This window comes from Pongo abelii, chromosome 21, assembly GCF_028885655.2.
Source record: "Pongo abelii isolate AG06213 chromosome 21, NHGRI_mPonAbe1-v2.0_pri, whole genome shotgun sequence".
NCBI lineage: Eukaryota > Metazoa > Chordata > Mammalia > Primates > Hominidae > Pongo > Pongo abelii.
Window position 1 is genome coordinate 61707969 of NC_072006.2, and position 141129 is coordinate 61849097.

The 141129-nt window shown below is 49.5% G+C and overlaps 4 protein-coding genes across 8 annotated transcripts; all 4 read left to right on the plus strand.

Moving 5' to 3' along the window:
• The first annotated feature begins 17520 nt into the window (after positions 1-17520).
• Positions 17521-17670, plus strand: LOC112130356 (putative ribosomal protein eL39-like 5). Its single transcript, XM_024239123.1, has one exon. The coding sequence runs from the start codon at positions 17521-17523 to the stop codon at positions 17668-17670; it is 150 nt and encodes a 49-aa protein (XP_024094891.1).
• A 1097-nt stretch (positions 17671-18767) lies between these two features.
• Positions 18768-32998, plus strand: SPO11 (SPO11 initiator of meiotic double strand breaks). Of its 2 annotated transcripts, XM_024239021.2 has the most exons (13): positions 18768-18985; positions 20819-20932; positions 22182-22270; positions 22682-22748; positions 22982-23090; positions 23744-23830; positions 24416-24452; positions 24795-24904; positions 27287-27386; positions 27996-28033; positions 29112-29188; positions 31728-31839; positions 32340-32998. In XM_024239021.2, the coding sequence occupies exons 1-13, from the start codon at positions 18855-18857 to the stop codon at positions 32457-32459; spliced, it is 1191 nt and encodes a 396-aa protein (XP_024094789.1). In that variant the 5' UTR covers positions 18768-18854; the 3' UTR covers positions 32460-32998. The 2 variants fall into 2 exon arrangements, with proteins under 2 accessions (XP_024094789.1, XP_024094790.1); XM_024239022.2 differs by lacking the exon at positions 20819-20932 and having other exon boundaries at positions 18790-18985.
• A 5709-nt stretch (positions 32999-38707) lies between these two features.
• Positions 38708-66745, plus strand: RAE1 (ribonucleic acid export 1). Of its 2 annotated transcripts, none has more exons than XM_024238453.3 (12): positions 38708-38837; positions 41545-41641; positions 42224-42328; positions 43957-44049; positions 52823-52909; positions 54271-54357; positions 54472-54543; positions 56156-56263; positions 61037-61143; positions 61225-61300; positions 62157-62351; positions 65554-65996. In XM_024238453.3, the coding sequence occupies exons 2-12, from the start codon at positions 41552-41554 to the stop codon at positions 65638-65640; spliced, it is 1107 nt and encodes a 368-aa protein (XP_024094221.1). In that variant the 5' UTR covers positions 38708-38837; positions 41545-41551; the 3' UTR covers positions 65641-65996.
• Positions 66746-78917: 12172 nt separating this feature from the next.
• Positions 78918-96776, plus strand: RBM38 (RNA binding motif protein 38). 3 transcript variants are annotated; one of them, XM_054541891.2, is made up of 5 exons: positions 78933-79340; positions 79911-80006; positions 80167-80290; positions 80793-80847; positions 94988-96776. In XM_054541891.2, exons 1-5 carry the CDS (start codon positions 79104-79106, stop codon positions 95289-95291), a joined length of 816 nt encoding a protein of 271 aa, XP_054397866.1. In that variant the 5' UTR covers positions 78933-79103; the 3' UTR covers positions 95292-96776. The 3 variants fall into 3 exon arrangements, with proteins under 3 accessions (XP_024094743.1, XP_054397865.1, XP_054397866.1); XM_024238975.3 differs by lacking the exon at positions 79911-80006 and having other exon boundaries at positions 78918-79340; XM_054541890.2 differs by lacking the exons at positions 79911-80006; positions 80793-80847 and having other exon boundaries at positions 78918-79340.
• The last annotated feature ends 44353 nt before the right edge of the window (positions 96777-141129 follow it).

Genomic DNA, 141129 nt, shown 5'->3' on the forward strand with positions numbered 1-141129 from the left:
CATCTTCCATAGTGGGAGCTGGGCTGACTTTGCTGGAGAAAAAAGAATGGGGAAAGGCAGCAGTAGATTTAGTTTTCCAAAATGCACACTCACATTTTACCAGTTGAAGCACAGAGAGATGAAGAGCATGTCCAGTGTGACATTGCTGGCAGGTGGCAGCTGGAGTGACTCACAGCCACAACACGCAGCCTGACCGCTATCTTCCTCACCTTTCCTACCTGGAGTATTCAAGAAATCCTTCCCTCCCCGAAAGTCATATTCCAACATTTTCTTTTTGAAGTTTTGGTTTTCATAGATAGAAGAAATCCTTCCTTCCCCAAGAGTCATATTTTCCAACATGTTCTTTTTGAAGTTTTGGTTTTCATACACAGGTGTTTAATCCATCCTGAATTGAGTGTTGAGTATGATATATGGCTGGAATCAATTTTTTTAAGGTATGGAAAAATAGTTGTCCCAGCATTTTTTTTTGAATGACCCATTCTTTTCCCTTGTCCTCAAGGCCACCTGAGTCACAGAGCAAGTTTCCATTCTGTTTCATTCATCTATTTCTCGATCACTATTTCAATATCAGCCTCTCTCAATAACTAGAGCTTTGTAAACAACTCGACGTCTGGTATGCCCTCCCTTCATGTTCTTCTCCAAATTGCCTAAATTATTCTTCGCCTTTGTTTTTCCATATGAGTTTTGGAATCAGTTTGTTAAGTTCCACTAGGAATGCAACATCCTGGCTGGCCCAGGCTGTGCCGTAGTGTTTACAACTAATTGATCACAGCCCGTTACAGATTTATTTGTTCCTTCCCCACTCCCACTGCTTCACTTGACTGGACTTAAAAAGAGAAATGCAACATCCAAAAGTAATTGCTGCAATTTCAGTGAACTTCAGTAAATGTGGATACATTCTTATCTTCATAATATTGAGTCTTACATCCATGAATATGGCCACGTAGCTCCATTTATTCTGATCTTCTTTCATGTCCTTAAATAATGTTTCATGATTCCCTCCATACAGGTATCATCAATATTTTCTTAGCTATGTTCCAAAGACCCATATTGGCTTGAACAGAACCTTAACAACTGTGTGATCCAGTGGCCCTTACAGGTGGGAGACCTAGACAGCCGTTGGCTCTCAGTAGAAGATTCCATCCAAGTGCCCACAGGAATGGTGGTGAGTCACTGGGAGCTGTGAGCATGAGAGGCAGGGGTAGTGAGGGTGCAGAGGACCTCATGGACGAGGTCATCCCCAGGAATGAGCAACACCCATCAAGGCAAAGGATGGTAGGCGGCATTTGAGGTGAGGGTGCAAGGGTCTGGCGTGGGAGATCACGAGCAATGGATGAAATGAAATAAGTGTGTAGCATTCTCAAATTCTAGGGAGGCAAAACTGAGCTGACAGTTAAAATCCAGGATCATGAAAGGGGGTGAATGTAACCTCTGGCCAATACAGACAGACCTTTTTATCAGATTGATGGAAATGGACAGAGAAAAGATGTGAACAGAGTTTGAGCACATGCTCATAGTGATGAGCATTGTCATCACAAATGAAAGACAAAAAGCAATAATAATAATAATATTAATAGCAATCATGATGGCTAATGTTTACGAGCACTTAATATGTGCTAGGACCTGTTCTAAGCTTCTTGCATGTATGAACTCACTTAGTCCTCATAATAATCTTGAGGTGGGTACCTTACCATCAGCATCTTACAGATAGAGAAACTGAGACCCAAGGAGATGGAGAACTTGCCCAAAGCTACCAGCTAGTAAGAGGCAGAACTCAGGTGTGAATCAGGCACACTGGCTGCAGATTCTATGCCATTAACCACCAGGAACCAAAGTGAGTTTTCTGTAACTGGGAATGGGAGTTAATCTCAGGGACTCTCGAGACTGCTGGTCTCGTCTGCTGGGATTGGGGCATATGGGATTGAGGCCTGAACCGATCTTTTGAAAGACATACCATACTGACTCCCCATCAAACATGGTAGAAATAAAAGTGACTGATCACTGGAAGCCCAGTGATTGTAGGACAATCATCCCAGAGGTCTCCAATCAGAGGTTTGGTGACTATTCCCCTCTTCCTGCTATTTTCTTTCCTGAAGTTATCCTGTCTCAACAAGATGCTAATGAGTTAACTGAGAAGGTCTGAATTGCTGATTTTTGGCTCTCCTTCCAGACTTGCTTTGGCCAAGAAAATGTGCATGGAAGTGACAGGTGTCACTGTGTGACATACCACTCTCCCTTTCCCCTGATGCTGTGACTGCAAAAGTACAAGTAGAAGTGGAGGCTGCCTCAGCCTGGGTCTCAGAGCTGATAGTGCTTCTTAACCCACTTGCTCAATAGAAGAGCTGGCACTAGCAGACAAACTCGAATGACAGGAAACGTGCAGGGATGCAGAGTGTCACTGGGATAATCGAGTTCAAGGGGTTGCCCAGCTGCCAGCACCACCTCCATATGTAGGGCTAATAAAATAATTACAAAGCACATGGATATGGTTTTCAAGGTAGTCAGAAGAAAGCAGTATGGGTGATGGAAAGGACACTGCTACCTCCAAACAGAAGCTCCGGGCATGATTCCCCGCTGTGCCACTAAATCAGGCAGCACTGAACTTTATTTAAAGACTGGTGGGCTGAGCACTTGCATGGGGCACACGGAGGGAAATTCGCAGAGCCCTTGCAACAAGACCATAACCAAACCTACCAGACCCATTGAACTCTGTTTTTATTCAGCAGCAAATCAGGAGTTCCAAAGACACCAGTAACAAGGGTTTCTACTTTAAGAACCCCCAAACTCTTTGAAGCTGAGTCAAGGGAAGTGGGAAACAAAGTCACAGACATACAAAGTTTCTTGTGGACCCCATTACATGAAGCTCACACCTCTTTTGCTTCTCTTGATTACAAAACAACCTCTACCTTATAAAATAATTTAAGTATCTCAGAAGTATGGAATGCAGAAGGTGAAGTCCCCACAATCTAACCTACTAATGTGGTATGTGACACAACCAGTTTTTTCAGCCAACATACCTCCAGGCAATATGGTGGTTCTGTTACCAGCTGTAGAGTTTTCCACTGCAGTCGCAGGGAGAATTGATTGAGTCAATTTTGTATTGTATCAGCGAATATTTGAGTGTTTGCAATTTTTTTGCTTTTCCAAATAGTGAAGCATGAATAATATTGTGCCAACTTCGATGGACCCTAAACACTTTAGAAGAGATGTTTGGTGCCACCAGAGTCCTCAGAAATGATGGTTTCTACCACTGATGGAGCACTCACTACATGTCTTTACATAGTTGACACATTTAGCCCTCATCCCTATGAGGTAGGAATGGTCATTATTTCCACTTCACAGATGAGAAAACTGAGGCTCAGAGAGGCTGAGAAACATGCTCAGGGGGCACAGAGCCAGTAAGTGGTGGGGCTGAAACTCGAACCCAGGCATCTGTAGAGGAAGCCCCTGCACTCTTCTATGTGATTGTTGCAGCAATTCGGAGAAAAGGCAAGGAGTGGGTGGAGAGTGACAGACAGAAACCAGGGAGAGATTAGGGACAAGCCTGGACAGAAGTAAAAGCATCCACAGGAGGAAAACATTAAAGTTTGCCTTCTTTTCTGGGCTGGAAAAACAGAATGCAATAAACTATTAGGCAATAAGGCAATGGCTTGCATTATGTCCCCATTAAGGAACTTCACAAAGTCACAGCGGAGGAAAGCAGAGCCTGCTGACTTGCTGAGGGGCCCTGGGCACAGTGACAATGGAAATTCATGCCTCTTTTGCAATGCTCTCGACGTACAGGTCAGCAAAGAGGTAGAACAGCCTTGTGGTTAGAGTTTCAGCCTCCAGATCTGGATGACCAGGACCTCAGCTTTTCCTGAAGACTAGCAGCACCTTGGAAAGTATGATCACCTCCAGATTCCTCCTCTGTTCAATGGGGATTCCAACAATGCTTGTGACCGTAAGAAGGTGCATGTGCCTCCCTTGGCACCGCGCCTGGTGCCCAAGAACTAGAGATACATTTATCATTTTCTGCCACTGTTGCTCTTCCCTCTGAAATGCTCACCAGGCCCTGTCTCCACTTCTGTGCTTGGACATAGTGACTCTGCCCTCTTGGTGATAAGCGGCTGGGTGGGAGGGCCCCTCAGAGGTAGGTCAAGAGGTTGGCTCTGCCCACTCACTTGCTGTGTGACCTTGGGCAACTGTCTCAACCTCTCTGAGCCTCAGTTTCCTTATATGGAAAATGGGGGTCATATAGACCTACATCCTCCATAAGGTTGAGACAAGGATCAAATGAGTAAATGCACGAACAGCTCTTAGCATGGCAGCTGGCACGTGGTCAGCACCCTTCGATATTAACTGTTCATACTGCTCTTGATTCATTTGACTAACACTTATTTGAATGCATATTGAATGCCAGGCACTGTTCTAAATATTGCGGGCAAACCAGTGAACAAAACCAGACAAAGTCCTGCCCTCAGGAAGACCTTATTCTAGGGGGAAGCGAGGGGACAACAGCTAAATATCCACACCGTCAGGTAGGGAGCAGCATAGGAAAGGCATTAAAGCAGGGTGGGACTGCTTATTTAGGGTGACTAAGAAAGGAGGTGACACTGAGCTAGTCACTCATGTTTTTGGCTCTCCTCCCAGACACCTGTGACTTGCTTTGGCCAACAAAGCGTGCATGGAAGTGACAGGTGTCACTGTGTGACTTGCCACACTCCCTTTCCCCTGAAGCTGTGACCGTGAAAGTGGAGATGGAGTCTGTGGCAGCTTGGGTCTCAGAACCCCCTAGAATGAGATTGGAGGTGTTGTGTGTGTGGGAGATAAACATTTGGTGTGTCGGGGCATGGAGGACTTGGGGTTGTTTGCTGCTGCAGCAAAACAGAGCCTGATACAAGTCCTGTGTTTTAAGGTAGCACTTGAGCAGAAACCTAACGGAAGTGAGGGCCAAAAAGCCATGGGGCTGGGGTGGAGAAGGTGTCACGGGGCTGGGGTGGGGAGGGCGTCACAGGGCTGGGGTGGGGAAGGTGTCACGGGGCTGGGGTGGGGAGGGCGTCACAGGGCTGGTGTGGGGAGGGCGTCACAGGCAGCGGGAACAGCAGGTGTGCAGGCCCTGAGACACAAGTATACCTGGTGTCCTTGAGGACCAGTGAGGAGGCCCGTATGGCTGGAGCTCAAGCACAGGAGATGTCATGAGAGAATCATATGTGTACCGGGGAGAAAGGGACCCGATAAACTCCTTAGGCCATCGTGAGGTTGATTGTAATGATTATTGGTATTAGGGAGGGGAATCTGCAAGCCAACCAGTCCCTCTCTTCCCAGACCTGTTTCCAGTACTGCATTTTATTTTATTATATATATATACACATATATAATATATATGTATATATAAAAATATATGTAAAATATATAAAAATATATATAAAATATATATGTAAAATATATATATATATATAATTTTTTTTTTTTTTTGAGACGGAATCTCACTTTGTCACCCAGGCTGGAGTGCAATGGCGCAATCTTGGCTCACTGCAACCTCTGCCTCCCGGGTTCATGCCATTCTCCTGCCTCAGCCTTCCGAGTAGCTGGGTCTATAGGTGCCCACAACCACGCCCGGCTAATTTTTTGTATTTTTAGTAGAGACAGGGTTTCACCATGTTAGCCAGGATGGTCTTGATCTCCTGACCTTGTGATCTGCCTGCCTCGGCCTCCCAAAGCCAATACTGCATTTTAAAAATAGCAAGGGGAAAATGTAAGAGTCAGTGTGCACCCCCACTACCCCTACAGGCTGGGGCATCCTGGGCAATCCCCCAACCCCAGTGGACCCATGGCTCCAGGGGGCCTTGTCCTCGCTGGCTAGGGAACCCAGCTGGCTTCATGCTTGGCTGCAGGCCTCGTTTGTTTGGGGGCTCAGACAGACTTTCTGAGCCACGTCTGTTTACGAAGGCGACTCTTGCATGTGCCTCCCAGGGCTGCTCCGTTTGTCCAAGCATCTGCTCAGCTGATTTTCTCTATTTATTTCTCCAGTAAACAACCAGGTCAAAGGCAGGGCTCTGTCATAGTTCCACAAGTCCCGCTGCCTGTGCCAAGACATAATAGGATGCAGAGATGGGGGGGTGACCTGAACGCAGCAGAGCGCGACGCTCTGGAATCTCCAAGCCGTGTCTGAGTGCAGGCACCCACGGCACCCAGAGGTGTGGACCAAGCTGGCCATTCTCAGGGGCATCTGCTGCTTTGGCCACCAGCATCTGCTTCCTCTCTTGCTGCTGGTGGCACCCCAGTGACCCCATAAAGGACCACTCTCCACTTTCACAGTCCAGGGGGTTTCAGGGTGGGCCTGGAGCCCTCTGCCCCGCTTGCCTCCTGGAGGAAGTGCATGGCCTAGGCCCAGCCATTAAATGTATTCTCCCCACAGCTGCCCACCTTTTGTGATTGGCTTCATAGTGACCTTGTGACCCAGCTGGGCCAAGCCATGTCATCTCCAAGACTTTTAGGAGAGCCATTGAGAGAAAGGTGGGGGTCTGTCTGCCTGGATCACTGGGATGGCAGGGTGAAGGCCAGAGCTGCTGGCGACCATCCTGGCCACCATGTTGGAAGCCCTCTGGAAAACGCAGACACACAGAAGACGGCGAAGGGCAGGGATGGAAGGACACAGGTTTCTGAAAGTAATAGTTGAGTTCCTGGATCCAGCTCACCCTGAAGTCCCTGAATTTGGAGGATAAGTACTTTGTGCTGGTTTCCTGTCCCCTGCAATCAACGGGGCCTGACTGACTCACATACACACATCAGTTGATAGACGGATAAATGTAAGGAAGTGGGCTGCGGTGGTGGAACAACAGGATGGAACAACAGGATGGAACCTGCGAGAAGGCGAGTGTGTGGCGGAGGGCCAAGCGGTCTGAGAGTCACACATTTCTGGTGGCTTCCTGCCACCCTCGGCAAAGTCCTCACCACGGCAACCGGTCCCTCCCAAGCCTCATCTCCACCTTCTGCCCCTTGTGCCCCCTGTCCTAGCCACACAACTTCTATATTTGTTTTCTGTGCTGTGTAACAAACTGCCCCAGATTTAGCAGCTTAAAACAACACCTGTTTATAAGTTCACGGTTCTGTAGGTCAGAAGTCTAGTGCAGTGCGTCTGGGTTCTCTGCTCAGGCTGAAATCACGTATTGCCAGCTGTGCTCTTACCAGGAGCTCGAGTTCTCCTCTGAGCTCATTTCTCTAACTGCAGGATCCAGGTCCTCATGGTTACAGGACGATAGTCCCCATTTCCTCGGTGGCTTTCAGCCAGGGGCAGCTCTCAGCACCTGGAAAGGCCACCTGCTTTCCTTGTCTCGTGGCTTCCTCTATCTTCAGCCAGCAAGGGCCCCTGGAATCCTTTTCGTGCTTCCAAACCCTCTGACCTCTCCTGCGCCAGCCAGAGAGGATCCTCTGCTCTTAAAGGGCCCCTCTGATTAGATTAGGCCCATGAGGATCATCTTCATATCCTAAGATCAACTGACTTGGGACTTACATTTCAACAGCAAACCCTTCGCAGCAGCACCTGGATTACTGTTTGGTTGAATAACCAGAGAATGAGAATCCGGAGCCAGCTCTAGAGTTCTGCCTACCACGGCTGCCTTGGTATTCCTCAAACGCCCCAGTCATGCCACCATGCAGGCCTTGTGCATGCTGTTCTCTCTGCCAAAAAGGTTCTTCCTGCAGCTGGCCACATGGTTCGCACCCTCACTACATCCCTTCTTGTACAAATGTCCAGGTCTCTGTCCAAATGTCCCTTCCTCGAGAAGCCTCCCTTGACCTCCTCACATAAACATCACCCTGCAGCCTCTTTACCTGCTTGATTTTTCTCCCAGAGCTTATGTGATGTTACAAATCTATTTGCTGTCTCCCCACACTGGACCAGAAGCCCTGGGAATAGGGACTTTATTTTGTTCACAGAGTCTGGCACAAATAGGTATTTGCTGACTGAAAGAATGAATGTAGTTCTTCAATTTCTTGGCAGTCTCAGTAGTCACCCTGGGGTCTTTCTCATGTTTATTTGTCAGCCCCAGGCCCCAAGGAGGCAGAGTGAAGCTCAGATGGAGAGCCTAGGCATTGGAACCAGACTGCCTGGCTTCACGTCTTATGGGGCAGCCCTTGACTTCTCAAAGTCTGTTTCTTCCTTTGCAAAATGGGGATCATATGGCCGGGCACGGTGGCTCATGCCTGTAATCCCAGCACTTTGGGAGGCCAAGGCGGATGGATCACGAGGTCAGGAGTTCGAGACCATCCTGGTGAAACCTTGTCTCTACTAAAATACAAAAATTAGCCAGGCGTGGTGGTGGGCTCCTGTAGTCCCAGCTACTCAGGAGGCTGAGGCAGGAGAATTGCTTGAACCCAGGAGGCGGAGGTTGCAGTGAGCTGAGATTGCGCCATTGCACTCCAGCCTGGGCAATAGAGTGAGACTCTGTCTCAGAAAAAAAAAAAAAGGATCATATTAGTATGAACCTCATGAGGTGTCTGCAAGTGCTAAATAACATAATCCAGATAAAGTATCTGGCATCCAAATCAAAGCCATAAGGTGACATTGTGTCATACCCACCAAATGGGCAAAAAGTAAGAAATTATCAGGGCTTGGCAAGAATGGTGTGGTGAAAACTCTTCTACTGGGAATGTGCGTTGGTTCAACTGCCTTAGAGATTCAGTTGGCAAACTCCAATGGAGGTGAAGATGTGTGTATCCTACGTCCTGCCCAGGAGACAAGCACAGGAATCTTCATCACAGCATTGCTGGCAACTGCATCTACCAATCCATATACTGCTTACATCAAGAAGATCTCACAATGCACACTCACAGATGCCACTAGCAACAATACGGCTTCAACCAGTTGACTAGTAGGCACTAGAGCAAGCACTTTACATAAATAATCCCATTTCATCTTTATTCCCATTTTACAGATGAGAAAATGGAGGCTCAGAGAAGGATAAATCACTTCCTCAAGATCAAACAGTTGGGAAGAGGCAAAGTTCTCATTGGCATCTAGGACTATGGGGGAACAGAGGGCGAGAGAAAGGAGAAGAAGGGGAAATGGCAGAGCAAACAAAATGCCAGCATCCACAAACCTCAAAGTGCTCTCCTCTGTAAAAAGCTCAACACCGAGCTCACCATGTGACCCAGCAATTCCACGCCTAGGTGTCTACCCAGGAGAAATAAAAACATGTATCCACACTGCAACTTGTACCTGAATGTCCATAGTAGCATTATTTATAATAACCAAAAACTGGAAACAACCCGTGTCCAGCAACTGATGAACAGATGAACTACATGTGGTCTCTCCATGCAGTGGAATAGCATTTGACCATAACAAGGAATGAAACACAGATCTATGCTACGTGGCAGCATCTTGAAAACACTACACTCAGTGAGAGAAGTCAATCACAAAAGGCCACATACTGTATGACTCCATTTATGTGAAATGTCCGGAACAGACACATTCACAGACAGAAAGTAGATGAGTGGCTTCCAAGGGCTGGGGGAAGGGAGAATGAGGCGAGACTAATAATAAGTACAGAGTTTCTTTTGGGGGAGACAAAATGTTCCAAAATTAGATTGTGAGGATGATTGCACAACTTTTTCAATATACCAAAAACCATTGAATTGTATACTTTAAAAGAATGAATTTTATGATGTGTGAATTAGATCTCAATAAAGATGATTTTTAAATGCTTTCTGAGGGGCCGGGAGCAGTGGCTCATGCCTGTAATCCCAGCACTTTGGGAGGGTGAGGTGGGTGGGTCACCTGAGGCCAGAAGTTCAAGACCAGCCTGGCCAACATGGTGAAACCCTGTCTCTACCAAAAATACAAAAAATAGCCAGGTGTGGTGGCGCACGTTTGTATTCCCAGCTACTCGGGAGGCTCAGGTATGAGAATTGCTTGAACCCCGGAGATGGAGGTTACAGTGAGACGAGATCACGCCACTGCACTCCAGCCTGGGGGACAGAGCAACACTCCATCTCAATAAATAAGTAAACAAATGTTTTCTGAGGATCCCTGGTTTTCAGAGTGTTCAGGGAGTTGGTGGGGGTGGGGGACATGTCATGAAAATATAAGTTTAGTGAATGTAGGCTAAGCAAGTCCAGCAACAGTTTTGATACAGGTCTTCTCAGAGACTTTAATTTGTGGATATAACTAGTGATACTCCCAAAAGGAGTATGTACTAATACCAGACAATGCTTATTGAGTATTCGCAGTGTTCTAGTCATCTATTAGCTTATTTATATGTATATTAACTAATTTACTCCTCACATTAGCCCTCTGAGATGGACACTATTATTCCACTTTAGAAATGGAAAAACTGGGGCACAGATAGGTTGAGAATCCGGCCCAAGATCACACAGGTAACAAGAGGCAAAGCCAAGATCTGAACTTAAATAGCCTTTCTCTGGGATTCACGCTAGACTGCTTATGTTGGTATAGTATACAACATTTCCAAAACATGTTTGACCATAGCTTACTCGAATAGGGACAATCTCAAAGCATCTGCCTTCTCTTCATCCTTGAGGTCTGCCTCCTGGATCTAGAAGCATCTCTCACTGAGACAAGTGCAACATCTTCCCCATCTCCTTACCTCCACTCTCCCTCCCCACACTCCACTCTCCTTTTTTAACACACACGACATCCTTCCCTTGCTTCAGACCCTCCGATGGCCTCCCACCACTCTTAGACCAGGATTTCTCAACCTCAGCACTATTAATATCTGGGACTGATGAGTTCTCTGTGGTAGGGGCTGTCTTGTGCTTTGCAGGACGTAGGCAGCTTCCCTGGCCCCTTCCCACTAGATGCCAGGAGCAACTGCCCCCAAATGGGTGGCAACCAAAAATGTCTCCCAATATTGCCAAATGTCCTTTGAGGGGCAAAATCGCCCCCACTGGAATCACTGCCTTCGAACAGAGTCCTGTTTCCTCGCTGTGGCTGATAGACGCCCCCGCCCATCTCTCCAACAACGCTGGCCTGCTCTCTGCCCTTTACGTTCTCCCAGTGAATCTCTCTGCAGGGCCTTTGCATAGCTCCTCGCTCCCTCTGCCTGGAGCTCATCCCCTCAGATCTTCTTCACAGCTAAGGCTTTAGCTCCAAGGTCTTCATCTGAGACAGGTTTCTTCTGCCCTCCTCTCTCCCACCTTCACTGCACTTTCCTGCCCAGTCACCCACTTTCCTGCCACGCAGATTGTTTTTCCCTCTAACACATTGTGATTGAATTTAAATTGTGTATTTTTTTTCCTTTTTTATTTTTCTTTAGAGATGGGGTCTCCTTCTGTCACCCAAGCTGGAATGCAGTGACTTGATCATAGCTCACTGCAGCCTCAACCTCCCAGGCTCCAGTGATCCTCCTGCCTCAGCCTCCCAAGTAGCTAGGACTACTGGCATGAGCCACGATCTCCAGCTAATTTAAAAAAAAAAAATGTTTTGCAGAGATGGGGTCTCAATGTGTTGCCCAGCCTGGTCTCAAACTCCTGGGCTCAAGTGATCTTCCTGCCTCAGCCTCCCAAAACGATGGGATTACAGGCATGAGCCACCGTTCCTGGACTTTTTTTTTTTTTAATCTGCCTTCCCCAGCAATGTGTGTGCAGGAACTTGGTGATGCCAAGCTTGGTTGAATCTCCAGTACTAAGAAGGGCCCTGGGAACCATGAAGGTGCTTAAACCATTTGTTGGATGAATCATAAGCCTGCCAATGTGTAAATCGGGCAGCCCTTCTGGTGTGTGCCTGGGAGTGGAAGAGACAGAGATGTGGAAAGGAAAACACCTTTGGGGTTTCATCACCTTGGGTTTGAACACTGGACATGCCTTCTGGTCCTTTGCAAAAGGGTCTCTTTCTCCCAAAACCAGTTGCCAAGAAGTCTTAAAAAATGGAAAACAAACAATAAAAAAGAAAAAGAAGAAGCGAAGGGAGAGAAGGAAAATTACTTCAGAGTTTTAAAAGTCTCCTTAAATCAGAGCAAGTCTCTGTTTAATGTTGACTGATTTTCAAATAAAGCAGAGATGAGGTTTTGGAGCTGGCTGGAAAACACTTGTGATGGGGTGTCTCTAGGTCAGGGCCTCAGGGTTCCAACCAAGGGGGAGGGTGGAGGAGAGCAATTAGCAGCTCAGCGAGGGTGTGAGGAGGAAAGAAATAAAAAGCAGAGGGGATGAGTCAGGCTGGGCTGTGGCACAAAGCCACCCTGCGTGCTAGCAAGCAGAAAGCGAACCAGGTCGGGGAACCTCCCCTGCAAATCCCCAGGGCGACTCAGTGCAGTAGAGGAAAGCTGCTTTTTCTAAAGCCCTCCTCAGCTTTCTCCATCTGGGTCAGTAGTCTGTGAAGGGATTTTGCAGGCTGCAAGGATTTTGCTCAGCGTGACTTATCCTCCCGGGCTTGGCTGCTACTTCAGTGAATGAGAGGCTGAGATTGAGGCTAGCTCTGAAGTTCTCAACCTGGAAGCCCCAGCCACAGGAGTTCTGGAAGGTTATAATGGAGGTTCTAAATATTTTAAACCTAGGCCGGGCACGGTGGCTCACGCCTGTAATCCCAGCACTTTGGGAGGCCAAGGTGGGCGGATCACCTGAGGTCAGGAGTTCAAGCCCAGACTGGCCAACATGGCGAAACCCCATCTCTACTAAAAATACAAAAATTAGCTGGGCGTGGTGGTGGATACCTGTAATCTCAGCTACTCAGGAAGCTGAGGCAGGAGAATCACTTGAGCCTGGGAGGTGGAGGTTGCAGTGAGCCGGAGATCACACCACTGCACTCCAGCCTGGGTGACAGAGCAGGACTCTGCCTAAAAATAAAAAATAAATATTTCAAACCACCTATGAAATATTTTTATGAAAAAAAATCAAACCAGAAACAGTTAAGCCTCCAAATTCAACTCTCAATTTATAAGAAATACCTGAAACAGAAAAACATAGTAAATGATATCACAGGGATGCAATCCCCAAACTCCTAATTGCGCAAAACTCTCTGGGACTAATGACTCAGTTTCTTCAACAAGTAAATTTCAAGGAAAGAAAAGTGGAGAAGAACCTATAGAATTTAGGAGACTTAAGAGTCATATCAACCAACAGCCATGTGTGGATGGACCTTATTCGCATCTTGATGAAAACAAACTAAACAAACATAACAAATGCTGCATGGTCTCGCTTATATGTGAAATCTAAAAAAGCCAAACTCATAGAAGTGGAGGCAGCATGGTGAGCAACAGAGGGGGGCTAGGGGACTGGGGAGATAGGGGTCAAAAGATATAAAATTCCAGTTAGACAGGCTGAATAAGTCAAGAGATCTACTGTACAACATGGTGCCTACAGTTCATGACAAGGTATTGTATTCTTGAAAATCGCTGAGAGTAGATTTTAGGACTACCTGTGTGTGTTCTCACCACAAAAAATGATAAGTATGTGAGCTAATGTGTATGTTCACTAGCATGATTTAGCTAATCCAGCTAAATATGGATACAGATTTCAAAACAACATGTCGTATAGGATAGATATATACAATTTTTATTTGTCAATTAAAATAGATAACTTTTTTAAATGAGAAGAAAACAATTGCTGAAACAATTGGGGCAATTTCAACAGATAGAATACTTGGTGATATTAAAGAATGATTGTTAACATACATTTTAGTATGATAATGGAATTATAATGTGTTTAAGAGTCCTTTTTTTTAGAAACATGCTGAAACACTTATTAATAAAATAATATGATTCTTGGGATTGGTTTCAAAATAATCTGGTGTGAGGGTAGGGAAGGGGGGGGATGTGGGTGAAAAAATGTCGGCCATGGGTTGACAGTCATGGAAGCTGGTGTTGGGTCCACGGTAGTGCATGACAGCACTCTCTAAAAATAAGCGAACATCCTGCTTTTGTTAATAAGATGACCCATAGGCTTGCAAATATTTTGGTGATCTTCTTAACTTTAGATTTCATTTTATTCACACCAGGATATGATCTGCTTTATATCACACATCCTGGTACATGATCACTGGCTACAAAAACAAGCAAACTAATTCATCAATACTAAGTTACCTTGACTTTGAGGCAATATCGTATAGCGGCTTAGATCAAAGAAACCCTTCCTGTCAGCACCTTGTCACTTGCATCTCTATGAAACCCAGCAATTTTTATACTTCTCAGTACTCAACTTTCTCTGCTGTAAAATGGGAGGGGGTAAATGAGATTTTATGCGTGAAGCACTGGGCCCAGTGTCTGACCGTCAGCGAACCTCAGTTCCTATCATTACCAGAAGCAGCAATACCAGTCTGCAGAGTGAGGTCTTACTCTAGACAAGTCGTTAATTTGGGCATGAATAGAAAAATGCCTGGGATAAAATACAAGGAATAGGTAACAGAGGTAACCCCATGAGGAGTCATTCATTCAATCATTCCATGTGCCACGTGGAGCTGTGGGCACATGGTAATCAGGAGTCAAGACACAGGGGTGTAGCCCAGGGAGATGTTCAGAAGGCGATCTGAAGGCTGCAGGAGAGTTAGCCAGGTTGGATTTGGGAGGGGAAGGGAGGGGAGTAGGGAAAGAAAAAGGACAAGGGGTCCCAAGCTGCTAAGGGAAAGGCAAATGCAAAGGCCTTAGAGCAGGAAGGAACAATTCCAGGATCCAAAGGTTGCAGCGAGAAGAGCAGACCAGACCAGAAGCAGTGGCTCACATCTGTAATTCGAACACATTGGGAGACTGAGGCAGAAGGATCGCTTGAGCCCACGAGGTCAAGGCTGCAGTGAGCTTTGATGGCGCCACTGCACACTCCAGCTTGGGTGACAGAGGGAGATCCTATCTCAAAAAAAAAAAAAAAGCAGGCCCAAGAAGGTGGAGCCAGTGCAGCTGCAGTGATGGGGAGCGGGGAGGTCTCTTTCTCTTTCACTCACACCTCACACACTTCTGAATTATCTTATGAGAAGCATGTAGCAGTCTTACAATTTTTGCAAGCTAAAAAATGCAAAGGAAAAATGGCTATAAACCCTCAAGAAGTAAAGAAAATATGGCATTTTCTCTACTTCTTGTCTAACAAGAATCTACCATATATTTTTCTTTTTTTCTTTTTTTTTTTTTTTTGAGACAGGGTCTGCTCTGTGGCCCAGGCTGGAGTGCAGTGGCATGAATCTCAGCTCACTCTAACCTCTGCCTCCAGGACTCAAGTGACCCTTCCACCTCAGGCCACCACATCTGCCTAATTTTTGTATTTTTTGTAGAGATGTGGTTTCACCATGTTGCCCAGGCTGGTCTCAAACTCCTAAGTTCAAGTGATCTGCTCGCCTCAGCCTCCCAAAGTGCTGGGATTACAGGCGTGAGCCACCGCGCCCTGCCATTAATCTACAAAATGTTAAAATTCACTTACATTTGCTAGAGAAGCCACGTTGTTTAAACGTAAGAAGTATGCTATCCTCTCCTGTCTGGTTTGTTGAAAGGGCCTCCCCATCCTTGCCTCCCTTCTTTCCCTTTTTTGGATGTGTTAGAGGTGGAATAGATCTTTGCACCTAATTTAAACAATACTCCTTTCCAGCCTGCACAAAGGTTTTGGCCCTCTACTGTGTTTCTGGGACTGAGTCTGAGTTTGGAGGAAACACCAGCTAGTAGGGTTTGCAGGGAAGCTTCCTGGCCCATAGGGAGAACTCAGTATTGAGACTGCCCTGCAGGTTGGCATTTGTCAGTTTCATTTGCAATGTGTTGCTAGGAGCAGAATATGTTTTTCTGGTTCCTGCTCACAGCCTGGGGCTGGGACTGTTGACTTTGATGTGAAGGTGGTGCACACAGCTGCTGGGGGAGGGCCTGCGAGTCCTGCCGTGGAGCAGGATACCTGCAGGGCACAGGCAGAGCCTAGCTGCTGGAGGGTGAGCTGCCCCTCCTGCTTTTGTCAGCACAGTGGGAACCCCAGCCAAGCCCTTTCAAGTCGCACCTTGCGGTTTCTCCTCTCAGGAATGCCAGGTTTATTACGGGTTTGTTCACTTCACTTCACTGTTTTGATCCTCACCTTGTGCCCCCACCCAGCTCAGGACCTTTCATTCTGTGTCAGATCTAGCAAGGCTACTGGCTTCTGGTTGAGTCTAATGCTAAGTGATACCAAAGGCTCTGTCCTCAGGGGACAGGGAAAAGTGGACAGAAATGTTTCTAGTCCCAGGGGAGAGGCACCTTCCAGCAGACAAGCCTTGACGGTGTCATTGACCTCCTGGCCTGCAAGAGCCTTTCATTTGTTTGTTCCTCTTTGAGGATGATGCATGAGAACCCACCTGCCGCACACCCTCATTTGAAAGATGAGAAAACTAAGACCACCACCAAAGAAGCCCCCAGAGAACGATGACACACTCCAGGCCAGACCCCCACAGATGCCTCATATCCAAGTGGTTAAGAGCATGAATTTGGAGTCAAGGTTTGACTCTCAGCTCCGTCACTTACTGGAGGTCCAATCTTGCACAAAAGGGTTAATTTCTCCAAACCTCAGTTTCTTCATGTGTGAATTGGGTATACTATTTTTCACCTCTTAAAGTCATTGATTTATTTTAAGTGCATTTCTTACCCTGCCGACTTAATTATGTAAGAGTTCATCTGGCCAGGTGCAGTGGCTCACGCCCATAATCCCTTTGGGAGGGCGAGGCTTTGGGATGGCGAGGAGGATGGATCACCTGAGGTCAGGAGTTCGAGACCAGCCTGGCCAACATGGTGAAACCCCATCTCTACTAAAAAATACAAAAACCTAGCAGGGTGTGATGGCACTTGCCTGTAATCCCAGCTACTCAGGAGGCTGAGGCAGGAGAATTACTTGAACCCAGGAGGTGGAGATTGCAGTGAACCGAGATTGTGCCACTGCACTCTAGCCTGGGAAACAAGAGCGAAACTCCGTCTCAAAAAAAAAAAAAAAAAAAAGAGTTCACCTGATTGCCCTTAGTTCTCCCCTCCTTTTAGGCTCTGAGCTCCCTAAAAGGAAGGGGTTTACCTGCCTTGTTCACAGCTGTGTCCTCGGAAATAAACCTTGCCTGGTGCAAGGTAGGCAGTGAGGAAGTATTTGTGATAACAGCAATGTAAAGCCGTCAACACAGTGCTTGGTACATGCAGAACAGCCATCAACACAGGCAACCATCCCTGTGAACAGAGAGAGTGCATTATTTATGATGGGAAACTAGTTTTAGTTGGAAAACTATCAAATTACCAGGAATGGAAAGAACAAAACAGTTCTCCCAAGTAGCTCTTCTGGGGCCAAGCCCCAGCACCCCACCCGTGCAGGACCAGGCCCCCAAAGGCCTTGGAGCCACCTTGTTCCAGGGTCTCGCTCCACTGTCCTCTCCTCCTTCCCAAAGTCAGGACTCCTTTCCTTGGGCTTCAGAATTCCTATCTTCTGCTCTAGAAGGCTTGGAGCAAGTGGGAGAAAGGCACCACTCACCAAGTCTGTGAGGGGATGACATGGTATAGAGGGAGAGGAGCTAGATAAAATACAAGATGCCAGTTAAGTTTGAATTTCACATAAACAATGAAATAACGTTTCTTTCTCTGCCATCGTGGTGCGTGCTTGACTCCACTTCTCGCCATGTCTTCCCACAAGACTTTCGGGATTAAGCAATTCCTGGCCAAGAAACAAAAGCAAAATCGTCCCCAGTGGATTTGGATGAAAACTGGTAATAAAATCAGGTACAACTCCAATAGGAGACATTGGAGAAGAACCAAGCTGGGCCTATAAGGAACTGCACATGAGAGGGCACACATATTTATGCTCTCTGATGGTCACAATCATGTTACCACATCAAGGTGAAAATGTCACCACTCTCTGGAGAGTTGTACATGTTTTATTGAGAATATATTTTTTCTCTCTGGAACTGTTATGAATGCGTTGGTTGGCTGGGTTCAGTAATAAATATGTGAGACCTTCCATTAAAAAAAAAAAAGAACCATTATTATTATTTTTTTTTTTTTGAGAAGGGATCTCCCTGTGTTGCCCAGCCTGGACTAGAGTGGCTATTCATAGGCACAATCTTAGCGCACAGCAGCCTCCAACTCCTGGAGCCTCTAAATCCATCCTCCTGCCTCAGCCTCCCTAGTAGCTGGGACTACAGGTGAGTACCACTGTGCATGGCTACAAAATAACTTTTTAGTAAAAGTATATCCCAAACATTATATGAGACGTAGTTACTCTAAAAAAAAAAAAAAGTATTTGCTGTTTATCTGAAATTCTAATTTAACTGGTTGTCCTGGATTTTCTTTGCTAAATTGGTCTGCCCTACAGAGTGGGAGGGCTGGGATTTTAACCCAGGCCTGCCTGATCTGAGCGGACCTTTCCTGGCTCCTGCAAAATTAGGATGACATATTAGGAACTTCCTGGGGTTCTTAAGGGAATTAGAAGAGGGACCTGAGTGCAAAGGGCTTTGGAGGCATTCAACTGCTATGAAACGTTAGTAAGGACAGGGATTGCGTTCGCCTCAATCACAGCTGAACCCAGTGCCGAGAACTGTTATCCCACACAGTTGGATCTTCATCATTATGTGTTTTAATGAAAAATCGCTGATATTGCTGTCCCTAAATAGCCAACCCCCAAAATAATTAAATCATCTCAAGGGACTCTGGGTCCAAAATCCGCAGCACGCCACACAAGCATCTCTCAGCTCAGCCACGCAGGGCCGATGCCTGAGCGACCCACACTCAGGGAGGCGTCCGCCTCAGGGCCTCACAGGTGGGACCGCGCCTGAGAGCCCTGCGCTTGCGCACTCCACGCCGTGCTCTCCGCATACTCCTGTCTAGCCCCGCCTCTGGGTGTGTGGCGTGCGCACGCGCCGGCCGCTCAGAAAGCGCGGGAAAGACACGCAGCCACGCCCCAAGGGAGCAGCCTAGGACAGCGGCTTCTGGAGCTTCTGGCAGCCGTCTGCCCTCATGGCCTTTGCACCTATGGGGCCCGAGGCCTCGTTCTTCGAGGTTTTGGACCGACACAGGGAGTCCCTGCTGGCTGCCCTGAGGAGAGGTGGCAGGGAGCCCCCAAGTGGGGGAAGCCGCCTGGCCTCCAGGTACATGAGCTGGTGCCGAGGCGCGAGGCAGCCACTCTGTAGAAAAGTCGGGCGCTCTTCCCGGCCCCGGGCTGCCTCCTAGTGTTGAGGCTGAGGAGGCACCCCTTGGCGGGCCAGCCAGGAACCCCCAAAAAGATCCTTCCTGGGTACCCGCCACCTGCTTTGAACCCTTATTTTTAACTCAAAAAGAAAGACAGGTGGCAGCCCCCCTTCTGTGGCTTCTAGGATGTTCCCCTTCTAGAACGTTCCAGAGGCTCCCTGCAGCTGGGTTGGAAGGTTTCCTAAGATCCTTATAGGTTGGGGAGTTTGGGGTACAGTTAGCTTTGTATTTTTTAAACTTTTTTTGGATAAAATTTTGGGTTAAACTTTAAGGTTTTTTTTGTTTTTTGTTTTTTTAAGAAAGAAAATGAGTGTTGTATGTCTTCTCTCAGTAAGCAAATGGTTTTCTCAGAATTAACAAGGACATCAACACATTTTAAGTGGTTTATAAGACAACATGTTTTATTGTTTTGCAAGTGAATAGAATGTACATATTTTAAATCATTTATTTAAAATCAATTACGGGAACCCTCCAGCTACCCATGTTGGAATTAACCACAGAAAACATGACTACGTTATTGACCACTTTCACTTAAAAATACTTCATTTTGTTTCCTTGACCTGCTTTCTTGGTTGATTGCTCAGCAAAGTTTTTCAGCCTTTTATTTTTAAGCCCAAACCAACCACCAAAAAATCTGAAAAACCTACAAGCAAACCAATTTTTACAAAAGAATTTAGTTTGAGGGAGAACTTAGGAGAGTAAGGGAAGAGGAGAGTGGCAAGTCCCTTGTTAATAGCGCAGATGTAGACGAATCTGATTGTATCTTAAAGTTGGTTACAGTATTATCCTGCAACACTTTTTTTCTCCAAACTAGGAAAAATGAGTATTTGGGTCAGTTTTTACCTCCCAATATTAGAATAGATTAAATGTTTTAAAATTCATTTTCTGAAACACAAGTTTTCAGTAAAAACTCTGAAGTTCCTGTGGAAATTAAAACTCTCAACATTTTGCCCGTTTTCTAGAGTGCATTTGATTTCTTTTCCTAGACAATAAGCTAATGGTGTTTATAACAGAACAACATTTTTTGAAGCTGATGGCTTGTGAAATTAACAGTCAGCTGACAGAAAACTGGGCTTAGTCTTCGCATTTTGCTGTAGAGTGGCGTAATAGCTGCCAAGTCAACCGTTTGTTGCAGAACTCACAATTTATTCTTTCCAGGGTAGTGATTAAACGTTTTCCTTTTTGTATCGCTAAATTTCAAAAGAGCCGATTTTAAGGCATGAGATCAACTAGGGTAATGTGCGACCACAAAAGGTGCTTCTTTTGAAATTTTTGCATTGCATTTTTGAGAAAGAAATTCAAAGCCAATATTGTATCACTTTTTAAATTAAAACATTTATCAGTAGTATGTCGTCAAGTTTGTATTCAAGTTCAGCTAGATTACAGTAGGTTAATATGAAGTATAGATAAAAAGATAGTTGTAGATTTAGTCATTAATGTAAAAGGGAGACCTTCAATTGGTAATTGCTTGAGAAGTAAAATTACAAGCAAATGAAATTTATTTGTAAATACAGTTGTTTTAATGCAGTAGTAAAGGTTTAATGGGAGAGATAATTATTGACATGGATTACCTAGTCTTTTTTTTTGTCTTTTTTTAAAACCCCACCCCAATTGCCTAGTCTTAAAAAAGAATAAAATAAAAAGTTACTTTAGTATTGATCTGGGAAAATCTTACATATTATAAAGTCAAAATTTATGATTAAGTTGGAATTATGCTGTGTTTATTGTTTCAGTTCTGAGGTTCTTGCATCTATAGAAAATATTATCCAAGACATAATCACAAGCTTGGCAAGAAATGAAGCACCTGCATTCACGATAGACAACAGATCAAGCTGGGAAAACATAAAGTGGGCATTTTGCATTTTTATTTTTTAAATGCAATATCTACGTCATTATTCAAATTATTTGAGTTAGAGTTCTGGTCATATTTTTTTCGTTTTATTGCCTTTACCTTGCCAAAAAAAAAAAGGATTTAGGACGTTTACAAAATGCGTACCATACAGAGAGGTTGTGTAAACTAGAAGTAGGTGTGAAAGATGAGGCAAAGGAAAACAATGCTAGCACCAACAGAATGGAGCACCAGAAGAGGTTAGAATTCCAAATGCATGTGATAAAGTCTCATAATTTTGCTAAGAATAGGCACTATACTTGGAGCTAAGCTTTCTAGCAGTCAGAGGGGGAGATGTCATGGGTGCAATTCTCACATATGCCACAAAAGCAAACCACTTGCTCAGGGGAAGTATAACCAATCCTGATACCAGACCGAAATAAAAGTATCCTGAACATAGAGCACATTTAAGGCTTTCTCCTGACAGATCTTCTGCCCCTGCTAAGTCATGTGTCCAAAAAGTGTAAAATCAGCAAACAGCTTTATCAGAATTCTTGAACCTAGTTATACAGGTTTTTTCCAGCCTCTCATATTATGTAAGAGATACAGAAACAAAATGAAAGGAATTTTGAGTCTCCTTCATCACTGTTGTTTTATGATCTATATAAGTAATATAAGCTGTATACTTTTCAGTCATGTTTTGAAAGATGGATTTTATCTAGCTTTGAAGCAGCTTACACCTGACATATCCACCTGGTGCCTTCTGCCACCTTTAGGGGAAGCTTGGCAGTTCAACTTAACAACCTAATAAAATTGTTATTTTATGTAATGTAATTTTGCAGGTAAATCAGAAATGAAACATTTCAAAGCTTATTAAATTGAGTAAAATTATTAAATGAGTAGATTATTAAAATGAGTAAAGTACTAATTGTGAAATATTTGAAAACATTTTACATACACTAAAAATGTCTTCCCAGGAAAAAAGTATGCACACACACACAAACACACTGCCACACCCCCTAATCAAAGGTGTTAGCTCGTTTATGTTAAATGGTTTATCTTAGTGCCTCTGTATGTCACAAACCTAATTTCCTAGTTATCACCTGGAATGATCTATGCTTTCAAACCAGTTGATCCTAAAGCTTCAGTGCTTAAATTAAGAAGAAATGTGGGTTTTAAATGATGTGCAGAAGACCATAAGTATGTATTGTTTGGTGTTTAGAAGTTGTCTTTCTCACTTTATTCCTTTGCTTTAAACAAAATGACAGGTTTGAAGATTCTGTGGGTCTTCAGATGGTATCCCATTGCACCACGAGAAAGATCAAAAGTGATTCACCAAAATCAGCTCAAAAATTTGGTAAGTTAATTGTTCTTAGCTTTTGGCAATAAAGGATAAATAAATTTTGTTGTCTTCTCAATTTTATTTGTTCCTAGTTAAATAATTTTACCTGTTTTTAATAGATCACTTTCATACATAAAATAAATTTCTAGAATTTTTCATTGTCAATAACTATGGAAATAGGTTATCAACATAAACATATTTTTCAAGGTATATGGTTCAGTGCAAAATTATCCTCTCAGTTTTGCTGTCCATAGAGCAATTAATTTTAACTGATTCTTCAGGTAATTGTTCTGTACTTAACCCTCCCATTTGGAAAGATAATTTTTTAAATGTTAACTAAAATTAAGTTAAAATCCTTATTAGCAGTATCTTTTGAATCAGTAAGAGAAATGATGAGTAACTTGTTTGTTGAATTTTATTTTCCAGCTCTAATCCTTAAAATATTGTCCATGATTTATAAATTAGTACAGAGCAACACTTATGCAACCAAAAGGTAACTATATTGTTCTAGTAAGTTACTCTTCAAAATGTAATGTGAGAAATAGTTGGATTAACTTTTATTATATGCTTTGAAAAGTTACATAAGACTAAACTATAGCTCATAATTTACTTTCTTTATATGTTGTGTTTTCATCCAGTTAAAGCTTTCTTCAGTTAACACTCTAATACTTGTCATATTCAAAGAGAATATGGTTGATTAAAAATATGTATTTTAAATTTTCATAGGGACATATATTACACTGACAGCCAACTCTTTGGTAACCAGACTGTCGTCGACAATATTATCAATGACATTTCTTGTATGTTAAAGGTGTCAAGAAGGAGCCTACATATAGTAAGTAGTACCTAATACAAAACATTTTATTTTAAAACAAAATGTTTGTATAAAACATAATTTTTTTTTTTTTTTGAGACGGAATCTCACTCTGTCGCCCAGGCTGGAGTGCAGTGGCGCGATCTCAACTCACTGCAAACTCCGCCTCCTGGGTTCATGCCATTCTCCTGCCTCAGCCTCCCGAGTAGCTGGGACTACAGGCACCCGCCACCACGCCCGGCTAATTTTTTGTATTGTTAGTAGAGACTGGGTTTCACCGTGTTAGCCAGGATGGTCTCGATCTCCTGACCTAGTGATCCGCCTGCCTCGGCCTCCCAAAGTTCTAGGATTACAGGCGTGAGCCACCACGCCCGGCCAAAACATAATTTTAAAACATAATATAGTCTTCTTTTCCTATTATTTGATGCTTGCATTTTTCTCACTATAAATTTAAGTAATAGATTCTCAATATGTTCCTTTGGGTGAATGGACCAAACTGATGAATTACCAAATATTTTTAATTCCTAAATACCTTTACATATTTTCTCTTTCATCTCTTAAATTTCAATCCAAGTGAAAATGCCAGTAATTTAGCAGATGAACACAAGGAGTGACTTAATAGCATAAAACATATTTGTGAAGCAGATTTCAAATATGTCTATTATTTTTTGCAGTTATCTACATCAAAAGGTTTAATTGCTGGCAACTTAAGATACATCGAGGAAGATGGCACCAAGGTGAATTGTACCTGTGGTGCGACGGTAAGAAGCATCATTGATGTTTTCACAGCTTTAACTCTTCTAGCTCCTTCAGTTTTGAAGCATCATTTTATTTCTTGCTTTGTTATGTAACCTAGAGCTTAAGATTTCAAAATAAAACTGAAAGATGAATAGGAATATGCTTTACAGAACTGTACATTACATAGTTTCAAATTATGCTAATTGTCAAATGTCAGATTGAAATAAACATACGTATATAACTCTTTAAAAATGCACTATTATTTTCAGATAAAGTGTGGCTTGATCATTTTAGCATGTTATTTAGTAATCTTCATAAAATTTTCTGGTTCTGAAAGTAATATTTTTAATACTAAACTATTTGCTGGGCTTTGATACAAAGAGAGCCCACAATACTAAACTTAGTACCCCTGTTGGGAGAATTGCTGTGAGTCATGTGCCGGTTTTCTTACTGAGGGGTAAAGCTGTTTTCTACTATTTTTTAACAGAGGAATAAGTCTCTGATGACTGGTATGGTCAAAGAAAAATAAAAACAGAGGGCTTTGTGATAAACTAAAAATGTGGTTATTTTGCTTTTTATGTAAGGTAAATACTGGTTTTTTTTTAAAGGCTGTTGCTGTGCCATCGAATATTCAAGGAATTCGGAGTATCCTTTAAGTGGGAAAACTATTTAAACTTTTGGAATGTTCATTCATTCATTAATTCCTTTGGTAAGCCAAGCCTTCATAATGTGTAAGAAACAAGTTAGGCCCTATAGCAGTCAAGATGAACACGCCATGGTCCCTTCTTTAGGACTCTTTTAGGAGCTCACCATCTAGTGGAAGAGACAGATATCTGAATATATGAATAGATATGTTTATATGTTTGAAGGTACAAATTAAAATGTTGTATCTATAGCTGCTTTTGAATTATCTATATGGCACCTTAATTTAGTTGGTGATTAAATTGAAATACTCTTGCTTTCAATTTATCAGCCTTAACTTCACAGATTTAGTTACAGACGCAAAGTTTGTATTAATTGTAGAAAAAGATGCAACATTTCAGCGGCTCCTAGATGACAACTTTTGCAACAAATTGTCTCCATGCATCATGATTACGGTATATTATCTAACTTTACTACAATTCCAAGACTAATGTATACTGTTACGGTGATTGGTAAGAGGATTTACAATATTATCTACACAATGTCCTGTTTTCAATATAATGCATCCTTTGGGATCATAGAACAGGAATTTCCAATGTGTTTATTTAAACATCCTCAAAGCTGGCTATCACCTCAAGTTCATTTTTTTTTTTTAATAGAGACAGGGTCTCGCTCTGTTGCGCAGGCCGAAGTACCATGGCATGATCATAGAGCACTGTAACCTTGATAAGTTCATGTTTCTAAAACCACACTCAAAAGCTTTCTTCCTTGAAAAGCTGAGTGTTCCTGCCACTTGTCCTGTGGCTATCAATGCAGACACTGCAATGAGGTCCACACGTCAGAGTCAGTTTGACTTACTCCTCACATCCCGTGGTCACCAAGTCCTTTTGAATTGGCCTTGGGAATCTCTTTCATTTCAGCCCTTTCTCTTTAATCCTTCCCCTTTCATTCTCACACAAGACAACCACCTGGTAGCCTCCAGACAGGCCCCTGACTTCTATGATCTCTCATTCTACCTAACCGATTCCCTGCCACACCAGACTTGTCATTTCCCTCCGTGCCAGTTCAAAAACTTTTGGTTTTGTCTGATACTTCTACTCCAAATCTGGATGCCTCTGTGGAACTGTTCAGCCCTTCTAAGACTCCATTCCGCCTCCTCTCCAGGGCAGCGCTCCTCACTGCCTCCATAAACATCTCTCATAAACGCCTCTCAAGAAGAGGCTGGGACTTGAGGGCCGTATTAGGAAATGCCATTTTTCACCAGGTCCTTTAATACTGTTTGACTCCTCTACTGTGTTCATGTGCTATTATTTTTCCCAAAGAACATTATGAAAATACACTAAATACTCAACGATGAGCTAGGACCCCTGCTAAGCACTTGACATAGTAAGAGTTCACATTTACCGGTGTTTATCACATGTCAACTTGTAAAGGCTCTCAATGGCCTTAGGAGGTAGGTACTAACATCATCGTCACTTTAATAATGGGGTACTGGAATGCAGGAAGGTATTTTACCACGTCTCTATGGCTATTCAAAACCAGGACTGGATTTGAATAGTTGAACTCCATGTTGCTATAATGCCATCACTTGGTGTGACAGGCGTATTTATGCTGATTTTATAGATAAAGCCATGGCCTAAAGAGACTAAGAAACTTGCCCAACATCACACCACTGATGATGGGCAGAGAGGGAATTCAAACTCGGAGCTGTGACCCGAAGCCCATTCTGAATCTCTAGGGCTACTCTGCGCTCTTCCTCTGCTCCCTGTTTCATTTGGTTTTCTGCTTTTCTCTAACGTTGTAACACTCTTCAATTTACTTTTCTACATAATTATTATTTTAATGACTTCATAATATTATCCCACCATTTAAGTTTTATTAAACCCTAAATTTAAGCCAGGTACTCTTCTAAGTGCTTTATGATTATTAAATAATTTAATTCCTATAATAATTTCATATGTTGTTACAGAGCACCAAACCACAGAGTGGTTTTGTTACTCATTCAAGTTCATGCTGCTAAGAAGTAGCAGAGCAGAGATGCGAGCTCAGGCTGCCTAGCCCCGCAACTGCTGCAGATTACCACTGTACTATGCTGCCTCTCCACATCCCTGTTGTTAGATATTTTGGCTATTTATATTAGTTTGTGCCATTTTAAATAGCACTTCAGTGAGCATCTTTAAATATGTAGGATGTTTATTATTTCTGTTTTTGCTGAAATATTTCCTTAGGATCATTTCCTAGGACTGGCATAATTCCCATTCCTTCACTCTGTTTGTATAATGTACATTTTTTTTTCACAGTCAACACCAGTCTTTCAGCACCTGAAATCCAAGGTAGGAAGATGTAACCTCTTTTTTTTTTTTTTGGTGCTGTGACTCAGATATGAACCAGGGTTGCTGTGGCCACATGCAGAGTACTAAACATTGTATGAGCATAACCTGTAATTTATTATTATTATTATTATTATTTTGAGGTGGAGTTTCACTCTTTTTGCCCAGGCTGGAGTGCAATGGCGTGATTTCGGCTCATTGCAACTTCCGCCTCCTAGGTTCAAGTGATTCTCCTGCCTCAGCCTCCCGAGTACCTGGGATTACAGGTGTGTACCACCACACCTGGCTAATTTTGTAGTTTTAGTAGAGACGGGGTTTCACCACATTGGCCAGACTGGTCTCAAATTCCTGACCTCAGGTGATCCCCCCACCGTGGCAATCCAACGTGCTGGGATTACAGGCGTGAACCACTGCGTCCAGTCTAACTTTTAAATTATTAATAAGAGTATAGTTGTAACCATTTTATTCTACTGAAGTTAAAATTCTTAATTTTCATCTTGCTTTTAGGGAAAGGGAGTTCCTGATCTAAACACAAGACTTTTAGTCAAGAAACTGTGGGATACGTTTCATGTTCCTGTTTTCACTCTTGTAGATGCTGATCCACATGGTAATTTATCATTGGACTATTTACAACAATAGTCATAACTAAATCATATTTGTAGTTGTGTTTTCTTCTTCTTCTTTTTTTTTTTTTGAGATTGAGTCCTGCTCTGTCACCCAGGAGTGCAATGGCGCGATCTTGGCTCACTGCAACCTCCACTTCCCAGGTTCGAGTGATTCTCCTGCCTCAGCCTCCTGAGTAGCTGGAACTACAGGCACATGCCACCACGCCTGGCTAATTTTTTATACTTTTAGTAGAGACGGGGTTTTACTATGTTGGCCAGGCCCTCAAACTCGTGACCTCAGGTAATCTGCCCACCTCGGCCTCCCAAAGTACTGGGATTACAGGCACGAGCCACCGTGCCCAGCCTGTAGTTGTGTTTTCTACTCTCAGGACACTTTTATAAAACATTTTAAAAGAAAATGATTACATTAAAATTAGGTCTATAATTATTTGAGACAATTTATTGTTATTTTGTCATATTAAACTGAGAATGATAAATTTTTCACAGGTGATGTCCACAAAATTAAAATTATAGATAGATAAAATTTGAGAGTGCAAATTAACCTGTAATATGTAAGGAGACTAATTTTATAGTTAACTTTCTTTTAACAGGCATAGAAATAATGTGCATCTATAAGTATGGATCTATGGTAAGTATAGAAAAGCAGTTTTCCTTTTTTATTATTTAGATATTTTATATTCATTGAGGTGATTTCTGCATTTGCTAATCACCCCCAAGTAGGCTGAGAGTGCCCAAAGTGTACCTGAGGGCCTAGTATCATATTCTAGGAGCAATCTGTGTGTCGGCGGCTGTGACTCCAGCTCCCAGTATGACCAGTGCAACCACAGATGACAGAGTGGGATTAGCTGTGGGCAAGCGGCATTATTATCCTGCACTCTCTTGGCATACTGAAGGAACTGTAGGGCTCTGGGGTAACAACAACGCTGTCTGATCACCAAATATACTCGAAATATTATATAGAGCCTTGAATTCTGACTTTTCTAATCCCTTTTCTCCCACCATAAGGAGAAATGGAAACAATAAATATCACCACCAGTGTCTACAATTACCATATACCAGTGGTCTCACAGTGTGGTCCTAAGCCAGGAGCATCAGCATCATCTGGAAGATTCTTAGAAATGCAAATCTCAGTCCCCATCCAGAACTACTGAGCCAAAATCTCTAGGGGTGGGATCCTCCAAGGATTCTGATGCATGGTGAAATTTATAGCAGATGAAAAGGATGGTGGAGCAGGGTGTAAGATGGGGAACCATGAACAGTAAGAAATGTAGGTCAGAGAGCTTCATTTATAGTTTGCTTTAGAAAATTAATACAGAAACACTACATAGAAGTTGTGGTTGTTGTTGTTTTGTTGCTGTTTTGAGACAGGGTCTCACTCTGTCACCCAGGCTGGAGTGCAGTGGTGCAGTGACAGCTCACTGCAAGCTTGGACTTTTGAGCTCAAGCTATCCTCCCGCCTTGGTCTCCCAAAGTGCTGGGATTACAGGCATTAGCCACCGCACTTAACCCAGAGAAGTTTTAACACCTTCACTAAAAGCCCAGCTTAGCATAGCTCCTGATGGTTTTCTTACTTTTGTGGGCTCTGGGCATGTGAAGCCAGCTTTAGTACTTGTCCTTCTTAATAAGTGAAAAATTTGACTGAAAAACAAGAATGCTAGTTTTCTACAATTTAGCCTCACCTAATATACTTTTGTTCTTTATTTTAGTCTATGTCTTTTGAAGCTCATCATCTCACAGTTCCAGCTATTAGATGGCTTGGTCTTCTCCCTTCTGATCTTAAAAGGTTAGATAGTATAGCAGAACTAGGATATTTAAAATGATAATTCATTGTCATATGTAACAATAAGCCTAAAAAGTCACTACAAGGGAAAACTCTTAATGTTTTTTATTTATATTGTCCACGATGATTTATGATTATATAATTATGAATTAAATTCATTAATGTTTCTGTTTCAACTACTAAAATATTTAACACATGAATTTGGTTAATGTGTTACACTTTCAGCTAGCTAAAAACTTTTTGTTTCACTTTTATGGTTAGGACATTATATACACTTTTTATACTTAAAAGTACAATACATTGTAGGCCGGGCACATGGTGGCTGACGCCTGTAATCCCAGCACTTTGGGAGGCCAAGGTGGGTGGATCACTTGAGGCTAGGAGTTTGAGACCAGCCAGGGCAATATGACAAAACCCTGTCTCTACTAAAAATGCAAACATTAGCTGGGTGTGGTGGTGGTGTATGCCTGTAATCCCAGCTACCGGGAAGGCTGAGGCCCAAGAATTGCTTGAACCTGGGAGACGGCAGTTGCAGTGAGCCATGATCGCACCACTGCACTCCAGCCTGGGTGATAGAGCTTGACTCTGTCTCCAAAAAAAAAGTACAATACAGTAAATCCAATTAAATTGTAACCATTGACAACATCATTTGCCATATGAATCAATTTTGTCATAGATTTAAATTTTTAACTTCAAAAGAAAAATATCATTTTAAGAGTATTAAAATTTGGGAACTTCAAGTTTGGCAAGTTTATTATATATGTTCATTATAGAAAAAAATATTAAGTAACAAGTTAAATATCACCTACAGATCAGTAGCCTTACCTTTGTAGATTTTTTTTCTGTGCATAGCCATAACTTTTTCACAAAACTGAGATCATACTCTGTTATTTTGTAATCTGCTTTTTTTAAACACAACAACACAATGTGATCATTTTTCCATGTCAATAAAGTACATTTCTTATTTTAGCATCTTTTGTTGCTGAGTTTTAATTCTAGATGTGCTAGTGTTTATTCAGCCATTCCCTCATAGCCATTTAAGTGGTTTCCAAATCTCTATTCTGATAGGTCGTGCTTTGATGGAGTCTCCTGTAACTAAATCTCTACGCGCATCCTTAATTAGTCCCTTAGGCTGAATTCCCAGAAGAACTGGTGGGTCAAAGAGGATCCCCATAATCAGGGTTTGACTGTTGTCTGGATAGATTAAGTTTCTTGCTTTCTCTGAAGAGTAAGAGTCCACCTGTCCCTCAGCTTATGGCATTAACATTTTTTTTTCACCTCTGCTAATGTGATATTTTAAAATGTTTTATTGTTGTAATTGGTCAGTAAGAATGAATTTAAACATGTTTATTGGATTTCTGTAAGTGGTGAGCAATCCTTGATAACAGGTGCTTGTTTCCTAAATATGGAATGTGAACAGGTTTTGGGTGATCAGCCACTTCCTATAAAATGAGGGTCCAAGAGGAAACATTTCATTTTTTATTTTTGAATATTCACACTCCACTGGATTAACGTGTTCAATTTAGTGTATGTGTGTCATGGTCAAAATCTCTTGGGGGTGATCTGTTTGTATAAAAACAATTTTAACACAAATTCAAGACATATGATCTGATAATTATTAAGGTGAATGGCTTCAAGAAACTCTAGCTGCATCTCATAAATTCTATCAGTGCACTAAAAAGCCACTCCAAATGAATATACGATCAAAGGAAAAACACTATGGTAGCTACAGAAGCCGGGCTGCAAGGGAAATCTTCTAGGCCTCCCTTTCAATCAAATTGTCACCCCTATCCGAGAACTGCCCCTGGCAAATGGTCATAATTATGGACACATTGAAAAAGACTCTCCTGGGAAATCTAGGATTTGTGACTTCGAAAGGTAGACCACACCATAAATCCAGGACCTCTCATGTTCTATTTTTAAAACACATACCATGATAAAGTTATATTCCACGTTTTTCAAATTTAAAACTAGATAGGTAAGAATGTGTGTGTGTAAAGTGATAAAAGTGAGTGTGCGTGTGTGTAAAGTGATAAAAGTGAGAGACTAACTTCCATGGTCCAGAATCTTCAATGAATTATGAAGAATTAAATACTCAGTGGAACCTAAAGTCCCTCAGTGAACCTCAGCCATTGGCCATGCATATTGGAGCTCACTGCCAGAAAAGTGTGACGCTCTGAGAGGCTTAATGTACATTATTAAGCTGCCCTGGTATCTATTTACATGATGGTAGTGCTATTGGCATTTGTTTAATAACCAATATCGGTCTTCCTGTCATCCTGTCATCATCCCACAAGTGTGACATGAAGGAAAACAAAAACTTTAGAATCTTACTGTGGAAACCAAACTTCCACTATGAACTTGAAAACTTGCTGGTCTAAGACATGACAGATCCTCTCAATCCTGGATGTAAGAGGTAGATCTGTACTAATTTTCTAATTTCTGAGTTTCTTGAAGTAGTACCATAAATACAGGCAAAATACATGACGTTCAAGTTACAGAAACACTTTTTTACTGATTTTTTTCACCTACTCTTTTCCAGGTTAAATGTACCTAAAGATAGTTTGATTCCACTGACAAAAAGGGACCAAATGAAACTTGACAGTATCCTGAGGAGACCTTATGTTACCTGCCAACCATTTTGGAGAAAAGAAGTATGTTTCCTTTTACAACTCAAGTGTTGCATGTTTAATTGTCTTTTACTTTAGTAGTGGCTATTCACATCCTATTTTGAAAATATCTCTCTTGAAATTTTATATGACACGACTAACATAAGTGTTGTTTGGCAGTAAATACTTGTTGAAATTGAATCATATGAATGCTAATAGATGAGATCAGTGAATGGAGCTGGCCTGTTTGTATCCTTATCATGGTTATATACACATTCTTGATGGCTGTATCATAGTTTGTGGGATTAAAAAAAGGAAGAAGAAATCATAAAGATTTCAGACTACCCCTAATTGTTGAAGACAGCATACAGAGTACTCTCACTCCAGATATTTTTAGCTGTAGCAGCTCTGGAATATTCTGGCTGACCCTTAAGGCTATTGTCCCTGGTTTTGGAGAATAAAGCAGTTCTAGATTACTAGTTTGTTGAATTGACAGAAATGCAGCTAAGAACTCTGGTATGAGTATATTTTACTTTTATTGACAGATGGAAATAATGGCAGACTCTAAAATGAAGGCAGAAATTCAAGCTTTGACTTTCCTATCATCAGATTATCTTTCCAGAGTGTACTTACCTAACAAATTAAAATTTGGAGGATGGATATAAAAATAAATCAGAAGAACTTCTGATTGCCAGAGGCTTTTCATTAGTTTTGTTTTTGATTGCCAAATACTATTGTGGAAAGAACATATATTATATTCTTAATTCTGTAAAGGTGAAATAAAATAACTTTCCGTTAATTATATTTTTTTGTCAAAACAAATGCTCTACTCCAATTTTCTTTAGAAAGCCTTATTCTTTCCTCTATAGAGACAGATTTCTGTCCTATCTTCTAAAGTAGATTATAAAAGAATATGTTATTTTGACCTTTAAATTGTGTTTGAAAAAATAATACTTTATACGTGTCATCAAAGTCTACAAAATACTTTATTTGCCTTCTATGATACAACTAATGTTAAGGCATAAAGTATCTTACTGGTAACAAAAATCATAATGATCTGAATTTGAGATGTTGCAAATGAATTTTGGTGTCCAGTAGTTTCTTCTTACATTTTCCTTTGCCTTTATACTTTAGGGGTCTTACTCCATTAATTCATTTGTTACATTAGTAAAATTCAGTATGAATAAATATTTGGATTGATGTAGTCTTCAGTGTTTTGCTTTATTTTGTGTTGAGCCTATTTTTTTATTGACAATACTATTTATTCGAAAAGTTTCTCGAAGGTCTTGAATGCTTCTCTAGTCTAGGTCTATAGAACAAAAAACTTCTTCAGTTTTAAGATCTACAGAAGCCTCAGATTTTAATAAGGTACTTCTCCAGCAGTAAATATGTGACCTTTTCCCTCCATAAACCTATCTTAATTTTGCCAGAGATGAGTTTTATGATTTTATTCTGTACTTTCAGTAAACCTTTAACTGCACTGAAAGTTTCTCGTGCTTGCAAGCAAGAATAAGAATTTATAGAAGCACGGAAATATTAGGTTAGCTATTTTATAAAGAGAAATGGTAACAATAATAATAATATATACCATTTCTGAGAAATTATATGTGCCAATCACTGCTGATTCAGTATGTCATTTAATTCTCCCAAGGACCTTGTAATTACTGGGTAACTACACCATAGTTTTCAGGTGAGAACACTGAGGATGCTATTTGTCCAAAGCCACAATAATATCAGGGGACAATAATACTACCGACCTCAAGAAAATGTGGGTCTCAATGCAAAATGTAAATGTGGGATCCCTTTTTATTAAGAATTTCAAGATGATAGCAGCAGAGAATTAAACCAAGCACAGGCCCTTCTTAGCCCTGGGGTCCTGGGTGACTGCACAGGTGGTACACCTGTGAGGCTCGGCCTGCCCAAGAGGTTGTATGTAGTAAGGATTGAATAAGGTAATATAATAATAAAGGAAAATACATACATAGCACTTACTATGCGCTAGGTATTTTTGTAGGTGCTTTGTAAACAGTAATTCATTGCATCTTCACAGAAACCTTATGAGCTAGGTACTTTTAAAAAATCATCCCCATTTTACAGGTGAGAAAACAAAGGTACAGAAAGATTAAATAACTTTCCCAAGGTCACATAACTAATAAGCAGTGGAGCTGGGACTTCAAACCAGAAAGTGTGGGTACCATGGCACTAGTACAGGTAAAGTACTTCATGTGTGGTCTGTGTCCTCACTGTGCGGAAAGGTCTGCAAGTCTTATTATTGGCTAGTGTCAAATCAAGATCCCCCTGATACCATATATACAATTAACAATTATGTTATATTCCCTGGTCACATAGGAACCAAACATTTCATTTTGAGAACATTCTGGTATGCTGTTAATTTTACTTACTCGTGAGACTATCAAAAATTCTAAAAACATTTTTATAAATAAGAAAAATTTTCCTCTGAATTTATACCATACTTACTCCTTTAACATGTAACAGTGTCACTGAACTTTGGTATGCTTTGTAAAGGAAGATATTACTAACTTAAAAATATGTTTAAGCCACGACACATCTGGCTTAGGATATACTATCAAAATGGGAAGGAGTGACAAATCTACGATAGTCATCCAAATTTAAAAATAAATTTGAAAAAGACAGATACCTCCAGTTTGGATAATTAAGTCATCTCAAGTTTATTATTGCAAATTTACTTAAAATAATTTTCAATTATTTCGGAAGTGAAAATGGAAGGAGAGCAAATACAGTATAGTTTGACGTTACTACCTGTCTTTATTAGATGAAAATGAAAAATTAATGCTAGTAGCTATTTGGGAACCATCTAGAATTCTAATTCTAAAGATTTCTTTCTAAAAAGGATTGCCATAGTACTTAGCATTTAAAATGGTAATTGATAACAATCATCCCATCTACCATCATCTACTGTATCTAATTTGGATATTTCCATAATTTTAATCAAGAAAGAACATTAGATTGGAATCTTTATAATTAAAATTTATAAAAACTAATACAACAAGTTCCGGCACGGTGGCCACACCTGTAATCCCAGAGCTTTGGGAGGCTGAGGCAGGAGGAGGATTGCTTGAACCCAGGAGTTCAAGACCAGCCTGGGCAAAATAATGGGACTCCCATCTCAATTTTTAAAAATTAGTTGGGCATGGTGGCACACGTCCATAGTCTCATCTACTTGGGAGGTTGAGGTGGAAGGATCACTTGAGACCAGGAGTTCAATGCTGCAGTGAGCTATGATTGCACCACTGCACTCAGGCCTGGGTGACAGAGTGAGACCTTGTTTCAAACAACAATAACAACAAAAACTAGTACAACAAAAAGGTGCTCAGAGACTCTTAGTTTTCCCTTAAGGGTTCATAATGACCCTAACAAACTAAAAGTTGCTTGTAATATCCCCCGTTTTCTGAGAAATTTGATTATAATCATTGGTGATACTAAGTGATTAGAAGTTATGAGTTCATAGGGAAGAAAAACCATAGTGCACTTTATAAAAATAAGGAAAACCCTCCAGGGTTTCCATCTATGACTTCCTTACTGAGTGTCTCAGTTAAGCTGCTAGTTTGATGTAGATAATCTGTTCAGTGGTGCTGAAAAGAACAGATTCTCTAAGCTATATATACATGTACATTAAAAGATTTTCAATGAAATGTTTTTGTAGTGAAATAATGAGAAACGTGCACTTCTGTTTGCTAAATGAACTTCTGTTCACTGTTACACAGATAGGTATCCCAAGGAAACAATCCTGTAGAAACAAGCCAAGATCGCCCTCTGCTGGCAAACGCTCATTGTTCTCTCAATTCCTTCCACTATTTTGGGTGGAAATTTCTTTGAAATATTTTCAAGTCATTGTCTTAAGGAATGGGGTGAAAGAGTCTTGAGTCACAACAAAAGAGTTTGGGGAAAACCAAGAGGGTTTCTGTGTGATACGCTCAACAGGAATCCGCTTTGTTAATCAGCTTTGGATGCCCCAATTCCCTGTAAAGCTACACTTAATGTGTGCTTCTTTGCAACCAAGCTATTCACAAAACTTTAAGCCAACATATTACATTTCTTTTATTAAAAATTCAAAATGAAAAGTAACTCATGCTAAGAATATAGGCATGTTCAGTTTCTATTCACCTAGCAATTAAATAGAAACTGTACTTATTCATAAATATTCCCTGTGTAAAAATGGCAGAAAAGTTTACCAGTTTGAATGATAGTCACTACCAAAATTTAATTTTCTATTGTTCAATTATTTTTCACCTATATTGTATGGCTCAAAAATCATACAATCATACCCAGGGATAAAATTTTACTGATCTCGCAGAGCACGGTAGCTCACGCCTGTAATCCCAGCACTTTGGGAGGCCAAGGTGGGTGGATCACAAGGTCAGGAGTTCAAGACCAGCCTGACCAACATAGTGAAACCTCGTCTCTACGAAAGATACAAAAATTAGCCAGGCGTGGTGGTGTGCACCTGTAATCCCAGTTACTGGAGAGGCTGAGGCAGGATAATTGCTTGAACCCTGGAGGCAGAGGTTACACTGAGCCGAGATCGTGCCACTGCACTCACTCCAGCCTGGGCGACAGGGCAAGACTCCGTCTCAAAAATAAAATAGAATAAAATACCGCTGTCCCTTTTTGTTTCTAGGAGGGAAAACATAAATCAGCATAATCTGCCACCTGTGGAAGTGTAGAGTTAGGTTTTGGGGCAGGCTGCTTGCATTCCAATTCTGCCTCTACTCATTGCCGCTATGGCTGGGACAAGTTACAACCTGATCTCAGTTTCATCAACCATAAAATGGGAATAACAACAATAATAATGACTTGGTAGGGTCATGGTGAGGATTAAATGAGATTATTCATGTAACAAGAGTCTTGGAATATTAGCTATAATATTTGGGCGAGCATACTGCTCCTCAGTGGTTCCATTGATGGTATATGCAAAAGCAGTTTGTCAACTACATAATCCTAAACAGCGGGAAGAGTTTATAGAGCATGCTGAATAACCAGGATTATAGAGGAATCTGTATCATAATAGAGGCTTCTGGAAGATACATTGGGCATTGAACCATAAAATGCAACAAGTATTAATAACGAACACATGTAAGATACTCTGCTTGGTGCTGCAAAGCATATACACGGAAGTAGATACAAGTTTTAAATCTGGGAATCTAGACAAGACAAATACACTATTTAATGAGGCAGAATATGTCTCGAAACCCTGAGAGAGCTTTGGGAGGGCTTTTGAGAGTTTGAAGGAAAGATAGTAAGAGGAGTTCCATTGAAAAAGGGTAAGAAAATGTAGTTGAAGCACTTCTCAGAGATGAGTCCGAAGCTTTGCTGGTAGGAGGGTCAGGCACAGGACAGACCTCATGGACCTACTGTGTATCAGTTGTGTGAGCTCTGGTAAGTCACATCACCTCTGTCAGCGTCACTTTCCATATCTATAAAATGGAGATAATTGCAATACCTATCTTTTAGGGCTGTTCTGGAAACTACAGAAGATGGAGCATCTAAAGCGCTTAGCATAGGGTGATGCTCAAAAGAGCTATTATTACCATCATCGTCTAGACTAGAGGTTCTCAATCTTGGCTGCATCTTAGAATCACCTGGGGAGCTTTTAAAAAATATTAATTTCCTCTGTTCTAGCCCAGACCTACTAAATCAGAATCTCTAAGGGTGCAGTCTAAGCATCACAGTTTTTAAAAAGCTGCCCAGGATTCTAAATGATCTACAGCCTTGGTACTTAACTGTGGTTCGTGGCCCAGCGACCTCTGCTGGGAACTTGGTAGAAATGTGGATTCTTAGGCCCGTCCTAGACCTACTGAATCTGCATTTTATAAAAAGATACCCCAGATCCTAAACCTCCCTAAGAAGGTCAAGGCACGCAGACCACACTGAGCAGTGAAGGAGAGGATCCAGGGTACCTACATAACCTCACGAAATCCCTTCCTTGTGGTTTGTCTTTTCCTTCACTTCCTTCTTCAAACGCTCCTAAAAGTAGGGGTTGGGAGGAACCAACCAACTGAAATATTTGGAGTGGGCATGTGTGTGAGTAATAAGAATCCCTTAACATTTCTACGGAATGTTCTATTAGTAAGAGTAGTTCACGTGTGATTTCACTTGACCCTAATTAGGAACAGCCCTGGCATCATTTTCCCCACCATGCAGCAGGAAACTGAGGCCCAAAGAGCCCCGAGGTGGGCTCAGGGTATCCCAGAGGGCAAACAGGGAGGCCAGGGTGGGAAACCCGCGGCCGACCTCGCCTCGTTCGGAGGCAGCGTTAGAGCAGCTTCTCGGAGGATGGCCTTGGACTTGAATTGGAAGCAATCAGAATCTTTTAGATGTTTATACATGATAAATGCAATAATTAATTCAGAAGAGAAAACAGCTAGCTACCTTGCATTAGCCCTAGTTGCGGATTGATTGACTGATTTGAGATGAAGTTTCACTCTTGTTGTCCAGACTGGAGTGTAATGGCATGGTCTTGGCTCACTGCAACCTCCACCTCCTGGGTTCAAGCGATTCTCCTGCCTCAGCCTCCCAGGTAGCTGGGATTACAGGCACCTGCCACCATGCCCGGCTAATTTGTGTATTTTTAGTACTGACGCGGGGCGGGGCGGGGGGGGGGGGGGGGTTCACGATGTTGGCCAGGCTGGTCTCGAACTCCTGACCCCAGGTGATCAGCCCGCCTCGGCCTCCCAAAGTGTTGGGATTACAGGCGTGAGCCACCGCGCCTGGCCAGTTGCAGATTTCTCAAAGCAGTCGCTTAGCAACTTGCAGCGGCTACATCAACTTTCGACCAATTCGCAAACTGCTGGTGTAAAGCGTTTTTGCGCATGTGCTGTCGCCTTGCGGGAAAAGGAGCCTTTTTCTTCGACGATTTCCGGGCGACGCAGGAAGTGGCTCCAGAGCGCACGCGCGTTGTTTCCGCGGTAGTCAGGGGCAGTTTCTACCGCAGGCTTGAGGAGGCTTTGGGCTCCTGGAATTTCTGTCGGCGCTCCTCGCCTTCGTCCTCCGCGCCAGAGCAGGTTCGCAAACTCCTTAGACCCTCCTGCTCCCGGCCGCCGCTTTCCGCCGGGGCGAGACCCCCCAGGTAGGCCCCGTGCCGCGCGCGTCCCGTCGTTACCCGCCGCCATGGCGTCCGCAGAGGCCGAGTTGCCTCCGGGGAGCGCGCTTCTGCGGGATGCTGGGGCGCGAGCGGGACTGTTGACTAAGCTTCGTTATTGGGCCCTGGAAGCGAGGTCAGAGCTGGAAATGGCCTTAGGGGTCACCTAGGGTCTAATCCATCGTTTTTCTTGTGGGGGAACTGAGCCCCTGGGAAGGGTCACATTGCGTTAATGCAGTGTCTGTCGCCTCTGTCCCTCCCCCTTACACGTCTGGCGTCTCGTCAGATACATGTCAGCTCCTGGGAGAAGCTTTCCCTGGCCGCTTTGCAGAAGGGCATCCCCTTTTAGCCTCTTCCACGTCAACCTGCTCCATTTCTTTCGTAGCAGTTACTACTCTCTGAAACTAAGTCTGTTTCTGTCTTAGCCCGCCAAGTATTTATTGTATACGTATATAGGTGCAACTGTACAGGCAGTACTTCTCCAGGTAAGTATTATTCAACACCAGCCGCCCTGGGCCAGGCATTGTACTGTGGGACTGAGTATGCATTAAGGGAAGAATCCAGGCAAGTGGCTGCCCTCTTGGAGCCAGCATTCTAGTGGGGAAGAGATTGAGTGTAAACAAGAAATTCCAGGTCATGACTGGTGCTGTGAAGAAGGCAAGGGGTTGTTGGAAGGTTAGATATGTTAAAGTTGGCAGAGAAGCCTCTGAGGAGGTAACTTTAAAAAAAGAATACGTGTGACAGCTTTATTGAAGTATAACTTACATAACATAAATTTCAACCATTGAAAGTGTACATTGTGAGTTTGGAAATTTTACGCTGTTGCGTAAACATGACAAGTTCAAATTTGGGACAGTTTCATCACCCCAAGAAGTTCGGAGGAGGCAACTTTTGAACTGGGATATGAAGATTCAAACGGAGGTATCTGTGGGGAGGGAGAAGCAAATCATCCCAGGCTGAAGGAACAGCACTAGGTTTGCTCCAAGGCAGGGATGAGCTTGTTGTGTTCAGGAGAGAGAGGAAGCCAGCAGAGCTAGGAGGGCTGGGGTGCAGCAAGGCAGGAGAGAGCGGGAAGAGATTAAGTGGGTCCCACAGATGCCCGTGCCTTCTGAACTTTGGAAGCTTCCCAGTAGTGCTCAGCATAAGGTGTGGTCCACACTGACTAACACGAACGACTCTCACCTACCATGTTCTTTTCCCTAAGTTCATCCCTAACGGCAGAAATGTTCTCTCCCAACTTGAGGGTTGAGGTAGAGGAATAGAGTGAAAGTAATATTTATTAAGAACCTGTAGTGCTTTAGGCAGTGTGTGTGTGGCTTCGTTTAGTTCTCGTAACTCTGTGAAGTAGGTATTAGTGTCTCTGTTTTACAGATGAGAAAATCAAGGTTAAGTGACCTGTCCAAAGCCAGGTAGCCAGCACCTGGACTGATTGCAGAAGCCTTGTCATGCCTTTGTTCGTTCATACAGTTAACTGGTGTTCCAAGTACCTCTGCATTTGAGGGCAGAAATGTGGCCGGCAAGCACCACATCCCCTCACGTTCACTAAAATATACATGTGCTTGTAGCTGTTGCTCTGACCTTTTGTTCTGCACTTATTTTTCATGAAGCTGAGGAAACTCAAATGCCTTCCCCAAATTCTTTGCAGTTTCTCTGTTCTGTGTTGTCTTGTTAGCAAGGATGTCACTCAGCCATTTGGCTCCCTTTGGAGAGGTGACTGGTATGGAGGACTTCTCAGTGTAATGGGGTAGTAGGATTGAAATGTGGTTTCAGTGTATGTAACTCTTCGGGGAGTTGGAAGGAAGAAAGAAGGGAAAGTCGTTTATTGTACCCACTATGAACTAGACACTGCATTTTCTACATAATCTGATTTGATCCCCAGAGTAGCCCTGGAGAATGTGTTAATGTTCTCTATGTTTGCAGAGCGGGAAAATGAAGCCTGGTGAGATTAGAGTCCCAACTCCTGAGTGGCAAGAGGCCCTGACCAAACCCTGGTGGGCCTGTTAGATTATGATATCCAGGAAAAAACCCAGGGTGGGAGAGGTTCTTGCTGGGTAAATGTCCAAAACACGATGCCCAGCCTTCTTAAAACTTACGAAGAAATTGCTGATTGGCTGCCCAGACTGGTTGTTCTAGGTAGTTTCACGCAGATACTGGCCTAAACTAGAATGCAGAAATTAGTAAGAAAGTGAATGCCCACTAGGTGGAAACCTGAAAGCACGGGGACCTGCGATCTTGTTTACTGTTATATTCCTGGAGCGCAGCTCAGTGTCTCTATGTAAAAAATGAGTGAATTTATTTTCTAGCTGGTGACTACAAAATAATCTGCAGTGTATCCATACTGGTTTATTAATGGTAACAAATGAACCGTACTAATATGAGATAATAGGGGAAACTGGATATGGAGTGTATGGGAATTCTATCTTTACTATTTCTGGAAACCTAAAACTACTCTAAAATAGAAGGTTTATTTTTTGAAAGCACTCTGCTCATTGCACTCTTGTCTGAAAAGTGAAGCCTGGCCTCAAACCACTTTGAGTATTTCTCTTCTGCCCGTTAATTATCTTACCATTGCCTCTCAGTGATATTACTTGCGAGAAAACCCATCCTTAACATTTTTCATTACTTTTTAGGGTCAAAATGAGCCTGTTTGGAACAACCTCAGGTTTTGGAACCAGTGGGACCAGCATGTTTGGCAGCGCAACCACAGACAATCACAATCCTATGAAGGTACCATGAAAAGCTTCCTGGGGCTTGTAGGAAGAGTTTGGGCAGAGTTTCTCCCATCAAGGACAGAACCCGAGATGACTTGGGAGCCTCCTTTGGGCTGAAAGCTTTGAAACTTTGTCTAACTCATGTTTCTCAAACACTGGAGCACAGAAAATGTGTCCCCTGTACTTGTGTCCTGTTCTTCCTGGCCTTCCAGGTCTCCAGAATCACCCAAGGTGCAGATTCCGGTGCAGATTCCCAGGGCCTGGCCCAGCCAGGACTGTTGACTCAGAATTCCCATGGTTGGCGAGAGGAGATGGCAGGTGAAAACTGATCTAGCACTGTGGGGCCAGAGTGAACTGGTCATATAGAAAACAAGACCATGGGCATTTCATTAGCAGCTGCTGCTGCTAGTCCTGGTGGTGCTGGTACTTTCTTTAGCTTATTTTTTACTCCTCTCTTTGATCAAAGTAAGGAAGGGTCTAATTCAGTTAGTTCTTGAACACAAGGAAAGGCCACCGTGAGGTAATTAGTGAGAAAGAAAACAATTTGGAATGAAGTTGTGAGCATGCATACATTTTCACATTGACTTTTTTCCCGCAGGATATTGAAGTAACATCATCTCCTGATGATAGCATTGGTTGTCTATCTTTTAGCCCACCAACCTTGCCGGGGAACTTTCTTATTGCAGGATCATGGGCTAATGATGTAAGTGCTCCTTAAATATGTGTTCTATAAATCATCTCTCTTTGTATGGCCAAGGTTAGCTTTAGCTCCATTGTTTCCCAAGTAAATGAATCAGTTAGACTTACTTATGGCCTTTTTTAAGAAATCAATTTAGAGGGTGTGAACCCTTCTGAATGGCAGACATTATTCTTACATCCGTTTTTGTTAGGAAAGCACAATCATATGTGTTGCTCGAAATTTTCTACTTTAGTTCAGTCTCTTGAAGTTTATTCCCAAATCAAATGTCATATTCATCCAGAGTGAACATTATACCCAGTGGCACACACCAACAAATTCCCCTTCTTGGCATCCTGACAGTGTTCCTCAGGTGTGTGTGAAACTTTTTCCACATTAAATAATAGCACAGATCTGCCTAGATACTTACTCATCATGTACAAAAAGAAAGACAAAAAAATTACAGTTTACTAAAAGAAAGAAAACTGTGGTAGAAAAATAAACAAAGAGCGTAAAGAGGGACTTCACAAAAGAAAGAATAAACCTGAACCATTCATCCATGCTTGTAATCAGATAAATGCAAATTTAAGACTCTTTTTTTTAATTAACAAAATTAAAAGTTTAAAAGAATAATAGTGCCAGCAAGGATAAGCTGAAACCCTACATGTATGGCTGGTAAGTATGTAAGTTGGCTTTTCCACAGGATAATTGGCAATAGTTATCAAAAATCCTTCAGCTTATACCCTTTATCTCATTGATACCCTTCTGGGACTTGAGTAGGAAATCTGATAATGTACTTCATCTGCATTATCTAAATTAACCTTTATAACAGCCAAAGCACTGTGAACTTGTGAAAATTTTGAAAATTTTAATATCCAGTAGTAATGGCAATGTATAGTATGTTTGTATGATGGAATACCATTGTAAGTTTTTGGAAAAGCTTTCGAACTGTAGCCTACAGCACAGGGACAGCAGGGGTTAGGAGAACAGGAGGGAGGATGGTAGTCAAGGTTGAGCAAGCTTGCTTTCTACATGTAATTTCTAGAAAGATTTCAGATGATTTGCTGCTTAAAAAAAGGATGTTTAAAGTTGAACAGGCTAGTGATGCAGCTGAGGAAAGCTGTAGCTGCAAAAGTGAAGATACTGTATAATCTAGTGTCTTCCAGAAGATATGTGTACATGGAGAGAAGACTAAGAGCACACAGAACCATTAGCTGTGGTTGTCTGTGGTGTGATTAGGGTGATTTTTATTTTTTTGCCATATTTACAAAATCTCTAAAATGTATTACTTTTTTAACGGAGGGGAGATTATATAAAATATTCAGAAAAGAGGTAAGTTTCTACTTTGGTCTTGATTCTCTGAATGGTAATGGGTAAGTGATATTCTACTTTGGAAGGCATATCTCGTAGATGCCGTGAGAAAATTATCTGCAATTTTATGTGTAAGCAATAGAATTTGTTTATTTTAATAGCTTAGGCATAAGAAAACAGTTGCTTTCATAGATATTTTAATTTCTTTGTTCTTGAAGTTAGATAATTAGGTTGCTATGAGAAGTCTATGTATGGTTAAGGTTATCCCATTAGTTTTTAGGTGTTAAATGCAAGCAATACATCGTAAATTGCTTTGTTTGCATTGAATTTTTTTGTTACTACAGGTTCGCTGCTGGGAAGTTCAAGACAGTGGACAGACCATTCCAAAAGCCCAGCAGATGCACACTGGGCCTGTGCTCGATGTCTGCTGGAGTGACGTACGTTCCCTTCCATTTCTCGTGTTCCATTTTACTTAAAGTACAAAATGATTTAGAATATTTAATAATCCAAACACAAATAGCATATATGTGTTCATATTGTAGGAATTCTAAGTTTCTGAACATAAATAGTCATTTATTGATGTTCTTAATGTTGGCTTTAGTTAGCCACTTTCTTTGAAAGCTTTTCTTGTATTAAATTTTGTGTGTGTGATTAGGGAGAGTTTAATGATTAAGGGACATTTTATGAAGAGGCCAGCAGGGAAGGTGAAACACCTGTGCCAAGCTGCAGTGGGCGGGCCTCCTGGAGCACAGCATGAGCTGCAGCTGTAGAGGGGCTTCTGCCTGGCGCAGGGGAGCCAGGGGATGAACAGCTGTAGATGGGCCTCGGCCTGGCGAGGGGAGCCAGGGGTTGAACACCCCAGCCTCTCTCCTCCCTTCTCCTGCCATTGCTGCTGGTGGCTGAACCCAACAGTAGTGAGAATGTTAAGGGGCCTGGTGACAGGCAGACACACTGCAGTGCTGAAGAAGCTAAGCCTTGAGGCCCCTTCCAAGGCCTTGTACCTGTACCTTTAGTCAGGTTTATTGAGTCTGATTTGCCTGCTGTAAAACTGAACCTTTTTGGTATACAGCTCTGTGAGTGTTAAGAAATGCATAGAGTTGTGTTCAAGATATAGAACAGATCCATCCGCCTCCAAATTCTCTTCCTTCTTTTTGTCGTCAAATCCTTCCCAACTCACAGCCCCTGGAAACCACTCATCTGTTTTTTTGTCCCTATAGTTTTGCCTTTACAAGAGTATCATCTAAATGAAATCCTATAGGGTGCAACCTTTGCGCTCAGCATGTTGTATTAACGTATGGTGATTGTTTTGTCAGATATATTTCCTATGTTTGGGGTGGGATGCTGGAAATTAGGACAGGCATTGAGATATAGCATCTGCAAAATGCTAATGTAAGTGGTAGGAGTTTTCTCATAAAAGATGTACGAGTTGGTCGTAGCAGTATTGGTATGCCATTCGAATTTGTAAGAAGAGAGTGGTTAGAAGGGTCTTGGTAATGAAATTTGTGGTATAGAGTTCTGGTAAATATACAGTGTGTAGTGCTCCTAGGAAAATAGTAGTAGTTAGGGCATTTATTATGATAATATTCATGTATTCTGCTATAAAGAAGAGGGCAAATGAGCCTGTGGCATATTCGATGTTGAAGCCTGAGACTAACTCTGACTCTCCTTTTGTTAGATGAAAAGAGGCTCAGTTAGTTTCTGCTAGTGTGGAGATAAGTCATATTATGGCTAGGGGCCGTGATGGGAATTCTTGTGATGAGTGTGTGTAAGTTAAATGAGCTGCTTATCAGTAGAACTGATAGCAGGATAATAGCTAGGGTGACTTCATATGAAATCGTCTGGGCCACAGCTCATAGTGCACTGATGAGTGCATATTTTGAATTAGATGCTCATCCTGATCATAGAATAGATAGACGGCTAGGCTTGATGTGGCTAGTATAAATAGGAGGCCTACATTAAAATCAGAGGATCTGGTATAGGGAGGGGGGTTCATAAGAGGAGAGCGATAGGGAGGGCTAGGGTTGGAGCAATAATATAAAGGGTGATAGTAGATGTTAAGGGACGCAAGGGTTCTTTGGTGAAAGTTTTATTGCATCAACAAATGGTTGAAGCGGTCTGTAGGGACCTACAATGTTGAGTCCTTTGCATAGTTGTATATAGCCTAAGATTTTTCGTTTGATGAGTGTAAGGAACGCTGTTGCGATAAGAGTGGGGATAATGAGCAGGAGGAGGTTAATTACAGGCATGTTGTTAAGAAGTGGAGTTGAACCTCTGATTATAAAGTGTTAAGTTTTATGCAATCGCTGAGCTCTGCCATCTTAACAAACCCTGTTCTTGGGTAGGATGTGTGATGATTTAAGAGACTGGGATGGCATCATCTATGGAGTGAGGGCACTTTATGAAGTGGGCCCTATTTCTCTTGTCCTTTCGTACTAGGAGGAATGTTAAATAGGCAGAAACCGACCTGGATTACTCTGGTCTGAACTCAGATCACATAGGACTTTAATCATTGAACAAACAAACCCTTAATAGCGGCTACACCATTAGGATGTCCTGATCCAGCATCGAGGTAGTAAACCCTATTGTCGATATGGACTTTAGTATAGGATTGCACTGTTATCCCTAGGGTCACTTACTCCTTGATCAAATTATTGGGTCGGTGTGTAATAACTCACTTAGACTAGTGTGGGCTTAGTTTAGGTTGTTAGGAGGTTGAATTATGCTCCGAGGTCACCCCAACCAAAATTTTTAATGCAGGGATAGGAGGCTAGTGCCTGTAGGCTTGTTGGAGTTTTTATTTGCATTGATGAATTAAAGCTCCATAAGGTCTTCTCGTCTTACTTGTTTATATCTGCCTCTTCACGGATAGGTCAGTTTCACTGGTTGAAAGTAAGAGACAGCTGAACCCTCGTGTGGCCATTCATACAAGTCCCTATTTAGAGAACACGTGATTATGCTACCTTCGCACGGTCAGGATACCACAGCCGTTGAATATATGTCACTGGGCAGATAGTGCCTCTAATACTGGTAATGCTAGAGGTGATGTTTTTGGTAAACAGGCGGGGTAAGATTTGCTGAGTTCCTTTTCTTTTTTGTAATGTTTCCTTAGAGCATGCCTGTGTTGGGTTAACAGTGCAAATAATATGGTATTTATTATATCATTTATTAATACTGGGATGTTAACTCTCAGTGGGTTACTCCCGTCTGATGTAAGCTTGTGCAATGGAGAATGTCTTCATGTTACTTATACTAATATTACTGCTTCTATTAAGTAATAGATTAGTCCAATGTGATGTTAGGAGTTCAGTAGACTGGTTAGAATTTAAGATAGTTAGATATTGAGCTTAAATGCTTTCTTAATTAGTGGCTGCTTTTGGGCCAGCTGTGGTGGTAATGTTTTTTACTCTCTGTAGGAAGGGTCTAAAGAGCTGTCTGTCTCTCTAGACTAACAGTTAAACTTACAGGGAGATTAAGTAATTCCGTGGGCAAGTTGAAAGTTGAACTAAGCCAGCCAGCTATCACCAGGCTCGGTAGGCTCGTCACCGCTTCTCATGAATCTTCCCACTGTTTTGCCACTTAGGTGAGTGTGCTCTTTCAGCTATTCTTGGGTAGCTCGTCTGGTTTCAGGGGACTTGGCCATAGTTCTCTATGTAAAGATATTTCTAGTTAATGCATTATGCAGAAGGTATAAGGGCTTGTCTTTGCTTTTTAGTCCTTGATACAGTTCTTTCATCTTTCCGTTACGGTACTGTGTCTATAGCACCAGGGTAGAAATTTCTATCGCCTATACTTTTGTTTAAGGTAAATGGATTGATTAAGATAGTTTGATAATATTTTTAGCGAGGTTTGGGGCTAGAGTTGTCTGAGTGGTCAGGTCATGATGAAATCTTCTGGATGTGCCGGATGCTTTGGATTAAGCTACACTTTGGTTTATCCAAGCGCACTTTCCAGTACGCTTACCATGTTACAACTTATCTCCTCTATACCTGTGTAGAAAATTATCAGTAATAGTGATTTCTAGAGTAGTATTCGAGGAGGGTGATGGGCTGTGTGTGCGTCCTTCATGGCCTTATTCAACCAAGCACTCTGCTCTTGGTTTACTGCTAAATCCTCCTTAAGCCCTTAGATTTCATAAGGCTGTCATGAGATTTTCTGGACATAGAAAATGTTGCCCATTTCTTGCCACCTCATGGGCTACACCTTGACGTAACGTTTTGATGCGTGTGCTTGTGCTTACTCTATAACCTTTTTAGGGTTTGCTGCAGGTGGGCATATAGGCCGGGGGCAAGAGGTGGTGAGATGTATCGGGGTTTATCGATTATAGAACAGGCTCCTCTAGAGGGATATAAAGCACCACCAAGTCCTTGAGTTTTAAACTGTTGCTTGTAGTACTCTGGCGAATGGTTTTGTTAATGTAACTTAATTTAGGGTTTAGGGCTAAGCATAGAGGGGTATCTAATCCCAGTTCTTGTCTTAGCTACTGTGTCTTCAGGGTATTAAAGCTACTTTCGTAGTATGTTTTATTTCAACTGGAGTTTTTTACAACTTAGATGGAGCTTAGCACTCTTTACGCCAAGTTCTATTAGCTTGGGTTAACTGTATGGCCATGGTGGCTGGCACGAAATTAACCAACCCTAAATATTAGTATAGTTTAGTTAAACTTCTGTTTATTACTAGATTTAACACTGCTGTTTCCTGTGAGGGTGTGGTTGAGCAAAGTGTTTTGAGCTGCATTTGTGCATGCTTGATACCTGCTCCTTTTGATCTGGGTGATCTAGAGGACATTTTCACTGGGGTAGGGGTGCTTGCACGTGTAATCTTACAAAGAACTAATAAAAAGGTCAGGACCAAACCTATCTGTTTATAGAGTTGTGTGGACCCATGTAGACATTTTCAGTGTCTTGCTTTGAGTGGCTAAGCTACATTAACTGCATAGAATACTTAAGTGGAAAATTAAAGTATGAGAAAGAAAGAAATAGAAATAGTTGTTTACAGTTCTGGGAATTCAGGGTCTTTAAAGTTGAATTGGCAGAGGTTTGGCTGAGAGGGTTATTCATATTAGAGAATGGTTGATTTAGGGTTATGGTGTACTGGGGCAGCACTTTCAGAGGGTTATGCTCAAGGTATCATATCAGTATTAGGGCAGAAGTTTAGTTAATCTATTATACATAGTGGAGGATTTATTGGGTAGGAGGAGCCTTAAGATTTTTTAGAAAATTACATCAATCGAGGGGTAGCTGTTGGGGTGTTTGTGGTTAAAATATGTCTGGGCTCTGACTGGGTTGCATTTTAGTCTCTTGTGTTTGGGGTTTGGCAAAGGTATGTCTACCTAGGTTGATGGTAAAGTCAGATTAGGAGAGGGGGAGTTTGCGGATTTATTCGGAAATAGTTCTTGAAATTGAGCATACGTGCATGCATGAGCATCTATTGATTAATTGTTAAGTCCTTCAACCATGAAATAACACCTTATGGTTGTTATGTCAGTCCGGAATATTCAGTATAAGTTCAGCTACAATGGATTTGGCAGGAGTCAGGCTGTTGCCATGCTGAGTCACAGCGCCCCAAAGTTAAAAAATACCAAATGCATGACAGTGCTCCCGTGACTGGCTAATAGGGTGGTAGTCATTAATCCATCAAGATGTCTTATTTAAAGGGAATCTGTGGGCGATCTTAATTTTATGGCCATACGTTAATGCAGGGGTTCCCAGCCCCCAGGCTGTGGACCAGAACAGGTCCATGGCCTGTTAGGAACTAGGCTGCACAGCAGGAGGTGAATGGTGGGCCAGTGAGCCTTACTGCCCGAGATCTGCCTCCTGTCAGATCAGCGGTGGCATTAGATTGTCACAGGAGCTCGAACCCTCTTGTGAACTGCGCATGTGAGGGATCTAGGTTGTGTCTTCCTTATGAGAATCTAATGCCTGATGATCTGAGATGAAAGAGTTTTATCCTGAAACCATACCCTCACTTCACCCCAGTCTGGAAAAATTGTCTTCCATGAAACCAGTCCCTGGTGCCACAAAGGTTGGGGACCGCTGCTTTAATGTGATCTTATTTAGCTTATATATAAGAAATAATTCTGTGTATAAACATTTTGACATAGTTTAGGGGCCACAGTTGCTCCCATTTTATTCATTAGCAAGGATCAGCTTCTCTGAGGCATTTTTATCATCTGTAAAATGTCTTCCTGACATACCTGATCAAGTTATTGTGACGCTACATTAATAAGATACATGAAAAGTTTGAAAAGTGAAGCATTCATTTCATATGCAACTTATTTTTATTTTACACACGGAAAAGTAGCAGCATGAGTAGATTTGAAACATTTCTAATGTATTTTGTCTGTCTTTACTGATTGGGCACTGGGTCAGAATTAGAAAGTTTCTTATAAAGTATGGCAAGAAATAGAATTAACTAATGCAGGAATCCTTTTGCTCAAATGTTATCTAATGGCTATTGGAATTTATAAAACTGAATCTAAGTTTCATACCATCTAGTGGGAGGATCAGACACAGGAATGAGAGTTGTACGTTCTGAGGGGGAGGCAGGATAAACTGGTGCTGGGTGGGAAAAAGAATACAGAAGGCAGCTGTAAAGTTTGGAAAGGCTTCTGTGAATGCTTTACAGAAGACAAGAATAGAGGTAAATTTTTTTTGTTTGTTTTTGAGTGTTGCTCTGTAGCCCAGGAGTGCAGTGGTGCGATCTCAGCTCGCTGCAACCCCCACCTCCTGGGTTCAAGTGATTCTCCTCCCTCAGCCTCCAAAGTAGCTGGGATTACAGGCGCCCACCACCACACCCAGCTAATTTTTGTATTTTTAGTAGAGATGGGGTTTCGCCATGTTGCCGAGACTGATCTCGAACTGCTGAGCTCAAAGTGATCCACCTGCCTTGACCTCCCCAAGTTCTGGGATTATAGGCATGAACCACCACGCCTGGCCAGCAGAGCTGATTCTTGAAAAGTAAACCATGTGCCTATAGCTTTGTAAGCATTGTCTCATCCAGTTGAGGCCTGGGTTCAAATTTCAGCTCTGTCTCTTCCAAGCTTTTGACTTTGCCAAGTTGTTTAATCTTTCTAAATTTGTTTTCTTGTTTAGAAAATGAAGGTAGGCTGGGTGCAGTGGCACTTTGGAAGGCTTGGGATGAAGGATAGCTTGAGGCCAGGAGTTTGAGACCAGCCTGGGCAACGTAAGGAGACCCGGTCTCTACAAAAAATAGAAAAATTAGCCGGGTTTGGTGGCACACACCTGTAGTCCCAGCTACTTAGGAGACTGAGGCGGGAGGATCACTTGATCCCAGGAGACTGAGGCTGCAGTGATCCATGATGACACCACTGCATTCCAGCCTGGCAACAACCCTGTGTCAAAAAATAAAAAAAATTATCTGAGTGTGATGGCGCATACCTATAGTCCTAGCTACTCAGGAGACTGAGACGGGAAGAATCCTAGAGCCCAGGAACTGGAGAGTACAGTGAGCTATGATTGCACCATTGCACTCCAAGCTGAGCAATAGAGCAAGACCGTGTCTCTAAAAAAATAATAAATAACAATAATAAAGTAAATAATAAAATGAAGGTAATAACAGATAATAACATTATTAATTCAGCAAATAATTGTCAGGCACCTATTGTATGCTAAATCCTGGAGATAAAGTGGAAATCAAAGTAGGCAAAACCTACACTTCTGAAACTCATGATCTCTTAGGACAAACAGAAGAACAAATACAACTTCTCAATAGTGGAAAACTGTGATGACTAGATTAAATCTACATGGAAGGATTAGCACAGTGCTGTCACAAAGTGGTTAAGGAGCTTGCCTGTGAGAACAAAAGTGAGTGGCTGAGCCTAGGCCCAGACCTTCCTCGTGATGGAGCCCATGTGCTTAGCAGCCTCCCTCATGGAGCTTTACAGGAAGAGTCAGAGCTACCCGGGAGAGGAAGACATGTAGGTAAAGGCACAGGGGCGCTGAAGACCCAAAGTTACCTTTGAGTCATCAAAGCCAAACTTGGTAAAGTTGAATCTTCAGTACTTTAAGGACATGGTTCAAACTCTGCGGCTGAAGCAGATAGACTTAGAGCAGCTGGTGGAGCAGTCACACATACTCTTTCTCTCCCCAGTGTTTTACTGGATTCTCCCTCATGTCTGCACGTGTCCACTGAGATTGGCATGCTCTGCTCCACAATGCTGATGACATGTGGTGGGGCTGGCATTAGGAGATTGAGAGGCCAGTGTTCACTTGGACTCAGGGCAGCCGTCTCCATACACTCATACCTTTCCTTTGCTGTGTTTTCAAGGATTTGTAGAATTACAACCTCATTAAAAGCATGAGGAGCAAGTTTTATCTCTTCTTTTAAATGAAGTCACTTCAGTGGAACAAGTTTTTGCTAGAGGAGAATGGTGGTCAGTTTTTGAGCTCTGGAACCAAAAATGAAATATAGACTAGGCCAAGGTTCAGCAAACTATGGCCCATGAGTCAAACCTGATGCATTGTCTATTTTTGTAAATAAAGTTTTATTGAAATGCAGCCATACTCATTGACATAATATGTCTGGCTGCTTTCAAGCTGCAGTGACAGAGAAGACCTACTTTGAGTTCTCTGTGTGAATATTGTGAAACCATCACACAGTGACCAGTGATTTTTAAATCTATTTGACAGGTTAGATAGGACCAATGACTGTTGTAAATTGGCATAGCTTTATTGCATGTACTTGGAAATATTATTAGATAGGGACTGAATAAAAGTAATAGTGATTATAGTTATGTGTTTTGTATATAGAGAGAAAGATAAATGTGACAGAATGTTTACAATTGATGAATCTATGTTAAGTGCTTATGGGTATTTTTTGTATTTTTGCAACTTTTCTGAAGGCTTAAAGTTTATCAAAATAAGAAAAAAAATTTAAAGTGGCCCATGGTTGCTGCTGAGAGGAGACCTGGGATCAGGGACAAGAGAAAGAGTTTGTTTTCGCTAGTTTGTGATTTCTGATTTTTTAAATCCTGTTTACATGTTCTCGCTTAGAAAAGTAAGTCAATCATGAAATAGATGAAAATGAATTTTTTGTATGATGCTGTAGTTTGCAGTACAGTGGTCCCCAAACAATTGGAAAAATAAAGATTGCCAAAGTTTGCCTCAATATGTTCCATGTAGTATCTAAATGTATATATAGTTAGAGATTTAATTTTTCTTAAAATGCAAAATTTTCTCCATTTTATTTTAGGATGGGAGCAAAGTATTTACGGCATCGTGTGATAAAACTGCCAAAATGTGGGACCTCAGCAGTAACCAAGCGATACAGATTGCACAGGTAACAGAACCCTCTGCAGAAAGGCTAGGCACAACTGGTACCCAGGACTGTGATGGCTCTTTAAGTGAAATAATTATTATAATTATAATAAGAAAACGTGCAGTTAGACTCTGTCAAATCAATTAGACAATATAACAGAAACCTCTTTAGCACAAAGATAACATTTTTATAACCATTCTCATTCTTAACTAGTGTTCACAGATTGTCTTGTCATGGGTCTTCATATATGTATGGATGGAGTCATAAGGAGTTAGCGACATTAAAATCTATGAAAGGTCATAGGTGGTCCTTGCCATTCACAGGTTGGACGTTGTGACCTCGTGCATGGCTGGTCTTCTGTCAACTGCATTTGGTCACTTACTCATTCAGCAAGTGTTCTGTCTATGGGCCAGTAATAGAGCAGCGAGTAAGAGGGGCATTTCCCTACACGTGTGGAACTTTTACCGTTACTCAGGGACTACTGGCAGGTACTGTGTGAAGAATGCCAAGGGCAGAAGTAATGAAGATAAGAGAACTTAGAACCAGAGGGTCCAGCCTGCTAAGGGGGCTTCAGGAAGAGCGCGGTGCTGAAACATTTTCAGGAAGGCGCTGCATACTCAGGTCACAGTGCTGTGTGCTAGAAACATCTCATTCATATCATAATTCCCGTCACCTCAGTGAGTAAAACTGTGGTGGAATCCCCTACTTGTTATTTCTGAGTATCTCCCTAAGGAGGAGCTTACTTTCACTCGCACATATGTCTTAATTATGAGTAAAAAAATTAAAGTTTGCTAGAATGGAAGGTAGATACATGTTCTTGTGTTAAATTGACTGTTTTGATTATGGGTGTATTAGTCCCTTCCTGCATTGCTATAAAGAAATACCTGAGACTGGGTAATTTATAGAGAAAAGAAATTTAGTTTGCTCATGTTCTGCAGGTTGTATGAGTATGGTGCCGGCATCTGCTCGGCTTCTGGGGAATCCCAAGGGAGCAGGAGAAGGAGCAGGCACATCACATGGCAAAAGCAGGAGAGAGAGCTGTGGGAGAGAGGAGGTGCCACACTTTACAACAGCCAGATCTCATGAGAACTCAGTGTCGTGAGGACTGTGCTAAGACAGGAGGGATCCGCCCCCATGACCCAGACATCTCCCACCAGGCCCCACCTTCAACACTGGGGATTACATCTCAATATGGGATTTGGTGGGGACATGCAAGCTATGTCAGTGAGGAAGGATTGGTAAAATGCTAAATATCTTTTGGTTTTTGTTTGGTATGGCCTCAGTATTTAAATTAGTTTCTTCCCTTTGAATTGCCACAACTAAAGCTGTTCAGCACATTCTTACATTTACCTTGACCTGTTTTGTTTTTGTCTTGTTGAAAGCATGATGCTCCTGTTAAAACCATCCATTGGATCAAAGCTCCAAACTACAGCTGTGTGATGACTGGGAGCTGGGATAAGACTTTAAAGGTATAATGTGCAATTGAGGCATTGTTTGGCTCCATCAGGATTGTCGTTTATTCTTGCACCACTTCAACTTCTGCTCTGAATGGTCACATCCTGGCTTCTCTTTTTTGCTTTTAGTTTTGGGATACTCGATCGTCAAATCCTATGATGGTTTTGCAACTCCCTGAAAGGTGTTACTGTGCTGACGTGGTAAGGGATTTCAACTTAATATGTATTTACTTTAAAAAAAAAACAAAATAAGTATTGTCACCTTGTGGCGTCCTGCAGTTAGCGGGTAATATAAAAATCCTGCTAGCTTTAGTAATAGATATAAAGGATCGAGTTGAGATTGCCTCAGTCGTCTCCAATTGGGAGATTTTTGTGCTGCATTTCTTCTAGAAGTACTAAATGCTGAATGTCAAGTTTTCCTGCAACTCGTTTGAATATATGCAGCTAGCTACATGCCATCTCTAGTGTGACATCTATCATGTCCTTTCCATGGCAGTAGGAAAACTTGCAGTAACTTTGTGAGGTGGTACCAGGTCTTTGGGGACTGTTTTTGAGTGGGATAGAAATTGAACTTTCTCGGCCAGGCATGGTAGCTCACGCCTATAATCCCAGCACTTTGGGAGGCCAAGGTGGGCGGATTGCTTGAGGTCAGGAGTTCGAGACCACCCTAGCCAACATGGTGAAACCCCATCTCTAAAAATACAAAAATTAGCCAGGTGTGGTGGTGCATGTCTGTAATCCTAGCTATTCGGGAGGCTGAGGCATGAGAATTGCTTGAACCCAGCAAGTAGAGGTTGAAGTGAGCTGAGATCACGTCGTTGCACTTCAGCCTTGGTGACAGAGTGAGATACCGTCTGAAAAAAAAAAAAAAAAAGGAAAGAAAAAGAAATGGAACTTTCTCCATTTGTTTAGTCACATCTTAAAGTTTTGTACCAACAATCCCGTAATTCCACTTTTAGGAGTTTATCACAAGAAAATAATCATAGATACAGATGGTCTTTGTTTTTTTGTTTGTTTGGTTTTTGAGATGGAGTCTCGCTCTGTCACCAGGCTGGAGTGCAGTGGCACAATCTCAGCTCACTGCAACCACTGCCTTCTGGGTTCAAGCTATTCTCCTGCTTCAGCCTCCCGTGTAACTGGGACTACAGGTGCCTGCCACCAGGCCCAGCTAATTTTTATACTTTTAGTAGAGACAGGGTTTCACATGTTGGCCAGGATGGTCTCAATCTCTTGACCTCATGATCCACCTGCCTCGGCCTCCCAAAGTGCTGGGATTACAGGCGTGAGCCACCATGCCTGGCTGGTCTTTGTTTTATGTAATATAGTGAAACACTGGAAGTGGCCTAAGGGGCCACCAAGACACAGATAAATAAACCCTGTGGTAGGTTCATTTGAGGGGACGTTAGAAGCCACTGCTAGTACTTGAAAAAGTGTGTGATGTGGACCTTATGAAACATGTTTTGAGTAAAGGATATGAACTGTAAAGAAATGTGCTACATACCAAGTATAATGCTGAGAACAAAGGCTGGAATAGTGACAGCAACTGAAGGGGTGGTATAGGGGATTTTTATTTATTCTTAGTTCCTGAGTATATTTTCTAAATATCCACATATTTTATAGTTAGTTTTAAAACACGAGAAATATATGAATGTTCTACTTTCAAATACTATTTCTCTAGGTTTTAGTGAAACATAATCCCAGGATTATTAAAATCCAGACTTAATTTTGTAACCAAAAATTGATCAAATACATTAGTATAAAAACGGCACACTCCTTCACCTGAAGCGCGTCTCTGTTTTCTTCCATTCCCTAGATATACCCCATGGCTGTGGTGGCAACTGCAGAGAGGGGCCTGATTGTCTATCAGCTAGAGAATCAACCTTCTGAATTCAGGAGGATAGAATCTCCACTGAAACATCAGGTGCGTCATTAGTCAAATCAAGAAGTATGTATTTAGCACCTGTTGCGTGCAAGATTGTGCTCACAGCTGGAATACAGTTGTACTTTGAAAAACCTATAAGTATGTTCAAAGAGGGGTGAATTGAAGGATATAAACACAAATACTTAGTGAGTGAATACTAAGTAACACTCAGGTATCCCTGGATGAACTGAACTTACGTCTTCTCCAAACATGCCCCTGGATGGCGAGTGCTACTGAATTGTAGGGGCTAAGGGAAAACTTCTCCTTTGCCCTCTGAAGGGGTTCACTGAAAACCAGCTGGTAAAAGACAGATTAATAGGAGAAATGGCATTACAAATGTATTGATGTGCACAGTGTCTTACAACAATCTTAAAGGCAATATGGTTGATGCTTTCATACCATCTTGAGGTCACAGAAAGAAGGGGGCTCAGGGCATGGCCCAAAACAGGCTTTCATGGTAAATTGGGTTCTTGTGGCAAGACAGGTTATGGGAAGAAGAGAAGAGGAGGTCTGTGTGGCAAAGGTGCTCTTGTTAATGTGGAGGAAACTCCAGAGGTAGCACCCTTGGAGAGAACTTGAGACCTTTAACAGCATCAGACTGCAGTTAATCTTCCCTAAATCAGGACAAGGGAAGGGCCTTGGAGAAAGCCTGGCTGCATCAATGCCGATTTTCTCTGCAGATGCAAATCTCCCCACCAAAGATAACTTTTCAGCTATTATTTCCAGCCCTTCTGAATAGCCATCTTGAAATATGTCAGAGAAGTCTATTTTGGGGTGAAATATTTTGGTTTCCTTGAGGATAAAATTACACATCTGGATGGGTTGGTTCCATTGTAAATTCCTAGCTTCCAACTTCAACTCTGCCTGCATCACGCCTAGTAGATGGTTGCTAGCTTTTTCTCCTTAGCTCAGTCATCCACTTGCCACAGGGCTGCTGGGCCTGCACTCTTGTCAGCTTCTCCTTCCTTTAGTCTTTGTCTCAGCCAGTCAGATCAGCTGTTGCTCAGAGAAAAAAGAAGCTAATGGGAACTTCCTCCTCTTTCTCCTGCTGGATCTAGAAATCTGCCTGTGCTTGCGTCCTCCCCTGCCTTTTCCCCCATGAGGTGGAAAGCATCCTGCTAAGGCCAGTTTTGTGGTGGGACCCCATGCCCTCCAGCCTTCTCAGGAACCGTATGCAGAGTATCACCTCTTTCCCATACCCCCGTCTCTCCTGCCACGTAGTACTTTTCCATTAGCACTGACGCTTGCTGAAGTCTAGTTGATCCTAGAAAACACACCTCCCTTGATCCCCACATCCTCCTCCAGTACCGCCCGCATCCCTTTTCCTTCCGCAGTGGGGCATCTTGCATGAAATGTCCTTTGTTCCCTCACCTCCCACTCATTTCTCACTCAGTGAGACCTTTGCCCGCATTGTTCCACCAGAACTGTTTTTGGCGTGACTACCAGTGGCATCCTCATTGGTAATTCCAGGGGACACTGGACAGCCATCCTCTTACTGGAACAGAGCTTCATTCACTGTTCTTACAAGAAACATTTCCCCTGGCTGCTGTCTTGCCAGCCTCTTACCCACTACCTCTGTGGCTGCTCTTCTATCCTTGCTGTCTCTTGGCTGAATGTGGAGGTTCCACAGACGTCTCCCTAAGCCGCTGCCTCCTCCACCCAAGCACAACTGATCTCTCATCCACTGTCGCTCAGCCACGCCTTGTGGACTGGATATTCGGACCTCATTCCTGTGCTCCTGACATGGACACCTAGTCGGACAGCTCCTTGGTGTGTCTCCCCGGCGTCTGAGCCTACAGTATCCCACGCCAAACCCAAGACTACGTTCTGTGGCTCTTTATTCAAATGTTACCCTTGCCTCAGGATTCTCCCTTGCTACTGCTACCAGTACCATCTATTTTATACATATGTATGGATGTCATATACATACTAAATATTTCACTTCTTTTGCCTACTAGAATGTAAACTCCATGAGAGCAGAGGTTTTTGTTTGTATTTGTTGCCGCCTCCCAGCACTTGGAGCGGGGCCTCAAGTGTAAGAGGTGCTCTGTAAATATTTGCAGAGTGAACATTTGATCTGAACCTGCCCCTCTCGGCCACCACCAGCCTGTTGCTCCTGATGTGCTTCACAGCCCATTCAATGGGACCTCCATCTCCTTTGTTATAGCCGGAAATCTTGAGGTCACACCCAGTATAGTACAAATACCTGTATCAAACCCACTACAATGTGCACTTAAGAATCATATATTTTGGGCCGGGCACAGTGACTCATGCCTGTAATCCCAGCACTTTGGGAGGCTGAAGCAGGTGGATCACTGATTGAACTTTCCCTCTCCTGTCTCACTAATCCTCAGTCTCCTCCCCTCCACCCTGAAATTATTTGGGAATCTGTTCATTTTTCTCCCTTCCTCCTGCCACATCTAATTCAAATCTTGGAAAGCACTTAGATCAGAACTCTATGGCAGTAATTTCTTGGATATGACACCAAAAAGCACAGGCAACAAAAGCAAAAATGGCCAAGTGGAACTGTGTTAAACTAACTGCTCCTGCACAGCAGAGGAACCATGAAGAGAGTGAAAAGGCAGCCTGTGGAATGGGAGAAAACATTTGGAGGCTATTTCTGACAAGGGATTGATTTCCAAAATACATAAGGAACCCCTGCAACTCAATAGCAAGAAAACTGGTGACGTGAAAAATGGACCAAAGACTTGAATAGACATATCTCCAAAGAAGACATACACATATCCAGCAGGTGTAGGGAAATGTGCTTAACATGCTAACCATCAAGGAAAGGCAAACAAAAACCACAGTGAGATACCATCTCCTACCTGATGGGACCACTGTTACCAGGAAGCCCAAAGATAAGCGCTGGGGAGGGTGTGGGGAACCTGGAACCCTCGTCCACTGTTGGGGGGATGCAAAATGCCACAACCGTTAGAGAAAACTGGAGGCCTCAAAACGTGAAAAGCAGAATCACCATAGGATCTGGCAGCACTTACAGGTCTTGATTCAAAAGAATCAGAATGGGTATTTTGAAGAGAAACCTGTACTCCTAGTGTTCCTTGCAACACTGTTCACAATAGCCAAGTGAACAGATAAAGAAAATGAAGTGTATAGCTGCAGTAGGATGCTGTGCATGCAGCCTGAAGGAAGGAAATCCTGCCATTCGTGACAGTGTGGGTGACCATGAAGGAGATTATGCAAAATGAAATAAGCCAGACACAGAAAGAAAATGCATGGTTCCACTTAAATGTGACATCCAGCATAGACTCACAGAAGTAAAGGGTGGAATGGCGGTCATCAGCGGATTGGGGGAGGGGGAAATGGGGAGGTACTTAATCAATGGGATGAAATTTCATTAAACAAGATGAGAATGTTCTCGAGATATGCTGAACTACATGGTACCTGTAGTCAACAATAATATAGACTTAGAAATGTGTTAAGCGGTGGCTCTCATGTTAACTGTTCTTACCACAATAAAATAAGCGCTTAGACCTTGGTCCTCGTTGAAGGCATCCTCCAGAGGTGAGGCAGGGGCTCTTGTAAGTGGCACCACTGGCCTTGCCGGACCCCAGCCTAAGCCCTTCCCTGCCTCCCCATTTCCTTTTGGATGAATCCAAAAAAAACCTGGTCCCATCTGGCTTCACTTCCTGCCACCCGGTGCTAGCACCCTGGCCTCTCCATTGTTGAGGACTGATTGCCATCGGCCTTTGCACAGGGCCAGCGCATGTGGCTCTTGATGCAAGTGGCACCCTGGCGTCGTGCAGTTCCTGGTGTGCCACACAGTGGACCCTGTGCTGATGACCAGCCATGGCCTTTTCTGTCATCTAAGAACTTACAGATGTTTGTCAGTTTGCTTTACTTTTTTTCTTTGTACTCACAAAAGTAATGGTCTGACAGTTTTTAAAAAGGCAGGGGAGCAAACAGTACAGGAATGAAAGAGGAGGCCGTTTTCCTTTGTACTTAGGAAATGTGCACCCCCAGCAGCTGTCACGATGCCAGAGGCTGCTTCTCCCTTCGTCTTGCCTGGCCCCTGCCTGGGTCCTGCCAGGCTTCCCCTGAACTCACACGGAAATTCAGATGACCAGCTTAGGCAGGGTGGATGGCCCTCCAAGCTTTGGCCAGGTTGCCACAACTGGAAGGAAGAAGTGGTAACTCCGAAGTTGGCTTCTCCTCGGGGTGGTCGGCTTTTCTGCCCAGGAGGCTGGGTAGTGGAATCTCTGGGTTCTTCTGTAGAATAGAGACCCGCCCTTGGGCCCTCACACTCAACACTGTGCGAAGTGCAGCGTGTTGCTTGTGTGTAGCATGGCCACTGCACCCACTGTCCCCTTCACCCTGTTTCCCTGTGAGATGGGTGCGGCAGAGCCTGCATCCCTCCTGCAGCTGGGGAGGCAGAAGTGCAGAAGCTTCGGGTGACCTCCTGAGGGGTGTCTACGTAGCCAGGGATGTCTCCATTCCCCACGGGCAGGGCCGCTGTCTGCCTCGCAGCCCATGGAGCTCTGCTGGCGTGAACGCGGCCTTGCAGGGTGGCAGAGGGAAAATGAGCAGCGGGGGCAGGGGAGGAGCACAGGGTGTGCAGTTCGGTCATAAACTCACTGCTTAGATGGAGTTATTAAGGAGTTAGAAAGCAATGCTTACTGCTGTATCATATTTGAGTGATTTTTTTCTGGTTCTTCTAAAACCTAAACATGGGCTAAAAATGACTTACCTTCACGTTAGTCATGAAATCTTATATTATGCTGTGATTATGTCTCTTTTTTATTTTAACTGTAGCATCGGTGTGTGGCTATTTTTAAAGACAAACAGAACAAGCCTACTGGTTTTGCCCTGGGAAGTATCGAGGGGAGAGTTGCTATTCACTATATCAACCCCCCGAACCCGTAAGTGTGACTGTGTCAGCTTGCAGATTTCACTGGACTTTTTTTAACGAAGGAAGACTTACGTGAACCTTTGTCTTTCAGCGCCAAAGATAACTTCACCTTTAAATGTCATCGATCTAATGGAACCAACACTTCAGCTCCTCAGGACATTTATGCGGTACGTTTTTAGACACTTTAACCGTGGTGATACATCTGGAAACCAGACTTGGAGGTGGCTGAGGAATTGTGGGATCAGAAAAGACTCATTGAAGAGCTTGTGTGTTCATGTCCGGAGATAAGTGGCTTATGCTGTAGGCTTCAGGTTTCTGTGGATTTTTATTGTTGTTGTTTTTGAGACGGAGTCGCTCTGTCGCCCAGGCTGGAGTGCAGTGGCGTGATATCAACTCACTGCAACCTCCGCCTCCTGGGTTCAAGCGATTCTCCTGCCTCAGCCTCCCAAGTAGCTGGGACTACAGGCGCCCAGCTAATTTTTGTATTTTTAGTAGAGACGGGGTTTCACCATATTGGCCAGGCTGGTCTCGAACTCCTGACCTTGTGATTCGCCCGCCTCGGCCTCCCAAAGTGCTGGGATTACAGGCGTGAGCCACCACACTCGGCCTTGTTTTCTGTGTTAACATGCCCCCTGACTAGCAGCATTGTGTATTTGTTTCTGAACACAAGCTTAGGATGTTTTGCCGAGAGTCTTCTCCCTCCCCTAGACAGTTCACACACAGAGCTCAGACTGAGAAATCTGTTTGCTCAAAAGAAACATTTTCCTGAGGTCTGCTCCTTGTTTCTTGCTGTCCACATGCTCACTTTCTCTGGTGTGCAGGCCTCACAGGAGGCAAGATTGGATTCTGGGCTGGCATTTGATGGAGGAAGCCTGGATAGTTTCTCTTGTGGTCAGCAGGCAGCAGCTGGAAGGAAATGTACCTGTGCGCCTTGTTTCCTCACTCAAGCAGGAAGTGTGCGTGGGTGGAACCTTCTCTGTGCCCCTCTGCCTGGCTTCTCATGGTGCGTGTCAATCCTTGCAGGTCAATGGAATCGCCTTCCATCCTGTTCATGGCACCCTTGCAACTGTGGGATCTGATGGTAGATTCAGCTTCTGGGACAAAGATGCCAGAACAAAACTAAAAACTTCGGAACAGTTAGATCAGCCCATCTCAGCCTGCTGTTTCAATCACAATGGAAACATATTTGCGTACGCTTCCAGCTACGACTGGTCAAAGGTGAGAACTCCTGGGGCTGCTCTGGGCGCTCCAAGGCAGCAGAGCTAGGCTCTGGGTTCAGAAGGCCTAGGCCTGAGTTGTGACTCTTCTCAGGACTCACATGTGTCCTTGGGCAGGTCACCGTCCCCTCCCTGTAAGGGGAAATTGCAGGACTTCCTCAAATGGTTGTGGGGATTCAGTACAGCCTTTGGCCAGAACCCAGCACACAGGAAGTGCTTGGCCAGTGTGAGCCATTACGGGCTGCTCTGTTCCTGGGCACAGAAGCACAGGCAAGCCGGGGGCTGCACTTTATGAAGGGCGTGGCAGGACGGGTCATGGAGCTTTCCCTTGGGTGCTGTTGGTTGCTTGGTTGGCGGGTGGTTTGGGCAGGGGGAGTTAGGAGCTGGCAGGAGCGGGGCTGCATTTTTGAGGCCTTTGGGCGTGATGGTGAAATGTGTAGACTGGGGTACTCTGCTCAACCCCATGGGAAGTGTGTTGGCTTTCAACCAGCCTGCATGTTTCTCCACTGCTCAGCTCTTCTGGAGAGGTTGTCATCATTGTATTTGTGGTTTTCATCATTCTCCTCCCACCCCACTCTGCCCTTTACCCACAACGGCCTTCTAGACTTTTCCCTACCCTGCCCTGGCTTCCGATGGGGAGGTCCCCTGCTTCACATAGGAAGGGCTTCCAGTGGCCTGCAGTGTCTTTCCCGCTCACCTCATGTCTGCCTGCGCTGACCCCGCCTCCTCCTCCCACTGTCTTCTGTCCCCGTCCACCAGCTCCTCCCCTCTGTCTAAGCACGGAAGGCTCGAGGAGCCATTTCCCTGTAATATTAAGGCTATCAAGAGAGGGGTGTCGGTACCTACCCTCTTGGTTCCCTGTGCTCTGGCCCCTCCTCAGTCCACTGCCAGGTACTTTCTGGCCTCTTGCAGCTGTACTCAGAGTCCCTATGGCCACGTCCTCCTCGTCCAGTCCAGAAGCTTCCTTTCTGTCTGTGCCCGGCACTCACCCGTCCCTTCCTGTTCCATACAGCTCTCCTCCCTGCTTCTTGACCATGCTCTGGTTTATTCTGCTTTGGGCTGTGGTTCCCGTCCTCCTGCCAGATCCTGTCTCTTGCCCCTCTTGCCTTGCTGGCCTCCCGCTGTTTCAGCCTGGGGGGCCACCACAGGGCTCTAACCAGCGCTTTGCATTCCCAAGACACCTGCTGCCACACAAACCAGTGACTGGAGACGTCCCTTGGTTCGGGCCCTGCCCACTCCACCTTTAGTATTTCCCAGTCTCAGGAGCGTGGCTGCACCTGAGTCTCCCTGAGGCCCCGAACTTAGACACAGAAGTCCAGCTGATTGCTGATTGCCTTCCATCCCTCTGACCCTCCAGGCCTGCTGCTGCTTCTGTGTTTCCCTGTTTGAGGGTTTGCTGTGTGAGCCATGAAGTTGCATTCTTTTTTTAAAGCAACTTTATTGAGGTACAATTGAAATACAGTCATTGTTTAAAGTGTACAATTTGATCAGTTTCAACATCTGTAAATACCCATGAAACTATCACCACAGTCGTCTCCCCGAAAGGTTTTTGTGTGTATTACTGTACACACAGTCTTCCCGTACACAAACAATCTTCCCGTACACAAACACAAAACCATGGATCTGTTTTCTGGCATTATGGACTAGTCTGAATTTTCTAGAATTTTATATAAGTGGAGCCCTACGCTACATTTTCCCCTCTCCCCGGCTTCTTTCCCTCAGCATAAGGATTTTGAAATTCATCCATGCTATTGAGTGAATCACTTGTCCATTACTTTTCAGTGCTGTGTAGTATTCCCAGGTGGGGTGTGCCATTTGTTTATCCATTCACCTCTGTAAGCCGTGCACTCAGTTTTGTGACAAGAGTGTACTTTTTTGGTTCTGCCTGGCTGAGGTTGGACAGGCTGTGGCATGCATGGAGCCCGAGGCCTCAGCTCCCACGTCAGGCTCTTCATTGAATCTCCTCTTTGCATACTCATCCCAGCAGCTGCATCAAAATTCTACATTTTAACTTAAATGACACGCGGGACTGTATACATTATACGCATTAAAAAACGTAGTAAATTGAAAGCAGTGAGAAAGGTAATTGCTTTGAGTGCTGTTTAAAAATTGAAGTAAAATCTCATTCATTTAAGCAGTTAATGTCAGCTTATTGTGGGAGTTACATAAATTAGCATCTTTTTAGTTTAAAAGAGAAATTTGCTTCAGGGGTTTTTCTTTGTTCTTGGTTCAAGGACAGTTATCTCCAGTGCAAAGTCATGATCACATGATTGATGTTATTAGCTTGCTGCTTGTGTCACTGTTCAGAAAAACTACACTTTGTATATTATGAGAGTTAGTGGTCACTGTTGAGCAAAACTTCTAGAGCTTTCTTGGCGTGCCTGTTGGGAAGAGAATAAAAATGTGTCATCAGAGTACAGGTGACAGAGGGCACCCAGCGCCATGCCCCACCTCCCTCTTCCAGGTCTTTGGCCCACCTGCGGCTCCTGCCTGCTGTCTTCCGGATCATCTGCCTGGCCCACCCCACTCACCTGTCTTCCTAAAACTCAAATGTGATCACGTCACTGACCTGCCTACAGCCTCCTTTTCCCTGGGGAATAACATTCAAAGGCCTCCCTCTGCCGTTCACAGCCCTGTAGTCTGGCCTCATCCTGATTTCGGGAGTCTTTCCATGCTGTGTATAGCCCTGCATCCCCTCCGGTGTGGGCCTGGGCAGACGTGCACACCTCCACACACGCCTCTGGCTCACTCACCACCGTTCATTCCTCTGCTGTGCTCCGTGTCTGTTGCTCCTTCCGTGTGGGACGGGGTGTCCTCCTTCATCCCCATGATACCTCGCAGGTCAGATGTCTTCCTTTCTGTGAAACATTCTCAGGTCAGAACTAATTCTGACCAAGGGACCCAAGGCAGTTATCTTGGCGTTAAAGTCCTGGGTTGTTAAAAGGGGGCTCAGTGTTGAAAACGAACCTGTGAAGACTCTCTCAGTAGGACATTGATGACACACTGGTACCAACCACATCCTTAGGCCTTTCTCTGAGGACTGAAGTTCTGTTTCACATTTGACTTTATCTTTGTTGTTTTATTTCTCTGAGAGATTATATGTTTCCAGTATTGTAGCACAGGACTTCACCTAGAAAAAGCACCTACAAATGCTAACTTTCTTTTGAATAATTAAGATCATTGGTGTTTTTTGCTCTCTTTAGGGACATGAATTTTATAATCCCCAGAAAAAAAATTACATTTTCCTGCGTAATGCAGCCGAAGAGCTAAAGCCCAGGAATAAGAAGTAGTGGCTGGAGACTCTGGCTCGGCCAGAGTTGTTTCTCTCCACTCTGCCTCATCTCTGTACGAATTTGGGTCCCAGCCTTGTTGGGTTGTCAGCCATGGACATGGATTTCAACCCCTGGAGAAAACGATGTCATTGTTCAGCAGCCGAGAGCCCAGGCGTCCGCGGCGACTTGCCGTCTCTCCATTCCACTGCCTGTTGCAGAGTTTTTCTGTAACTAAGGGGGTTGAGGTTATTGTAGAAGTTAGATTGTGGGCACCACCAGGGATTTTGCAGCACTTCAGTGTACGTGTTAGAGAATATTGGAAAAGCGTCTGTGAGCCCCGTGCTGTATTTTGTAATAAAGTTTTTTGCAGATTGCTTTCCGAGCTTCCTTTGTCCTTTTCTCCCCTTGCCCACCCTGTAACCTCAGGAACGTGCGTCCTGCCCAGCATCGGCGTGGGGTTTTGAGTTGAGATTTCAGACACCCTCTGGGAAATGCAGCAACCTTAGGGGGAAGGGAGTCCCCAGCTGCGCTCACTTCTGCCGGGCGGAACGGCAGCCTCTGTGAGCCCTGGTGGGCAGAGTTTGAATGTGTTTCTCCTTGCTTCCCTCATTCCCATCTTCAAAATCCCCAGTGCTTTCTGGCCTTGCTGCTCAGATTTCCGAGTGACTCAAATGGGGACTGTTACTTGTGCTGGGTGACAGGCCATTTGTGGGTAACCTCCTAAGGCCCAAGTGGGTGACACTTGTGTGACTTTCAAGTTAGAACCCAAGCCCCCTGCATGGGAATTGCCCTGAACTGTTACCTACCCCGGTCCCCTGCATGGGAATTGCCCTGAACCCTCAATAGTGGTTGTTTGGCTGTTCCTTTTGTATTTTGTGTAATCTAAAATTCCTGGTTGGTAAGTAGTCAAAATGAAATTCAGCTGGCCTGAAAAAAAGTGTGACTTTTGGGTCTATCACTGTATTTTTCACCTGTGATCTCAAACGCTTCTTAGGCCTTTCTGTTTGGACTAATGTGTGAAGTCTGACTTGCTGAGTGTAAAATTCTAGTATTGATAATGTTGTAAGATGTATTTGCCTACTCATAAAAAACAATGAAAATAAAATTTTCTACTGGAAGAGACCACCTGCACTCAGTGGTTTAAATTCTTTGGTAGGTCACAAATGAATTCAGACCCACCCACTCTCCAGCCCTGTTTTTTAGCCCGAAAACTTATTTTTTAGAGATAAAAAAGCAGGTGCACTAGAAAAATATCTGCATTTTCAGGTTAACGGTTTCCAGCTCATTTTTCTCTTCACTTTATGAATCAAGTCTGTGGTCTTATCAACGTGGGGAAGATCTAGCAAGCATAAGACTGCTGTGAGGGGAGATTGAAGCCTGATTATCTCAGCAGCCAACTTTCATATTCAGCTTTAGCTTAGCCAGAGTTTCATTGTTTTTACCAGCCCTAGTGACGGGCTAGGGTGGAAAATGAGTCTAAATTGCAGGCCTTTTAGAGTGCGCTTTCCCAGGATGGGACCTTGCCACCTCCCCAAGGGGACAGTTTTTGTAATTGGCAAATTTAAAACATTTGCATAAATCCAAGATTGGACTTGGGCTGTCAGAACCTGGGAGGGAGCTCTTTGCTGTCACCAGGATGTGAACCCTAGATGAGGCCAAGGCTCATTGCTCTGCTGCCCAGGACCTAAAGCATAAAAGCACACTACATGTTTGCTAATGAGGATCTAGGAAATATTCACTGAGATCATTAAGCTTCTTAAAATATTTATGTTTCCTAAAATGCATATGAAGTCTTAGAGGAACTCTTCATCTTAAACTTCAGCATCTCTGCAGGCACCTGTAAGTTGCATGCAGTAGGTGCTCATTAAGTATTCATAAGTTTGATGGCATCTTCTAGTTCAAAGAGATACTAGTGTAATCTTGGCTCTTTGTTTTAATAAATGTCAAATCATCCTGCCATTAAATATTTACTGCACACCCTGTTAGAGCTGCTTTCGTTGAAAGTAAAGTATATGAACCTCATGGAGAAGACAAATTGTGTTCTTTCACTTAATTTTTTCCAACATATTATGAAAATTTTAAAACATACAAAAAATTGGAAAGGGTTTTGGCAGTGAACATAACACCTGCCATCTGCCTGCCACCAGGATGCCACCGTGAACACTCACCTTTCCCTTGATTTTCTGCTTGGTTTTGCCTGGCTTTCCTCCCACTCTGTTGTAACATCGCTTCCTTGGTTCCTCACTGTGGGAACAGGGCCTGGTGGGAAGAACTTTGTGTAAAGATGCTGCTGAAACAAGGTGGCAGGGATTTAGGGTGGGTACAGGAAGGTGCACTCGGTTCCTGTCATGTTTGGTTGGGAGCAGGATGGAGCTGTGGTGGGTTTGTGTGAGATACCTGTCTGTGAGCCTGTGCTCACGTGTGTGCACGTGTGCATGTGAGCCTGCCTGTGAAAACCCTCTCAGTCAAAGGGGCCAGCTTAACCCGCCTGCCTCACCCCATTTTCGGGTTAGCTTCACGCCAGAGGATCCTCTGGTAGAGGAAGAACAAAGGATGCGGCACGTGCCTGGCCTGCTGGCAGTGAGCTCACTGACTTTCACCAGAAAATCACCACCAAGAGAAGGTAAACAGCAAGGGCCAGGCGCGGTGGCTCACACCTGGAATCTCAGCACTTTGGGAGGCCAAGGCAGGAGGATCACTTTAGGCAAGGAGTTCCAGACCAGCCTGGGCAACAAAGCAAGACCCTGTCTCAAAGAAATTTATTTGAGTCATGTAGGAAAGTTTTGTTTTTCTCATTCAACCAAAATTTTAGTCTCTTTTGGAGGAGAGACTCTAAAATATGAACTAAACATGTTCTTGAACACTCAGGAGCGCCTAAGCCAGCCTTTTCCAAATTCACTCATGAGCCATTCGTAGGTTGTGAAATGAATGTAGTTGTTGCAGTGAGCATGTCTTTTAGTGGAGCCACAAAAAGTTACAGAACGTATGTATGTATTAGATATTTTAATATCCTGGGGTGGGATTTTTCTCTGTGCCTGTCACTTTTTATATGGTTTAGGATGAGTTCTTAGCTTCAGTGACCTCAAGTACTAGCCATAAATGCACTTGAGGTCTCCCCAAAATGGGAGGGATGATTATATTAATTATATTTGAAATAACCATATAACATTGCAATTAAGAACAGGGGGCTGGGTGTGGTGGCTCATGCCTGTAATCCCAGCACTTTGGGAGGCCGAGGCAGGCAGGCCACTTGAGGCCGGGAGTTCCAGACCAGCCTGGCCAACAAGGCAAAACCCGTCTCTACTAAAAATACAAAAAGTTGCTGGGCATGGTGGCACATGCCTGTAATCCTGGCTACTGGGGAGGCTGAGGCGTGAGAATTGCTCGAGTGCTTGAGCCCAGGAGGTGGAGGTTGCAGTGAGCCTGGATCACGACAGAGTGAGACCCTGTCTCAAAAAACAAAAAAAATGTACTTGGAATTGGACTGCCCACCTTCAATTCCAACTCTGTCACCAGCTTTGCTAACATGTGATTTACCCTTTGCTTAAGCCTGTGATTTAAACCTCTGAGCCTCAGTGACCTCATCTGTAAAATGGGAGACATTAAAAGTAGCTATCATAATGGTTGTGTAAGTAGTGAAAGAGTTAATGCGTAAAAGTGCCCCCGTGGCTGGCCTGTGATGTAGAGTTTAAATGTAGCTGCTACTATAAGTGCCAGTGAGGATGACATCCATGAGAAGTCTCCTGCTCAACGGGGCTGTGCTGTCGGTATACAGGCGGGACAAAAAGGTCCAAAGACCAAGTGACTGGAGATCTTGCTTGTCTCTAAGATTTCCTCAGGAGCCAGGTGTTGTGCTTAGGTCTGGCCAGCAGATGGCGCAAATGGCCCCAATGCCAACATTGGAGCATGTGTTCTGTGTTCAGTTTCACAGACTTGAGTTCATTAAAAGAAATGAAGTGTTGGCCACCCCCCTCCATTTGCTGTTGTTGCTAAGCTTTTAAGATATTTGGGAAGTAGAATCAAAACATTGCTTATGCTGTCAGAAGAATCGTCCTAAAAATAACACACTTAGACTGAAGGCCTCCTTGGAAAATGCTAAAGGAGATAATTTGTCAGAGGTGGGACCCTGATTTTTCTGTTTCAAACTTAACGGCCGCGATGGTTTCCTCGTGGAACACTGAAGCCTTGGCGCCCGCGGTGTGGGGGCCTCTGAGCACTCCCGTGCCCCATAGCAGCATCCCTGCCGTGATTTGGGAAACACAAATCCCTGGTGGTGGCAAACAGGTCACTTTAAGACTCGTGTGAGTAACTTTGAAGGCTCTGTGGCCCGTTGGAATTGAGATGTAAACCTAAAACAGCAGATTCCAAAGGCTTAGTGCCAAAAAAAATGAACTAAACACATGCTCTTGAAATTAATGTAAATGCCATTAGTTTTCATACCAATTACACATTCAAATGATACTATTTTGGATAATAAGTTTAACTTTCCCCTGCTTATATTTGTTAAAATGTGACTACTGGAAAATTGTAGATTACATTCGTGGCTCATGTTATATTCATCTTTCTCTGGGACATCACTGCACTAGGTCCTCTGACTTTTGGAGGTGTCACCCACCACTCCACACCAAATATTAAAATGCACCCACATCCTGCTTTAAATACACATTGTTTTGAAGGCAAATTCTTTGAAAAAATTTCCTATTTTACTTCTGTAATGATTTGGCAGTAAGTTAGCTTACACTCCATGTTGATTTCTTAATCATCACCTCGAATACTAGGGAATTTCTCACAAAGTGCAGCGTTTCCTACAAAGCTACAAATTGTTTTCAAATCGATTGGATATTAGAAAATTAAATAGTTCGTGAGGTCTCCAGTATTACATTTGTAGGCCTTTACTTAAACGGATTAATTTGGGGATTGTTTTTGGGTTTTTTGTTGTTTGTTTTTGGGTTTGTTGTTTGTTTTTGGGTTTTGGAGGATAGCATCTTGCTGTATCGCCCAGGTTGGAGTGCAGTGGTGCAATCTCAGCTCACTGCAGCCTCTGCCTTTCGGGCTCAAGTGATCCTCCCACCTCAGCCTCCTGAGTAGCTGAGACTACAAGTGTGCACCACCTCACCAGGCTCTGGTTTTTGTTTTTTTTTTTTTGGTAGAGACAGGGTTTTACCATGTGTGCCCAGGCTGATCTCAAACTCTTGCACTCAAGCACTCCTCCCGCCTTGGCCTCCCAAAGTGCTGGTATTACAGGCGTAAGCCACCACACCCAGGCTGGGGTTGTTGTTTTTAAATATCTTCAAGCCAGTTCTCTTTTTCTTTCTCTCTTTCTACCTCTCTGCCCTTCAACATTTTTGTAGGCTCTTAAAAAGCTGTATAAGCCCCAGACCCCAGGGCCTGGCTATAGTGTTCAGGAAAGGCAGTCTCAACACAAGCATTGTGTTTCCTTGCAAGGTACTGGCTTGTTAATCAGAGCCTGGCAGTGTTTCACAGCTCTGCGAGGTCTTCCTGCTCACTGCGGTTCCCCTATTGAGATGGGAGAAGTCAGGAGAGGTTGTGGCTGCAACTTTGAGGGTTTTATCATGACAGGTGTTAGGTCACTGTAAGGCAAATATGGGCAGTGTAAACAGTTTCGTAGCCGACTGTGTGAGTTTTTACACTTTATTGAAGTGTGACATATAAAAGGCTGTACATATTTAACATATACAACTTGATGAGTTTGGAGATAAACGTACACCCATGAACACCACCACAGTCTAAGAGCCTATTGTGAATTTTGCATCCATCTATTGAAAAATATTCTTTAAGGTGAGGGCTGTTTCCAAAGCCGATGAGAAACACCTGTTGCATACTTGCTTAAAATGTAAATCAGCTCCCAAAAAATAACTGACCTGCGTTCTTCATCTTTTATTCTTTTTCCCTCCTGAGTGTGGTGCAGGGGAGGCGGTACGGGAGGAGACAGAGCTCAAAGAGGGCACTGACAATCCTCAGCATCCTACGGGCCCGAACCCACACTGCGGATTCCGTCAGCTCACTGGCGGCAGCACACTCTGGTGTCTTTTTTTTTTTTTATTTTGAGACTGAGTCTCGCCCTGTCATCCAGGCTGCAGTGCAGTGGCGTGATCTCAGCTCAGTGTGCCCTCTGCCTCCCGGGTTCAAGCGATTCTCCTGTCTCAGCCTCCCAGGTAGCTGGGATTACAGGAGTGAGCCACTGCGCCTGGCCTTCTCTTGTGTCTTTTGTCTTTCATTTCTCTTCTTCACTACCCATCAGCATGATGGGTTTCTTCCTCCTCTTATGAATCCCAGTGTCAAGATACAGCCTGATTGCCCCTTAATACGGTGCCGCCATTACTCCAGACCACCCTGCAAGCATTGGTCATTCATCAGCTTTCACGAGGTCAACTGGGGACGAGAGAGGGGCTTGGACCGGCTTCCTGGCCAGGACTCACTGCCTTCCTCAGCTGAGGAGACTGCATTTCCAGGTTGAACCCTGACCCCCACTGACTTTGGGCATCTCCGTGTGTCATGTGTTTGCCAGCCTTTCCACTCCCTTGTAAATCTTTCTGCCTCCAGGGCTGGCCGCTAAAACAGGTGCACTGGAGGCTGCTCCTTGTGTTACTTGAAGCATGGCACTCGCCACTGTCTTCGGTGAGGGGGCGTTTCCCTCTGGTGCTGGGGAGCCCAGGGCATCCATTTGGGGCTTCAGGTCATCTCCTGGGACTTCATGTACCTCGAATCCACCCTGTGGGCCCCTTCGGTGGGGCTTTGCTGTGCGAACACCTTGACTGGTGTGGAAGTCCCACGCACGGTTCTGCTTAGCACCTGACGGTTGCCTACAAAAGCAAAATCAGTATTAATATTTGTTATGGGCTGAGCTGTCGTCCTCCAGATTCGTATGTTGAAGTCCTAACTCCTAGTACCTCAGATTAGGACTGTGTTTTGGAGACATGGTCTTTAAACAGTCAATTCAGATAAAATGAGGTCACTAGGCTGGGCCCTGGTCCAATAGGTCTGGTATCCTAGATCAGGAAATCTGGACACAGACAAGGACAGAGGAAGGGCCGCATGAAGACACAGGAAGAGGGCGAGGTCCACACACCACGGAGAAAGGCCTTGCAAGGAGCCAGCCCTGCAGACATCCAGATCTGAGACTTGCGCCCTCAGAACTCTAAGAGAATAAACCTCTGTCGCTCGGTCTCCCGGCCTGTGGTAGTTTGTCACAGCAGCTCAAGGTGACCACTACAGTCTCGCGCAGTGGCCACTTGCATTTGGGCTGCATGACCTGGTGTCTGCAGGATCCACAGCACCGGCCACCACGCGCCGGGCTTCCAGGGCAGGCAGTGTTGAGTGTCCTGTAGCGGCGCTGGCGGGGACAGGATCTCCGGCATGTGCCACCCTCACAGCCACTGCAGAAACAAACTCAGCCTTCCCCAGCGCCACATGCAGCTCACAGCTCGGGGATTCGCTGCAGGCTTCCCTTCACCTGCTAACCTGCAAGGTGCCAGAAAGCCAGAAGCAGGAGCATCCCTGAGAGACTTGGGGCGTTGGCGCCCCATGTTTCCTGCCAGCAGTGGCTGCTTTCCTTGGCTTGATCAAGGCGCTGCCTGCAGCTGTCCAGCTTCTTACCTGACGTCTCAGCGACCCAGCTCAGCTAGAGAGAATTCTTATTCTTCATGGCACTTCCTTTTCCTAGAGCTTTCATCACCACCATTTTTGTTTGTTTGTTTGTTTGTTTTTGAGATGGCGTCTCCCTCTGTCACCCAGGCTGGAGTGCAGTGGTGTGATCTCGTGATCTCAGTGGCGTGATCTCAGCTCACTGCAACCTCCACCTCTCAGGTTCAAGTGATGCTTCTGCCTCAGCCTCCTGAGTAGCTAGGATTACAGGCATCACACCCAACTAATTTTTGTAGAGATGGAGGCCAGGCTGGTCTTGAACTCCTGACCTCAAGGGATCCACCCACCTTGGCTTCCCAAAGTGTTGGGATTACCCACCAGCACCCAGCCTCTCATCACCATCTTGAAGCCAAAGGATGCGGGGACACCGAGCCCAGGGCAAATGCCATCATGCAGGCTGGTGCCAGCACCTGCCTAGGCCCCCTATGCAGCCCCTGCCCTCGCAGACACACCTGTCCACGCTGCATAGCAAGGCCACCTCCCTCTTCATGAGAAAGATCCTGGGGCAACGAACAACTTTTGGCACAGGAGACCAATCAGGTCATTTGGTTATTGACAGGGAGTAGCAGGCTCTTCCCCACTTTCTCATTCTTCTGCACCCCCAATTTGCCACTTGGACTACACTCCTTTCCCTAGGGGATGAAGGCACAGCTTTTGATGTGAGCTGTGTTGTTTCCTGAGGTTGCAGTAACAAATGGCCACACACTTCGTGGCTCAGAACCACAGAAGTGAATCCTCTTATAATTCTGGAAGCCTGACATCCAAAATGACTATTAGGGGACTAAAATCAAGGTGGCGGCAAGGCTGTTTCCTTCTGGAGGCCTGAAGGGAGGATCCATTTCTTGCTTCTCCTGGCCTCTGGTGGCTGCCAGCAACCCTTGGCTTGTGGCCGTATCACTCCACCCTCCTGCTTCTGGGCTCACATCTATTCCCATTCCTTAGTCAAATCTGGAGCCGTCCTCAGATGGAGACTCTTGTGATTTCAATGGGTCCATCTGGATGACCTTGGATACTCTCCTCACCTCCAGATCCTTAGCTTAGTCACATCTGCAGAGTCCCTGTCACCATGTTACAGGTTCCAGGGATTAGGATGCAGAGGCCAGGATTCAGCCATGCACACAGGCCAGTGTCTTTCTGTCTTTGCAACTGAAACTGAGGCATGTGCATTCTGCTGCTCCAGGAGCTGTCCACCAATGCTGCTGGGGGGCCTGTGACAGCATCGACTGAGCCTGTCAGTGCCACCTGGAGAGGGGCTGAACCTTTCCTCTCCCCAGTACCAGTGCCTGCTGGTGCATTTTGGCCTCTGTGCCCAGTAGTATGGGGAAACTTTTTTTTTTTCTTTTTGAGATGGAGTCTCACTGTGTCACCCAGGCTGGAGTGCAGTGGTGCAATCTCGGCTCACTGCAACAACCTCTGCCTCCCAGGTTCAAGTGATTCTCCTGCCTCAGCCTCCGGAGTAACTGGGATTACAGGCACGCACCACCACACCCAGCTAATTGGATTTTTAGTGGAGACGGGGGTTTCACCATGTCGGCCAGGCTGGTTTCGAACTTGTGACCTTAGGTGATCCACCTGCTTCGGCCTCCCGAAGTGCTGGGATTCCCAGGCTCACTGCTCTGCACGTGGCAGATGAAAACAACAACCTGGGGCTCCCGTGGATTCAAAGGAGCCGGGCTTCAGGGTGGGGATGTACAGGCCACCTGCACCAAGCTCAGCCCAAAGCTGAGTTCCCGAAGAGCCTTGATATAAACACCAACACAACAAACAAAAAGAGGAGGCCCAAGAGCGCGGGGCCTGAAGACTCAAACCAGAGCCCCACCTGGACGGGGCTGTGCTGTTTCAGATCGCAGTGGCCGGCCTCACCTGCTCCTCTCTGTGCATCCTCATCAGGGTAAACTCACTCTCCCTGCTCTGCAGGGCAGCTGGAGCCACAGCTGGGAGCAGAGAGCAGGCCTAGGCCAGGTAGTTTTGCATTTGTGCCCTGCACACATCACACATTTGTGAGGGAGGCAGGAGAGGACCTCTCTGAGCATCAGTTTCCTCAGCTATATAATGGGCATCATCGTAGTCATCTCTTCTAGGGCTTTTGTGAGATGAACTAAGATAACACACAGAAAGTGCTGGGCTCGTCCTCACATTGAGCAGGAATTCTGCGTTCCAAGCTCCTGCAATTTCCATTTTCTCACCCAGCACACACAGTTGCCAGTCCTCCCTCCCGCTCCCCAGTGAGGCCTGAGGGACCCAAGTCACCTCTGCCCAGCCTGGCTCCCAGCCTAGTCTCACAAAACTGTGTTCCCTTTCCAGGGGCCCTTTGTGGCCATGGAACCCTTGGCAGTCAGCTGATACCTAAGGTAATAGTATTAAACACTTAAAATGCTTACCAGCCAGGCACGGTGGCTCACACTTGTAATCCCAGTGCTTTGGGAGGCAGAGGTGGGAGGATTGCTTGAGGCTAGGAGTTTGAGACCAGCCTAGACAATAAAGGGAGACCTTGACTCTACAAAAAAAAAAAAAAATTAGCTGGGCGCATGCCTGTGGTTCCAGCTACTCTGGAGGCTGAGACTGCAGGGAGCTATGATCACACCACTGCACTCCAGCCCAGACAATAGAGCAAGACCCTGTCTTTATAAAAAATAACAATAACAAATAAAATGCTTAGATTAGCAAAGGAAAACAATCACATTAAAATATAGGCTGGGTGTGTTGGCATGCGCCTGAAGTCCCAGCTACTCAGGAAGCTGAGGCAAGAGGATCAACTGAGCCCAGGAGTTCTGTAACAGCCTGGGCGACATAGAGAGACCCTATCTCTAATTAAAACAAAAACGGCTATGAAAATATTTTAAAAACAAATGTGTGATGTAGCAATGGAGACAAGCAATGTCTTCCTCATCAATGCGTTCAACAACAAGGTCAAGTAGTGGCGCTGATAAGACTGTAGTTTTTTTTTGAGACGGAGTCTCGCTCTGTCGCCCAGGCTGGAGTGCAGTGGTGCACATAAATGTGTGTTTGAGGCTGGGTGCAGTGGCTCAGCCTGTAATCCCAGCAATTTGGGAGGCCAAGTCAGGAGGATTGCCTAAGCCCAAGAGTTCGAGACCAGCCTCTACACAAAATATAAAATTATCCCGGCATCGTAGTACGCACCGGTAATCCCAATTACTTGGGAGGCTGAGGCAGGAGGATGGCTTGGAGCCCGAGAGGTCGAGGCTGCAATGAGCTATGATCGCTACACTCCAGTCTGGGCGACAGGGAGAGACCTTGTCTCAAAAAAAAAAAAAAAAAGTGTGTGTGTTTGGGTGAATGACTGATTGTCAGGCAGAAGTTGGTGACCCGTGGCGACATGGGGCCGCCGGAAGGGCAGAGAGATTGGTGATCCAGAAACCCAAGGGGGCCGGGAGGCGAAGGAGTGCGACTGGACCCGCACCTGGGCAACCGCGTCTGCAGCCTCCACGGCCCTGTCCCGCCCCTTTCCGGGCAGGCAGAGGCCCCGGGGCTGCCCTGCCGCCTGGGCCCGGCCCCCGCGGCAGCAGCCGAGCGGCCGCACCCACTGTGGGGCTGTCGTGCCGGGAGGGGCGCGGGCGAGGCGGGCCCGGGCGGCGCTGGGACTTGTAGGCTGGGAGCCCGGGCGCCTCCGGGCTGAAGCGCGTGGCCACGCCACCGACGCGGCTCCAGCCTGCCCAGGCAACGCGACGGCTGGGGACAGCCTTGGAAAAACTGAAGGGGAAACTGAGGCCTGGTGAAGGGATCCAGCTGGCCCAAGAGCACGCGGCCGGGCAGTGGCTGCTTTCCCGGGCCTCTAGGGGGCAAGTGAAGGTCACACTTCAATGAAAGTTTTCAAAGGCGCTTCGAAGGGCCTCCGGCCGGGCCGGAGCTTTCCCCCACCCCACCTTGTTCCATCGTGGATACACTCAACAAACATATTCCAGAGCCCTCTCCTTGCCAGGCCCTCCAGCTTGGGCGAAACATCCCAGGTCCCTGTTCTCCCGGCGCCCAAATAGCAGGGGAGAGGGGCTCCAGGCAGGCGAACACACAGGGCCGGGCAGGTAGGAAACTCCGCGAAGGAAGGAGAGGAAACCACGCGGGATGAAGGGCAAGGGGGGCCGCGAGCGGGGGCAGGAGCGCCAGGAACTAGGAACGAAGGGGGAAGGGAGGAAAGGACGCCGAGGCTTCCGGAAGACTCTGGGGTCCCATCCCCACTGTACAGAGGGCTAGAGCGGGAGCTGGGGGAGGGAGAGGTCAGAGGTCAACGCTGCCGCGTGGAGCGTGGGCCGTGGAGTGGGGGAGGGGGCGGACAGACTCCTCCCCGCCGGCAGCCAGGGCAGAGGGCGCTGGAGGAAACACGGAGAACTCCTCGGTGCTGGAGGAAACGTGGGGAACTCCTCGCCGGCCTTGCGGTCCCCCACAGCCCACGGAGTCCCCCTTCCAGTCTCCACAGACCCCACCTGCGTCGCCCTGTGCTGAGAGGAGGCCGCAGGGTTGGGAGCCGGGAGTGACCCCAATTAGAGCTGCTGTTTCCCAGCTGCACAGGTCCCAACTGCGGGGTCTGGAGATGAGGCGGGCTTGAGGCCCCCAGTCCCGGCTTCAGAGGTGGAGGGTGTGACCCGCAAGTCCGGGATCCCGGGGCCTGTGCAGTCACACGGCCCTTCCCTTCGCTTAGGAAAGCCCGGGGCTGGGTTTCATGCTTAACTGCTGCCAACTTGAAATTCCTAGCTTTTGAATAAGGGGCCCCGCGTTTGCATTTTGCACTGGGCCCCGAAAATTCTGTGGCTGGCCCTGCCTGGTGTGAAGCTCACAGAGCCCCAGTATGCGCCGCCTTTCTATGGCTGGGGGCCGGATGAGGGACCCGGGTCTGCTCTTACTTGCCCCAAGGGTCCCTGACACCAGCCCAGAACGGGGTGGAGCTGGAAAGAGCCCACACCTGCTTCCTCTGCCCACCTCATCTCCCGCGGGGCCTCTGAGACCGCCCGGGACCCGCTTCTGTCGCTGCACCCTGGTGTAGCTCCCTCCGGGGTCGTATGCTGTATGTTTACTAGCCGAACTGTTTCTCAGTCCTAGACGCTCCGTGGGGCCAGAGAATATGATCTGTGCTCCGCTGCAGCCTCGCGCCCCGAGTGACGCATGGGGGCCCTGGTAAATATCGGTCGGATGAACTAATCTTACCTATAAAACAGAAATCATTTCACTTTTTTAATATGACACGTGGCTCTTCCCTAAGTCGCCCTGGGTTAAATACCGACTCAATTAACAAGATGCTAAAAACCGTTTACGTTTCTTTACGTTTTTTACGTTTAATTAACCAGACGGTGCGCTCCACGAGGGAAGGGGCCTGGCCTCCCTGGTTCAGGGCTGTGCTTAGTGCCTGCAACCAGCCGGGCCCGCGAGGGCAGCCAGGAGAGAAAGGCGCGCCCAGCGCCCCCAGGTCCGGATCCGCCCTCAGCCCGCGTGCGGGCCCGTCCCCCCTCCCCCCAATACCCCCAATCCCCCCAATCCCCGCGCGCCGGGGCGCGACTGGGCGGGGTTGGGACTACGCTTCCCGGCGGTCCCAGCGTGCCCGGGGCGGGGCGGAGCCGGCTGGGGGCGGGGCTGAGCTGGGGGGCGGGGCCGGCTACAAAGCCCGGGGGCGGCGCCGGGGCGCAGAGTCCCCGCAGCGCCGGTCTGGAGGGTAGCGCGGCGCAGCTCGGCGCGCACGGCGGGAGCGGCGCGCGAGTGGTCGGGCCTGGCGGCTGGACGGGCGCCCCTCGCTGCCCCGCGCGCTCCCCGCCGCCCCCCATGAGCGCAGCCCCGCGCGGCCCGGGTCCCTAGGCGGCGGGGCGCCCCCCATGCTGCTGCAGCCCGCGCCGTGCGCCCCGAGCGCGGGCTTCCCGCGGCCCCTGGCCGCCCCCGGCGCCATGCACGGCTCGCAGAAGGATACCACGTTCACCAAGATCTTCGTGGGCGGCCTGCCGTACCACACTACCGACGCCTCGCTCAGGAAGTACTTCGAGGGCTTCGGCGACATCGAGGAGGCCGTGGTCATCACCGACCGCCAGACGGGCAAGTCCCGCGGCTACGGCTTCGTAAGTGGCCCCCGCGCCCGGGCCCGCACCCCGCCGCACACCTTATCGCGGCCCGGGCGCCGAGTCCACTCCGGGGCACACGCCCAGCCGGCCCGCTGCCGCCCCCGCCCCAGGCGCCTCCAGCCGGCGCCCGCACCTGCCGCCTCTCCCGGGCGCGCTCCTGCCGGTCCCGCCCCCACCACCCGGGCCCCGGCCCCCGCCCCCACCCCCACCCCCACCCCTGGTTTAAAAGGAAGAGCCGCTGTGTTCAATTAGGACTCCTAAGTTGGTGGGGAGGTTTTGGAGCCAGAGGGCACTCGGGATTTCCTGGAACAGCGGGGGGTGAAGAGCAACGGCTCCACCCTGGGGTGTTAGGAGCCCTTCGGCCTCCCGCATATTTTTAACAGCCCTCTCAACCGCCCCAAATAAACATCAGCTTAAGTAAAAACGGCTTGAAGACACTTTCCTGCTTACCTTCCAAGCATAGCGTCGCAAACTCCTTCTCAGAGGAAAGTCTCGGCCCTCACTGGTGGGCAGTCCAGGCGGCCCCCCAACCTCCCTTCGGGGTTCATTTTTGCCCTGTCCCCGCAGGGGATTATTTTTGTCCTTGAAGGCCACATTTCCCAGGCCTTGAACTTTGAGGGGAGGAGCTGGAATCCAGGAGGCATCTTTGTGGGAGAGCCCCAGGTAGGGGTCAGGGGGGCTTTGGCTCAAGGACCCTGGGTCACAGGCACCCTCAGAGGAAGGGAAGAGAGGGGTGGCAGCATCCGGTGCCAGGGCGGAGTCCTCTGCCCCTTTTGTCCCTGGTTCCCCCACGGCAGCCCCTGATGTGTCTGTGCCCCACCAGGTGACCATGGCCGACCGGGCGGCAGCTGAGAGGGCTTGCAAAGACCCGAACCCCATCATCGACGGCCGCAAGGCCAACGTGAACCTGGCATATCTGGGCGCCAAGCCGCGGAGCCTCCAGACGGGTGAGAGCTTGTGTTTTCCTGCCTGGCTCTTCTCGGTTTCTATATTGGGTGTCGGTATCTGTCGGGTGGAAAGAGGCCCCCCTCTCCTCGCCCCAGCAGTGGCAGTCGGCTATCATGTGCCTGCAGAGCTGGCACAGGGCAGCCATCCCCTCCTCGAGGACCTAGACCCCTTCTCACAGCGTGTGGCCCAAAGATGGGGGCGGGGGGCAGGGAGTTTACTGCACCCCAGTTGCCAGCTGTCCTCGCAGGAGGGAGGAAGTGGCCATGGGGCCTGGAGGTTGGGAGTGCCGACACCAGTGGCTGCTGACACCTGCGTCACCCGCTGCCACACTTCAGCGGTGTGCCTTGGGGTTCACGAGGGGGAGGCCTGGGAGGGGAGAGGAAGCTGATGATCCCTTTTGACTAGAGGTGTGTGGCTTGTGGGGTTCTGCCACCCTGTGTGCAGCCCCTGAGACGTCGCTCCTGCAGCAAGGCCAAGTCCCTGATTGTTCTCTCGTTTTAGGCTTTGCCATTGGGGTGCAGCAGCTGCACCCCACCTTGATCCAGCGGACTTACGGGTGAGTGGACATGGCTGGCTTGGGGTGGGCAGTCCTTGGAGATGAAGCGGAGAGGGCCTTGGGCTTCCTGGGTCTGGAAGGCTGGTGAAATGACAGTTTTCAGACATGTGATTGCGTTTAAGCCAAGGGAGTGAAGAGAAGGCAGATTGCATTTCTCCATCCCTGGCAGAGACCACACCACCTAGGGGATGGTGAGCCTTGGAGCCTGCCTGCCTTGGTGCATACCCCAGCTCCCGTCATTAGGTGTGTGGCCTCAGTTTCCGAACCCGTAAAATGGGAGTGATCACAGCACATCTGAGTTCTCTGAATGGAGGGCCTAGGGTGGGCCTGGTGCAGGTAACGCCCTCTTGAAGTGTTTGCTGATGACTCCTAGGGACTGGCAGGCTGGGTTCTTCCCCAGGCACTCCTCTCACCTGTTCTAGTGCTGGGGCAGGTGGTGGCAGTAGGTCATTGCTACCAAGGTCTGATGTTTGTGAACGTTGCTGCAGATACGATGTGTTCAGGGTGGAGGCCACCTGCCTGAGTGGCCTGGCCTATGGGCTTCTAGTCTGACTCATTTAGAAGCAGCACAGCCCACTCTTCTCCATCCTAAAACGCCTCCTACTTCCGTGCCCTTTTTTAAAACATCTAATAAGTCCTGGCAGCTGCTTGGGGAGGGACACACACACTTAAGGGATACAAAGGGTCCTGCCTTGTGGCCTGCCTCCCCACCCGCATGATGGATGGGAGCTGTCTGCCCTAGCGCCGTGGCATATTGATGGGGTTGGAGTTGGAGGGGAAGGGAGCTCAGAGACCACCACCCCTTTTAGGGCATTGGCACTTCATGAGCTTTCTGAATCCAAATCCCTAATGCCAGTTCATCATGTGTGTGTGCGCGTGCTTGTGCACACCACGTAGATTCCATTGAGAGAGACACAGCTTGAGGAGTAACCTGCCTGACTGGGGCAGTGTGGACAAGGATGCTGTGGAACCGGGCTGAGCCTGGCTCCCAGGTGAATAGGGCAGAGGCCCCAGCAGAAGTTGCTGTGCCCACTTTTTAGGAACGCTTGGGGTGACTCGGGGGCTCCCTGCTGGCTTCCGTGTGTATTGGTGGATGTGTGCAAGTGTAGCAGTGGGAGGAGCCGCTGGCTGAGGGGTGCTGGAGGGTGGCTGGGGCCCTTCTAGCCTGTGCGAGTGGCTGGGCAGCTCAGCTTCCTGCCGGGGTGCCTCTGTCCTGGGAAGGGAGTGTGTAGCGTGGTGGGAGCAGGCGGCCCTGTCCGTCTCGTCCTGGAATCTGTTTTGTAGATGTGTAGAGTCGTCTTAGGGGGTGTTTGGGGACACTCTAGCCTTCATGCCTTCACCAGGATTCTTCCTCTGGGGTTCAGGCCACATGAAGAGGGTGTTCCTTGTTTCCAGAACCTTGGCTCCATTCCCCAGGCCCACAGCAGGCGCCTGGGGGCATGGACTGGGCGGGAGCTGCTGCCCAGAGGTGAGGGTGTGCCTCCAGTGCCTGCAGCTCTTTTCTGCTTACAGTGGGACGAAGCCTTCCCACTTGTGTCTGGGCTCGCTCTGATCCACACAGCTACCTCTGGGACTGCATAACCATCAGTGCTTGGCCTCTGGGGCCTGCAGACGTGGGTTCGAATCCTGACTTTGCCCCTTACCAGCTGGGTCTGTCTTGGCAGTGGCATCCTCCTCATCCGGAAAACAGGAACATTAACTGCTTAAAACAGTGTGCAGGCACGTGGGCTGGGTGCTCCGGCCTCCCCACAAGTCCTCTCCTGTCCTCATAGCAGGCCTCTGAGGATGGGACTGAAACCATTCTTACTTTATAGATGGGGAAACTGAGGCAGAGAAAGGCTAACCACCTGTCTGGGCCTGGGGCGGGGGTGGCAGGGCCGGAGTGGGGAGGCGCGGGTAATAGACGTCCAGGAGGAGATTGGAACACAGGTGGTGGGTGCCTGAACGCATGCTTTCTTGGTGGGGGACGGTGGGAAGGGCCCTGGCCCGACCTTTCCCTTGTTATCCTGGAGTCCTGTGAACACCACCCGTCCAGAAGCAGTTGGGATCCGTCACAGAGTTTGCCACTGTGTGCACCCGATTTCAGGCGACGGTGTTTTGTAACTAAATCTGCTGGCTGGCCATTTAATACCTGTGACAATGAAGAGGCCGCAGACTCTATCTGTTGGTTGCCAAAGTGTGGAGACCCAAACAGGGACGGTGTCAGAGGGACCATCCGCTCTTGGTTTCCTGGGAGATCTGAACTCAAGCCTCTGAGAATCGCGCCGCCTCCTGCCCCTGCCTGGGCCTTACTGAGGTGGGTGGGGGGAGGCTCCCGGGTGCAGCTCCGGGGAGGCAGCGGGGCGGGCTGCCTGGGTCAGCTGTCTGCCCCCAGCCCCCGCCCGCTGACGGAGCTGGAGAGCTGGGCCGTCAGCGTCCCTTTTGTCTTTGTGAACAATCAGGGCCCGGGAGCACAGCCGGGCCTGACTCAGCGGCCAGTTTTGTCGGCCTTGGGCTGGCAGCGACTTGCTGTTGGCTGAGGGCATGGAAGGGAGGTGGGAGCCAGGAGCCCGGGCAGCTGAGGGTTGTCCACCAGTTAACCCCTTCCATGCCTGGCTGAACTCTTCCTCGACTTTCTGACCCCGACCTTTTATACCTTGCCCTGGACAACTCTGAAGATCCCACAGCTCTGCTTTTAGGCAAGACCCCGTGGAATCTTTGCCTGGCTGGGTCTTAAATGTTAGTTTAGAATGATTTACCGAAGAACTTTACACTTTATGCTATTTGCGGGAGTTTCCTTGCCCCTTTCCTTTTTTTAAGTTGAACAGGCTCTGTGAGACCTAACTCACCTGTGCATTTCTGACCTGACTGTATGTGGCCACTGTCCGCAGTTTGGAGGAGCCTTCCTCGGCAGTGGCAAGTGTGTGGTAGTCACAGCAGGAGCCGGCGGCCATGGCCCACCAAGGGTGTCTGCCAGCTGAGTGTGTCTGTCACCTGCCGGTGGGAGGGGAGGTGCAGCGGTCTGGAGAGGGTCTGTGTCCAGGCAGAGCTTAGTCTGGCCTGGAAGGGTGCCCTGTGTCAAGGGGTGTCTGTCCATTCTTGGGCTGAGGGCGCCGGGAGCAGAGGTTTGTCCTGGGACTGGCTGCGCCCAGAGCCTCTCCTTGGGTTATTTTTGAAGGGCCAGCTGCTTCCCTGGGTGCAGGTCTCCCTGCCTGTTAAGGGGGCCTGGCTGTGGCCTTGGCTCCCGTTCACATAGTGCCTCATATGTACATTATAGAACGTTTGAAGGGAGTGGAATATCCCTGGTCTCCACCCCTAGAAGCCAGTAGCATTGCCTCACCCAAGTCATGACTACCAAAAGTGTCTCCAGACATTGCCAAATGTCCCCTGGGTTTAGTGGCATGAGGACCAGTATCTGCGAGTCTCTTGGACCTTGCCTCATGGTCACAAGATGACTACCACAGCTCCAGACATCCCACCCACGTTCAAGGCAGAAAGGACAATAAGGGACAGTACGAACTGCCTCTGTCTTTTTTAGCAGAAAAATGGAAGCTTTCACAGAGGCCTCAACAGGCTTCCACTTAAGCCTCACTGGCCACAACTGGGTGACAGGACATGGTCACCACAGAGGCTCTGAGATGACAAGACAGGTTCCTCGGACTCCGGGGTGTCAGGTACAGGCTGTATCCAGGAGCAAGAGCCCTGGGGGTCTGCCTGGGCTTGAGGCCAGGCCCAGCCCGTCTCTGCAGGCTCCTCCCCATCTGTGAGTGAGAACGGTAACACTGCCTCCCCTACAGGGCCAACTTGACTGTGTGTGGACGGCCCGGCCTTGGGAAGTCACAGTTTGTCAGTGACGCATCTCTTGCTGGCCCTGCTCCAGGGTTTGTTGATTGATTACCTGTGCAAAACCGAGGCTCAGAGCAACTGAGAGACTTGCTGGGTTCACACATCCCGGGATGGTGGGGCCTGAGCTGGGGGCTGCGAGACTCTTGTCCCTCCCACAAGGACTCAGCGCCTCCCTCTGGCTAGATGGCAGCTCTTGGATGATTCAGAGCATGAGGCCTCAAGACTGATGATGGCCGTGAGACCCTCTCCCAGGCATGTGCCTGCCCCACTGCATGTATAGTTTCAGGGACCCTACGTCCTTCATGTGAAGGTCTCTGGTGCCCACTGGGTAGTAGATGGCTGCCCTTGCCATCACGGGGCGTTGGTGTGTGCACGCCACGGGGCCTGGACAGAGCACCTGGGTCCCCAGAGCAAGAGGACAGACTGGGGAGGCAGTGATGGGAAGGTGTCTGTCTCCTTGAGAGCATGGGGTGCACAAGCTGGGGAGAACGTCAACAGCTACTCCCAGCATCATTCATTCATCAGGTGTTTATTGAGTGCTTGCTGTATGCCAGACCTGGTGCCAGGGATCCTTTGAATAAGAAAGACATGGTCCCCGATCTCAGGTGCTCACATTCTGTTTGTGCACTCGTGGGCCCGCATGGTGATGCGTGCAGTTAAACAGGAAGCTGGCGGAATGAGTGCCTGTGTGGGGACCGAACAGTCCAGCGTCTCCGGTACAGTGGTGGGGAGATGTGTCTGTGTGTGTGATAAAGCTTCACAGTTCGTGTGTAACTACACATGACATGTAAGAAGGTTAGTGTGTGTAGAAAATGATGCAGTGTGCCGAAGGCCTGCAGTCCAGGTCATAGCAATGTGCCTGGGTTAGTGTCCTGGTTTTGCTCATGTCCTTAGTTACTCTGATGTGCCCTTGGGGGATGGAGGAGGCAGGGTACACAGGACCTATCTGTACTATTTTTGCAACTTCTTGGGAGTCTTTTATTATTTTATAATACAAAGTGAAACAAAGCCAGAGGAGCTGTTTGCAGGTGATGGTGTGTGTGTGTGTGTACGCACACACGCGCACGTGTGCAAGCGTGCTGGGGAAGGCTCCACTGAGGATGCGGGAAATGGGCCCTATTGGTGTCTGGGGAAGAGCGAGCAGCGCAGGCCCAGGGTGACAGGCGAGCCGCAGTTCGCCGTGGTGGGCACAGGGTGAGCACCGCAGGACAGGGACAGAAGCTGAGGTCAGAGCCAGGCAGCATGGGGGCTGGGAGGAAGTGACTCCCCCCAACACTGTGGCGTCACGTTTTCACCCTGAGGGTGTCTCGTGGTGGCCCCGCCGCCCCCTCCCAGCCCCCCCACAAAGCTTCCTGTTTGGCAGCTCATCTGGAGCCAGGCGTGGGCTGCGCCGTGGCCCTCCTGGGCGGGCGCCCGTGCCGCACCTGTTGTTTGTCCTGTCTGCTGAAACAGAAAGCAGCCTTTGGGTGGCGGGGGCTCCTCTCCGAGCATGAGTTCTCACCCTGGCTCCCTGCTGGGCCTGGGGAGCCTTTTCTGGAAGCCTTGGGCCAAGGGGCACAGCTTTGTCTCAGGGTAGAGGCCTGATCACAGACCGAGGTGGAGGCCCAAGCTCGAGCTTTCCTCGTTTAGCGTCAGTTTCACCTTGTTTCCAGGGTGGACAGGCTGATAACTCTGCAGTGTGCTGCGGGCATCAGGACCTTCCTGCTGATCTCGTTTGGGTAGAGTAGGGAGCTGGACACTGGGTCAGCTTGTCTGACAGATCTTTGCTTGCTTTGTGCCAGGCTGGGGATGCCTGCCGTGGGGGTGAGGGGAGACCCTGTCCTAGCTCCTAATCACAGTGCTTCCTGCAGCGAGGTGCTGAGAGAAGGACATAGACAAAGGAGGTCAGCATGCCTCAGAAGGCGACAGGAGCTGGGGAGGGGAAGGCAGCAGCCAGGGAGGCTCAGGGCCCGGCAGGGTAGCCTCAGCTCCTAGAGGACTTTGATGACCCAGGGAGGCACTGCTACCTTCCTCCAAGTGACACCGGGCCATGCAGGCTCCGAGCGGAGGAGGGATGGGTCAGACTGCATTTTTGTTTTCAGAGTGTTTTTGCTTCTGGCTGCTGGGTTGAGCCTGGACGGCCGAGGGTATTGTGGTGGTTGGAGGCCCTTAGAGTATGCCCAGTAATCCAGGCATGAGACGAGGTTGCTGCCTGCACCAGCGGCCCTGGTGAGATACAGTGAGATTCTGGGTGTCTATTTTAAAGAACCTGGGAAAGAAAGAGGAGTCCAAGAAGATTCTGGAGCTTTGGGCCTATGAAATGGGAGATGGGCTTGGCCCTGACTGGGGTGGAGGCTGCTGTGCAGTACAGTTTTGGGGAGAAGGTCAGGAGTTGGAGTTTGGGCCGGTTCAGGTGGAGATGCTCTTCCGGGCCTGGCATTGCCCCACAGAGAGGGCATTTGACCTGTGTCCTGTGGCTGGCTGCCCCACAGAACTTGAATGTCCCTAGACCTCCCGGCCCTCCCCCTCACAAGTCACTGGGGATTCCCGGGAGGCAGGGCCGTGGCCTGGCTTCCTGCCTGCCAGGCACCTCGGGGACCTTCCCACACCCAGCCAGGCGGGAGTCAGAACCCTAAAAGCTGCGGTCCGTCTCTGCCGTGGTGAGGCAAGGCCCCTGGAGAGCAGGGAAAGTGAAATGGGCTCATTTGCCTTTTTCGTTTTTATTTTCAGAGGCGACTTTATGTTCAGAAAATGAGTCCTCCTGGGCCGTGGTCAGTTCTTTTCACTGCGAGTTCTGCTTTGAGTGTGGGCAGCATGTGTCCCAGGCACCATCTGTACTTCTCTCACCCAGCCCGCCACAGGGTTCGCAGACTCTGCCGGAGGCCCAAGCCCTCTGTCTTGGGGGCAATCTGTTGGACTCTGCAGCATCCTTAGTTTACAGATGGGGAAACAGAGGCTGGAGGAGCTGAGTGGTGGTCCATGCCACTTGGACAGGCATGGCCAGGATCTGGACTTGGGGCTCTTCCTGCCCTTGGACTCATGAGTCTCCGTGGACAGAGTCAGCTGGGGTGCTCTTGGCTGTGTGCTGACCCTGGGTGTGTTGAGGTGCAGATGCTGCCTGGGCCACGTGTGAACTGGAAGGGAGGCAGGCACCTCAGATTTCCAGTCTGGACCAGGCTCTGTGTCCCCCTGTCTCCTGGGCTGTGGCAGAGCCAGCGCTCCCGGCATGGCCTGGCCTTTCCAGCCCTAATGGTGACCCGTTTCAGTGGCTCCATGATTTGGGGGTTTGGTGTTGCCCAGGCTCCGGCACTAGAGGGAAGCAGAGAACCCCTGAGTCGTCGTTCCGCAAACATCCCGGACCCCAGCTAGGTGCCTGTGCCCAGTGTCCAGCATTGCAGAGGGGCTTGGGTGGCATGTGGGAGATCTGTCCCACCCATTCCTGTGCTTTCTTCCTTGGTTCGGCCTGGACTTTGCACAGGTGGCGGGATTAATTCTCTGGGAAACATATCTGCCTCTGATTGGCGCAAGGCTCTTCTCCGGGGTCTTGGTGGGAGGATAGAAGTTTTCTGCAGAGGATGAGGAGGCACAGACGCCCAGTTGTTCTGAGGCCGGAACTTGGAAGGAAACTGGAAGGGAAGGAGACTCCTGCCCTCTCCTGTGAGGGAAGAGCTGGGCCATGGCTCTGCATCCCTGGGGAATGGATGGGACTCCAGCAGCGGCTGTACAGAGGGCCGATTCCAAAGTGGCTTCTAGAGGAGGGAGCAAGTGCCGTGTGCCTGAAGAGGCCGGTGGGCCTTGGCCAGACAGGAGCAGCCCTGATGAGCATTGGGTCCCCCGACCTTTGGGCTCCTACCTGATTGCGCCTGGCCGCTGGTCTGTTTTGCTCACCAAGGGTTCTTGGCTGCTGCCCCCTGACCTGGGGCTGAAAGTCCTAGGAGAGGGAGGGCCTCTGTCCCTCCGAGCATTCCTCAGGCCCAAGGAGGCGTCGATGCTGCTTAAGCCTCTGGGGTGCACAGAAGCAACAGATCCTCTTAGCAGCCCCCTGGGGCGTGTGGTTCCCTAGAGGCAGTGATGAGGTCACCCGGGGCCGCCAGGCACCTGGTCGGGGAGCAGAGGCTGGTGGGCTGTGCCTGTCTAGCTGTGACTGGCTGGGTGGAGCCGTGCCTGCCTGTCCCTCCAGCCTGCCCAGCCCTGGCTGCTCAAGGCTGAACTGCTTTCTCTGGCTTCTTGGGGCGGGGACTCTTGGCCTGGGAAGCAGAGGCCGTTCCAAGTGGGGGCTCTTTTGCCTCCCAGCTGCCTGCAAAGCCGGGGCCTGCCTCAGACGCTCAGCACCGGGCACCTGCCGTGCTGAGGCACTTGGGACGCAGTGGCTGAGACCCTGCTCTTGTGGGGAAGACATTGTGCAAGGTAGATGACGAGGGGGCTTCCGATCATAAGGAAACAGAGCCGCCTTGGTGGGCCCCTGAGGGGTGAGCTTTGAGCTGTGGGAAGAAGCAAGCGCATAGGTGCGAAGGTCCTGTGGTGGAAAGGAGTCGAATCTGGGAACAGAGGGAGCCCAGGGCAGTGGGAATGTGGCCAGGGAGGGCACAGTGCAGGTGGAGATGAGTTAGAAGAGGTAGTTTGAGGCCTAATAACACAGGAAGCCACGAGGGAGCAGTTTGGGTTTTCTTCTGGGTACAATGGGAGGCAGCTGGAGGGTTCTACTTCTGGAGGTGATGGGGTGTTGATGTTTTCGTTTGTTTGTTTTTTGAAATGGAGTCTCGCTCTGTCATCAGGCTGGAATGCAGTATCTTGATCTCGGCTCACTGCAGCCTCCGCCTCCCAGGTTCAAGCGATTCTCCTGCCTCAGCCTCCTGAGTAGTTGGGATTATAGGCACGCACCACCACGCCCAGCTAATTTTTGTATTTCTGGTAGAGACGGGGTTTCACCATGTTGGCCAGGGTGGTCTCAATCTCCTGACCTCATGATCCACCCGCCTTGGCCACCCTAAGTGCTGGAATTCCAGGCGTGGGTCTCGATGTTTTTAAGACAGCTCTGGCTGCCGCTGGGTGAAGGATTCAGGGATGGGAGGCAGGCCTCCACTACCACCACCACCACCAAGGCAGTGCCACGCCACTGCGCCCGCCTGGAGAGTTGGTGATGAAGGAGAGGATCGGAGAATTGAGGGATGGAAGCAGGAGCTCCCTGTTGGATGGTGTGGGCATAGGCTGATTGGGGGTGAGTGGGCAGGGCAGTGCCTGGGTGGCCTGGTGGGCTCTTCACTGAGGTGGAGAGGGCAGGAGAGTCCCACCAGGGCCAGGCAGACACATGCCCTGGCAGGCGAGCCTGTGCAAGGGACACACTTGGTGGGTGGGGCGGCGTGCAGCTACCAGGCTGTGCCCTGGCATGCAGAGGCTGTGGCACCTGACCTTTCTGAGCATGGAGTGTGAGTGGGGGTGCTGAGGAACCTGCCTGGTGCATGCACCCGCTCCCCATTGCCAGGCAGTGGAGTCTTGGGCCTGCGGCCGGATGCAGGCCCAGGGTGGGGCCGCCCTTGGACAGTGCAGGGCCGGTGGTTTGGCTGCATTTTTCTTTCTCATCTGACCACTCCGGGTTTGCCCATGCGTGCGTGGCTGCATGTGCCCCTCAGTCTCTCTTTGTTCCCACCTGCCTTCTTTGCAGCCCCCCTGGCGTGGGCACTTGTGGTCAGAACAGCAGTGAGGATTCCTTGTCTTTGCCCTTCCCCATGTGGTTTCTGATGTTCCACAGTCGGGCGTCTCAGCCTTGGCACTGCGGACCTTTAGAGCGGCATCGTTCTTTGTTGTGGGGGCACCCTGAGCATTGTAGGAAGCAGTCAGCACCCCTGGCCTCGACCCCTAACGTCAGCAGCACCCCCACCCGCACCCCATATTCCTGGTTGTCAATTGTGACAACTAGGACCGTCCCTAGGCATTTTCCAGTGTCCCCTGGGGGCACAGTTGTCCTGGTTGGGAATCGCTGTTCTAGTGGCGCCTCTAGGGCCTCACAGCGAGCTTTCGAGGTCAGCCTCTGTAAGACCCAACTTACAGATGAGGAAACTGCGCCTTGGAAGTTTTGAAACCTGTTTGGTAACTCACAAGTGCAGGGGTGAGGCGTAACCCTAGGAAGGAGAGAAGCGGCTGGAGCCCAGCTCCTGCCTGGCGGGGCTTCGTGGCTGCTTCTACCTTAACTTCGGCCGGTGCTCTCACTCCCCCTTGGGGCCTTGGGGTGTGGCCCCTGCTGTGCCTTCCTTTTATTTTGAGCTGAACCTGGGGCCCCAGCCAGTCCTTGCAGGCACAGCTACCAGCAGCAGACCCCGCTGTGCCAATCCCTTGCTCTGCGATGGAGTAAGTCGCTTGGGGCCTCTCTGAGCCTCGGATTTCCTCTCTGGGAAATGGGCTAACACTAGCATCTTTTCTGTGGCTTTTTTTTTTTTTTTTTTTTTTTTTGAGACAGAGTTTCGCTCTTTCGCCCAGGCTGGAGTGCAGTGGCACAATCTTGGCCCACCACAACCTCCACCTTCTGGTTTCAAGTGATTCTCCTGCCTCAGCCTCCTGAGTAACTGGGATTACAGGCTCCCGCCACCACACCTGGCCAACTTTTGTATTTTTAGTAGAAACAGGGCTTCGCCATGTTGGCTAGGCGGGTCCTGAACTCCTGACCTCGTGATCCGCCCGTCCCAGCCTCCCAAAGTGCTGGGATTGCAGGCGTGAGTCACCGCACCCAGCCTTCTGTGGCTTTGAAAATGCTTTGCAAGTTATCCCAGGCCCTTTACATACAGAAACATGAGTAGATAGCGACATGCGGTGTCTGCAAGGGTCAGGAAACAGGAGAGCCCCTCCTTCCTCCCCAGCCTAAACATTGCTCACCCACACTTGTGTTTGAGTGTCCCTGAGTAGGGCAGCCCCTTGGTGGCCAAGGCAGCGCTCTGGCCCCGATGATGTGGGGCATCAGAACCCGATAGAAATGACGCAGCCCTTGAGGTGAGTTTGGCAGGAACCCGGCTGCCCCACAGCCCCAGGCACTTGTGTTCTGCGTCCCTGGTCTGGGCAGCGGTTCTTGAACGCAGTGTGGATCAGGACCCTGGGGCCTGTTCATGCAGATTCCTGGGCCCTATCTGCCTTTGTAGTCTGCATGGGATCCACATTTTTAGCAAAAACTTGCGGGGAGGTGTCTGAGGCAGGGGCATCACTGCCCATGTTTGGAAAAGGTGTGAGTTCAAAGCTTCCATAGCCTCCAACTAAGGAATGTTTTCGAGGTTCTGAGAGCTGGGTCGGGGGGGGCACTGGTGATGCCAGGGACAGCCTGCTGGGCACAGCCCCAAGACAGTCCTTGCTGTGTCTCCACTCGACCGCTTCCCCAGGTAGGCCTCCAAGACCCTTCTGGGGCCCCCTGCCTCCGCCGGCCAGAGCTCCTCATCCTTCTCAGTGGGATCTGTGCCACCCACCGGGCCTTTGTTCCGTCAGCACCATGTGCCCAGTGCCTCCTACAGGCCTGGTCCTGGCAGAGAGCTGGGGGCCCAGACAGAGCCATCTCTCTGACAGAGCGCCATCCAGTGGGGTGTCGGGCAGCATAGTGAGGTGAGGGGCTGGCCTCCATGTGGGGTTGGGGGAACTCGCCACGATAAGGGTTCCAGGCGGAGGCATTGGCAGGTGCCAGCCCCAGGTAGGGAGGATGGGAGGGATTGAGGCGCTGCAGGGCGTGGGCCGGCACCAGGGTGGAGCTGGGTGTGTAGTGGAAGCCAGGGGTCAGCAGGCCCGGCCGCCCCCATGGTGGAGGTGCTGCCGGAGGGTCGTGCACAGAGGCTGCCGGCTGCCCTCATCCACTCTTCAGACGCTCAGGCTGGCGCCTGCCTCCGCCCTTGTGCCGCAATGCTGCTCCCCTGTGGCCAGCTCTGCCTCATCATTAGGTCTCTGCAGGCACCCCCTCCTTCAAGAAGCCACCCTGGCCTCTCCCCCGTCGCTGTCCACACATCACAGCCGTCTGCTGTCCTGACTTCCCTTGAGCCCCCACTCTGGTTTATGGGTTGGTATATTTTGGTGCCTCTTCCATCCTAGAAGCTAAGCCCCTCGAGGGCAGGGGCTGTGTGGTCTGCTCCTCTCTGCATCCTGGCAGATACGTGAGAAAGGCGTCACAGCTCGAGAGTCAGAATTCAAACCCAGGCCTGGCTCCGCTCAAGGCTCTTGTTCCCATGGAGGATGCAGGGTGGACAGCAGAGGCTTCTAACCTGGGGAGAGGGACAGGAGGTGCCGCTGCGGGGTTCCTGGCAGGAGCTGCCTGGGCCTCTGGACAGATGCTGTGGAGGGTTGGCCTTGTGGGCTGCAGAGCCACTAGGGTGGCTCACCCTGGGAAGGTAAACAGCAGTAGAGAGGGTGACACGGTGTAGAAACTTCCCAGATGGGGTGCAGGGAGCAAGAGGCCCTGAGTGCCCCCTCAGGCACAGGCCAGGTGTGCCCTCAGTTGTTCGCTGCGAGGTCTGTGAGAGGAGCAGGGACCCGCACCCCTGTCATCCAGGTTTTCCTGGTTCCCACTGTTCCTGTAGGGCTGCAGGATCCACTGAGTGCACCTGCCTTTGTGCTGGAAGCCAGGGCTCCTCTCTGACCCCGAGGGTCCCTGGCTGTGGGGAGGGAGCACGTGTTTTCAGTGGCCCACATGTTGCCAAAACGCGCTCCAGAAAGCTGCCCAGTTTCTGTCCCTGCCGAACGCAGAATGCAGGGAAGGATGTTGTACTTTTTCTCCAGAGCTGCTTCCCTTGAGGGGGGGGCCCCGCCTACAGGTGCAGAAGGAAGCTGAGGTTCTAAGTCGCCCCCCAGGCGGGCCTGGCCTGTGTAACACGCAGGCGTGCAAGGCAGAGGAGATACTGATGCCCAGGTCGCAGTGCCGTGCTCTGGCAAGACCACTCCGTGCCTCGGGCTCTGCAGCAGCTTCTGATGCCACTGAGGTGGCTGTTCTGTTGCAGACGGGAAACTGAAGCTTAGCGGCTTGACCCAGGCCACCGAGCAGCTGGTTGGCAGAGCAGGCACACGCCAGGAGAGCTGCCTCCCTGAGCCTCGTTTCCCCTGTGCTGAGGGCTGGGCATATGCTGTTGCATGGCCAGCCCACAGCAGGCAGGAAGTGTTGGCACTGACGCGTTTTCACAGTGGCCTGCCCGAGTAGGGTTAAGAGCACAGCTCTGAGGCCGGCTGACTCCTGGCCCCTCCACCTCCTCAGCTGTAGGAACTTGGACAAGTCACTTGGCCCCGTGTGTGAAATGGGCCTCGTGATGGGAAGACCAAGCCGACGGGGTGACGCACCCAGTCACAGTACGGGTCTCCCCCCAGCACGGGCGCTGGCGAGTATGGCAGCTGCTGGTGCCATTACCGAGGGCTGCTCATGGAGCCATCATCTCTGTGGTCACCGCCATTGCGCTCCTTTGCTCCAGCATTCACGCAGTCACTCTCACATCCTCACGGAGCTGCCGCAGGCCAGAGTCCCTGCTGGCAGGGACAGAAAGAAGCCCTGTGAGGGCTGGGCGCGGTGGCTCACGCCTCTAATCCCAGCACTTTGGGAGGCCGAGGTGGGCAGATCGTGAGGTCAGGAGATTGAGACCATCCTGGCTAACACGGTGAAACCCCGTCTCTACTAAAAATACAAAAAAATTAGCCGGGCGTGGGGGCGGGCGCCTGTAGTCCCAGCTACTCAGGAGGCTGAGGCAGGAGAATGACGTGAACCCGGGTGGCGGAGCTTGCAGTGAGCCGAGATCGCGCCGTTGCACTCCAGCCTGGGCGACAGAGCAAGACTCTGTCTCAAAAAAAAAAAAAAAAAAAAGAAACCCTGTGAGGAGCGGGTGTTGGCTGGGAGAGAAGGCGTGTACATGAGCCGAGTGTGCAGTGTTACTTGGTGGGTGTTGGGTATCAGGGAGATGAGCAGGGAAGGGGGACAGGGCTGGCCTCCCAGACATGCAACCAGGGCATTTGTACCGGGCCCTGCTCTTGATCGCATGCTTGCTGTTGTGGCTTCAAATTCTCAATCATTTGAAAACAACCATTCAAGATTTTTATTTTTGCACCAGCCCCGGGGATTTGGGGTGTAGGGCTGGGATGGGGGGGTGCAGTCTGGGAAGGCCTTGCTGAGAAGGAGACATGGAGGGGAGGAGGGAGCCCGGTGGTTAGTGCGGACAGCCAGTGCGAAGGCCTTGAGGCTGCAGCATCTGGCCCGGTGCTGTTTCTGTGCCCATCTGACTGATGAGGAAAGTCGGGGCTCGGGGTGGGGGGCAGCGTGCATCGTGTACCCCACTGTTCTCCCAGCTGTATTCCCCAGCTCCGTTCTGGCCCTAACCCGCTCTGCTTGGCCCCACAGGCTGACCCCGCACTACATCTACCCACCAGCCATCGTGCAGCCCAGCGTGGTGATCCCGGCTGCCCCCATCCCATCACTGTCCTCACCCTACATTGAGTACACGCCGGCCAGCCCGGCCTACGCCCAGTACCCACCGGCCACCTATGACCAGTACCCATACGCCGCCTCGCCTGCCACAGCTGCCAGCTTCGTGGGCTACAGCTACCCAGCCGCCGTGCCCCAGGCCCTCTCAGCCACAGCCCCCGCGGGCACCACCTTCGTGCAGTACCAGGCGCCGCAGCTGCAGCCCGACAGGATGCAGTGAGGGGCATTCCTGCCCCGAGGACTGTGGCATTGTCACCTTCACAGCAGACGGAGCTGCCAGGCCATGATGGGCTGGCGACAGCCCGGCTGAGCTTCAGTGAGGTGCCACCAGCACCCGTGCCTCCGACCACTGCTCGGGCATTCCGCCTGCGCCCTGGGACAGCGAAGAGATGGCTTCTCTTTAAATCTAGGTCCCATTGTGTCTTGAGGGAGGACTTTAAGAATGACCGAGAGCTATTTAAAGACGCAATCCCAGGTTCCTTGTACACCATGGCAGCCTCTCCTTGCACCTTCTTCTGCCTCTCCACACTCCAGGTGCCCTCAGGCTTGTGTCCCCACCGCCGCATCGTGGCGGGGTGTCACAGACCCTCTGCAGCCCCTGGCTGCCCTGGACTGTGCAGAGATGTCTGACTCCAGGGAAACCTGAGAGCAAGAAGTTCATGGACTGTTTATTGTAACTTGATCCTCCCGAGCTGTGAGCACAGTCCGAGGTGTGAGGACACGGCCTCCTGTTGGAGTCCCATTTTCTCCATCAGGGCACGTGGGCAGCTTCCTCAAGGCCAGAGGAGCTCCCAGGCGCACGGGGGCTGCCGGTAACGGGCAGCTGGCCAAAGGCCCCTTTCCAGTCATAGCACTGAAGTTGCAACTTTTTTCTTGTAATTGTTTTGCTACTAAGATAATTTCAGAAGTTCAGTCTATTTTTTCAGCGGATACCACCGCCACCAAGAATCCAAAACCTATTTTTGACTTGGAGAGACTTGCTTTTGTTGGCTCCGCCCGTGGAGACGACGACAGTGTTTCTGTATAATGAAGTGTCTGCCGGCTTGCGGGCCAGGATCCTCTCGGTGGGATGGGCAGCACAGACAGGAGGCCCCTCAGGCCCATGCGGGCCACTGTCTGCTGCTGCCTGCTGGGGTGGCAGAGTGAGTTGTCTCAGGACCCTGTCACTGCGACGTTGACACTTCTCTCCCTTCCCTCCCTCCCCAACTCCCCAAACACTGTGGAAGGGGAGAAGGGAGTGATCCACAGCATTCAGGCCGCTCGGGGTCTAGACCACGGCGGTGCCAGCCTGGGGGGGCAGGGGCCCTCAGCTCTGCCCGCTGGAGCGGTTGAGTGCAGAAGGGTGTGCCTCTTCTCTCTACCCCCGCACCACCTGCTGCGTGCTAACCCAAGACGATTCCTGCCTGTCTTGGGGGTTGGTGGAGGGAGGAGGCAGTTCTGCCAGCCATGGCAGGGCTGCTATGGGGCATCCAGGGCTGTGGGGGTCTGGAGGAGGGGGCGTGAGGTGAGCGGTATCCTGGCCAAGGGCGGGGGGCAGCGGGGGGTCTCCCTCCGGACCTACCTCAGGGAGCTGAGCGTGCAGGCGCTCCAGGGCAGGCCTGGGACGGAGTCAAGGCCCAGAGAATAAAGGTAGCTAATCTCATAATAATATTTTTATTAGAATGTTCTGATGATAAAAATAAAACTTGTTTTCTTTAAAGAAAAAGTTGGTCTAATTTTTCTCAAAACACAGAGCTCCCCTCGTGCCTGTGGGCATCACCCATGCCCCGCCCTCCTGGCTCAGGATCCCAGGATTTCACTGGCAGCCGTGCGTAGAGCACCTGGCCTGCACCGGCCGCTGAGCCTCAGTAGCAGAACAGACGCAGCCCCTCTTCACACCCACTAATGCAGGGGAGGCCTGGCGTCCCCATCGCCATGCGTCATCCAGCGTCAGCTTCAGACCCGGAGAGGACTGCACTTGGGCTACTTCTTGGCGCTGTGGCTGGGGAGGGGCCTGGACATGGATTGTGATTGGCAGCCCCACCAGATCCCTGTGGAATAGGAGGACAGTTCCCCAAGAGAAGGGGGGTTGCCACCAGAAGACCCTGAATGTGGGCTCCTGAGAGGACGATGGCAGGTGTCCAGGATGGCTGCCCTTAGGGTAGAGTTGGGAGGGAAGCCTTGGTCTGGGGCTGGATCGTCCCAGCATTTAGAACTCAGAGCTGGGGAAATCACAAGGCCTTCATAGAGGAGGTGTCAGGGCTGGAGAATCCATTAACTCCTTCCTTGAACTGCTCACTCGCTGTGTCATCTCAAGATGTGTGCTGGGTCACACGCAAAGCGCTGGGGATAGAGCAGACAGGGCTGCCCTTTGGGTTTATCATCTGCTGGGGGAGACACAACAGTGCCCCAGGGTGATGGAGACTGACAGGTTTCCGGCGGGGAGGGGATAGAGATCCTGTGGGGGTCTGTACTTCTTCCCAGGCCCTGCCGGCCGGCCCCTCCCTCCCACTGTCTCAGTTTGCAAACGCTTGTGAGGGGTCTGGGAGGGCAGTGTGGGGCTTCAAGCCCGGAGGAGGAGACTTGCTGCAGCTGATAAGAACTTGGGGATCCACGGAGGGGGGCTGCGGGTACTGCCAGGGTTATCGTGAAGGCCACTTGCGGCCTGCATGTTTCCTGTCACTATCAGCTGGTGGCAGCCTCTGGGTCAGGCCTTCGGGAAGGCCCTGAGGCCTTGAAAACATCTCCTGGGTCCCAGGATTGAAGGCTCTGGATGGTGACAAACCCAGGAGAGGGAATTTCTAAGTCACCCGATTTGGGTGGGGAGAGGGGCCGGCTGAGGGCAGCAGGGATGCAGAGCGTGGCCACCAGCCCCGGCAACGAGGGTCCTAAACCCCAGCACTGCAGCACCAACATCTGCGGCCACTGACAGGTCTGCACACTGTGCCATGCGCTTTCATGGATGATCTCAGTTACCCTCCAGGTATCCCCATTATCAGACCGGTGAACCAAGATGCTTAGGAGTGGAGCCCACATTGCTTGGGCACCCAAGAGACGCGGTGAGGTGAGAGGGGCTTGCCTGGAGCTGAAGGGTGTGGGCCTGATTGAGGTGGCCGGGGTGTGCCCAGACATGTGGGCTGAGCCCAGCCAGGTCCTCCCCGGCCTTGAGCCTCACTGTGCAAGACGGTCGCGAGTGTCCTCCCAAGGCAGGGACTTTCTGTCCTACCCACTGTGTTCTTAGCAGCCGGCACAGGCCTGGTGCCCAGAGGGCCAGATGTCACACATACATGCATGCAGATGTATGTTTGTGTATGTATACACGTTAACACACATTATCCCGGACCCCCATATGCACACACACACACTGATAACAGGCATACCTGTGAATAGATACACATATCCACACAGACACACATCCGCAGACACATTAGCACATAAACATGTATGTGCTATACACAGACACTCCCACTCAATGGTATTCAGGGATACCGGCACACAGAAACAGACACACACTCATTCTCAGACACACCATCACACATACACATGTACACACCCTGGCTCCCACACAGTACATGCACATATGCACACGGAGACATGCTTGCACACAAAATTACCTTCCAAGGCACACACAGATATGCACACACATATATACATGTGGAGATAGACACCTGCACACACACACCCATGTACCCACACAAAGATACACACATATGTGCACCCAGACACACGTGCACACACGTGTTGAGTGACAGTACAGGACCCACCCCCATCATTTGGCTCCACAACAAGTGAGGGTGTTGCAGGGGGCAGCAGCCATGGTTTTGAGGGTTCACTGGCTTGGGGGAGAGGGAAGTGGAGCAGGTCCAGGCCGGCGGACTCGGAGGGAGAAGAGACAGACACAGTGAGGGAGGTGCCGTACCTGGCTGCTCACCTGGCTGGGGGGCAGATGGTGGCCGCCAGTGTCCTTTGGCATGGGGGAAGACCGCTCACTGCCAGCCCCCTAGTCCTCGAGAGGGTTTCTGTCTGGACATTGGCGCAGGCTCAGCCAGTGCATAGGCAGGCAGGAAGGGCCGGGGAGCTAACACCCCGGGGCAGCCCTCAGCAGGCCGGAGGGGAGTTAGGGGATAGACGCCCGTCCCTCGCCACCCTCGGCAGTCACTCTAGGGTGCGTGCTCTGCACTGGTGCCCTGAGTCCATGACTCCCCCTTCTCTTCACTGCCTCATGTCCTTGATCCCCTGCTGTGCTTCCAGGGATCCCCTCCTGAAGCAGCTGCCTGTGGGGTTTGCACACCCAGCTGAGACGGCCGTGAGAGACCTCAACGACGGCAGCGTGGGCCGGGCACTCACCGCCCCTGGGAGTAGGGTGCCCAAGCCCTGTGAGGCCTGGAGAAGCGCCTGCTTCCCCTTCTTCAAGGAGCTGACAAAGCCCAGAGAGCCTCAGCAGTGCAGCCGGGGCCATCCCACCAGCCGGGCTTTGCCCACAGGTTGGTCCACCTCTGAGCTGTTACCCTCCAAGCAGGCAAGAGGACCAGACCTGGGAGCAGAGGCCGAGTGCAACTTCCAGGGCACGTGGCTGCTGTGTGAGCCAGCTGGAGGCTGGGAGAGGCACGCGGGATCCAGAGGGGCCTGAGACCCCACCCCGCCCCATGGCATTGATTTGGAGACTTCTTGCTGGGGAGGGGCAGTGGTGAGTGAGAGGTGCTTCCCTTAGCGATTGGAGCCCCATTTTCATCCCACTTTCCAGTTGAGCAAACTGAGGCCCAGAGAGGAAAAAGGGGCTCTCCAAGGCCATTGGGCTGTCACTCCCCTTCTGGGGGTGTAATCACAGAGGGACTGGGCTGGGACAAGGTGTGGGAACCACAGCCACTGCGGCCCACAAGAAGAAGCCACACGACGGTGAGGTCACCTCCATGTCACAGCCCTGGCTTGCTCTGCTCTGCCCTGGTGGGGGGCTTGCCTGGTTGCTGTCCTCCCTGAACCTCACCTTCTTCCCTGCATGCATTGAGCTGAACCCTGGGTAGCCCCACAGGTCCTGCCTGCCCAGCATCCACTCCCTTCCTGGTGACAGCACTTGCTTTTCCTTAGAGAGCCGCCCCCGCACCACCCTCAGGCCAGGTGGTTCAATGGAGCCACCTCTACCCCTGGCTCCGCAGCTCAAATAGTCAGCATATTCTACTCCCTTGGACCCCGAGAATGGGTCAGGGATAGACGCGCGACCCAGGGTGGGTCCATGCGAGCCAGTCCTCCTAGGGGAGGAAAGCTGTCCCTCTGCTGAGGAAGCCAAGCTGGGAGCAGATAAGCCTGGAGCAGCTAGGGGCAGAGAGGAGTTTGTGCTTATAGAGAGGCTGCCTGAGAAGGAAGCCAGCCCAGGACAAAGGAGAGCTGAGGAGAGAGGAGCAGAGATAGGGTCTTGGGGACATCTTTGGGGGCCTTTGATCCAGCTATGCCTGAAGTTAGATCCTGGACCTTCTTAATTTGAGAGCTAATACTTTCCCCCTTTTACTTAAGCCTATTTATTTGATTTTTTTGTCCCTGGCAACCAAGACTCTGGACATATACAACCTCAAAGGGCTGGCGTTACTTAGAATTAGGTTCAGCAACTGCAATAGAAAGTCCAAAATCAGGGTGGTTCTTAGCTACCTGTAATTCATTTATTTTTCTCATGTAAAATAAGTCTGAAGCAGGCAGTCCAGGGCTTGGATGACAGCTCCACAGTCATCAGGAGCTTAGGCCCCTTCCATCATCCCAGTGAACCATTTCAATGCATGGCTTCCTTCCTTAAGACCATCTCGGGGACCAAGATGGCTGCTGGAGCTCCAGCCATCGTGTTCAAGTGCCAGGCAGCAGAAGAAAGAAAGGGGAAGGCTAGAGTATCTCAAGCTGAGACTTCTCAAGGAGACTTCCCAGAAGTTGCACACAACATTCCTCTTCCATTTCATTGGCCAGAACTTAGTCACATGGCCATACTTAACTGCAAAGGAGGTGGGGAATGCCGGTGTTTAGCTGGGGATATAGCTACCGGAACACAGAAAGCCTTCTGCTACCAAGGAAGACACGGGAATGTCCTTATGCAGACAACTTGCAGTTTCTCGTATTTTTTTTTTTTTTTCTTTGAGGCAGAGTCTCGCTCTGTCCCCCATCCTGGAGTGCAGCGGCACGATCTCGGCTCACTGCAAGCTTCGCCTCCCGGGTTCACGCCATTCTCCTGCCTCAGCCTCCCGAGTAGCTGGGACAACAGGCGCCTGCTACCACACCCGGCTAATGTTTTTTTGTATTTTTAGTAGAGACGGGGTTTCACCGTGTTAGCCAGGATGGTCTCGATCTCCTGAGCTCGTGATCCGCCCGCCTTGGCCTCCCAAAGTGCTGGGATTACAGGCATGAGCCACGGCGCCCGGCCTTGCAGTTTCTGCCTCAGGTCCTTCCAGCAGTAAGCTTTGAGTCCATAAGAGTCATGTCCCATTCGCACGCGCTTTATGGAGACTGTTATTGACCAAGCCTGTTACCTCTTTACCTTCACACCAGTGGGGTGCGCTGGGTCTATCCTTATGCCCATTTCACCCAGGGGGAAATCGAGGCTCAGAGCGCTCACTGCACGTGGCCTGAGGTCACCTGGTTCCTTAGGGGCAGTTCCAGGAAGACAGCTCGAGCTTCTGCCTCAGTGAGGTGTTGGAAGTTTGGCAAACAGTTCTCATCGGACGTGGCTGCTCACGTTCCTATGGGACTGGCAGCCCAAGGTGCCTTCACATTCATGGTCCTTGAGCGGGAGCTGGGCCTGGGGCCACCAGGAGGTGCCCTCTGATGTGCTCCAGTGTGCTGGCTTGGTTCCTTCTCCTTAGCATCCTCCCACAAGGAGTGGAGTCATGGTGGCATTTTACAGAGGGGAAGACGGGCTCAGAGCAGGGAGGTGGCCTGGTGAGGAATAGCTGACCCATCCAGGCTTCGGGCCCGGGTGGGTCTGCCTCCAAAGCCTGTGTTGTTGGTCTTTGGCTATGTGGCCTCTGGGGAGCTTGTGTGGAACATCTTGACCAGGGCTCAGTCCTGTCTCCTAAGCCCCACCCATGCCTCCTTCAGGGGTGCAGACTCCCAGCCTGGGCCAGCTGCAGGCAGGGCCAACAAGGGGCGGCAGGAGGGGCTGGATGGTTGGGCCACCTCAGGTGATTGACTGAGCCCGGATGTTCCGGCCACCTCAGGTGATTGACTGAGCCACGGTTACATCACCTAGAAACGGGTTAATAACCAAGGTCCCGCCACCCAGGGCTGTGGCCGGGATTACAAGGGATGAGTTAGGTAAGGTGCCCCGTGCAGCCCTGGTGTGGAGTAGGCGCCCCTCAGGGAGCCCTCAGCCCCCACTGCCAGCAGGGGAAGTGGAGCGATGGAGGGTGGGTTCAAGAAGACCCCTGATTCCTGGAAGGCCACCCGCTGTTTTTCAGGGTGCTGCCTGAGGATGACGGACCCATGCGGCCAGTCCAACGAGACAAACCCTCCTGCTTCAGTCTCCCCACCTCTGGAACCGAGGTTGTCCTCAAAGCCCCAAAATGCAAGAAAACTGGCATTTATTGGAGACCTGCCATGGCTTTACACCTGTCAGTTCCCTAAACTCTCCCAGCAGCCTGTAGGAAGTTGACTGTGCCCATTTCACAGATGGGAAAACCAAAGCTGAGAAGATTTGGCCGCCTGCTCAAGGCCAGAGAGCTGGGCAGTGGCAGGGCCAGGGCAGAGCTAGGGGTTGGACCCATGCATCCTGAACCTGGACCCACACGCTGCTGCACCCCGAGGACTGGGTTCTGGCCCATCCTCCACCTTCCTCACCCAAAGCCAGCCAGGCGTCCTCCCCACTCCTGCCCTGGCTGCTGAGTCACACTTGTGTTTGTTCCCCAGAGACGTAAACATCCAACCAGGATCCCCCTGGGCAGGAGGTTGGGAGCCCTCCAGATGCTAAGCGAATAACAAGGGCAGCTGCCCAGCGTGCCCCGAGGTTGGGTGTTGCATAGGGCACAGCCTGGGGTGGGCACCTGGCCTTCCAGATACCTCCTGGGCCTCCCGCAGGGGCTGATAAGTGCTTGGCTCTGCTTATCAGCCCCGTTGCCCTGCCTGCTCCCGCCTCAAGCCCTGGTGTACACATTGGGGTGCACAGTGGCCTGGAGATCATGATGGGGTGAACCACCCTCCGCCCGCAGCCCGGCCCACCAGACAGCTGAGCCTGGTGCAGCAGAAACAACTCAGAGGGTTCCCGGGTGCCTCCTGCTGGCTCCCTGCTCCAGTGATGGGGGCGTTTTTAGAGAAATTAAAATAAAGATCTTTTTTTCTAAATTATAAAATTAACATTGTTGGGGGGAAAATGTGACTATTTCCTTTAATTTATTAAAATAATCTACATATGTGTAAAAAAGAAGCGGCAGGAAAGAGACCAGGTGTTAATGGTCGTAGGAGGACAGGAGGCTTTTATTCTTTCTTAACACGGCTATTTTTCCCAGCTGAGAAATGAAAGCTAGCGAATGAGGCTTGGCGTTTGGTCATTTGCTGTTGCATCTGTGTGTGCGCACTCCAGACGCTCCGGGGTTCCCGTGGGTGGTGTCTGTGCCCCCTCTCTTCTGCTGACTTTCTGGATTTCTCTGATAGGCCCAAGCCTGCAGTGAGGTGGGGTTGGGGTCCAGGCGCTTGTCTATGGGAACCCACTCGGTCTTCAACCGTGTGACTCAGAACACAGTTTCCCGGCACACACACAATCACACAATACAAGCCCTCTGTGACTCTCCACTAAATCCCACTTCCTTGTGCAGCCTCCACGGCCAGGGCGAACTGGCCCTGCCACCTGTCTGATCCTGAGAGAGAGAGACAGAGAGATGGAGGGAGTCACTCTCTCCTTGTTGTCCCTTGACCCTAACTCAAATGTCACCCTTGGAGATGCCTTCTGGGACCTCCCTATCTAAGCTGTCACCTCCAACCCCATCCTTGTTCTCTCATTTGTTTTTCTTTCCAAGCAGCTGTCTCTGGGATAAGGGCCTGGCCTCAGAGCGTCCTAGGCATGAGTCTGGGCTGCCTCTTCCTCCTCCTCCCTGGGCCTGACAACCTCGCTCCTGGGGAATGGGCTGAGCCTGGGGTTCCTACCCTCCCACGCAGTGGCAGGACCCTGCTCCCCAGCAGCCAGCGTGCCCTGGGATGGCTCGCCCTGTGCAGGTGTGGACGGCCTCTGCCCAGCTTGCAAGCACAAGCCCTCCCGAACCGCGGGAGAGCGCAACGTCACCAAAGGCTGCTTGGCTCCCACAGGCCTGTGAAGGCCACAGTCCTGAATCTCAACTGAGGTTTAGCACAAGCCTGCAAAGTAACCAGGGGCATGGGGAGCTGTGGTCCTCATCCTCAGGGTGGGCAGGGCAGGGAAGCCTGAACTTATCCAGCACTGGGCTTGTGCCAGGCCCTGTGTCCACCACTCACCAGCATGGGCTCGTCGAATCCACACAACAACCCACTTTATAGATGCAGACACTGAGGCTCAGGCTAGTCAGGGAGTTTTCCCAGGGTCACACAGTGAGTAGCTGGCAGAGCTGGGCTCCAAACCCCGGGGGATCTGATGCCAAAGCTGCCCCCCCAATCTGCAGCTGGGGTCTCCGTGGGAGGAGACAATGACCTGTATTCTGGTGTGGCCACAGGGAGAAAGACCACGGAGCCACGAAGAATGACACTGTGGAAGTCTATTTCCCAACACGGAGAGAATGGCCACGGAGTACGGTGGAAAGAAAAAAGCCACCATGAACCGAAGCTTCTCTGACAACGCTGGGCCCAGAGTTCCTCACAGCAGCAGTGACACCCATGCTCTCCAGTTTGCTACAGTCCCCACCAATACTTACTGTGCCTCTCGTTGAACCCTGGCAGGCATTTTAATTTGTCGGTTACGAGTCACGGGAGAGCCAAGTAGAGGAGGAAGCAGGAACCGTGTCAGATACACACGTGCTTTATCCCCCTTGACGTCTTTCTAGAGGACAGTTATGCAATTATGTGACAGATGGAGGGAGGGAGGGACTGATGAAAGGGAAAAAGAATGGGTGGAGGAATGGATAGAGATGGATGGATGGAGGGTGAATGGGAGGATAGATGGATACATGAATGGAGAAATGGATGGGGAATGGATGGAGGGAGGGAGGGTGAATGGGAGGATAGATGGATACATGAATGGAGAAATGGATGGGGAATGGATGGAGGGAGGGAGGGTGAATGGGAGGATAGATGGATACATGAATGGAGAAATGGATGGGGAATGGATGGAGGGAGGGAGGGTGAATGGGAGGATAGATGGAGGATGAAATGGAGGGAGGGACGGAGGGAGGGAGTGATGGATAAAGGAAGGGATGGATGGGGGGATGAATGGAAAGGTAGAGATACCTTCAACTTTGGTCCCTACTCCAGCAGAGTTAGCTTTGCCTCAGGGGATGATCTAATACAAGCGTTAATAATTCAAGTGTTTGGAATCAGACCTGAATGTGAATCTGAGATTCTTTCCTGACAAGCTGTGTGACCTTAGGTAAGTCACTCACCTTCTCTGATCCTCAGTTTCCTCATTAATAGAAAGGAACTAATAATACCTTGTAGTGCCTCCTAGAACACGAAGTAGAACAAGCACTTAGGGCCAGGTTTGAGGGAGAAGTTGAAGGTGGGCCAGGCTTTATTAGGATCAGTGCTGCTGCTATGGTCGTATCACCCCTGCCCTGAGAAAGTGCCCTCTCTGCTTCCGGGCCCTTTGTGTTGAGCTGGTTAATCGCTCAGGAGACTCGATGGGTTCCCCACCTCCCCACCCCCAGCTCTGAGGATCCTGGGATCTCGCTGGACTGGTGTTAATACCAATAGCATCCCCTTGCTCACTGCCTCCAACCTCAACCGGACTCTCAGACCCCACCCAAAGCCGCAGCCGCATCTTCACGACCGTGAGAATGCTCCTTGCAGCCCCACCCCAGAGCAATCCTGTTATCAGGGCTTCCAGCCCTGGCTGCACCTGAGAACTGAGCCGCAGGAGCTGCTAAAAGCAATGCTGCCTGTGCCCCACCCGGAACCCAGTCTTTGGGAGAAGCGCCTGGCATGGGTATTTTTTTTAAGCGCTTCTGACTGATACTAAGGCAAAGCCTGGCCTGAGAATAAAAGAAGCTCTGTGTTTAGTTTCTTTTCTTTTTAAAATGTTTCTATTTTTTCTTTACTTTTCTGTTTAGTTTCTTCGGCAGTGAAAACAGACTCTGCCGTCTGTGGTTGGATGAAGAATTCACGTTTGTTTTCCTTTCAGGGTTTTGATGGTTCAGTGTAAAATATGTTTTTTGTTAATCCCCTTGGGGTATAGCCGGTTAGAGTAGGGGGTTGGGAGCCCCTTCCTCTTCCTTTAAAGGGCTCCAAAATCCTCCACAGAGTACAATGTGGGGCTGACTTTTATTATAAGGTAAACTGGTTTAAAAGAATAACACTAAACACAAAGGAAAGAGATGAGCTACCACTTCGCATCCACTAGGATGGGATGAAAAAGTCAGAGAAACTCAGGTGCCGGCGAGGATGTGGGGGAATTGGACCCCCCCACACACTGCTGCTGGAAATGGAAAATAGAAAACAATCTGGCAGGTTCTTCAAATGATTAAACAGAGAGAGCTACCATGTGACCCAGAGAGTCCACTCCTCAAAAAACCCAAGAGAAATAAAAGCTTCCACACCAAAACTTGGACACAAAGGTTCTTTTGTTTGTTTGTTTTTGTTTTTGTTTTTTTATACTTTAAGTTCTAGGGTACGTGTGCACAATGTGCAGGTTTGTTACATATGTATACATGTGCCGTGTTGGTTTGCTGCACTCATTAACTTGTCATTTACATTAGGTATTTCTCCTAATGCTATCCCTCCCTCAGCACCCCAGCCCCCGACAGGCCCCGGTGTGTGTGATGTTCCCTGCCCTGTGTCCAAGTGTTCTTATTGTTCGGTTCCCACCTATGAGTGAGAACATGCGATGTTTGGTTTTCTGTCCTTGTGGTAGTTTGCTCAGAATGATGGTTTCCGGCTTCATCCATATCCCTACAAAGGACATGAACTCATCCTTTTTTATGGCTGCATAGTATTCCATGGTGTATATGTGCCACATTTTCTTAATCCAGTCTATCATTGATGGACATTTGGGTTGGTTCCAAGTCTTTGCTATTGTGAATAGTGCCACAATAACATACGTGTGCATGTGTCTTTATAGTAGTAGCATGATTTATAATCCTTTCGGTATATACCCAGTAATGGGATGGCTGGGTCAAATGGTATTTCTAGTTCTAGATCCTTGAGGAATTGCCACACTGTCTTCCACAATGGCTGAACTAATTTACACTCCCACCAACAGTGTAAAAGCGTTCCTGTTTCTCCACATCCTCTCCAGCGTCTGTTGTTTCCTGACTTTTTAATGATTGCCATTCTAACTGGTGTGAGATGGTATCTCATTGTGGTTTTGATGACAGAAAGGTTCTTAACAGCACTGTTTGTAATATCCAAAAAGCGAAAACAACCTAAATGTTCCCCAGTTGAAGAATGGATCCACAAACTGGCATATCCACGCAATGGAAAATTATCAGCCGTAAAAAGAAATGAAGGACCGGCACATACCACAACATGGATGAACTTTGAAAACCTGTTGCAAAATAAACGAAGCCAAACACCCAACACCACATCTTGCGTGGACATTCTTATGAAATGTCCAGAATAGACAAATCCATAGAGTATTTCAAAAAAAGCAACTGAAGTCACCATGGGAAAATCAGAATTCTGTGGGCCTTCCCTATGCGTGTGTATAGCTTAATATCTCTTTTATTTTGGATGGTGTGCATGGCGGGGCGCCTCATTCTTCTCCCTGTTTGTCCCCAAAGTCTCCACTTGGCAGGAATACTGGGTTGGAGGTGACCAGGGGCAGGCACATCCCGAAGCAGGGAGTAAGCCACCGGGCAGTGCCCCCAGGCTACACTAGAAGCCTTGACTTCCAGTTTTACCAAACTGGGGAGGAACTCAGCCAAGTTCACAAGAGCAGCAGGGTGCTGGGGGCGGGAAACTGGGAGTCCGGTTGTGCTGTGCTGAGTGTGGGCTGGTGGGCAGCAGGTGGTGCCTGGAGCATGAGCTGGGCTCTGGGAGGGTGCAGGCTACAGGGGCTGAGGGTGCTGCATTGAGCGGGACGGATGGGTGATGCTGCCACAAGCAAACCCCAGGGGCCCAGTGGCTGAAAGCACACAAGCTGGTTCTCATCCAGGACACGTCTGTGGAAGCTGGAGGCCATTCCGTGTCACCGTGGCCCTCAGAGCAGGACCCCGGACAGGCTGAGCTGGGGCTGAAGGGAACAACGTGGTCATGATGGTGGAGGGAAAGCGCACGGTGGCCTTCATGCATCTGCCTAGAAGCAAAGCACTCATGTCACTCAGCCTACGTGTTATCAGAGCCAGTCATACGGCCAAACCTCACCTCCTAAGGGCGGGAGGTGCAGCCCTCCGGTGTGCCGAGGGCAGAGAGAGCCCCCAGAGACCACTCCAGGCATCTCCAGCAAACAGAGGTTGTCACCACCCTCAGCCGGAAGAGACTGCCTGTGGAATGAGTGCAGGTGGAGGAGAGGGAAAGATGATCCCTGGCTGGGACCCACCCTGTGCAGGGCTCTGGAGGGAAGGAAACAGCCCTGGTCCCAGCTCCTTCCAGAGCTGCTGACCCAGCCAGGTTGCACTCTGCGGGAGGTGGCCCGGGAGCCATGCTGCCCCTAACCTTACCTTGAAGCTGGTCCTTCCAGGAGGGGCCGCCTCCTTGGAGAGAGGAGGAGCTGTGGAAAGGCCAGGGAAACCGCCACGGGGCCGTGTCCAGCGCTTCTCCAGCCAATACTCACCAGAAACAAAAGAGGTTCCAGGGCAATGTGATTGGGGTCTGTCTGCCCTGCTAGACTGTGAGCTCCAGGGGCGCAGGGCTGGGCCAGGCTCTGCTCATCACCATTGTCGCTCCAGTGCCCGGCACCCTGCCTGGCATACACTCGACACTCAATAAATGTCTGTGGAAGGAATGATGCATGAGGAGTCCTGAGTGCACAGCTGGCCCTGCTGAAACTCCTTCCCACCGCGGGGTCTTCGCACATGCCATGTCCACTGCCTGGAGCGCCTCCCTGCAGGTGTTGATTTAGTGCCCTCCTCCACCGACCCTCCGACACTGCCTGCCTCCTCCGAGTGCTTCTCAGGGTTTGTGCCACTCAGTGTATTTATTCGTTTGCTCATTTTAACATCTGCCTCCTTCCTGAACGTGAACTCAGGCGGCAAGGGTGTTTCTGACCCATCCACGACAGTGCCCAGCTGCCCGTCCAGTGTCTGGCACAAAGTAGGGAACTTACAGTAGTTGCTGCTCATGTGAATTCTAGAGAATTTAAATTAAATGACCTTCCAAGCTTCAAAGTCAGCCGAAGCAGCATCTGCCACCCACAGTCACCTGCGTCGGGTGAGTCCTCATGAGACAGTGCACTGGGGGATAGGAATGCCCCGGGCACAGACTCGGGCCCCTGCCTGGAGCTGCCCTGGGAAAGGCCTGTGAGGGTGCAGCCAGGCCCCTCCCCTGTTCCCCATTCCTGGGGAGTCTTCCAGGAGAGTTCAAAGATGCCCGTGGGAGGGTAGGATGCGGAGGCCTCCCTCTGAGATCCTCTTGGGATAGCCTCACTCTCCTTCAAGGGCCACAAGATTCAATTTTGACCATATTTGCCTCAGAGACAAAAAGCCACCCCGTGGGGTGGTGGTATAAATACCAGTTTATTTACTCTGATTCCCAGCAAAGCATGCTTCTAAGGAGCAAAGGCTTCCTGCTTGCTAGTGTACAATTTTGGAAATGTGGCCCTGGGGCAGGAGACTGTGGCAGGCTCGGCTAAAGGCACAGTGGGGGATGGGGTGGGGTGTCCGAGAATGGGGGTGCTGCTCCACCCAGGTCACCTCACGGAGTGCCTTCCCTCCGGAAAGTAAGACAAGGAAAATTCGAGAATAGACTCCCCAGCCCTCTGCACTGGGGCTTCCGAGGCCAATTACCAGACAGCCTGGAACTGTGCCCAGGCTTTCCTCGGGGGAACCCTCCCTTCTCTACTCCAGATACCTGGGTCTCAGGTGAGTCCAGTTCTACCCCTGGCCCTATGGGGGTGGGCATGAGGCCCAGGCCTGGCCAATAAGAACATTGGATGCCACTGGCCTCAGTAATGAACTCAGGAATGGGCACATCATCCAGTTACAGTCAATGAGATACCATAAAGTTTATGCTGGGGTGGCCGGGAGAGAGGCAGGACCCCTTTTCCATGGACATTAACCTGGGTGGTTAGATCCTGAAGCTGCCAGGATGACCCTATGGACCCTGAGCACGAGGCCAGTTTGGGGGACAGCAGGTGTGGGAAACAGAGAAACCAAGTCCTGGTGACAGTGTTTAAGCTGCTGGATCCAGCCATTCCTGAAGCCAGGCCAGTGAGAGAGCAAGTCAGTTCTCTTTTTTCATTAAACTAGTGTCTTGATTTTCTATTACCAACTTATCACCAACTTAGTGGCTTAAAAAAACACTCATCTGGCCAGGCATGGTGGCTTATGCCTGTAATCCCAGCACTTTGGGAGGCCAAGGCAGGCAGATCACCTGAGGTTGGGAGTTTGAGACCAGCCTGACCAACATGGAGAAACCCCATCTCTACTAGAAATACAAAATTAGCAGGGTGTGGTGGCGCATGCCTGTAGTCCCAGCTACTCAGGAGGCTGAGGCAGGAGAATTGCTTGAACCCGGGAGGCAGAGGTTGTGGTGAACCAAGATCGTGCCATTGTACTCCAGCCTGGGCAATAAGAGCAAAACTCTGTCTCAAAAACACAAAAACAAAAACAAAACAAAAAAACCCCACTTATCCATTATGTCACAATTTTGTAGGTCATACCCCAAAAGGGACCTTGGCTTGAGGTCTCTCGAGGCTGAAATCAAGGTGTTGGTGGTGGTGGATTACTTACTGGTGGCTCTGGGGAAGAATCTACTTCCAGGCTCATTCAGTTGCTGGCTGAATTCAGTTCCTTGCATTTGTAGGACTGAGGTCTCCCTTCCTTGCTGGCTGGGCGCTGGGGCAGGTCTTTGCTCCGGGGGACTGCCAGGCTCCTTCCTGCACTTTCGTTTTCCTTTTTCTTTTTTCTTTTTTGTTGAGATGGAGTCTCACTCTGTTACTCAGGCTGGAGGGCAGTGGTGGCATTGCAGGTCACTGCCTCCACCTCCTGGGTTCAAGCAATTCTCCTGCCTCAGCCCCCTAAGTAACTGGGACTACAGGTGTGCGCCACCACGCCTGGTTAATTTTTCTATTTTTAGTAGAGACAGGAGTTCGCCATGTTGGCCAGGCTGGTCTTGAACTCCTGACCTCAGGAGATCCACCCACCTCGACCTCCCAAAGTGCTGGGATTACAGGCATGAGCCACCGCGCCTGGACTGTTCCTGCACTTTCCACGTGGCCCCACCAGCAACAGCAGGTGAGTGCCTCTCACACTCAATCTCTGCAGCTTCCCTTTTGCTGCCCATCCCTCTCTGCCTCCAGCTGGAGAAAGTTCGCTGCCTTCACGGGTTTATGGGATTAGATTGGTCCCACCTGTATAATCCAGAAATCATCTCCCTATCTGGAGGTTTATAACCTTAATCACATCTGCAAAGTTCTTTTGCCATATAACTTATTTACAAGTTCCAGAGATTAGGACATGGATGTCTTGGGGTCATTATTCTGCCCACCCCAGCAGTTTGACTTGGGGTTTCTGTCATTTGGTAGGGAACCTGGGAACAGCTCCACCTGGACTGGCTGACCCTTCCTGGAGAATGGTTGGACTGGATTGGCTCATGCAGCTATAAAGTTCTGGCAGGAATGACTGAATCCAGCAGCTTAAACGCTGTTATAAGGACTTATATTCTCACCGTTCTCAGCCAGTATTGGTTCTGTGCCAAGGCTCTACAGGTGCCCCTGGCTTTCCCACTCTGGGTTAGTCCACAGGAAAGAAAATGTACCTCCCTTCCATTGGCCCCTAAAACAAATTTAACCCTCTTTATCATGCAGGGCAGTCTGTCTTTTTTTTTTTTTTTTTTTTTTTTTTTTTTTTTGAGACAGATTCTCACTGTGTCGCCCAGGCTGGAGTGCAGTGGTACCATCTCGGCTCACTGCAAGCTCTGTCTCCCGGGTTCACGCCATTCTCCTGCCTCAGCCTCCCGAGTAGCTGGGACTACAGGCGCTGCCACCACGCCCGGCTAATTTTTTGTATTTTTAGTAGAGACGGGGTTTCACCGTGTTAGCCGGGCTGGTCTCGATCTCCTGACCTCGTGATCCACCTGTCTCAGCCTCCCAAAGTGCTGGGATTACAGGCGTGAGCCACCGCGCCTGGCCTATTTTTTTTGCTCTAAAACTCTCCATCCTGGGTTGGACTCTGGCTCTCCCTTTGATAAGCCTCATAACCACTCAATATTTTCCCCCTAAATGACAGTGCATTAAGCTCCAAAGAGTCTCCTTTTGTTCTTTCCACAAATGACACCTGAGCTGCTCCTCTGGGGGTGGGGGGGAAGCAGCAGTGAAGCAGTGAGAAGCTGGGCGTGGCTACTGTCCTCTGGGAACTCACTGCTCAGCACTGAGTTACAGAGCGTGAGGAGGGCTGTGAAGGAAACGGGCAGGTAGGATGCTGGAGGGTCAGGAGGGTCCAGGTGAGAGGCAGGGCCAGCAGAGCCTGGGGAGAGGTCCCACAGTAAGGCACAGGGGAAGAGCATTGCGGAGGAGGTGGTGGCCTGTGCAAATGCCTGGAAGTTGGACATGCTCGGCTACGCTGAGGAACTGCAGGGAGGCCGGGAGGGCAGGAGCGTGGTCAGGGAGTGGAGGCTGAGGCTGCCCGCTGGGGAGGGGCCCAGATGGGGCCGCATGACTTCATATCCTCCCAACACAGACACTGCTGGCGGCTTTGGAATGGCAACTCTCTGGGGGTTGGGAGCAGGGGGCCTGACTCCTGGCAACTTCCTCCCCTCCTCCAGCACAGCTGCACTTGACCCGGAGACCATCCCAGCGTGACTTCCAGTCTTACTTCCACCCAGTCTTCCAGAGAGTGCTTGAGACCTCTCCGAAGCTCTCCCCTGGCACCCGGGCGCTGCAGACTGCCTCCAGCACACTCTGCGCCCTTCCGCTCCCAGAGGAGGGGGAGCACCATTGTTCTTGATGGAGAAGTAGGTGCTGGGATGGTTGGCTTAGTGAGAAGGGGGAGGACAGATAGGTCCCACTGAGATGGACTCCATATCCCCTGCTTTGCATCCTAGCCTCTGAGCTCTCCAGCCTTCAGACATCAGCTTCCTGCTGCTAACGGTGGTGGCATTTCAATTTTTATTTTTTAGAACGGGGTCTCGCTATATTGCCCAGGCAGGTTTTGAACTCCTGGGCCCAAGCTGTTTTCCTGCCTCTGCCTCCCTAACAGCTGGGATTACAGGCATGAGCCACCTTGCCTGGCCCGGTGGTGGCATTTCAACACAGAGAATGAGCCCAGCTTCAATTCCCTATGTACTGATAGGATCCAGGAGACTGTCATGGAAAGTCTCCCTCCCATCCTGTCCCTTCCAATTCTTTTCTCCCAAGGTGTGCAGCACCTCCAGCTGGGGACACTGAGGTCTGCACAGGTGGATGTTTACTCTCCTCTGCCTCAAGCACAGGCCATTTGCTCTGCACGGCACCTGTCTCTTTCCCACTAAATGCATCTTGACCAGGCCCCTTAGCACACACGGGGCTTGCTCTTTCTTTGCCGTCAGCTGCGTGCTATCTGTGGCGTGCGTGGGGCAGGTGGGGTGGGCTTTCCCATCCCCAGCAATGGAGGCAGGAGCTCTTTCAGGCTCACCTGGAACACAGTCGCATGCGCTGGTCTGTCGGCATCACCTTGGCAGTGAGCCCCTCTGTGGGCCACCATTTGATCTGCACCTTCCTCCTTAGTCCTCCCACAGCACCCCCAGGAGGGCACGGTGGGGTGCAGAGACACTGGATCTCAGGCCACACTTTCCTGATTTTTTCCCCAAATTCAGTGACCCAGCAGGACCTGTGCCTCCTGAAGTGGTTTCACTGTTATTTCTGGAGTCTCCCAAGGGGGCTCACCTAGGCCCCCAAACCAGCCTCAGAAGCCACTGTGGGTCCTCAGAAGTCACCGTGGGTCCTTGGAAGCCGCTGTGGGTCTTCCCTGCCCTCTTCCTTCTCTGCTCTCACTCGCCTGTGCCTGCCACCCCAAGGCTCTGGAAAAGGCTGCCTGGGGCCCCCATCCCAGGACACCAGTGTCCACGCCAAGGTCTCTACCTGCAGGCAGCTGCAGCGCTCCGGCCCCTGGGAAGGTCAGGGAAGGGAGCCTCCTTCCAGTGTGCAGTCCTGAGCCATCTCCCCGGGTCCCTACTGACCATCACAGCACCCACCTCACTGCTACCCACCCCAAAGCAAGGCCTCCATGGCATGAATGGAGACAGTGGGCCTGTGGGGGAGGGGGTTAGAAACAGCGTCATCTGTTCCAGCAGGAGCTGGTCATGCTGCAGGGCGGGCGCCTCTGACAACTTCACCAGCCCCAACCTCTCCCTCTAAACGCATTCATTCAACCAATCTTTCCCCATTTACTTATTGAACACCAACCAAATACAAGGTCCTGGTGAGAAGACAAAGATGTAAGTCATTTAGCCGGGCATCGTGGTGCATGCCTGCAGTCCTAGCTACTCGGGAGGCCGAGGCAGGAGGATCACTTGAGCCCAGGAGTTCCAGGCTGCAGTGAGCTATGATTGCACCACTGCACTCTAACCTGGGTGACAGAGCGAGACCTTGTCTCTTAAAAATAAAATAAACATGTAAGTAATCTCTGGAATAATGTTTAACTTGAGTCTGATAAATGCCACAGTGAAGTGCTGAGCCTGCCCAGGCAGCGTCCCTGCCTCAGGCCCTTTGCACGTGCCGTTCCCTCAGCCTGAATGTTCTTCCCCTAGGTGTCCACACGGCTCACCTCTTACCTCCTGCAGGTCTCTTCATCTCACTGGCTGCTTGGTTCAAGTTGCAGCCCCTCTCCCCGGCCTGCTTGACTTTTCTCCATAGCCCTTGTCACTCCTCCCAGCCTTTGCTTGCTCTAGGTGCTACTCACTTGTTGCTTGTGTGTCACTTATGTGTGTGTGGATTGCTGGTCCCCTCAAGGAATGTGAATCCAGGTGGCAGGCATTCTGTCTGTCTTATTTGCAGCTCTTTCCCCAGTACCTAGGCAAGTGCCCAATACATAATAGCTGCTCAGTAAATAGCTGCTGAATGAATGAACTGCCTTAAGGCATGTGACCTGTTCAGCTCAGGAGGAAGATGTCAGGGGACATTTTCCCACCACTGGGGACAGACTCAGGCTTTTGTTTTTTAGTTTAGTTTTTTTTTTTTGAGACAGAGTCTTGTTCTGTCACCCAGGCTGGAGTGCAGTGGCACAATCTCTCAGCTCACTGCAACCTCCGCCTCCCGGGTTCAAGTGATTCTTGTGCCTCAGCCTCCCAAGTAGCTGGGATTACAGGCACCCACAACCACACCAGCTAATTTCTTTCTTTTTTTTTTTTTTTTTTTTTTTTTTGTATTTTTAGTAGAGACAAGGCTTCTCCATGTTGGCGAGGCTAGTCTCAAACTCCTGACCTCAAGTGATCCACCCGCCTCGGCCTCCCAAAGTGCTGGGATTATAGGCTTGAGCCACTGCGCCTGGCCCAGGCTCAGGTTTTTCAAAGCCTGAAGTTATGTCAATTTTGGACACAATCTTTAAGAAAAAGAGATACAGTTACATGTACAGAATTAGGGCCAGGGCCTTTCCCCTAAGCTAAAGCTTCAACAGCCTCAGAGTGAACCCCATGTGAGCTAACACTGAAAGAAAGACTGGCGCTGATGACAGGAACCTTCTTCCAGGCAGGGGGAACAGCCGCGGAAAAGCTTCGAGGTGGCAAAGAGCCGGGAGAGAAGGTCTGTGTGACTGCAGCTTGGCAGGGGATCCAGGAGAGGCTGGAGGCCCAGCAGGGCCGGACCAGGAAGTGGCAGGTATGACATAGTGTGGCCTTGGTTTCTCAGGAGTCCAGAGGGCAAGCCTGGCGAGATGACCCTTGGGTTCCAGCAGGACTGAGCCCTCTGCCAGCCGATATTTTCCTACTCATTCCGGTGGCCCCAGCCCTCCCTGTCGGCTGCCAGGAATGTGTCACTCCTGCTTCGGGGTCCCTGCTGCCCCCTGCCCCACTCAGAAAGATCCCTTGGGGCTGGTTGGGGAGGCAGCCTCCCCCTCCTCCTCTCCCTTAGCTCTGCTCAGAATAAAAACTCCCAGGGTCCTCGCTACGGATGCTGTGCCCTCGCCCATCCGCGGCCACTGCCAGCCATTTGCATCACAAATGAGGCACAGTCGTGCTGTTGGGCACCAGCCTGGTGCTACCCTCGGTGACTCAAGGACAGGCCAGGATCCAGCTGCTGAACGTGCTGCCTCGCCCCACCCCCAGCCGCCTAAACTGTGTCGCTGGGGAAGGATGCCCCGGTCCCCAGCCTGCCTGGGATCCTCCTGGCCTGGGCAGCTCTCCCCACCAGCCGGGAGAGCAACCATCGTCCAGGTGATAAACCCAACGCGGGCAAGGAGCGTTCTGTGTGTCAGGTGGGAGCTCAGCACTTGGCAGACATTCTCTCTGTTAGCTTTCACGGCAGCCTACTTTACAGAGGAGGAAACTGAGGCTCAGAGAGGGTGAGTGATGTGCCCACAGCTGCTCAGCTACTCAGCTATACTCAGTAGAACTGAGGCTTGAACTCATGTCATTCTACTCTAGAAACTGTGCTGTGAGCACCAGCTGTCCCTTCCAAGGCCATCCGTGCTTACCCTGGGCATGCAACAGCTGTGCTCTGGATGAATAAAAGTGACCAATAGCTGCGCACTGGGTGAATATAAGTGACCAATAACTGTGCACTGGATGAATATAAGTGACCAATAGCTGTGTGCTGGATGAATATAAGTGACCAATAGCTGTGTACTGGATGAACAAGTGACCAATAGCTGTGCGCTGGATGAGCAAGTGACCAATAGCTGTGCTCTGGATGAATAAAATTGACCAATAGCTATGCACTGGATGAATAAAAGTGACCAACAGCTGTGCTCTGGATGGATATAAGTGACCAATAGCTGTGCCCTGGATGAATAAAAGTGACCAATAGCTGTGCACTGGATGCATATACGTGACCAATAGCTGTGCACTGGATGAATAAAAGTGACCAATAGCTGTGTGCTGGATAAGCAAGAGTGACACAGAAGGGGAAGTGAGAAGTGGAGGGAGTCGGATGGAGAGAGGCAAAGGAGGAGTGGTCAGTGTGACTCAGAGGCAGCCACTCCAACAGAACCCGAAAGAAAAGCAGAAATGCAGGCACGAGAGAAGGGGGGAGACAGGCAGGAGAGAGAGTGACACCGAGGTGAACAGAGAGAGATCTGGGGACAGGGTTTCCTTCTGGGGTGACAGAAATGTTATGGAGTTAGATCATGGCGACAGTTGCACAACTTTGCATACACACTAAAACCCACTAAATTGTGTACTTTTGTTTATTGATTTGTTTTAGAGATGGGGTCTCGCTCTGTTGCCCAGGCTAGAGTGCAGTGGTGTGATCATGGCTGGCTGCAGCCTCAAACTCCTGTGCTCAAGCTATCCCTCAGCCTCCCAAGTAGCTGGTAACCACAGACACTCACCACCATGCCTGGCTAATTTTTTTTTTTTTTTTTTTTGAGTTGGAGTCTGGCTTTGTCTCCCAGGCTGGAGTGCAGTGGTGCAATCTCAGCTCACCACAACCTCCGCCTCCCAGGTTCAAGCGTTTCTCCTGCCTCAGCCTCCCGAGTAGCTGGGACTGCAGGTGCATGCCACCACGCCTGACTTTTTAGTAGAGACGGGGTTTCACTATGTTGGCCAGGCTAGTCTCGAACTCCTGACCTCGTGATCCGCCCACCTTGGCCTCCCAAAGTGCTGCGATTACAGGCGTGAGCCACCGCGCCCAGCCGCCTGGCTAATTTTTTAAAAACTTTTTTTTCTCGAGATGGGGTCTCCCTATGTCACCCAGGCTGGTCTCAAACTCCTGGGCTCAAGCGATCCTCCTGCCTCAGCCTCCCAAAGGGCTGGGATAAGCCACTGTGCGTGGCCTAGTTTACAAACTTTAAAAGAGTGAATTTTGTGGAGTATGAATTACATACTATTTTAAAACACAAGAGGAGATCAGGCAAACCCGAACTGAGGCACACTCTGCAAAATACATAATACTCTTCACTATGTCAAGGTCACAAAAGACAAAGAAAGCCCAGGGAAAGGCCCTGGGTGGTTGCAGTGTGACATGAGATCCTGGAGCGGAAAGTGGACATCAGGAAGAAGCTGTGAGGCCTGAATATGACCTATGGTCTGATTCATATTATTGCATCGGCCAGGCACGGTGGCTCACGCCTGTAATCCCAGCACTTTGGGAGGCAGAGGCAGGTGGACCATCTGAAGCCAGGAGTTTGAGATCAGCCTGGCTAACATAGTAAAACCCCGTCTCTACTGAAAATATAAAAAATTAGGCAGGCGTGGTGGCACGTGCCTGTAATCCCAGCTACTTGTTAGGCTGAGGCAGGAGAATTGCTTGAACCTGGGAGGTGAAGGCTGCAGTGAGCCGAGATTGCGCCACTGCACTCCAACCTGGGTGACAAAGCAAGATTTGGTCTCAGAAAAAAAAAAAAAAATTATTGCATCAATGTGAATGCCTTATAGGTGTTGCTGATTGTCCTGTGGTTTTGTAAAATGCTAATATGAAAGAAGCTGGGTGAAGGGCGTATGGGAACTCTCTGCACTTACTGTCTTTGCACCTTTTCTTTCTTTCTGGAGATGGTGGTCCTGGCTCCCCAGGGTCAAGCTCAGGGCTTGAGTGGGATTACAGGCATGAGCCACCGCGCCTGGCCTCACCTGCCTATTTATGATTACAGCAATTTGCAGGACCATAGTTTTGTGTGCACCAGTGAAACAGCTCACATGAGAATGATCTGCGCTGTGCACAGTGCTTCGATTTTGTGTTTTCCATGGATGACATGTTGAGGTCCGGGGAGGAGGGGTATAGGTGATGCCTATTCTTGGAAGAGCAGCCCCCACCCACCCCAGGGCTCAGCCCTGTCACACCCGTCCCCCGAGGGCTGGCATTTGGGCATCATCACCTTTTTACTACTTTTATCACCTTCTTCAAACGGGCCCATCCATGGAACTGCAGCAGGGCAGTGGGTCGGGGGTGGGGAAAGCGTGGGCCTGGGCTGGGGGTGGGCTTGAGGGCTGTGCACTGCTCTGTGGGCTCCCCGAGACTCCTCTGATAGAAATCATCCTAGTTAGGGCAGCCAGGACAGCCACGTAGGGCTCAGAAGCCAGGACAGTGACGCAGGGCTTGGAAGCCAGGACAGTCACACAGGGCTCGGAAGGGCTCTGCACAGGGTTTCCTGCTGTGCTGTTACCATCTTGAAATTCTTCTCTTTTTTTTTTTTTTTCTTTTTTTGAGACAGAGTTCTCACTCTGTCACCCATGGGTATGATCTCCACTCATTGCAACCTCCGCCTCCCAGGTTCAAGTGATTCTCCTGCCTCAGCCTCCCAAGTAGCTGGGATTACAGGCATGCACCACATTCCTAGCTAATTTTTGTATTTTTAGTAGAGACAGGGTCTCACCACGTTGGTCAGGCTGGTCTTGAACTCCTGACCTCAAGCGATCCGCCTGCCTCGGCCTCCTAAAGTGCTGGGATTATAGGCATGAGCCACTGCACCCAGCCCATCTTGAAATTCCTGGTAACGTTTCAACAAGGGGCTCTGCATTCATTTTGTCAAACTTCATGTGGACATCTGACAACGGCGAGCACCTTCGGAGCCCTCGTCATGTGCCAGCTCTGCCCTAGGCCAGCCACACACACTGCCTCCTTGAATCCTACCAGTCATTCTGTTACAGGCATGGTCATCATCAACCCACTCTGCAGATGGGGAAACTGAGACTCAGAGAGCTCCTGATTCAGGCAATACCAGGTAACACCAGCTTTGAGAATCAAATCTGGCCAATCCCTTTTTTTTCAAACTGAGACCCAGAGTGGCTAGAGTTGGCTCAGGGAGACTCAGCCCCTGTGTCTCACTGCAGGGTTCCCAGCCATTCCCCAGGGAGGAACAAGAGACCATCTGTCCCCCAGGTGCTTTCTCTGGGCCTTTTTGGAAGGCCCCATTGGCTGGGTTCATTTTGCCACATTTCCTTTCTCCTGGCTGGTGGGGAGGACTGTCTCAATGAGGGGTGAACAAACCCCGGTTTTAATCAGAGCAGCCACTTCCTCTCACCAGAGAAGAAACCCGCCCTCTCACAACCCACTTTCTATATTTAGACCCGGGGCCTCGCCTTGAGCTGGGCCAGGGCTGGGTGTGGCGGGGCCTGCGGCTGCTTCCGGCCCTCGGGAAGGAAGTTTCCACCTGTTTCCCAAGAGCCGGAGGCACGAAGCCTGCAGGTCCTAGGCTGAGTGCAGGATTCTTGAGCCCACAGGGGCCCACAGGACGGTAGTTCCAGCCTCCCCCTCTGCAGCTCCACAGCCATGTGGGGGACAAGGCCCATTTCCAGGACAACAGAAGCCCACTCCCATTTCATTCATTCCTTCAGGGACCCGGTGTTTTCTGGATGCCTCCCACAACCCAGGTGCCGTTCTAGACTCTGGGGATATGGCAGGGAACAAGACAGGCCCCTGCCTTCATGGAGCGGACAGTCTAATGGGAATGACAGAAGTAAATACAATAAAAATAAAAATAAATTAATAAAACAGAAACCGGATATAACTAAGGAAAGGTAATGAAGGCATAAATCAGGCAGATGGACCGAGAGGCGTAGCAGAGTGGGCAACACCAGGGGTGGGGTCCCAGGGCCTCTGCGGGCCCCCGGGGTGTGGAAGGGCCTGGAATGCAGCGAGAGACTGAACAGAGCTTAAGGCAGAGAGGACAGAGCGTGCTGATGTCACAGGCAGGGCTCTTGTGCCTGGAGTGGTGGGAGCCAGTCAAGCTAGAGAAAGGGGTGAGGTCAGGCCCTGCGGGGCCCGGGGACCAAGGCAGAGGTGTGGATCTCAAATATCAAGAGAAACCACCCAGCGCTTTTGAACCTAGCGTGACATGCATCACGAACTGTGTGGTTTTTTTAAAGCTCACCCCTACTGTGATATCAAGAAAGGGAGGCAAGGGGCCAGGGGAGGGAGTCCAGGCCAGTTGGAGGGGTAGTACCCCAATAGTCTAGGGCACTGGCTCTCCACTGGGGCCATTCTGCTCCTCAGGGGATGTTGGGCAATGTGTGGAGACATTTTTTCTTGTCATAGTGGTGGGTGTGCTACGGGCACCTGATAGGCAGAGGCCAGGGGTGCTGCCAAGCATCCTGCCATGTCCCCATAGCAGAGAAAGATCCGGCCCCAAATGTCACCGGCCTAGTGGGAGGAGGTGGTAGTGACCAGGGCGACAGTGGTGGAGGAAAGTGATGTGCCGGGTTCTGGGATCCAGGGTACATGGAGGATGGGTGAGGAGTCACTTGGCATTCTGCTCTAAGTATTTAAGAGTGACCCATGAGAGCTGTAAACTCAAGTCTCAAGTGTGGGTGACCTCCAACACCCAGGCAAGGGTCTGCCTAGCATGGGCTCCCCTGCCGAGCACAGTGTCTGCAGGACTATTCTGCACGCATCTTTGGCAGTGCCCACATGTGGTGGCAAGACACCCCGGCAGCAGTGACTTTTGGCAGTCGGCCCCCAGCAGTGGGTTAAGGAAGACTTCGGTGTCCTTGGAAGATTGAAGATGAGAGAGCACTCGAGAAGGGGGTTCTGGGCTTCTTGCTAATAGAGAATCTGGGTACCTGAGTGATTAAGGAGCAAAGGGACACAGTCATCTGGGGATCATAAGTTGATGGAGTGGCTTATTCTGACTGCATTAGGAGTTCCCAGGAGAGCTGGGGAAAGGGGAGAAGGACTGCTGGGTTCAGGAAAGGCACCTGTCACACACGTGCCTCACTGACTTGCTCGTTGCTCCAAGAACATAGGTCAACGCTCCCTCTTCTTTGCATCTCCAGCTTCAGTGCTCTTCAGTTTGTCAGGCGCCTGCAGTCCCGACCCTGGGAGAGCACTCCTCAGCTGGCAGGCTCCAAAATACCCAGGATGAAGGGAAGGCAGGGATGGCGTGGATTGGATGGGGTGGGAGGCTGTCCCCATCTCCCCCAGCTTCAAGCCCTTCTCTCCCCTTCCTACTTAGAAGATGCTTCCAATGTGGGCCTGCCAGCTCCAGCTGACAGCACCAGGCACCCTCCACAGCCGCTCAGGGGCTCAGAGCTGAGGCACCTCAGCGCCACCTGGAGCTTGGGTTCCCGTCCCTCCAAGCTGTTCCTTAGCAACACGAGGCAACCTTGTCCGTGAAAGAGGAGGTGACCGCAGCTGCTGGGGATGTGCCAACACTGGGATGTGGCCCGAAGACAAAGGGCTTCTTTCCCATTCTGCCTGGCGGTAAGAGAGCCGGCCGCTCGGCAGGCATGCCCCGGCCTGCGGTTCTGGAATGCGGGAGAGCCACCGTCCCCAAAGACTTGTGTTGGTGGCCAGGCCAGCCCACACACCCAATTGGCACATACTCTTGTGCTTGCCCAGGAGCGGAGTCAGACCATTCATGCTGCCTTCATGGGAGTTGAACAGTTGAACTGATGCCCTTAAACCCAGTGTTTCCCTCTGGGAAGACGCCCGGGGGCCTCGTGGTTGTAGGTGCTGGAAGGATAGCTCCAGCTCCAGGCACCTGCCACATAAAGGTAGTTGTGAAATTTTGGACATGCTCTTGGCACAGGGCAGAGGTTGGGGATCTCTCGCCTGTGAGGAGAGGACAAGGGGACAAGGGGACGTGCCTGAGGCTGGTGTGGGTGTTGATGTGACGTCTGCTCTTGGGGTCCAGCCTCCCCAACTCTGGCTGGCCTGGATGAGTGTGCCAGAAATGGGACTCCGGCCATCGCAGTCCACTGGGTGACCTGTGTGGTAGGCACAGTGTCCAGGGGAATAGCTGTTTCTCTCCAATGTTTGTTCTCTCCTTCTCGGCTGAGCTGGGGGCTCATGTGTCTTTAATACTGGCCAACTCCTGCTTACCCCCCTCTCCATCTGAGAGAGCAGGCCCCAGGCTCCTGGCGTGTGCAGGTGGCAGTTTACGAACACACTGTGACGGCATCTGAAATCCTGGTCAATACTAAACATGACTGATGGCCACTGTGCTTATTTTCAGAGTCATCTGCAAAGCAAGTGATACTGGTTTTCCATTTACATTGCTGCAACAGAATTTCCTTTTAAAATAGACATTTATTTATTTATTTTATTTACTTTTTTGATACAGGGTCTCACTCTGTCCCCCAGGTTGGGGTACGGTGGTGCAATCTTGCCTCACTGCAACCTCCACCTCCTGGGTTCAAGTGCTCCTCCAGCCTCAGCCTCCCAAGTAGTTGGGACTACAGGCATGTGCCACCATGCCAAGCTAATTTTTGTATTTTTGATAGAGATGGGGTTTCACCTTGTTGGCCAGGCTGGTCTCGAACTCCTAACCTCAAGTGATCCATAGGCCTCAGCCTCCCAAAGGGCTAAAATGAACATTTAAGTAAAAAAAAAAAAAAACAAAAACTGAGTCATTTTAAAGAAAAGTATGAAACAAATGATAGACCAGATGAGATGGTCCAGGTCACAGAGGGAGCCTCTCAGAATGCGTGAAGTTTGGGAACCCTGGGCAAGGGCCCTCCTTAGCCCCTGGCAAGGTCACTCCGGATGGTGTGGGTCTTACCAGCCTCTCCTCATCCCGGCCTTGTTTTAGTCGCCAGGGCCTGGGTGGCAGATTCTTGAGTCTCTGGGATCCTTTGCCCTCCCCTCTGCTTCTCCCTCTTTCTCTCCTTGTTCCTTCTTCTCTTTCCTCACTGATCCAGCTCAAGAAGCACCCAGCAGGTCCACCACAGGCCCCTCCCATCCCATCTTGCTTTGAGGCTTTCCTCATGGGACAGGGTTGGCCTGTCCTGATTGTGGAGTCTCCACTTCCCCACTCAACCCCGCTTGCATCTTCCTTCATCTGCCCAGTGCACCGAGGCTGCTCATCAGAGTCACCTGAGGGGCTCTTACGAGATGCCCCGGCCTAACCGCCTGACCAGTTGAGTCGGAATCCCTGGTGGAGGGACATCCTGACAACTCTCTCCTGCAAGGAGCCTGGCCTGATGGGAGGAGTGTTTCCCTGTCCCTGTCGCCCTGGGGTTCATTTTCGCGTGGATGAGCAATGGCTGCAGAGCATAGAAGCCCAGCTCCGCTTCCCTGAAGGACCCAGATTCCTTCCACACTTCTGCTCGGTCACCCTCAGTGTGGTGTCTTTCAGTTGCTTCGTGGTCACGAAGTGGCTGTGGCTGCTCGGAGGCTCCTGACATCACAGCAGCTGCACCAGCAGGACAGCAGGAAGAGGGCTTGTGTCTCAGTGGCTAAAACTAGGTCACATGGCTCCCGCCAGCTGCAAGGGAGGCTGAAAGGCAAGTCTCAGACAGAGGGCAGTGGGATGCCTATGATTAGGCCAGTCCTGATTCATCCCTAGGGCTAGGCATGCGGCTGGCCCAACAGAACTGCTATTTTGGTAGCAAAGGAAGAAATAAGAAACAGCTTTTGAGAGTGCAGCCAAGAGTGAGTATGACAAGGAGACATAAATATCATATGACGGCCGGGCGCGGTGGCTCGTGCCTGTAATCCCAGCACTTTGGGTCGAGGAGCGTGTGGATCACTTGAGGTCAGGAAATTGAGACCAGCAGGCCAACACAGTGAAACCCCGTCTCTACTAAAATACAATAATTAGCCAGGCGTGATGGCGGGTGCCTGTAATCCTAGTTTCTCAGGAGGCTGAGGCAGGAACCCGGGAGGTGGAGGTTGCAGTGAGTGGAGATCATGCCACAGCACTCCAGTCCGGCAACAGAGCGAGATTCCATCTCAAAAAAAAAAAAAAAAAAAAAAAAGAAGAAAAATCTATGTGCCTCCCGCTGACAGATATTTATTTTTTTGTTGGCATCCCCTACCCTCAGAATATACATTCTAGGTGGGAATTTTTGTCTCTTTTGTTCTCTGCTGTATCTTCAAGATCTACAACCGTGCCTGGCACTGTGTAGATGCCTAATAAGTATTTGTGGAGTAAATGGCCAACCCTATGAGGTGGGTACCCCTGTCAGCCCTGCTTTCTAGTTGTGAAACAGGCCCAGAAAGGTTCGGCAACTTGCTGGGGACACAGGGACCTCTAGCTGATGCAGCCTAGAGTTGAGCCCTCAGGGAGCTGGCCCCAGAGCTCGCGCACTCTGCCCTGCAGAGCCCTGCCTCTCCTGCTGGGCTGGGAGCTGAAGTTGGTGGTTCTAGGCTCAAATTCTTGCTCTACGGTGACCAGCTGTGTGACCCAGGGCAGTCTCCACCTCTCTGGGATTTGCTCCTTGTCTGCACAGAGAAACAAGCCTTTCCTCTTAAGGGTGCCTGTGCATTCCAGGAGGTGGTCATTAGCACAGCTCTTTACACAGAGTCTGGCACCCAGCAGCTTCCTGGCTATTGCTGGCTGTTGTTGCTCTCCCATGTTATAGGGTGGGCAACCAAGAAGCAACCAGAAGACATTCAGGGTCACAGAACCTGTGGGTTCAAAGGCAGGCCTATGTGAGTCTGCCTCTGGAGGACGAGGTCTCCTAGTGTGGCCAGTACCTGGGCCTGCTCCTCCGGCTTCCCTAGCTGCCCTCTGCCCGCCCCCCGCCCCCCTGCCCTGCTCTCCCAAACCCCCACCCTCCTGCCCTGCCCCCACCACCCCCCATCCCCTTGACCCCTCTACCCTGCCCCCCCACTCCCCCACCCTCCCACCCCCAACCCCTCTGCCCTGCACCCCCAGCTCAGCCCTGCCTTTGTCCTGCTTACCGCCTCGCAGAAGGTGTTGCCCAGGCGCTGGCAGGAGGTGGGGCCAGGCCGCACACTGGGCACTAGTTGCTATTTGCCTTCCTCTCCATGGCCCCGCCTGGTCTGGGCAGAGGTGGCATGGGGCCAGGCAGGTGGTGGGGAGGGCACCTGGCTGTCCTCTCTTCTCTCCCTGAGCTCCTGGTGGTGCTGGCCAGCAACTAGTTTGCCCAGAATTGAGGGCTTTCCTGGGAAGCCTGACTTTCAGTTCTAAAACTGGGAAGGTCCCAGGCAAAGCCGGGTGAGTTGGTCCCCATGGCAGCAGAAAACCTGAGCGGGGTGGGGATGGGGCAGTAGAAGGGACAGCAGGGAGTCAGGGCCAGGATCAGCCACCCGGGACAATGTGCTGCCCCTCCAGCACCAGACAGAACCGAGCAGGATCCCTGTCCCCATCCCACATTGCTGATTCTGGGAGCCTTAGTTTCCATTTTGGTAAACTGATGCTAGAGATTCCCCGCCTCACAGGGATGAGGGATGGGGAACCCGGTGAGGAAATGAGCATAGAGCACTTAGCAGATGCAGACATGTGATTCATGGGGAATCACGTTATTAGGTCTCTGACTTCAAACCCAGCTTCCCGCCATTCAGAATAAAACATGACACCCCACAGACCCTGGAAGCACTGCGATCTTGGACCGAATCTCCCCAACTCCACTGCTCACTCTGCTCCAGCCTTGTGGGCCTCCTGGCTGCCTGAGATTGGGCCAGGCCTTGCCCTACCCCAGGGCCTTTGCACATGCTGTTTCCTCTGCCTGGAGCACCATGCTCTTCTCCCTCTCAGCTTCAAGGTCACTACACAGAGAGGCCTTCTCTGTCCCTCTTATTTGAAGGAATATCTGTCTCCTTGGGGAACGGTCATCTCTTGGCCGGTTGAGTGGCTGCCCTGGGCCTGGTATGGTGCCCCACCCAGATCAAAGCTCAGGATGTGGTCGTGGAGTGGAAGAATAAATGAATATTGGCCTGTGGAGGTCCCAATAGGCTGGAGAAAGAGCCCAGCGTCTTAAATCTCTTTCCTCCTCTAAGCCTCGATTTCCTCATCTGTCAGCAGGCATGAGAGGAGCATCTGAGTCCTTGGTCTCTGTGAGGCATGAATGAGGGGACAGAGATGAAGTCTGTTCAGTGCACTTGGCACGCAGCAGGACTTGGGGCCTGGCAGCTCTCCTGATGGCACCCTGGGGGCACCCCTCCCCACTGTTTCCTCCCTGAGGCCTGAGGACTCCATGGGCGGTGGGTGCTGCTCCACGCTCCACACAGACCAGGAAGCCAAGCTTGGGGCCACCCCCACTGCCTTCTCCTGGGCACCACTGCCCACGGCTGGCCTCTCCTCAGGCCACAGGTCTGGCCTGGCTGCCCAAATTCTCAGCCCGGAGGCAGCTGAAGCATCACATGCCCTTGGCCAGCCGTCTCCAGGGGGCGGGTTCCCCTTGGGAGACTTCAGCACATTGTCAAAGCTGTCAAACAATTTCCCTGCCAGGTTTTTGCAAGAATCCAAGGCCTCGCGCCCAATGCCAAACACCCTCTTAAGACGATACCTCCAGGGCCTGCAGGCCTGCTCAGCATCCGCTGCCTCTCCTCGGCCTTATATAGTCAAAAGCTGGGGAATCCCTGTCCCACCCTGGGCTGGGATCTGATGGAAGCTGCCACAGCCTTGGCCTGACCCCGGGATCTCCCGCCTCCAAATCGGCCATCTCTGGCCAAGGGGCCGGGTGACAGGCTTGGCATGCGCGCAGGCCTGCGCAGGGCTCTGGGTGTCCCATCGGCTGGCAGCCGGAGCAGCCAGGCCAGCACAGGCTCTTACCAAATAAGGCCTGGGCAGCTGGGCTTGGCCAGGCTCGGACGCCGGCAGCTGGGCCAGCGGCAGCAGGCCTGCCTGTCTCCTCCTCCCGCACTGCCCTGCCTGCCCAGTGAAGACTCTGCAAACGGTGGTCCCCTCGACTCAAGGGAGAGCTCCACCTTAAGAAGCCTGGGTAGACGGTCCCGGATCCCCTGCCAGAGGCGCTGCCATAAGAAACCTCTGGCAAAGTTCCATCGGGAACCTTGAGAGAAGACAAGGTGGAGAAACATTCCTAGGACTGCCGCTGCTGCAACGGGAGCCCCGAGCCAGGCCAAGAAATGACCTGTCCCTCCCCGAGGACCCCGCCCCCACTCCTGCATCCCCCAGGGTGTTCCGATTTGGATGTCGCTTGTCCCACCAGTCAGCCCCTTTCTGGTGCCTGGTCTTTGGGGCCAAAGGGCAAGGCTGGTTTGGGAAGGGGGCCTGGGCTCAGGGGCACACTCAGGGCCCTTGGGCAGTGACCTGCCCTCCACCTGTGGCTACGATGAGGAAGGGGCATGCGTGCTGGTTGAGGAGGGAAGACCCCCATGACCGTGAGCCAGTGTGGGTAGACGAATAGGCAGGGGGAGGGGCAGGGGGCAGGTCGTCTCTTAGGAGCCACTGTGGGGCATGAGGCTCCTGTGTCTGCTCATCTTGGTTCCAGCCAGCAGCTTTGGCTCTTGGAGCCTCAGTTTTGCCATCCTTAAAATGGGTGTGATACAAACGCTATCTCAGGGTGGTAGCAGGAGTTCAAGGGGACAAGATGCACACCTCGCAGGGCCCTGCAGGGAGTTCCTGGAAGATTGACAGCAGGGCGAGAGAGGGATCTCTCCTTTCCTTGGAGATGGGGGAGGCAAGGGCTCTCTTTCTGTCCCTGACACCCCCTCCTCGGCTTCTCCTGCCCTCCCTGCTGTCTCATTATCTTAGGGGTGATGGGGACATGGTGAGGCCTCCCAGCCACTCCCAGTGCTGGAAGTGCAGGCGTGGGGTGACCAGCTATTGCACATGTGACTGCATGGCTGTGTGTATATGCATGTCCCTCCCAACCCCTATCAGCACAACCATGGGAACGTGGCTGTGCAGCCCAACAGCCAGGGCGCGGGATACTCGAGAGGGTGGCCCCGGCCTGGGGATGTCTGTGGTTCTGCTGCTGCTCATTTCTGAAGCCCCGTCATGAGTTCTGGGACTCCTGGGGGGATGGGGCCCACTTATGAGTGCCTCGGAGGCGCTCGGTGCAAAGTAAAAATGTGCCCCCCTCCCAATTCAAAAACGACGAAGGCTTTTAAGACAATAACAGCAGAGCATTAAACCAACAGGCGGCCCTTCTGAGTGTGAGGGTCCCTCTGCGACTGCACAGGTCACACCCCATGCAACCGGCCCTGTCCCCTCTCCCCCTCTGCAGCTCAGGTGGGCGGGGCCTGGCCCCTCCAGCCTGGTCACTCCAGCCTGGCCTTAGACTCTGGGGTGAGTAGTGCCAGGACCCGCCGGTCAGCCTGGATTCATCATAGCCTCTGGTGTCCAGTAGGCTTGGCAAGAAGGGTCTGTGGAAGTTTATAAAAGTGACACCCCCCAGCCCCCAACCTGGGGAGCAGCCAGGAGCCCTGTGTCAGGATGTGCGGCCCCTAATGAAAGTGCTCTTCCAGCCACTCTATTTAAGCCGGGTGAGTTTGTTCTCAGGGACTGGAGGCCGGCAAGGTAATGCAGCTGTTTTTAGCATTTTAGCAGGAGGAAGGTACTGGCCAGGACGCCTGTGACGCTGTGGGTGACGATGGCCATGACCCAGACACATACAGGATGGGCAACCTGGGCAGAGCTGGTGTGCCTAGAGGTGGGGAGGGCGGGATGCCTGGAAGACTGGTGTGGCCTGGACGTCCTGAGAGCCCCAGAACCTCTCCTTGGGGCTCCCTGGGTGGCCACCACCTTTGACTCTTGCCCTAGGGGCACACACTGCTAGAGGCAGCCCCACCTTTCCAGAAAGTTCTCTGGGATCTACAGAAACTGACCACCCACCCAGGTGCTTGAACATGTCAGCTGGGAACTTGCAGCTGTTCTGTTGGAACCTCTGAGATTCCAAGCAGAATTTCTCAGAGCCTTCCGGATGCCCCACATGACATCCACTCCCTCGGGGGTAGACAGGGTTTGGCTGCTCATCGGGGTCTCCCAGAGCCTGGAACAGTGCTGGCCTAGAAGCCATGAATAACCATCCTGCAAAGCTGGAGAAGCAGGGCATTTCCCCGCTGACGCGCTCAGGACCAGGAGCTGGTGTGCGTCAAAGTCAGCACCAAGGCCGGACCATGGCCTGTGAGATACTCGTCCCTCAAGATTGCATTTCAGTGGAAAGACTGGCATTTCCCATTCATTCACCTATTTTTTGATGGAGGAAAAAGGTCTTTCTGAGTGGGGCCGGGGGGTCTGCTGCTGGGGGTGGTCCCCTTGTCTTCCTTGCATAACCCACATCTCCAGTGTATCTTGTGCCTTTACAGTTTCTCTTTCTTTGAAATGGAAGAGAGAAGGAATATGCTCCCAGAGACGGTAACTGGAGAGCTTCGGAGCAGACTTTTATACTCTAAAGTAAACTTGTCGTTTTCATTAATTAACTAACAGAGATTTATTTGGTGTGGACCTCATGCCAGAGCCTGTGCTGGATGCTGAGAACAGAGGAAAAATGAGCCCAGGGAAATTGTGCCTGAGTGCAGCTAGGTCAGTTTTCTGTTTTACAAACTCAGGAACCAAGGCTCAGAGAGGGTGTGTGAATCATCTAAGGCCACACAGTGCCTGTGTGACAGGCTTTGGCCTGTAAGGGGAAAGCTGGCTAGAAGAGATGAGAAAATGGGGTGTCATTCACCAGCAACACTGGGTTCAAATCTGCCTCTGGGACCTTGGGTAGGACCGGCCTGCCAGACACAAATGCATATCTGATTGTTCCCCTATCCCATTTTGTCTGTGTTATGTAAAATGCAGATTCCCCCATCTTTCCTTTATCCCTTTGGTTTATGTGGGTCCCCTCAAGCTTTAAGGGCTGTGCTCTGCTATAAGCTAGCCAACTTCTTGGAGCCTCAGTTTCTCATTTGTCAATGGGAACAATTACTGCTGGTTCCTGCAGTCACTCAGCAAATATTTGTTAAGCACCTACTATGTGCCATGCAGCATTGTAGGCACCGGGATATAGCTGTGAGCCAAACACCCAGCACAGGGCTGATGTGGGAGTTGATGGGGTGGTGCAGCGGGCCTGGTCTGGGCTCCCTCAGCGAGCCAGGCCCAGGGTGCCCCAGGGCAACAGGGCTGCACTGCAGGTAGACTCAGCTTGGCAGATCCCTGGCCCTGGGGGCCATCACATGGGGGCCAGGCCAGGGGCGTGTGGGAGCAGAAAGAGGATGGAGAGCAGGAAGGAGGGAGAAAGAGGGAGAAGAGAGGAGGGCACTCTCCTCATCCCCATCCTTCTCCAAAGAAGAAGTGACGGCATCGTGCTCTCACCGACTCATTGTCCTAGCAGGTCCTTAAGACACCCAGCAAAGCAGACCTCCGTTTGATAGATGAGGAAACTGAGGCTCAAGGGTGATGTCACTTGCCTAGGATCACAGAATTCCCGAGGGGGACCCAGGCAGTCTCCCTCCACAGCCCAGTCTCTTCCCTTCAGACGCAACAAAAAAAGAGGGAAGGGGAGAGAATGATGGGAGAGGGGGAGGAGGGAGGGGCAACAGGAGGTGTGGGAAGCAGGAGGGGGAAGAGGCCCCTGGGAGGCTTTCTGGGCCCTGCCTTATTTTCCCCTCCCTCCTCCTTCTCCTCCTCCCCCTCCTCCTCCTGCTCCTCCTCTTCCTCCTCTTCCTCCTCCTCCTCCTCCTCCTTCTTTTAGACAGAGCCTTGCTCTGTTGCGCAGGCTGGAGTGCAGTGGCGTGATCTCGGCTCACTGCAACCTCTGCCTCCTGGGTTCAAGCAATTCTCCTGCCTCAGTCTCCTGAGTAGCTGGGACTACCCAGCTCATTTTTGTATTTTCAGTAGAGATGGGGTTTCACCATGTCTACCAGGCTGGTCTACCAGGCTGGTCTCGAACTCCATCCCCGCTTCTCCAGGGGCTTTTGCTCCTAGGGACTTGGGCTCAGCTGAGCTCCTGTGACAAGTCCTGTGGGACTGGCATGGAAGACTCCTGGGCACGTGGTGGCTACAACTCTTCCCTGACGATGGTAGCCTCACCTTGGGGTTGGCTTCTCCTCTCCGAGTCAGGGACCTGGCGTTTTTGGCAGCCCTTGGGGGCTATTTTTAAACCTCACAGCTGGTTTTCATCATGGCTGCTGATATGTACGTGTAGAAACATTGGCTCACGTCACATTCTGAACAAACCTTGAAAACGAGCAGGGTTGGAGCTGATCAAAGTAGGGGCTCAGGGAAACCTGAAGTGGCAGCCAGTGCTTTGTCCCCACCCAGACCCTTGTAACGGTAGGGGATGAAAGAGCACGGCTCAGGGGATGAAAGGAGGTGCCAGGGCAGGAGAGAGCAGGGATTAGGCACATTCCCTAGAAGACGTAGCTGAATGTTGGGAGACAAGAGAAGGGCTCTTTAGCAGCTCGAGCCCTGTTATCCTCATTTTCCTTCTGGGAGGCAGCAAAATACAGAGGTTGAGAGCATGGATTCTGGAGTCCCACAAAGCTGACTCCTGCCTGGAGTCCTGACTCAGCTTTTAACAGTTGTGTGACTGTGAGTGTATCAGTTAGCTACTGCTATGTAACAAATCATCCCAAAACCTAGTTGCTTAAAACATGCTTCTGTGAGTTGACAATTTAGCCTGAACCATCAGTTGGATGGTTCTGGTGTGGGCTGGGATCCCTCATGCATTTTTGCGGTCAGCTGCCAGGTCTGCAGGAAGCTCTGGCTATCATCTAAGGTGATGGGAACAACTGGTCTCTCATTCTCTGGCAGACTGTTCTCCTGATGGAGACAGGGGTCCGAGAGAGAGAGAAGAAACCTGCAAGGCAGTTTAGGGTCTTAGATTTGGCACAGTATCCACTTCCAGCAATTCTGTTGGCCAAAGCAAGTCACAAGACCAACCCGACTCAAGAGTTTGGAAACCACCTCTGCCTGTTGATGGGAAGAGCTGCAAAACCATTTTTCAAAGGGCGTGGATACAAGGAGGGATGACTTGAGGTCATTTTATAAAAATCTGTGTACCACACTGGGTACCTATATACCTCTCTGAGCCTCAGTTTCCTCATTTGTAACATGTGAATGGTTTGGCTTGTCAATCGGAGAAAATGATGAGACAAGTCTCAATCATTTTTGGAGATTTATTTGTCAAAGTTAAGGACGCAGCTGGGAGACAGGTCTATGTCTTTCTCTGAAGATGATTTTGGGGGCTCCAAATTTAAAGGAGAAAGGGTGGGATATTGAGAAACACACAGTTTTCACATAAACAAAAGGGATAAAGGAAAGATGGGGGAATCTGCATTTTATATAAGATAACACAGACAAAATGGGGTAGGGGAACAATCAGATATGCATATGTGTCTGGCAGGCAGGGGTGACTGCACCTAAATATAAGCTATCAATTGTTGTGAGAACTAAATAAGGTGAGGTATGTAAAGTCGCCAGCATAGTGCCTCATGCAGAGTAAGTGTTGATTCCTTGAGAGGAGGCTTGCTTCTTGTCACCTCCTACCCCACTATCCCTGTGAAACATGACCTAGGAGGTCAGCTGCTCTCTGGAGAAACACTGTCTAAAAAGGCAATCTGTAGTTTCAAGAAACCCACCAGGACTGGGAGCCTTTTGGTAAATATTTCTTTCACCCTCTGCTTCACTGATAGAAACAGTAAGTTCCAGTTAAGCAGGATCAAAGTTTATCAGGCATCAGGACATACTGACTGCTGTCTTTCTGTCCTTCAGGCCATTCAGGTGTCTTCGCTCTTTCATTCAACAACATCAAGCACCTACTGTGTGCCAGGTGCCGTATTAAGTGTGGGGGGACAGAGTGGTAATAAAAGACAACACAGTCCTTGCTCTCAAGGAGCCAACAGTTATAATGACAGCAACACACACCAGTTCAGATCTATGTCCCTGTAATAAGGTAAGAACTTCAGGTCACAATCCAGATACTCAATAAATATGGCATTGGTTTATTTTTCTTACTATCAACAGAATCGTGATTGGATCCTTATCCCACTAGGCTGGGTGGGGAGCTTAATCTCAGGCTGTCTCATATTCTAGTTGCTAATAATAACATCCAAGCCTCCTTAATAGCTCACTTATATTGAGTGGTTACTAAATGCTGGCCCCAGGGCAGGTCTTTCTTTCCTTTTTTTTTGAGACAGGGTCTTGCTCATTGACCAGGCTGGAGTGCAGTGGCAAGATCACCTCTCACTGGACCTCCTAGGCTCAAGCCATCCTCCCACCTCAGCCTCCCAAGTAGCTGGGACTACAGGCATGCACCACCACACCCAGCTAATTTTTTGTTTTGAGATGGGGTTTCACCTTATTATCCAGGCTGATGAATTCCTAGGCTCAAGCCTTCTGCCCACCTCTGCCTCCCGAAGTGTTGGGATTACTGGTGTGAGCAACTGTGCCCGGCTGTAGGTAAGGTCTTTACAAGCATTTCATCCTCTTGCAGCAATCTGATGAAAGCATTTAGGGAGCCCAGGAAGGGAGGCAATGGCAATCTGGAAGGATGAGCTGCTTGTCCTAGGATATACAGCTATGAAGTTTTTAACCGAGGTCTGGTCGGATTAGGGAGGGGATCTTCGCCATGGGGCAGTCATGACAGGTGCGGGGTGCCATCGTCTCCTCCAAGGGTAAGGCATCTCCTTGAGATGGGGTTTACCCCGTGGTTTCTGCTCTTGGGTGGCAGGGCCCTGAACTCCCAGGTGGGTGTTTCACCCTGGGAGGTGGCAGGGGTAGGGAGAGGGTGTCTCAATCTCAGCAGAAACATCAGACGTGGCCACGAAGAATCAGCTAGATCATCCAGAACAGCAGGCACAGCTTTAAGTGCACACACCCACAGGCCTGGATGTTGTTTTAACATTTAATTTGGTCCAGCATCAGCCAGCTAAACCTCCCCCTTATCCTCGGCCTGGCTGGCAGCTGTCCTTCAGGGAGCTAAACCGACTCCTGTGAGTGAGCGGCCAGGCGTTTTCGGGAGCCTTCCAGGTGTGACTCTGGGGAGGGTCCACGTACATCAGTCACCCACTTTTCACACCCGTGCACACTTACCTGTGCACATTCACAGACACACTCACACCCGACTTTTGTTTTTTTTTAGAGATGGGATCTCATCTCACTATGTTGCCCAGGCTGGTCTCGAACGTCTGGCCTCTAGTGATCCTCCCATCTTGGCCTCCCAAAGTCCTGGGATTTCAGGCGAAAGCCACTATGCCCAGCCACACTTCTACATGCGTGCTGCTTCTTGCAGTCTCACACACTCACACACACATGCACATGCCACTCCAGCACACCCACACATGCACACACACACACACCCCTCTCCTGAGCCACCCTGGGCCGCAACTCACCTGGCTTGAATTTTGCTTTCCTCAGTTGACCCTGGCCCTGCAGATTGAGAAGCTGCACAGAGTCAAGGCCGGAGACAGGAGATTTATTTTTCACCTGGCTCAGCCACCAGGTCTCTTGATGTCTCTGGGCCTTATTCCCCTAACAAAAACAACAACAGTCCACGTTTGTTGAGGATGCTGTGGACACAGTCTTATCTAAGACTCACAGCAGGCTCGCGGGAAATGGAGACTCGGGTAGGGAAAACAGCCTGTCCAAGGTCACTCAAGCAGTAACCAGAAGACCTAGGGTTTGAACCCTGACTGTGGAACTCTAGCTACTTTGCTGTACGATTTCCCAGCCCACTTCATTCTCCCAATGAGGGCATGCTGTTATAATCCCATTTCACAGGTGAGGAAGCTGAGGCTGGTAGCGTGCAATAGCGCCTCGCACTGGACTTCTCTCCCTCCCTTGCTCACAGTGGGTTTCTTCCTGCCCAGAACCCTGGCCCGCTTTGTTCTCTCCGCCTCCCTACTTTGCCAAGTTCATTTCTCTTCTTCCTCTTGGTCTTACCCCAAATGCCATTTCTTCAGGAAGGCTTCTCTGACCCCCAAACTAGACCATACTCTCGCTTGAGGCTTTGACTGTATGTTTTCTGTTCGCTGGTATCACATGTGACCCCCAGTGCCATGGCCTGAAGCACCTCTTGATTAGCTCACCGGCTCCTTGAGTCAGGCGTCTGGGTGGGCTCCACTGACCCTCTGTCCAGGGTCTCAGTGAGCCCAAGTCAAGGTGTCAGCAGACTGTGCCCCTTTCTGGAAGCTCTGGGGGGCACCTGTTTCCTGCTCATTGGGGTGGTTGGCAGGACTCAGGTCCTCGGTTCCTCCCTCTCCAAGGCAGCAGCCTCGGGGTGAGTCTTCCCTCTGCCGCCCCTCTTCCCATTCCCTCTGGCACTTTGAAGGGTTCCTGTGAGGACACCGGGCCCTCTCCAATGGTCCAGGACGATCTCCCCATCTCCAGGCCAGCTGATTCACAACCTCTGTTCCATCTGCTGCCCAAATCTCCCTTCGCCAAGCAGCCTAGAGTAGTTACAGGTTCTAAGACTGGGGTGAGGGCATTATTCTGCCCACCACACTTCCCTTGCTCTTTCCTGCCACCTGTTTTTGCTAAATGTGTCATTATATATTTGTGTGCGGGATTATTTGTTTTCTCTCTGTCTCCCTCCCATAAATATCATCTGCATGACTCAGGTCGGGTACATAGTGCCCGTACACAGGAGGCATTGAGTACAAATTCCCTGAACAGGTGGCAGCACTGGGGTCTGAACCTGCACCTCCATGTCATTCTTCACCAACAAAGTAGTTTGGATGCTCAGTTTCTCCCCTGCCCTCCATCAGGTCTGCTGTGTCCAGTTGCACAGGCTGTAAACTGCACAACTCCACGGCACTATTTGCAGCTTAGTCTCTGTGATCCTCGCAGTTGGGTGGGATCCCTCAGGACCTATAGGCTGAAGCTCTGCTCCTGAACCTGAGCCTGTGTTCTAAATCTGGAGCCTGTGTTTATAACTTTGGCTGCTCCTAGAATCATCCAGAGGGCTTAAAAAAAACCCTCCTGCCCAGGTCATGCTCCAGACCAACTGTGCCAGAATCTCTAGGGTGGCACTCGACACCCGAAGTGACTCGGAAGTGCAGCTGAGGTGCAAGCCTCCCTCCAGCAGGGACGCAGAGATAATTATGTAATAGAGGAAGAGCCCCCCCGCCCCCCACCCCACACGCCCGTATACTTTGCATAACCGAGGCCGGGCAGCTTCCTCTCCCACAAGCCCGTTTCTTCACTCTGTGTGGCTGCAGCCTGGCTCTCCAGCTTCCTGTGGCTGATAAGCCGTCCTGCGTCATTTACGACGCTGGGCCAACATCTGGCTGCCAGTGTGGTCACCAGTCCTGCTCCAGTGAGGGGGCAGTCATCTCTCCTGGTGACAAACTGCCTGCCCGGAGTGGCCTGAGGAGAGGGAGAGCAAAACCACATCATCGAGCCCCTTGCTCGGGACTCACTGGAGGGTTGCTGGATCCTAAGTTTTACTTGGCTTTGGGAAATCTGCTGGCACATTAGTTGCGAATATTTTGCTCTGAGTGTCTGAGTGCAGCCTTCAAGGTCTCAGCATCTTGCTTCTAGGGCAGGTGATGAAGTGCACTGGAGGCTGGGGCATGGCCGGGTGAGCTGAGGTGCTGGGAGCAGCAGGGACCATCTGGGGCAAACTGCTGCCGACACACTGGGTTTCTAGGGTGGACCCGGCCTGAGAAAGGACGGAGGAGGTGGCTTGGAGGGGCCCGGAGAGCGTGCAGGCCACAGATGGCACTGTGTCTGCACACTTCACCTTCTGTGAGAAATACTCATGACCCTCTTGCTCTGTCGAGCCCTGGCCGGGAGGTGTGTGGTTGCAGCCCCTTGGTCACGTTCCCTCATGCGGAAGGTACAATCCCTGTGGGCACACAAGCCCAGGGGTGGGCCCAGCACCCGCAGCTAGCCAGCCCCGGAGCCCCCCGAAGGAGTCCCCCAGGCCAGCACTCCTCACCTCTGGGCATCCACCTCCCCCCTTCCCAGAGGGCTGTGTATCTTTGGCCTCCTGGCTGGGGGCCTCGGCATTCATTTTCTTTCTCTTTCCTCTTCAGCGAAGCTGGCAGTGGGGTGGAGACAATTCAGGTCTGACTGCCTCAGCAGCAAAGGAGGGGGGATGGCAGCTCATCCCAGGCAGACCCCGAAGGTGAAACATCCGCATGGCACACCAGGGCACTTGTGGCTATTGCAGCCCCGTAGTCAAAACTCCGGGATGTCACCATGCTGAGGGCTCTGTCGCATCCCCTGCTCTGGCTTGGCCAAGCTCCAGATGGGGACAATCACATGCCCCGCCTTGCCCCAAGAAAGAGAAGGAGATAATGGAAGACCACCCTTCTCCATGGTGCCATGTGGTGGCGCTTGCTCTTGCTTACTGAGCACTCACAGGCGACCATTCTCAGCCTGGCTGCGTATGAGTGCATTCAGTTCTCACAACAGCCTTGCAGCCACGTAAATCCTCCTTGTACCCATCTTGTAGATAAGAACACCAACGCACAGAAAGGTCAGCCCGTGGGGACAGTGCTGGTGTTGGGATGCAGGCCCGACCTCCCCAGGCACCCCGAGTCCTGCTGCCCCTTAGAAGGAGGCCCACGAGCCTTGTCTTTGCGGGGCTGTGCGAGGGGATGCTGCTATTCCCACTGCAGAGGTCACAGGGGAGCCCTTCCGCTGCTCAAGAGGAACCGGAACTTTGGAAACCACATTCTTATCTGCCCCTTACAAGAGCTGCAACTTGGCAACACTCATGAGCAATTAGGGTTGGATGAGTCTTCAGGATGAGTCTTCATCTGCTTACTCGTTCACTCAATCATTCATTCACCTACTCTTTCATTTGTTCAGCCAGTGTTTATTGGGGCCTTCTCAGGCCAGTTTCTGGGCCAGCTGCACAGCCATGCTGGGGATAAACCCACAAGCATGTGCTGTCTATGCTACGTCAGGTGGAAGGACGCCAGAGAGTTAAACCAGATAAAAGGCAGGAGGAGGATGGGACAGGAGCCTGCCTTAGGCAGGGTGGTCAGAGAAGGTGTCTGGGGAGGTGACATTTGAGCAAACATCTGAATGGAGAGAATGAGCCAGGCCCTGGGCGCGGGATGTGCCAAACAGAGGGAACAACCAGTGCAAAGGCCTTGAGGCAGGGGCGGCAGCAGGGTGGCCAGTATGGCTGGAGGGCAGTGAACAAGAAGGAGTGTGGCGGGGTGAGGCTGAAGGGGCTGTCGTGGGGAGGGATGGTCAGGCCGGGATGGGCCTGTGCCGCACTGTGAGGGCTTTGGACTTGACTGAGTGAGACGGGGGACAAGGGGGCCCATGAGATTGTTCTGCCTTGTGTTTTAAAGACTAGAGTGGTCGAGTGGGGCCAGGCATGGTGGTGTGTGCCTGTAATCCCAGTTACTCGAGAGGCTGAGGCAGGAGAATCGCTTGAACCCAGGAGGCGGAGGTTGCAGTGAGCAGAGATAATGCCATTGCACTCTAGCCTGGGCAAAAGGAGTGAAACTGTCTCAACAAATAAATAAAGACTAGGGTGTAAGGGCAGAAAAAGGGAGGAAGTGAGGAGGAGAGAGATGTCAGTGGCTTCACATGACAGGGGCAGGAGGCTGTGAGAAGTGACCAGGTACAGGGCGATGTGACGGTACAACCTCAGGGCTTGATTCTGACTTTGACAAAGGAATGCCTGTGGAAAGCAGGACACCTGGTAGAGTTAAAATGACTGTCCAGCCTAGGCAACATAGTGAGACTCAATCTCTACAAAAAAACTTAAAAATAAAGTAGCTGGGTGCAGTGGGTCATGCCTATAATCCCAGCACTTTAGGAGGCTGAAGTGGGAGAATTGCTTGAGCCCAGGAGTTTGAGAGAAGCCTGGGCAACATAGTGAGACACCATTTCTACAAAAAAAGAAAAAATTAGGCAGGCATGGTAGTCTGTACCTATAGTCCCAGCTACTTGGGAGGCTGAGGTGGGAGGATCACTTGAGTCCAGAAGGTCAAGGCCTTAGTGAGCCGTGATGTCGCCATTGCACTCCAGCCTGGGCCACAGAGCAAGACTCTATCTTAAAAAAAAAAAAAAAAAGTCGGTCACGATGGCTCACGCCTGTAATCCCAGCACTTTGGGAGGCCTAGGCGGGCAGATCACTTGAGGTCAGGAGTTCGAGACTAGCCTGGCCAACATGGTGAAACCGCATCTCTACTAAAAATACAAAAATTAGCCAGGCGTAGTGGCGCATGCCTATAATCCCAGCTACTCGGGAGGCTGAGGCAGGAAAATCGCTTGAACCCAGGAAGCAGAGGTTGCAGTGAGCCGAGATCTCACCACTGCATTCCAGCCTGGGCAACAGAGCGAGACTCTGTCTAAAAAAAAAAAAGTGTGCTTTTGGGTGGGTGGCTGATTGTCAGGTAAGAGTTGGTGACATGGGATGATGTGGGGTCATCGGACTGGCAGAGAGGTTGGAGAACCAGAAACTCCAGAGGAGTAGGAGGCGAATGAGTGTGACTAGACACGCACCTAGGCAGCTGAGTCTCCAGCCTCCAAGCTCCTGTCCTGCCCTCTTCCAGGCCAGCAGATGCCCAAGGCTCTCCCGTCCCCACCACCTCCAGCCCTTTGTTGCTTTCTCTTGAGCCCAGGAGGTGGAGGCTGCAGTGAGCCATGATCATGCCACTGCCCTCCAGGCTGGGCGACAGAGATCCCTTCAAGAAAGAAGAGAGGAAGAGAGAGAGAGAGAAAGAAAAAAAGATAGAGAGAAGGGAAGGAATGGAGGGAGGGAGGGAGGAATGCAGGCAGGCAGGCTGCAAAGATTTCAGCCTGAGCAGTGAGGGGCACGGAGGGTGCACCTGTGAAGATGGGAGATGGGGGAAGAGCAGGTATGAGGGAGAAAATTCTGAGTCCTGCTTTCGATGTTGCATTCGTCTGCAAGACTGCTTAGCTAATTCCTGAAAATTGGGTGGCTTAAAGCAGCAGAAATTTAAATCCCAAATCAGGGTGTGGGCAGGGCTGTTTCCTTCCGGAGGCTCTGAGGGAGAATCCGTTCCAGCCTCTCTTCCAGCTTCTGTGGGCACCAGAGATCCTTGGAGCTCCTTGGCCTGCGGCGGCGTCACTAATCCCCGCCGCCGTCTTCACACGGCCTTCTCCCTGTGTCTCGGAGTCTCTTCTTTCTCCTATAAGGATACCAGTCATTGGATTTAGTGCACAACCTAATCCTATATGACCTCATCTGAACTAATTCCATCT

Coding starts and splice junctions, on each gene's coding strand:
- LOC112130356 (XM_024239123.1), top strand. CDS start 17,521: ATGTCTTCCCACAAGACTTTCGGGATTAAGCAATTCCTGGCCAAGAAA.
- SPO11 (XM_024239021.2), top strand. CDS start 18,855: ATGGCCTTTGCACCTATGGGGCCCGAGGCCTCGTTCTTCGAGGTTTTG. Junction 18,986..20,818: donor GGAAGCCGCCTGGCCTCCAG/GTACATGAGCTG, acceptor TTATTGTTTCAG/TTCTGAGGTTCTTGCATCTA. Junction 28,034..29,111: donor TCTATAAGTATGGATCTATG/GTAAGTATAGAA, acceptor TCTTTATTTTAG/TCTATGTCTTTTGAAGCTCA.
- RAE1 (XM_024238453.3), top strand. CDS start 41,552: ATGAGCCTGTTTGGAACAACCTCAGGTTTTGGAACCAGTGGGACCAGC. Junction 42,329..43,956: donor CAGGATCATGGGCTAATGAT/GTAAGTGCTCCT, acceptor TTGTTACTACAG/GTTCGCTGCTGGGAAGTTCA. Junction 62,352..65,553: donor CCAGCTACGACTGGTCAAAG/GTGAGAACTCCT, acceptor TGCTCTCTTTAG/GGACATGAATTTTATAATCC.
- RBM38 (XM_054541891.2), top strand. CDS start 79,104: ATGCTGCTGCAGCCCGCGCCGTGCGCCCCGAGCGCGGGCTTCCCGCGG. Junction 79,341..79,910: donor AGTCCCGCGGCTACGGCTTC/GTAAGTGGCCCC, acceptor CTGTCCCCGCAG/GGGATTATTTTTGTCCTTGA. Junction 80,291..80,792: donor GCCGCGGAGCCTCCAGACGG/GTGAGAGCTTGT, acceptor CTCTCGTTTTAG/GCTTTGCCATTGGGGTGCAG.